The sequence below is a fragment of the Triticum aestivum genome, chromosome 1B (assembly GCF_018294505.1).
Source record: "Triticum aestivum cultivar Chinese Spring chromosome 1B, IWGSC CS RefSeq v2.1, whole genome shotgun sequence".
NCBI classification, from domain to species: Eukaryota; Viridiplantae; Streptophyta; class Magnoliopsida; order Poales; family Poaceae; genus Triticum; species Triticum aestivum.
In genome coordinates, this window is record NC_057795.1 from 56,026,512 (window position 1) to 56,170,690 (window position 144,179).

General features: G+C 45.1%; 1 protein-coding gene and 1 pseudogene across 1 annotated transcript; both read left to right on the forward strand.

Annotated features, from left to right (window-relative positions):
* Positions 1-39,317: 39,317 nt before the first annotated feature.
* LOC123106492 (alcohol dehydrogenase-like 4) lies at positions 39,318-43,292 on the forward strand. The gene is made up of 9 exons (XM_044528645.1): positions 39,318-39,469; positions 39,606-39,742; positions 39,867-39,916; positions 40,762-41,102; positions 41,722-41,804; positions 41,958-42,033; positions 42,323-42,480; positions 42,597-42,758; positions 42,869-43,292. The coding sequence occupies exons 1-9, from the start codon at positions 39,409-39,411 to the stop codon at positions 42,983-42,985; spliced, it is 1,185 nt and encodes a 394-aa protein (XP_044384580.1). The 5' UTR covers positions 39,318-39,408; the 3' UTR covers positions 42,986-43,292.
* Positions 43,293-46,053: 2,761 nt separating this feature from the next.
* LOC123077007 (alcohol dehydrogenase-like 3) lies at positions 46,054-82,700 on the forward strand (annotated as a pseudogene).
* The last annotated feature ends 61,479 nt before the right edge of the window (positions 82,701-144,179 follow it).

Here is a 144,179-nt window from a genome sequence, read left to right on the forward strand (position 1 = left end):
TGTGGCTCTCATTTTGAAGAACTAATAACTTTGCCTAAGCTTAGTTCTGGCAAAGTTAGTCATGAATTAAGGGGTTGTTTGGTTCCTAGCCACACCTTGCCACACTTTGCCACACCTAACCTTAGGCAAGTTGGACCAAGTTAGGTAGGTGTTTGGTTCTAGCCACACCTAAGGCAAGGATTTTTTTATGAGCAGTGAGCCCCACATGTCATAGACATAAAAAGTGTGGCAAGTTTCCCTTAGGCAAGCCAAAGTGTGGCTAACAATTTCAGCAACTCAACTAAGGCAAGTCTGGCAAAAATCATGTGGCAATATATAGAAAAGATAGTCACAATCCAAACAACCGCTAAGTTCAACCATGGTGTCTTCTAGATTATACATGTGGCAGAATCTGGTGGATGATATCCAACGGCCAGTAGTGCTCGGATTTGCCATCTTTGTACCGTCGGATTGGCTTCATCCAACGACCAACTTTCAAAGTTTTTTCACACACTATATAGGGGGTATAGACATAGATGTGCCGGTCCGTTGCAATGGATCCAAAGTATATCTATTTAGTGGAGTGCACTCTAAACACATTATCTATTTATTTTTCTCTAACCTTTTGTAGCCATGCAACCAAGCCACATAAGCTTCATGGGTGCCCCCCACATCATATTATTCATACTACGTTGATTGAAAAAAAAGATAAATCACCCAAAACAAGATCTTCCCGTTTTTTGTTGCTACGATGTTGTGTCGTGCATGTACCTACTAGTTGTATAGTGGTAGTACTAGTAATATAGTTAGGAGTACAAACTTGGTACTAGTAGGAGTAGTACTAGTATGGAATGCTCCTACTCTATCAACGAGCCCCATCTGACACCAAATTTCTTGGCTTCCGTGCTACAGCTAGATCTTCCCCTCGTTTTTGTTTTCCAACCCGGCGGCGGGCAGGGTGTCGGTTTGCTCAACGGCGGTCCCACATGAAAGTGAAAATGCTAGGGAACACGCCTTCCCTAAGCTATGTGTCATGCCGGACGGGCCGTGGAGTACCCCCGATTCCCGGGCGTGTGGGGGTGCGACACGAACGCGGCAGGCCTTTTCCTTTTACTAGCAATGTGCCCGTGCGTTGCGATGGATCCAAAGTAGTTTTTTTTAGAACACGGATCCAAAGTAGTAGAATAGTAGTATTTGTTCACAAACTTGAAAGAAATCACTATTGTTTTGATATACTCCTAATATATTACTCCCTCCGTACCTAAATATTTGTCTTTTTTGAGATTTCAAATGGACTATCACATATGGATTATATAGACATATTCTAGTGTTTCTAGCAAGATGCCCGCGCGTTGCACGAAGTTGATGGAAAAGGTAAGCACAACTTATAAATTGATGGATGGAGTACTAGTTACAGTGATGCATATATTTAAGTAAAGGGATCGCACATGTCAGTATTGACTGGAACGAGAATGCAACAGCACAATAAGAATTAAGGCCACGATGATGCGATCGCAGTGGTGGTTACAGAAGGCAAGAAGAAAGATGGATCCATGAACGTAGCACCTACTCCTCCTCAACTTAGTGCACCGGGCCACCGACCGGCGGCTAAGGAGCGGCGACTTTTGTGACGAGGTCGAGGTGCTTCTCAACAAAGGCATCCAAGGCTTCCAGCCGGTTGAGGAAGGCCAACGTTGTAGCGTCCTCACTGGCCTTGTAGATACCTATGTACACGATTTGCTCGTAGACGTGGATGTGTAGGTCGACGAATTCTCGTGGCGTCGGCGGGTAGTCGCAGGGCCACCAGTGCTCGAAAGAGGTTCCGACCATGGAGGCCGATTATGGTGTCAGGCAATGAGGAGCCCGGGCGCGCGGGCTAGAGGAGTACGGCGATGTCGTCTGTGAGCTTCTTGAGCACGGTGAACTTGTTGCTGGTGGCAACGATCATCTGGTCCAACTGAGACTCGTAGTTGGCGTCGACGGCGACCATCCACCAGCCGGTCTCCAACACCGTCTGGAGACGATCCTCTGTGCCATGCCGCAGGCTGGTGTTGTGGACCATCTGACGCAGCCGCTGGCCGCTCACGCACATCGCTGCCATGGGTCTGCAGTGATCTATTTTGCACTTAGTGTAGGTGCCTAGGCAAATGCTTAGGTACGTACGATGTGGTAGATGCATTGGAATGGAGGGGCGCCTTTATATGAGGGCAATGAGGGCAAACTATGTTGCATTCACATCGTGCAGCCTCTTTTCCCGGACCTCCTCCCATTACTTCCCGCATGCATTAATTGAAGGAGGATGCTGTTGGAAATATGCCCTAGAGGCAATAATAAAAGGGTTATTATTATATTTCCTTGTTCATGATAATTGTCTTTTATTCATGCTATAAATGTATTATCCGAAAATTGTAATACACGTGTGAATACATAGACCATAACATGTCCCTAGTGAGCCTCTAGTTGACTAGCTCGTTGGTCAACAGATAGTCATGGTTTCCTCGCTATGGACATTAGATGTCATTGACAACGGGATCACATCCTTAGGAGAATGGTGTGATGGACAAGACCCAATCCTAAGGATAGCACAAGATCGTGTAGTTCGTTTTGCTAGAGCTTTTTCAATGTCAAGTATCTCTTCCTTAGACCATGAGATCGTGTAACTCCCGGATACCGTAAGAGTGCTTTGGGTGTACCAAACGTCACAACGTAATTGGGTGACTATAAAGGTGCACTACAGGTATCTCCGAAAGTGTCTGTTGGGTTGACACGGATCGAGACTGGGATTTGTCACTCCGTATGACGGAGAGGTATCTCTGGGCCCACTCGGTAATGCATCATCATAATGAGCTCAAAGTGACCAAGTGTTTGGTCACGGGATCATGCATTACGGTACGAGTAAAGTGACATGCCGGTAACGAGACTGAACGAGGTATTGGGATACCGACGATCGAGTCTCGGGCATGTAACGTACCGATTGACAAAGGGAATTGTATACGGGGTTGCTCGAATCCTCGACATCATGGTTCATCGGATGAGATCATCGAGGAGCATGTGGGAGCCAACATGGGTATCCAGATCCCGCTATTGGTTATTGCCCGAGAGCCGTCTCGGTCATGTCTACGTGTCTCCCGAACCCGTAGGGTCTACAAACTTAAGGTTCGGTGACGCTAGGGTTGTAAGAATATGAGTATGCAGCATACCGAATGTTGTTCGGAGTCCCGGATGAGATCCCGGACGTCACGAGGAGTTCTGGAATGGTCTGGAGGTAAAGAATTATATATAGGAAGTGGTATTTCGGCCATCGGGAAAGTTTCGGGGTCACCCGGTATTGTACCGGGACCACCGAAAGGGTCCCGGGGGTCCACCGGGTGGGGCCACCCATCCCGGAGGGCCCCAAGGGCTGAAGTGGGGAGGGGAACCAGCCCATAGTGGGATGGTGCGCCCCCCTTGGCCCACCCCCTGCGCCTAGGGTTGAAACCCTAGGGTGGGGGGGCGCCCCACTTGCCTTGGGGGCACTCCACCCCCTTGGCCGCCGCCCCCTTGGGAGATTGGATCTCCCAGGGCCGGCGCCCCCCCCCCTGGGGGCCTATATAAAGGGAGGGGGAGGGGGGCAGCCGCACCCTGAAGTCCTGGCACCCCCTCCTCCTGCTACACCTATTCCTCCTCCGTCACGTGCTTGGCGAACCCCTGCCGGAGTGCTGCTGTTCCACCACCACCACGCCGTTGTGCTCCTACTGGAGCCATCATCATCAACCTCTCCTTTTCCCTTGCTGGATCAAGAAGGAGGAGACGTCATCCGCTTCGTACGTGTGTTGAACACGGAGGTGCCATCCGTTCGGCGCTAGGATCTCCGGTGATAGGATCACAACGAGAACGACTACTTCAACCCCGTTCTTTTGAACGCTTCCGCTCGCGATCTACAAAGTGGTATGTAGATGCATCTCCCTTGACTCGTTGCTTAGATGAACTCATAGATGGATCTTGGTGAAGCCGTAGGAAAAATTTTAATTTTCTGCAACGTTCCCCAACAGTGGTATCAGAGCTAGGTCTATGCGTAGTTCGCTATTGCACGAGTAGAACACAATTTTGTTGTGGGCGTAGATCTTGTCAACTTGCTTGCCACTACTAGTCTTATCTTGCTTCAGCGGTATTGTGGGATGAAGCGGCCCGGACCAACCTTACACATACGCTTACGTGAGACCGGTTCCACCGACTGACATGCACTAGTTGCATAAGGTGGCTGGCGGGTGTCTGTCTCTCCCACTTTAGTTGAAGCGGATTCGGTGAAAAGGGTCCTTATGAAGGGTAACTATAAGTTGACAAGATCACGTTGTGGTTATTCGTAGGTAAGAAAACGTTCTTGCTAGAACCCAATTGCAGCCACGTAAAAGATGCAACAACAATTAGAGGACGTCTAACTTGTTTTTGCAGCAATTGTCATGTGATGTGATATGGCCAGAAGTTGTGATGAATGATGAATGATATATTGTGATGTATGAGATCAAGTTCTTATAATAGGAATCACGACTTGCATGTCGATGAGTATGACAACCAGCAGGAGCCATAGGAGTTGTCTTTATTTTTTGTATGACCTGCGTGTCATTGAAGAACGCCATGTAAATTACTTTACTTTATTGCTAAATGCGTTAGCCATAGAAGTAGAAGTAGTCATTGGTGTGACAACTTCATGAAGACACGATGACGGAGATCATGATGATGGAGATCATGGTGTCATGCCGGTGACGAAGATGATCATGGAGCCCCGAAGATGGAGATCGAAGGAGCTATATGATATTGGCCATATCATGTCACTATTATATAATTGCATGTGATGTTTATTATGTTTATGCATCTTGTTTACTTAGAACAACGGTAGTAAATAAGATGATCCCTTATAATAATTTCAAGAAAGTGTTCCCCCTAACTGTGCACCGTTGCTAAAGTTCGTCGTTTCGAAGCACCACGTGATGATCGGGTGTGATAGATCCTTACGTTCACATACAACGGGTGTAAGACAGATTTACACATGCAGAACACTTAGGGTTAACTTGACGAGCCTAGCATGTACAGACATGGCCTCGGAACACAAGAGACCGAAATGTCAAACATGAGTCGTATGGAAGATACGATCAACATGGAGATGTTCACCAACGATGACTAGTCCGTCTCACGTGATGATCGGACACGGCCTAGTCGACTCGGATCGTGTAACACTTATATGACTAGAGGGATGTCTAATTTGAGTGGGAGTTCATTAAATAATTTGATTAGATGAACTTAATTATCATGAACTTAGTCTAAAACTTTTGCAAAATATGTCTTGTAGATCAAATGGCCAACGCTCATGTCAACATGAACTTCAACGCGTTCCTAGAGAAAACAAAGCTGAAAGATGATGGCAGCAACTATACGGACTGGGTCCGGAACCTGAGGATCATCCTCATAGCTGCCAGGAAATAATATGTCCTAGAAGGACCGCTAGGTGACGCTCCCATCCCAGAGAACCAAGACATTATGAATGCTTGGCAGTCTCGTGCTGATGATTACTCCCTCGTTCAGTGCGGCATGCTTTACAGCTTAGAACCGGGGCTCCAAAAGCGTTTTGAGCAACACGGAGCATATGAGATGTTCGAGGAGCTGAAACTAGTTTTCCAAGCTCATGCCCGGGTCGAGAGATATGAAGTCTCCGACAAGTTCTATAGTTGTAAGATGGATGAAAATAGTTCTGTCAGTGAGCATATACTCAAAATGTCTGGGTTGCACAACCGCCTGTCCCAGCTGGACATTAACCTCCCGGATGAGGCGGTCATTGACAGAATCCTTCAGTCGCTCCCACCAAGCTACAAGAGCTTTGTGATGAACTACAATATGCAGGGGATGGTGAAGACCATTCCTGAAGTATTTTCAATGCTGAAGTCAGCAGAGGTTGAAATCAAGAAAGAACATCAAGTGTTGATGGTCAATAAGACCACTAAGTTCAAGAAGGGCAAGGGTAAGAAGAACTTCAAGAAGGACGGCAAAGATGTTGCCGCGCCCGGTAAGCCAGTTGCCGGGAAGAAGTCAAAGAATGGACCCAAGCCTGAAACTGAGTGCTTTTATTGCAAGGGGAAGGGTCACTGGAAGCGGAACTGCCCCAAATACTTAGCAGACAAGAAGGCCGGCAACACTAAAGGTATATTTGATATACATGTAATTGATGTGTACCTTACCAGTACTCGTAGTAACTCCTGGGTATTTGATACTGGTGCCGTTGCTCACATTCGTAACTCACAGCAGGAGCTGCGGAATAAGCGGAGACTGGCGAAGGACGAGGTGACGATGCGCGTCGGGAATGGTTCCAAGGTCGATGTGATCGCCGTCGGCACGCTACCTCTACATTTACCTACGGGATTAGTTTTAAACCTCAATAATTGTTATTTAGTGCCAAGTTTGAGCATGAACATTGTATCTGGATCTCGTTTGATACGAGATGGCTACTCATTTAAATCCGAGAATAATGGTTGTTCTATTTATATGAGAGATATGTTTTATGGTCATGCCCCGCTGGTCAATGGTTTATTCTTAATGTATCTCGTACGTAATGTTACACATATTCATAGCATGAATACCAAAATATGTAAAGTTGATAACGATAGTCCCACATACTTGTGGCACTACCGCCTTGGTCACATTGGTGTCAAGCGCATGAAGAAGCTCCATGTTGATGGACTTTTAGAGTCTCTCGATTACGAATCATTTGACACATGTGAACCATGCCTCATGGGCAAAATGACCAAGACTCCGTTCTCCGGAACAATGGAGCAAGCAACCAACTTGTTGCAAATCATACATACCGATGTGTGCGGTCCAATGAGTGTTGAGGCTCGCGGAGGATATCGTTATGTTCTCACTCTCACTGATGACTTGAGTAGATATGGGTATGTCTACTTGATGAAACACAAGTCTGAGACCTTTGAAAAGTTCAAGGAATTTCAGAATGAAGTAGAGAATCAACGTGACCGAAAGATAAAATTCTTACGATCGGATCGTGGAGGAGAATATTTAAGTCACGAATTTGGTACACACTTAAGAAAATGTGGAATCGTTTCACAACTCACGCCGCCTGGAACACCTCAGCGTAACGGTGTGTCCGAACGTCGTAATCGCACTCTATTGGATATGGTGCGATCTATGATGTCTCTTACCGATTTACTGCTATCATTTTGGGGATACGCTCTAGAGACAGCTACATTCACTTTAAATAGGGCACCGTCTAAATCCGTTGAGACGACACCGTATGAATTATGGTTTGGGAAGAAACCTAAGCTGTCGTTTCTAAAAGTTTGGGGATGCGATGCTTATGTCAAGAAACTTCAACCTGAAAAGCTCGAACCCAAGTCGGAAAAATGCGTCTTCATAGGATACCCTAAAGAAACCATTGGGTATACCTTCTACTTAAGATCCGAGGGCAAGATCTTTGTTGCCAAGAACGGATCCTTTCTGGAAAAATAGTTTCTCTCGAAAGAACTAAGTGGGAGGAAAGTAGAACTTGATGAAGTACTACCTCTTGAACAGGATAGTAGTGCAGCTCAGGAAAATGTTGATGTGATGCCTACACCAACTGAAGAGGAAAATAATGATGATGATCAAGGTACTTCGGATCAAGTTGCTACTGAACTTCGTAGGTCCACAAGGACACGTTCCGCACCAGAGTGGTACGGCAACCCTATCCAGGAAATCATGTTGTTGGACAATGGTGAACCTTCGAACTATGAAGAAGCAATGGCGGGCCCAGATTCCAACAAATGGCTAGAAGCCATGAAATCCGAGATAGAATCCATGTATGAAAACAAAGTATGGACTTTGACTGACTTGCCCGATGATCGGCGAGCGATAGAAAACAAATGGATCTTTAAGAAGAAGACGGACGCGGATGGTAATGTCACCATCTATAAAGCTCGACTTGTCACTAAGGGTTATCGGCAAGTTCAAGGGATTGACTATGATGAGACTTTCTCTCCCGTAGCGAAGCTTAAGTCCGTCCGAATCATGTTAGCAATTGCTGCATACTATGATTATGAGATATGGTAGATGGACGTCAAAACGGCATTCCTTAATGGGCATCTTAAGGAAGAACTGTATATGATGCAGCCGGAGGGTTTTGTCGATCCTAAGAATGCTAACAAAGTATGCAAGCTCCAGCGATCCATTTATGGGTTGGTGCAAGCATCTCGGAGTTGGAACATTCGCTTTGATGAGATGATCAAAGCGTTTGGGTTTATGCAGACTTATAGAGAAGCCTGCGTTTACAAGAAAGTGAGTGGGAGCTCTGTAGCATTTCTCATATTATATGCAGATGACATACTTTTGATGGGAAATGATATAGAACTTTTGGACAGCATTAGGGCCTACTTGAATGAGTGTTTTTCAATGAAGGACCTTGGAGAAGCTGCTTATATATTAGGCATCAAGATCTATAGAGATAGATCGAGACGCCTCATAGGTCTTTCACAAAGCACATACCTTGATAAGATTTTGAAGAAGTTCAAAATGGATCAGTCCAAGAAGGGGTTCTTGCCTGTATTGCAAGGTGTGAGATTGAGCTCGGCTCAATGCCCGACCATGGCAAAAGATAAAGAAGAGATGAGTGTCATCCCCTATGCTTCAGCCATAGGATCTATTATGTATGCCATGCTGTGTACCAGACCTGATGTAAACCTTGCCGTAAGTTTGGTAGGAAGGTACCAAAGTAATCCCGGCAAGGAACACTGGACAGCGGTCAAGAATATCCTAAAGTACCTGAAAAGGACGAAGGACATGTTTCTCGTTTATGGAGGTGACGAAGAGCTCGTCGTAAAGGGTTACGTCGACGCTAGCTTCGACACAGATCTGGATGACTCTAAGTCACAAACCGGATATGTGTATATGTTGAATGGTGGAGCAGTAAGCTGGTGCAGCTGCAAGCAGAGCCTCGTGGCGGGATCTACATGTGAAGCAGAGTACATGGCAGCCTCGGAGGCAGCGCATGAAGCAATTTGGGTGAAGGAATTCATCACCGACCTAGGAGTCATACCCAATGCGTCGGGGCCGATCAAACTCTTCTGTGACAACACTGGAGCTATTGCCCTTGCCAAGGAGCCCAGGTTTCACAAGAAGACCAGGCAGATCAAGCGTCGTTTCAACTCCATCCGTGAAAATGTTCAAGATGGAGACATAGATATTTGCAAAGCACATACGGATCTGAATGTCGCAGATCCATTGACTAAACCTCTCTCGTGAGCAAAACATGATAAACACCAGAACTCTATGGGTGTTCGATTCATCACAATGTAAATAGATTATTGACTCTAGTGCAAGTGGGAGACTGTTGGAAATATGCCCTAGAGGCAATAATAAAAGGGTTATTATTATATTTCCTTGTTCATGATAATTGTCTTTTATTCATGCTATAACTGTATTATCCGGAAATCGTAATACATGTGTGAATACATAGACCATAACATGTCCCTAGTGAGCCTCTAGTTGACTAGCTCGTTGGTCAACAGATAGTCATGGTTTCCTGACTATGGACATTAGATGTCATTGACAACGGGATCACATCATTAGGAGAATGATGTGATGGACAAGACCCAATCCTAAGCATAGCACAAGATCATGTAGTTCATTTTGCTAGAGCTTTTTCAATGTCAAGTATCTCTTCCTTAGACCATGAGATCGCGTAACTCCTGGATACCGTAAGAGTGCTTTGGGTGTACGAAATGTCACAACATAACTGGGTGACTATAAAGGTGCACTACAGGTATCTCTGAAAATGTCTGTTGGGTTGACACGGATCGAGACTGGGATTTGTCACTCCGTATGACGGAGAGGTATCTCTGGGCCCACTCGGTAATGCATCATCATAATGAGCTCAAAGTGACCAAGTGTTTGGTCACGGGATCATGCATTACGGTACGAGTAAAGTGACTTGCCGGTAACGAGACTGAACGAGGTATTGGGATACCGACGATCGAGTCTCGGGCATGTAACGTACCGATTGACAAAGGGAATTGTATACGGGGTTGTTCGAATCCTCGACATCATGGTTCATCCGATGAGATCATTGAGGAGCATGTGGGAGCCAACATGGGTATCCAGATCCCGCTGTTGGTTATTGCCCGAGAGCCGTCTCGGTCATGTCTACGTGTCTCCCGAACCCGTAGGGTCTACACACTTAAGGTTCGGTGACGCTAGAGTTGTATGAATAAGATATGCAGCATACCGAATGTTGTTCGGAGTCCCGGATGAGATCCCGGACGTCACGAGGAGTTCCCGAATGGTCCGGAGGTAAAGAATTATATATAGGAAGTGGTATTTCGGCCATCGGGAAAGTTTCGGGGTCACCCGGTATTGTACCGGGACCACCGAAAGGGTCCCGGGGGTCCACCGGGTGGGGCCACCCATCCCGGAGGGCCCCAAGGGCTGAAGTGGGGAGGGGAACCAGCCCATAGTGGGCTGGTGCGCCCCCCTTGGCCCACCCCCTGCGCCTAGGGTTGAAACCCTAGGGTGGGGGGCGCCCCACTTGCCTTGGGGGGCACTCCACCCCCTTGGCCGCCGCCCCCTTGGGAGATTGGATCTCCCAGGGCCGGCGCCCCCCTGGGGGCCTATATAAATGGAGGGGGAGGGGGGCAGCCGCACCCTGAAGTCCTGGCGCCCCCTCCCCCTGCTACACCTCTTCCTCCTCCGTCACGTGCTTGGCGAAGCCCTGCCGGAGTGCTGCTGTTCCACCACCACCACGCCGTTGTGCTGCTGCTGGAGCCATCATCATCAACCTCTCCTTTTCCCTTGCTGGATCAAGAAGGAGGAGACGTCATCCGCTCCATATGTGTGTTTAACGTGGAGGTGCCGTCCTTTCGGCGCTAGGATCTCCGGTGATAGGATCATGACGAGAACGACTACTTCAACCCCGTTCTTTTGAATGCTTCCGCTCACAATCTACAAAGTGGTATGTAGATGCATCTCCCTTGACTCGTTGCTTAGATGAACTCATAGATGGATCTTGGTGAAGCCGTAGGAAAAATTTTAATTTTCTGCAACATTCCCCAACAGATGCATTGGCTGTTCAACATATTGGGAACCACTACTCCCTCCCTCGTCTGCATTAAAGCCATATCGGGAACTGCGCTGCCCGCTGTCAAATCAAATTCTCCCTCCATCTAGGTGAGTATTAAGTCATCTTATGAAAACCAAATAATAAACACATAGGCGTGGTGCATTAACTCTCACGTTGTTCTCTTATTTTTTAACATAAATAGAGGAATCAATCAATAAGAGATGTGGGGCTTGTATGCTTTTAATGACTTGAGACTATCAAACATGACATGCAGTGGTCAGTTTGTTGCACAAGAACAAATACAACCCTTGTCAGCATACACACACACATATTATAGCATCACATCCAATGGCTATAAAAGATGAATGAGACCAAATTATATCTCATCTAGATGAGTTCTAGCAAAACTGTATTAATAATACTTAGTACTCCTGCACCATGTATCATATATTAGTATCATGTAGTACTTTATTTATTGCCATGTATGACACATAGTACTCAACTCTCTCTCTTTCTTCATTTAATTCTATGACACCTCATCAAAATTGCTAAGGCTAGTACCATTACAACCAGCCTCAGCAAATAGTCCCTAAACATGAAGTTCTCTCGTTTTCCTCTCCACCTTGGTCACTTAGACGGAGGGAGTATACTGCGCGGGCTTTTCCTACGTGGTAGGAGGCGGGGCAGTTCCGCCTAGTCGGTTCGACAGAGACGCGAGAAGATGAGGGAGTAGGCTGCTGCAAACGTAGGGCTGTGTGATTTGACATCAAGTTACTGCTGGACAGGTGGTACCCCGTGATTTGACTTGCCATTATCATCTTAATTGCGGCGCTACGACCGGTGTGAGTCTCCCGATTCCTGACCACCTCCATACAGGTGCCTCTCCCAATGCTCCACCATGTAGTAGAGGCTGGCTCTTGCATGAGAGCCCACTTCTCCACTTTTTCCTTGCCTCTCTTTCCTCCACATATGCAAAAATGTCATGTAAAGCGCACTATTGTACTTAGGTTGGTCGTAATGGAGAGTATCATATACTAGTATCATGCATATGATGCTTTTGTATGATACTGCATCCGTAATGCATAGTATCATGTGTTGGTATCATAGGATAGTTTCTTTATTGTCATGCATGACACATAGTAGCACATCATTTAATATGATACTACAGTAAGTATCATATTATGATACTCAACTCTCTCTTTTCTTCATTTAATTCGACGTCACCTCATCAAGATTGCATAGTTGGCATGCATGATACTACTCCCATTACAAGCAGCCTTACTTGCTCCTACAGGTGCTAAGCTTGCCACATAGGCATAAAGTCTGATGTGGCAGGTTAATCAAGAAGAGAGAGACTAGTTTGGTGACCCAAGGAAGAAATGGTGCTAAGCGCGTGTACCTAGGTGAAAAGACAATTTTGAGTCTATAGCTAATTAAATGAAGCAAACTTAGCAACACCATTTCATTGGAAGAGGTCACTCCTTGGAAAATGCAATAAATACTAGTACTCCCTGTGTCCTAGTTTCAAAAACGTTCTTATATTATGGGACGGAGGGAGTACGAAGAAAGAGATAGAGAGGAGTAAAAAAATACACTTATAGCCAACCTTATAGCTAACCTTGTTGTAGTATGAGTGACCAAGTGATGACTATGTATGACATGCCAACATCAGATAGCCTAACACACCATGTTAAATCTCCAAGGGCGCGACCGCGCGAGCGATGCGACGGTCATGGTAGGCGTGACCATGATACGGGCTGCTGGCAGCCCTTGGATCTGAGATCAAACGGTCGCATGCTAAGTTGCTGAAAATTTGCAGAATAACCCTCCAGGATAGGATATTCACCCATAGGTCTAGAATCACGCCATGCAACTATTCGATCTCAGATCCAAGGGCTCTCGAAAGCCCGTATCATGGGAGAATGGAAAGCCACTACCCTGCCGTTCGCACGTTGGCAGTTCGCTCCTACTCGTCCCCGCACGTCCTTCAATACTATGGCGGTTTCCTCCTAGTCGTCCCGTCCATTCACATTACGGCAGTTCCACTAATCCTAACCCTCCTCCCAAATCCATGGCGTCCCAAATCTCCACGATCGGCGGTGAGTACAAGGTTAGAACCATCACTGGTGATGAGTTCGACGTCATCTACACCCGTTCTTCCGCGACGGTGAAAGGATGCCTTTCTCGCTTCAGACGCATGTTCGAAGACTCAGATGATGAGCGGGTCGCTGGGCTAGATGTTGAGTACACCATAGTCCTGGGACGAGAGAAGGATCTAAAGGACGACGAGAGGAAGAAGCCCGCCATGATCCAGGTTTGCGTGCATGATTTATGCTTGGTCTACCACATATGCCATGCCGATGTTGAATGCCTGGATTTTAAGGACTTCCTCGAGAGCAACCTAGTCAAATTCGTTACTGTAGACTTTGGTAACGACAAAGAAGTCCTGGGTCGGATAGGCCTCGTTGTAGGCAACACCTTCGACCTCCAGAAGAATCGGTTGGTGTCCTCTCGTCAGCCTTCAATGCTGACCCTAGCAGGAGCCATGGTTCATCCTTCGTACGGTAAACTGGAGAAACCTCCATACACGTTTCATCGTTATGCATAGCAGCGGAATGTACTAGATATAGACCACATCCACTATGCTGCAATGGATGGCTACCTTTGTTTCAATATCTACAAGGGTTGGATGAAGAGCAAGAGCCAAGTGTGCGGTTCAAGCAAAGAAGTATCGGCCAAGAGGAAGAGGGACAAGGACGAAGTCGAGGACGTGGACGAGGACTCCGAGTAAGGTGGCAGTGTCGTTGCTCATGGTGGTTCTAATGCAGTGTCTCCGGAATAGTTGCAAAGTTTAATTTCAGGTGTGCTTAATTTAATTTGAGGGGTGTGTTGTGCTAAGCCCCCAGCAGAACTATGTTATGTTTCTTCTTGTTACTTTAATTCTTCAGTACGTACATACTAGTATTTCTTACATTTCATCTTTTAGTTGGTATAGTACTACCACTCGTTTCTTCACATTATATACATACAATATATATGTCCAACATCATATAGCCAGCAGTTTAGTTGTCAAAGAATTTCAGGGTGCTTAGTTTTGTCAAAGAATTCCAGGATGCTTAGTTTTATTTGAGGGGTGGTTTGTGCTGGACACCATTATTCTGACTAGCCTTTTTAATAGTACTATATGCATAATTTGGTGACGAGCGCTCTCTATATGTACCACCTTTTTTTTATTTCAAGTTTTGCTCCATGGCGAATCCATCGATACTACTGCTGTACAAAAGTATACGTTTTTTAAAAGGCTAGAGGGCGGGGCAGTCTAGCTCGGTTGGTTTCACGAGAGGCGAGGGCCTTTGTGATTTGACGGCTCATTACTGTTGTCAAATTGAATAGTACTGCACCGCCCGTTGCACGCTCGGCGCCTCCATTAAACCCCTCCATTAAACCCGCATGCAAACCGAGAATCCTACTCTGGCCACACGTCCGTTCATGAGCGGTCCGGAATTAAATGCAACACCGGCCGAGCTCCTCCCATTTGCCCTCAGTTTAAACGAGGCCAGACGCCAGCCAAGCTCCTACCGCCCGCCCTCTATTTACACCAGGCCAGACAGACATCGGGCAAGAATGGCACCCCTTCGCCGCTCCCCCATCTCCTCCTTCACCATTTTCTCCACTCTTCCAATGGCTTCCGATGAGCCGTTCTCCGGCATATTACCCGGCTGGGTGGCCCGACGAGCCCTCCGGATATGGGAGAGGCCGCTCGGTGCTTCACCAACCTCGCTTGGCTTGACAGAGCCAGTTGCCACCCCAAGCAGGCGCGTGGTTCAGCAACTCGCTGCTCCAGTTCAGCTTGATGAGGAGTGGCGAGTTGCTCCACGCCGGCACAGCGGCGAGCACGCCGGTACGGGCCCCGTCGCTGCCACGTCGTACCACGCCACCAGTGTCTGCGGTGGCTGCGCCTTCCATGTCTGTGGGCGCGCCTCCCGTGCCTGCGGCAGCGCCATGCAGGCAGAGACAGAAGCCGGGTGCGTGGAGAGCGACCAGTCGGTGGCCAACTTCTCTGTGTCCGCCGCCATCATCGAGGAGAACTAGAACACGGGAGGCCGCCGCCACTTGGGACCCATGAAGGCCACCGCTGAGGCGACGACCGTGGATTCAGGTGGTTTCTTTGCTGCTTCATCTCTTCCGAGGACCTTCCTCGACCCCGCAAGTGTCTGACAGACATGAGGAAGACAAAGGGATCCGCGGGCGGCCATTTAGAACTAAAATAAGTCTAGATACATCCATTACAAGTATTTCCGGACGGAGGGAGTATTAATTGTGCAAGAGAGCCAGATTGGCACCTCTTAGTTCATGTAAATGTAATGAAATCCATCATGTTTATATGAAGATCCGGCTTTTTATACGAAATCCTTCATGCTTATATGAAATCAGTCCGTGTTTGCACGAATTTCATCTGGTTGGTTAGAGTTGTAAAAATGTATGCCGCTGGCGTTTGATGTCGTCCTCCGCGGAAGGAAGCGGGAGGAAATTTGCCGGCTTCCGTTGGAGATGCTCTTTATGCTGGAAATAATAGAGTGACATCCAGTCCATTTGAGTTAATTGCCTGTATGATTGTCCCTCTATAGAAACTTAATTGCATGTACAGTGTACACGTGACTTGCAGGGTGGCTACAGCTTCGTACAGAAAGTTAAAAAGAAACAAGTCCATCCTTAATCTTGTATTCTAAGTACTCTGTGGGTTTCACTGTCAGTACAGTAGCGAAAGAAGTATATATTAAATAAGTAGAGTAATATATAATATAAAAATCTAAAGTTAAAAGACAGAATTCGAACTCATGTCATCGCGTTGCGAGCATCCGGCGCTAACCAGCCCAGCACATTTTTGTTGTAGACTATGCTGGAGATATATCTCCATGTCTACTCTTATATATACTCCATTCGTTCCTAAATATTTGTCTTTTTCAGATTTCAAATGGACTACCACATAAGGATGTGTATGTAGACATATTTTAGAGTGTAGATTCACTCATTTTGCTCCGTATGTCTTTTCAGGAAGGGGTCAGATTTGTCCTTGATTTATTTATGAGGTATCCATATGGCACCGCACCGCCAAGAAAAGAGGGTAACATCAAAATTATGGACTACTTTTTTTAGTATGTTGGTAAGGTCCGGTCATAGTCACTTGTTGAAATCTCTAAAAGACAAATACTCCCTCCGTCCGGAAATACTTGTCATCAAAATGGATTAAAGGAAATGTATCTAGACGTATTTTAGTTTTAGATACATCTCTTTTTATCCATTTTGATGACAAGTATTTTCGGACGGAGGGGGTAGAAAACAGAGTTGGTGATGATGGTGTGCATGACATCCTGCAATATAGGCCGTCGGGTTTATATCTAACGGATAGGAAAGGAATTATGGCAATTTTGCAAAAATATACCCACATGTCTCTCCATGTTTGAAAATAAGGCCTTCCCTCATTCAGCCTTTTCTCTCACAAGATAAACTACTCATACAAATGCATCTTGATGTTCCGTGCAACGCATGGGCAGCTAGCTAATTTCTTTTAAAATAGTTGCTGCGGTAATTGGGTTGAAGGGATATATTTTATGTCTGCCTGAATGATTTCAGATTCACTAGTAGTAACAAAGAAAAGGTTGCCTTGTTAATTAACAGAAAACAGGGTGAAAACTATCACATGAGGCCGGTAAAAACAAGGCACACTGGGTTCAGCGTCATCGTCACTACAGTTGTGCGCGCGGGAGAAGTCTACATATCAAGGGGGCTACCGAGCGAGGCACCGAGACACAATTTTTGAGAGAGAAACCAATTGACAGATTATGATCAGATTGAGTTGTCACCCTTCTGCTGTCATTGTTGTGTGGAGAGAAAGACATATCGAGAGTGTGCATGGTAGGCACAGAGGCACAACTAGCGAGTGTGTGTGTGTGTGTGTGTGTGTGTGTGTGTGTGTGTGTGTGTTTGAAAGAGGAGTAGATAGATTATTATCAAGATCGATGTTCCACCCTACTCCTTCGGTGCCGGGCAGTGTGTGTGTGTGTGTATGTTTGAGAGAGAAGCCAGTCGATAGATTAGTATCAAGATAGAGGTGTCACCCTACTCCTTCGGTGTTGGGAAGTGTGGGTGTGTGGGTGTGTGGGGGGGGGGGGCAGTGACACTCACATATCTCTACTCTTATAAAAAAACAGAGTTGGTGATGATGGTGTTGCTGCCATCCTGCAATATAGGCCATCCGATTTATATCCGACGGATAGGAAGGAAACTATGGAAATTTTGCAAAAAGATACCCACACCCCTCTCCGCATTTGCAAATAAGGCATTCCATCGTTCATCCTTTTGTCCCACAAGATAAAATTCTCATACAAATGCATCTTGATGTTCCGTGCAACGCATGGGCATCTTGCTAGTAGGGAGAAGGAGTTTGTGTGACACATATCTAGCTATATTAAGGGATAGGTAGATAGCATATGTGTGAGAGACATTATTATACTTTGAGACATTAGTGGTTGTGGGTGGGCGGAATTAAAGGGGTGGGCGTGTTAGACATAGAGAGCGTGTGTGTTTCTGTGTGAGAGACTTGTAGGACGGGGTAGAAAGACGAATTTAACCCTGACGGAGGGAGAGAAATACACGAAGTGCGCGTGCGTGATTCCGATGCCCACATGGAAATGAGATATGTATGCGTGTGAGAGAGATTGCACAATTCATTCACGTATCACTATCTAGCGATCGTGGACGTGCATCGCTTGAACATAAGTCAATATCTACTTCGTATCGTGGCCAAAGGTACAATATCGATTCAACGCTATAAAGATTGGACACTCACATATCACATTTTTTCTATTTAAATAAACCTTTTCAGTTGTGCATGCCAAAGTTACAGTGATGTTTCTTCAAACAACCAATGTAGCTATCATGTACATGCACCATTGTTACTCTTGCATTCAAATTCATTAGTCTTGGATGATTTAAGTTTCTATTTTGAAGTAATTTATGTAATATTCATATATGAATTCAACGGGTACGCAATTTATGAAATGGAGGCTATGTAATAATATGAGGTAACACTTTTAAGTAGCTGACTACAATATCCATTTCTTTTTGTGCGCCTCTACACTAACACGTCAATGCATTATGTTTAAAGTAAATAACCAATGGCACTAAATTATCTATTTACACGAGAAATACATAGGCTGAGCGTTTGATCCCTTTTTTGTGAACGCGCCACTACACCCGTACGATTGGCCGCGCCCGTGTGAACGTCCAAGTTATCGGCGCATCATCCCGAGTTATTGTCTTTTTTTCTGGTGTGGACTTCACACCAGTTATTAACTGCTCACGCGTGCCCCGTGTACACAATCTAGCATGACCTTCCCGCTAGCACGGTCCAAAATTAGTTGAAACCGGATACGAACGATCCCGCGGGCGGCAAAATCTCCCGCCTCCTTCTAAAATTTCCGCCACCTTAGTCTTTAGCATGCGAAATCCCCCTTTTGTCCTTGGTGCACGGAGACCAACAGTTACAATACCGCCCTCATCTACATGATAGGTCGGGGCTTCTTTGGTAACTTCAAGTTCCCCCCACTACACGGCACCCCCATTTCCTTTCCCCCTCCCGCAAAAATGACTAACTCCACAGCACCAGAGCATCTTACATCACGCCATCCGTACTTCATCGCCCTTTCTCCCCTCCCCTCTCGAAACCCTAGACTGCTCATCCACCGGTGTACCATAGCCCATTCACTACCAGCGGCGTCCACCTCGCCGGATCTGCTTCTGCGGTTGCATCTACCCCTCCCACCTCCCCTAGAAACAAGTAGACTGCTCATCCAGCAATGTAACACAACCATTCAGTGCAGGCCTTGTCCACTGCACCGGATCTGCTTCGCCGGTACTCTCGTCAACCACCGCGCATCTACAGCGGCTCATTCGTACTCCCCACCGGAGACGCTTCGTCCACACCCCCCGGAGCCGCCCCACCGACGGCCTTTGATACCCTTCGCCGACACCTTCCTCAACCCTACCGGAGCCGCTTCGCCGACACCTTCCTCAACCCTACCGGAGCCGCTTCGTCGACATCATTGTCAACCCTACTGGAGTAGCTTCGGCTACACCATTCTCAACCCTACCGGGGCCGCTTTGCCAACTCACAAGTCCACGGCCTTAGATCCGCTTCCTCGCACCCTCATCCAACCTACCGGAGCAGCTTCTGATGCCCCTTCCATGGCCGCAAATCCGCGTCGTCGACACCATCCTTAACCCAACCATCGGAGTAGCTTCTGACGCCCCGTCCACGACCGCAGAACCGCGTTGTCGACACCATCCTTAACCCAACCACCGGAGCAGCTTCACCTATGCCCTCGTCCACGGCCACAGATCCGCTAAGCCCACACCGTAGTCCACCCTACCGGAGCCGCTCCACAAACACCCTACTCGACGGTTCTAGATCTCCTTACCGAACCCCGTCAGCCAGCACAGCGTCATCACCCTTGATGTTTCTAACCTGATTCCCACCGTCTGGAGAGATGCCAAGCACCCGCCACAGCCTAGGTACTTGTCACCTTTAAACCCGTCCAGCATCACCTGCCCGATGTACTTTAGATATACTAACCGGTCGCTGTTACCTATTATGCAGCTGGCAAAAACTACAAGGACGATGTTTCTTCTAGATCTAACAGCTTGGCAAACCAAGATCCTTGATTGAGGCATTGATATGATCTTGTAAGCGCGTCTCTCTCTCTTGTATTGTTCTGTGCCTGCCAACGTGCTTTGCTAGGATTTTCGACCAGTAATCCCTTTGTGTAGACAATGATTTCTACTACTGGCTGCTAAATTAGATATGTAGATGTCATACATGATACTAGCTCGTACCTCCGTTCCTAAATATAAGTCTTTCTAGAGATTCCACTATAGGCTACATACGGAGCAAAATGAGTGAATCTACACTCGAAAATGCATCTATATACATCTGTATGTGGTCCATACTGGAATCTCTAGAAAGACATATACTTAGGAACAGGGGCAGTACATTACATAAAATCATAGGTGGCATGTAGGAATTCCAGTGCACTACATTAGGCTCCCTTAGAGTGCCTGCTAGTCCAGCATACAGAGTCATGGCTAGTTTATGGTACGCACACAATCGTTAATTGGTGGTTTAAATATGCGCAAGGGATATGCAATGTAGTATCATGTAGAGATGTCTGAAATTAGCCGTGTCAACTTGCAGATAGGGTTACACAATGAAAAAGTACAACATGTATGTGCCAATTTCATGGAACATCTCAAAAAAAGGAGACGCAGCGGTGAGCCTATACAGTGTGGTATGGTACGTCACTCCTCCATTGCAGTTATTTGTATGCCAGTTCAATTAGCCAAGTTTCTTAGGGATAGTTATTACGAGTTATCCTAAGAAAATAAGCACCTGTGAATATAAGCTCCATGTAATAAGCCAACCAGTTCTTTTCATTGCGTTTTCAGCTTATCTTTGGTATGATCAGTGGAAAGTCTAGATTGCATTATATTTTTTCATTTTGATGCCCATATGGAAATTGATTTGACTTGCAAACATCACAAATTAAACTCAGTGCAGTAATTAATATGATGGGAAAACAGACCATCACTATTTGCTCAAAATGCAAATACAAAGATACCATCTACTTGGCACAATCTACTTTGGTCAATGTTTTCCATAGAGATCCCATTGCCTAATTTAAACGAAGAACGCATGACCCACATTTAAATGAAGAACAATTATTTATTGAAATTCCATGGTCCAAGTGGCTGGTTATTATCATATAGCAGCACCACCTGAAAGCATCATATAGCAGCAGCAGCAGCAGCTCATAGCAACTCATCATACAGCAGCAGCAGTCTGCAATTCATCATATACCAGCAGCAGCTCATAGCAATTCATCATATAACAATAGCAGGAACAACTCATAACAATTCATCATATAGCAGCAGCAGGAGCAGCTCATAGCAATTCATCATATAGCAGCAGCAGGATCAGTTTATAGCAACTCATCATATAGCAGCAGCAGCAGCTCATAGCAATTCACCATATAGCAGCAGTAGCAACTCATAGCAACTCATCATACAGCAGCAGCAGCTCATAGCAATTCATCATATAGCAGCAGCAGGAGAAGCTCATAGCAATGCATCATATAGCAGCAGCAGAAGCAGCTCATAGCAATTCGTCGTATAGTGCATCAGAATGAAAATTTGGCAAAATATCAGAGGAGATCCTCAACTTGTTGGATGAGCTCATCCTTCAACAGCACCTCAAGGCCATGGCCTGGGAGGAGGGGAGGGGGAATAAGGTGCCTTCTGTTGTAGTGTGGCATCAGCCGTAGTTGTGCAGCGCCCGCCAGAGTAGTGCGTTGGACGAACCATAGTGGAGCAGCTGCTGTAGACCATGAGAATGAGGGGCGGCGCCAGAGGGAGGAGCAGCTAGGGAGATTTGCCCCTACCCGTCGGCCATGTAGCCTAGCTGGACATAGCATCGTCGAGGACTAGGCCAGATGGGACCAGTGGCGACGGCTCGCTGGAGGACCCTAGTGCTACAGGCAAGTGATCGAGGTAGAGGGAAAGGGGAGAGGAGATGCAAGCGGGCAGGCAATGAATGCTTGCGTGTTTGTTTTTACTTGAGGGTCAGGTGTGACACGGGTGTCAGCAGTTGCATTTTGAGTGTAATATAGGCAGACAAAATAGTCATTTCACTATTCCCCTTCCCTTCAATTATTAGTGAGGTTCTACCCGAAACACCCCCCTCCAAAGCGAAATTAGTTAAGCCCAAGCCCATAACTCAAAAATGACTTCTTTACATCTTTTATGGCTTATTTTGACAATATGCCCTGAAAAAGCGAAATCGAACTAGCCCTTAACCTGCAATTCAATTGTGCGTGCAATGATGAATCACTCTTGCATGCTATCTGTACATTTAGGCATCATCATACATGGCATAACCTAATACATGTGCATTCCATTGTAGAATCTGGAATATGCAATGTTTATGTTAGTTCATACGTTGCACATGATGTTTAAATGCCCCTTAAATCTGGTCAGTCAAGTGATGGTCTTTAAGCCTCCTTCTTTGCTTCTTTTCTTGATATGTAAGATTTGCTCACACATCTGTTCAATTGCTTGTTTGCATCAGCCAGCCATACTAGGACTGTTTGCTTTGATTACTTGTTGTTCTTGACCTAACACTCTAACAGATCTTGTCAACGATTTAAACACTAAGGGCTGTTGTAGTGGGGCCTTGTCTAACTCATAGGTGACATAAAGATTTGGCTGTACACTACAGTAGGCTCTCCAAGAGTACCTGGAGATCCAGTTTGAAGGTATGCCTAGTTTTTACATAGTGTAGACATAGTAAATGCTCATTTCATTGTGTGCAAGTGCAAGAGATGCGGCATGTTTCATTATGTGGTGTTGTTTTGTTATAATCTCATCCTTTTGTGTTCACATACTGGAAAGTATGCATATTTATCTTCCAAGGAGACGAGTAACTAGTTTGTGTCACCTTGCAGAGGGGGTGCAATGAAGATAAGATTGAGGATTTCCAAGTACAAGATGTTAGGAAGGAGCCTTGCAAGAGAAGTAGGAGTTGCGCTGAGCCTCTTCAACCTGCTAAGGTAAGTCACTGTATGCCACTCAACGTTCAATTCCTTGTTTGTTTCAGCCATAGTTAATTTGCTCTTTTCAATTGCTTTATTTGTCCTCAGTTAATGAGATGCCCAAATAATCATGCCTAATGTTCGGTACTTGTATAACTATTAGTTGACATAATTAAAGGCCTTACCATTTAATTACTCTGCCGAAGTGTGCCTGAAGCTTTGAAGTCTATTAACCAACTATTATTGCACGAGGCTCACAATCTAGTTTATACTACGCTAATGATTGCATAGTTTTGCCTATTGTAGTATGTTTGTATGAAACCCTCTGATGTTCATTATGCTCCCTAAGACTTTAATTGAGATACAGAATGGCCAACTGATTGCTTATACGCAACGTGTTGTCTAAATTTGTAACTTGTCTGTGTTTTTGATTGGGCCCCCACATCATGCTCCTCTCGTGAACTAAGAGGGATTTATGTATGCAGGCTACACAGACTATCTTTCTTATAATTTTTAAACTATCACCTGCTTATGCTTCATGACGTGTAACATTATTGTTAGTCCTGTTTTTCCATGTAGTACAAAATAGTGTCTTACTCGCTTCACTATTGTAACTATATTTTTGCCCTAGTCATGTGTACTTACAGAAACATTTCAGGATGAAGTGACATCAACACAAAGATCTGCGAGCAGTGCGGCATGGCCGTTACCGAATGATTATGTATTGGAATTGGAATGTGCTGATGTTCTCGAGCATCAACTAGAGGTGGCAAGACAACGTGTACATGATTGTCAACATTTAATCAACAAGTTGAGACTGGACATGCAGGTATTAGATGCAGGAGTCAAAAAAATGAAACAAGCCACTGAGGTAACCATGAAGGAATTGGAGATTTTGCAGACTGAAATTTGTGCTACCTGAATCCGGCCAATCGATTATAGTTCAAATGGAGTTAAGTTGATGCGCGTCCATGATGTATGAGCTGTATTTGCCCAGTGTATGTAATTTGCTGTTTGTGTGTGCTTTATTAACACCTGTGCCAAACCATAATGCCCAGTGGGTATAATTGGCTGTAATTTCTTTATTGTATAGTGTAGGATTATTCTACCTTTCCATGCCTTGATCTCTTTGTTGTATAGTGTATGCTTTTTAGAGGTGATAGTATTGAGTAGGATAATACTTTGAATATGCTATATCGTTCAAACGGGGGCCAACTTGCCCGACCATGGCCCTTCACGGGCCGTACGATCCCATGGGTCATGTACGGGCCGTCGGATCCATGGGCCTTCAATCAGTCGTCGGACTCATGTGCCTCCAATGGGCCGTCGGACCCATGGGCCTTCATTGGGCCGTCGGCTCCATGGGCCTTCAATGGGCCATCGGATCCATGGGCCTTCTACGTCCCGTAGGATCCATGGGCCTTCGACGTCTCATAGGATCCATGGGCCTTGTAAGGGCCGACTCATTTATGGGTATTGTACGGGCCTTTAATGGGTCGTAGGTTGGCCTTTAATGGAAATCGTACGTTTTATGGGCTGACCATAACGGGCCGTTAATAGGCCGTATTTGGTGATGCTATGAAAATGGCCCAACAGATTAACGGTCCACAAACGGGCCGACTGTAACGACGGGATGAATTTGGCCCACAAGCAGAAAATGACAGTAACGGGCCATAAGTAACCGAATGCTGCAAATGAGCCCAAGAATAAATGGGCCCTCAGAAGGCCGAAAGATAACTTGGGCTGGAAACGGCCCAATGGAATAATGGGCCGTTAATGGGTATAAAGTGATACACTGTTCATTACGGGCCAGCTTCACCACGGGCCGTTTATGGGTGTAAAGTGATACACTGTTCATTACGGGCCAGTTTCAACACGGGCCGTTAATGGGGCAATAGTTACAAAGGGCCTCATATGGGCCGAAAGACGTGATGGGCTATACATGGGCCAGAAGTGAAAACGGGCTAGAATCATATTGGATGGCCCAGATGACGCTACTGGGCCTAATTCGGATAGGGCGTAACGGGCATTGGGTTAGCGGGCTGTAAATGGGTTATACGCGAACGGGCCGTTAATAGGCTTTCCATGGGCCGGTCCGCTGTTGGGCCTTTTCACAGGAATGGGACACTGTTGGGCCGTGCCACGTGTCGACGTATCATAGGAGCCTTCTGTCCAATGAGTGGATGACATCTGTCCCAACGATGAGCCGACACGTGTTTCCTCCAGCCAATGATGATTTTACATGTGGAAAATCCACATTGGTCGGGGTTGTTAACGGGTTATTGGATCCAAAACCCGACCCGATAGCTTAACGGCGTTCCGTTAGGGTGGATGCCACGTGTCGGTCACCCTTGACGAAAGCACTTCTGTGATGTGCGATTTATCGTGATGGAAGTGGACACTTCCGTGATGATAATTTTGGTAATATCATGGAACACTTCAACGACAGCACAGGTATGACTATCTTTGATTCTGTCATAAATTTGTCATGGATGTACATGCATGGCAAAAAACGCGACCTACTGTGACAAACACGTATCATCACGGAAGTGTATTTTTTTTGTAGTGTCGTCCAGCTCGCTCTGTTCTTCCCCCTTTCCCCTCTCCTCCTCTATGTTCTTCCTCTCTTCTCCCCTCGAGCTCATCACACATTTTTGCCCAAATTTTGTCAAGATTTGAAGGCCCCCATCCATTCAAGTGATCACAAAGGTTAGCAACTTTGTCCTTTCATCTCTCATTGCTAGATTAGCTCTTGCAATGCTTTATATAGTGATTAATTTGTGGGTTTTAGTAATTTGGGAGGAATTATATGTGGTAGTTTATTTGATTTATATGCAATTTGAGCTTAAAATAACTCTTAGTTTGCATATGTAGGTGTGGTTTAGTTAGTGCCTTCCTGTCTCTATCGTAGCCACCGTCGATCGTCCGCACCGACCCGTCACCGGCACCACCTTGTGGTGAGCCTCTTGTTCTTATCTTTTTTATATAAAAAAATCATGTTTGTGTGGTTTAGATATATAGTTACTTGTATAATTATCTTACCCGTACGTTGTTTGTTATACATAGTGCCATGGTTTTGATATCCGTCCCCGTCGGCCCTCGTCCCTGTTATGATTTGGATGTGGCATATTCTCTTTTAGAACTATTTGTTGCATTTCATGTTTATGACAAATTGTGCCCAAGTTGACATAGATATTTTTATCTACGAGGTATGTGAACCGGAAATTCCAACTGACCCTATTGTCGAGAGGTTAAATTTAGTTGAAAGAGAAAACGAGTATTTGAAAGAAAAATTGAAAATAATTGAGGGGGAGAAGATGGAATTGGAGTTGCATGTTGCCGATGTCGTCGATGATCACAAGATCAAGATGGAGAAAATGCGGTTGAAGATTAGAAAGATCAGAAAATATGTCATTGATAGTGTGGCTTGGTATCATTATGTTGTTGGGTAAATTGTTACCTTGGTTGCGATCTTGATCGCATTTGTTGTTGCATTTAAATGCTTTAGCTAGAGAGTTATTTGTATGTTGCATTTAAGTGTTGTATGAACTTTATGTATGAACTTGTATTAATTTGGTCTATTCAGTGGTGTGTAATGAAGATGCGCCGGCAATGGATGTACGATGACCGATGCTCTCCCCAGTTCATTGATGGAGTGCATACTTTTCTGATTGTGGCTCAGTCAAACAAGCGGGCGGATGGTTTTATGCCTTGTCCATGTGCTGGCTGTAAGAATGATCACAATTACTCTAACTCAAGAACCATTCACATCCACATGTTTGAGTCTGGTTTCATACCTCACTATAATGTTTGGACCAAGCATGGAGAAAGAGGGGTTATTATGGAAGACAATGAAGAAGAAGAGGATGACAATAGCGATCCTGGCCATGGGTTCCCTCAATACGATGATACAACAATGGGGGAAGAAGCCAATCCAGCCATGCGGGAAGAAGTTGAAGAAGAGGCATCAGATGAGCCCGCTGATGATCTAGGTCGGGCCATTGCCGATGCAAAGATAAACTGCACAAGTGACAAGGAGAAGAAGAAGTTGCAGCGCATGTTAGAGGATGACAAGAAATTGTTGTACCCAAATTGCGAAGGTGACAAGAAAAAGTTCTGCACCACACTAGAATTGCTGCAATGGAAGGCAGAGAATGGTGTATCTGACAAGGGATTTGGAAAGTTGCTAGTAATGATAAAGAATATGCTTCGAAAGGACAACGAATTGCCCGAGAGTACGTATGAAGCAAAGAAGGTTGTCTGCCCTCTAGGGTTACAGGTGCAGAAGATACATGCATGCCCTAATGACCGCATCCTCTACCGCGGTGAGTACGAGGGTTTAAATGCATGCCCAGTATGCGGTGCATTGTGGTATAAGATTAGCCACGATGACCCTGGTGATGTCGAGAGCGAGCGCCCCAGGAAGAAGATTCCTGCCAAGGTGATGTGGTATGCTCCTATAATACCACGGTAGAAACATTTGTTCCAAAACAAAGAGCATGCCAAGGCGATGCTATGGCACGAAGAAGACCGTAAGAAAGACAGAAAGTTGAGAGTACCCGCTGACGGGTCGCAGTGGAGAAAAATCGAGAGAAAGTACAGGAAGGAGTTTGCAGGTGACCCAAGGAACGTATGGTTTGGTCTAAGCGCAGATGGCATTAATCCTTTTGGGGAGCAGAGCAGCAACCATAGCACGTGGCCTGTGACTCTATGTTTGTATAACCTTCCTCCTTGGTTGTGCATGAAGCGGAAGTTCATTATGATGCGAGTGCTCATCCAAGGCCCTAGTTGAAGAACTATTACAGCTGTGGAATGGAAAAGGTGTACGTGCATGGGATGAGCACAAACAGGAAGAATTTGACCTAAAGGCATTGTTGTTCGTGACCATCAATGATTGGCCTGCTCTCGGTAACCTTTCAGGATAGACAAACAAGGGATACTGCGGATGCACGCATTGTTTGGATGATACCGACAGTATATATTTGGATAGTTGTAGGAAGAATGTGTACCTGGGACATCGTCAATTTCTTCCGTACTGGTGCTGATGTACATGATATGGTCAAGGATTTGAAGGTAATCTTTGGAAAAGGTCTTGGCGGACAACCTGTTCCGAAGGACGCCTACGAACGCGCACCCATGTGGAAGAAGAAATCTATTTTGAGACCTGCCCTATTGGAAAGACCTAAAAGTCCGCTCCGCAATCGAAGTGATGCACGTGACGAAGGATCTTTGCGTGACCCTGCTTGGCTTCTTGGGCGTGTATGGGAAGACAAAAGATACACCGGAGGCACGGGAGGTCCAGCAACGTATGCACAGAAAAGACAGCATACATCAGGGTCATGCCAGCTATGCTCTTACCAAAGAAGAGAACGAAATCTTCTTTGAATGCCTGCTCAGTATAAAGGTACCATCTGGCTTCTCGTCGAATATAAAGGGAATAATAAATATGGCAGAGAAAAAGTTCCATAACCTAAAGTCTCATGACTGCCACGTGATTATGACGCAACTGCTTCCGGTTGCATTGAGGGGGCTTCTACCAGAAAATGTTCGATTAGCCATTGTGAAGCTATGTGCATTCCTCAATGCAATCTCTCAGAAGGTAATCGATCCACAAATCATACCAAGGTTACAGAATGATTTGGTGCAATGTCATGTCAATTTCGAGTTGGTGTTCCCACCATCCTTCTTCAACATCATGACGCACATCCTAGTTCACCTTTGCGAAGAGATTAACATTTTGGGTCCTGTATTTCTACAAAATATGTTCCCCTTTGATAGGTTCATGGGAGTCTTGAATAAATATGTTCATAACTGTGCTAGGCCAGAAGGAAGCATCTCCAAGGGCCATGAAAATGAGGAGGTCATTGAGTTGTGTATTGACTTTATTTCTGACCTTAAGCCGATTGGTGTTTCTGAATCGCGACATAAGGGCGGACTGGATGGAAAAGGCACGCTAGGAGGGGATCAAATAATATGTATGGACGGGCCTTCTCTCACTAAAGCACACTACACAGTTCTATAGAATTCCGCCTTGGTGGCTCCGTATATGGAGGAACACAAGAATTTTCTACACTCCAAACACCCGGAGCAGTCTGACGACTGGATTACACGTGAACAAATGAGGACTTTCACCGATTGGTTGCAGACACATGCCATGCATGATGGTGATATTGAAGATGACCTGTACTTGCTGTCCCAGTTACCATCTTTGAATATAATGACTTTCAAAGGGTACGAGATAAATGGGAATACATTTTACACGATTACCCAAGATAAGAAGAGCACCAACCAAAACAGTGGTGTTCGCTTTGGTGCAACAACCAAGACGGGAAAGGAAACATATTATGGTTACATAGAGGACATATGGGAACTTAACTATGGAGGTGGTTTGAAATTCCCTTTATTTCGGTGCAAATGGGTCAATATGACACGAGGCGGGGTAATGGAAGACCCGCATCACGGAATGACAATAGTGGATCTCAACAATCTTGCGTATGCACACGAACCATTCGTCCTAGCCAATGATGTGGCGCAGGTTTTCTATGTGAAAGACATGTCTACCAGGCCGAGAAAAAGAAAAGATAAGGAAGCGAATGCATCATACGATGAGCCAAAGCACTGCATAGTTCTTTCAGGGAAAATAAACATCGTGGGAGTGGATGACAAGACAGACATGTCAGAAGATTATGAAAAGTTTGATGAAATTGCTCCATTCAGAGTGAATATTGATCCGAGCATCCAGTTAAATGATGAAGATTGTCTATGATTACGGCGCAAAGGGACACACGCGAAGAAAAAGTTTCACACCCAAAGATCCCACTCTGGCATGTGATAGGCTTCACCGTCATCACTTTCTTCTGTAGTGACTTTCCGGACTTACATATCTGGAAAGTGCCGCATCGAACAAACCGGAGGGAATCTTTGTAATACTTAGGGTACTTGTGTGTTTTGTTATTTGAAACACGAAGAAATTTTATGTGCAAAAACTGGATGCACTTCGTCTCCAAATTCGTTCGTCAAATAATTCAAATTTAAACTATTCAAATTTCAAAACTACTGGCACTAATAGAAAGTTTGTAATTTTTCGTAACTATAGAAAAAATATTCAGAAATAAATAAATGAAAATAAATAAAGTAGAAAAGAAAAAAACCTAAATTTTTGTTGAGACAAAAACTAAATAAAAAAATTAGACTATTCAAATTTGAAAACTACACGCACTAACACAAAGCTTGTAATTTTTTGTACCTAACGAAAAAATATTCAGAAATAACTAAATGAAAATAAATAAAGTAGAAAAGAAAAAAACTAAATTTTTGTTGAGATAAAAACTAAATAAAAAATTTAAACTATTCAAATTTGAAAAGTGCTCGCACTAATAGAAAGTTTGTAATTTTTTGTACCTAAAGAAAAAATATTCAGAAATAAATAAAGTAGAAAAGAAAAAAACTAAATTTTTGTTGAGACAAAAACTAAATAAAAAAATCCCACCAACTGGGCCACAGCGGCCTGCATACGACTAGTAACCCAACCTGTAGTTGGGCTAGGATGCAGGCCCACAGGGCCTAGTAGGCCCACAGGGCAGAGAGGCGGAGTTAGGCCCAGAAGCCTGCTATAGAGAGGAGTTCGATAGAGCAGCCGCGCCGGGGCTTTTAAATAGGTGCGGGCGCCCCTCAGCTAGCAAGGTGGGACTAAACTTGCCCGCACCACACCTGTGCCAGCGCACCTTCTTTAGTACCGGCTCGTGGCTACAACCGGTACTAAAAGGGGGGCCTTTAGTACCGGTTGTAGCCACCACCCGGTACAAAAGGGGGTGCGCTTCCCGCCACTTTGCCTGGCCAAACCAGGCCTTTAGTACAGGTTAGTGGCTACAACCGGTACTAAAGGTGCCACCTATATAAAAAACACTTCAAAAAATTTCAGTTTCTCATCTCCCACTTCTCTGTGCCGCCGCCCCCGTCGTCGCCGTCCACATCGCACCGTCGCCCCATCCCGCACCATCGCCGTCCCCGTCGCCGTCCCCTCGCCTCGCTATCGTCGTCGCCTTGGATCGACCCCGCCTCGCCATCGCCGTCGCCTTGACCTCGCCGTCGCCTCGCCTCGACCTCGCCTGCGCGCGCTGTGAGCCCCTCCCCCGGCCTCTCCTCCCTCCAATCCACCGCACCGCCGCCGGCACCGGCCGCGCGCGCACACACACACACACACTCACACTACACGTGTGCACACACACACACACAATTTTTCTATTTTTAGTTTTTAGTTTTTTCTGTTTTTTCTGTTTTTCATACAAAGTTTGATATGAATTAATTAATTAGATTAGATTAATGTCAAATAGTATATAGAAATATTAGAAATGTTATAGAAATGTCAGAAATTTTAGAAATGTTAGTTTTAGCTAGATGAATTAGATTAATTCCAAATTGTTATAGGAATGTTATTTTTAGTTTCTTAAAATTTTAGTTATACAAATTTAGAATTTGCATATAAGAAATCACAATCCAATCATTTAAAAAATGTTACTTTTGCGGTGTATAGTATTTGTTATCGATGATGCCCAGCCCACATCCTCGTCGTCGACCCGTTCGCGACGACGTCCTGCTTCAGAGGACCCATCTCCGGGACTGGGCTCCGCCGGGCTGTCACTAGGAGGTGCTACCTTCAGGGGCTCGCCACTTGGTGAGGAACCCGGGTCCCGTCATCGACCCTGAGCTCCTTTGGTGGCGTTCCCGTGGGCCACTTTCGATGCGGAGGGAGCCGGCCCCACCGGAGGTGCTGCATCGCCATGTCAGGGAGGAGGACGAGCATGTCCATCGCTACATGGTTGCTATGGACGTCAGGTTCTCCAATACCTAGCAGGGTCTTTGGGGAGATGGCCGGAGTTATGATCCTGTGATGGTTCCTTCTCTTTGGGTGTCCACTGCCCGCGCCTCAGGAACCGCGAGTGGCCTAGATTATTCTTTAGTATTCGATCTTTATTAGCTAGCTAGCTAGTGATGTATTCGATATATAATATTCGAGACGATGTATTCGAGATTATATATTATTCGAGACGATGCATATTATGTACTATGATTCAGGATTTCCTCTTATTGATTGCATGCATGCATATTGTAATTTGAATACTAAGTTGTTTTATATTTCTTCTGGATTTGTTAAATAAAAGCTATGATGGACAATACCGGAAGAGAGGGAGAAGAGGTCCTGTTCGAGATCATACGCTCCCCTCGTGCGCCAGATGATCGAAATGAAGAAGACGACGGCTCCCAATATCTGAACAATACCGGGGAGGGTGATGATATGATATTCGATCGCGACGACAGAATTGATGAAGTCATGGACGACGACTTTCATTATGATGGCGAAGAAATTAATGATTATGATGGCGAAGAAAATGTTGATCTTGATAAAACAGAGACCGGCGAGGTATATTTATATAAGCAGGCATCTGGTGATCATCACATGTTTTAAATGATTTGAAGATATATTAACGAATCGATCTTTCTTCTTTCAGCCCTCCGGATCGAGCAAATCTTCTATAGGCAGAGTGCGAGGCCCGGGAAAAAAGTTGAAGGAGGGCGTAAAGTACAACATCGATGCCATGAAAACTAATGGTAACCAATAGCGCCTAAGAACATTGCGAACAAGTTCGTTCGTCGGTGCAGAGTTCTTGTGAAGGACAAACTCCCGATCTCCCTTCAAGAATGGAAAGAGCCATCAAAGCCCCGTCCAGATCTTACTTTTGTCAACGACAGAGCAAAAAAAGCGCTTTGGGAAGATCTCATGGAACATTTCACCCTACCAGATCATTTCACAGCTGCAAATGTGGAGAAAGTCAAGGACGCTGCTCTTAGGAAGATGGCAATTGCATTCAACAACCACAAGAAAGCTGTATGGAATAACTACCTCAAAGCAGGAAAGAAGACTCTAGAATTCAAGGGAACACTGGAGAATCAAAGAGAACACTGGGACGATTCCGTAAAATTCAAGGAATCAGAATTATCTAAGGAACGGTCTAGAAAAAACAAGGCCAATGCCGCAAAAAAACAGCAATTCCATAGGCTAGGGCCAGGTGGCGACGTGGTGGTAATGCCTAAGTGGGATAAGTCTGAACAAGAGATGCTGGCTGCATAGGTCACTCCAGTTACATTGAGCTGGCCCCCCAGGTGCAGAACTTGGTTCTATGCGCATGGGGGGCGTTGGACCCGAAGACAGGCGAGGTTTCAAAGAAGGTATGTCTTAAAGGAGCCGATGATAAGTTAGTTGAAGCAATAGAAAAAGCTCGAAAGGGGGTGTTCACGCCCAACAGAGAGAACGACGAGCTTACGCATGCCCTGGGAAATCCTGAACACCCGAGAAGAACACGAGGCAAGGGCGTTGTTTCGTGGTATGAGGGCTTTTCTGAGTGTAACACCGACTACAGAAGCCGTGCGAGAAGGAAGATGAGGAGGAGAAGAACAAGAAGCTGGAGGACAAGCAGAGGAAGAAGGAAGTAGAACGCCTTCAAGGCCTAGAATCAGCGCACGCGGACTTGGCACTCAAATTGCAGAGGCAGTAGCAGCAGATCGACTCACTTAGCTATGAAAGGGGGTCTCAGCAGCGGTCACAGCTAGCGGATGATCCAGCATTGGATAGCACCGTCCCATCCATGCCGAGAAGCAGCGTGGGTTCTGCCCCGGGCGACGCACTGCTGGATAGATACCCTATGGATGACATCATGGAGAACACTAACTGTGAGCTACACTTCAAAATAAAGAACATATCCGTGAAGTCGGTGGACGCCGTTGCTTATACAAATCCCCCCGGAGCAACCTACCATTGCAGAATGATTCCAGCCAGCTATGCTCATGTCGTGGTTGATGAGGTGGCAGACCAATATTCGGGGCTACAGCTTGACATTCCTGGCGGTGATGAGGAGCACACACTGGGAGAGGTCATACATCGTATCATCCTATGGAGAAAGGATTGCATCATCTTTCGAAGGCCACCGACACCGCGTCAGCTAGAGCTTGAAATTCCAGGAGGTGACAAGGAGTAGACGACTCACGCTCCTCCAACGCGTGAGGCCACTCCTCCTGCTTCAACTCAGCCAACGCGTGAGACCACTCCTCCTGTTTCAACTCAGCCAATGCATGAGGCCACTCCTCCTCCTCCAAGTCCACCAACGCGTGCCACTCCTCCTCCAAGTCCGACACCGCGTCAGCCATCTCTGTTGCCTCAGCAATCGCGAAAGAGAGCCGCCACAGCTATGGTGCGTAGTGCTACAAGTCGAGGTAGTACAGGAGGTACAGGTGGAGGCAAGCGATTTCAATATAGTCCAAAAAGCCTTGCGCCTCTTCCGCAGAGGCTTTACAACATGACCAAGGAGCAAAATGAAGCCATAGTGAAGGCCCAAGTGGACACCCATTTCGGACCAAAACCGCCACCGCCGCCAAGGGAGAAAGTGTCCGAGGATAAGATTGACCACTTTATACGTATGGCACGAGCACCAGCTCCCAAGCCTGTTGACTCGGACTATGAGCGCCAAATCAGGAAGGCACATCGAGCACGACAAAAGAGGTTGAGCTCGAGCTCGAGCCAAGCAGCTGGCCAAAAATGCAGGAAAACCGTTCCCCAGCTAGGAGAATAGGCGGCACAATCGATCCCCCCGCTTGTTGTACCAACACATGAGAGTACCGGCGTCGGTCAGCTGGTAATAACCGACGAGCATAGACGGAACGCTGAAATGCTCGGTATCACTATTGGACAACTCCTCAAGATTGAGCCCATGCCTAAGCTTAAAGAGCAGGACATAAAATGGAAATATGTCCGCGGCAAACCTTTGGTCAAGCCTGAGGAGGTCAAGAACCTCCCAACGAGAATGTATGAATTGCATGATTGGTACATGAAAATTACGAAGAGTAACAATCGAGAGGGCCTCATAGTGAAAGTCAAGGAAGAGTATTACTTCAATAAGCTAGCTCTGTCCATTGAGTATTCAAAACTATTTCAGTTATTCAATCAAGATGGACTCGACAAATCCCTCGTCAGTTGTTATTGTCTGTAAGTGATTTCTTTCTGTAATTCAAGTCTCAAGCTAGTTGTAGTGCTCATTGATTGATCATTACCTGTAATTATCCTCACTATATTCTTTTCTATGGTATTATGCAGGATGAAGATGTATGAAATGAAAAAAGCTGGACACTATGGCATTGGGTTCATTGACCCAAATACCGTTAATGAAAAAACATGGACATATAAATGGTATCAAGCAGATGTAGAGAAAAACATGCTAGAGTTCTTGAAGCGCCTCAATACCAATGAAGATATACTACTTCCTTACAACTACACGTAAGTCACACTGTCTTATACTACAAATTCTATTTTTACTTACTAGCTAGCTAGATGTTAATAATTAAGTGTATAGGGTTTAGGGTAGTTAATGAGTGTTATGCACATGCCCGCTTAATTAAGACATGCAAACGTGTGTGCATGCAGTTACCATTGGATTTGTTAATCGTAAAGTTGATGAAGGAACAGTTGAAGTACTGGACTCACTACTTAAAAATAAGAAAGACTACAAAATCGTGAAGGGGAAGTCGACAGGTAATTTCAATCATTATTAACTATATGTCGACCTCTTTAGTTCGTCATTTCCTGATTTCAACTATTTAATAACTTGTTTATTCATTTTCTTTGGCAGTGGGCAGGGCTTGGGCAAAGTTCAGGAATGAGGTTCCAGGTCCATGGAAAGAAAAGCTGTATTGGTTTCGACCCAAGGTATAATTAATTAAGTAGTACTAGCTAGCTACCATGCATCTCTTTGATTCTAGTTTCAATATCATTAATTATCATGTTTGATTAATTTTATCTCATTAAATTCTATTTTCGTAAAGGCCCTGAAGCAGGCGCCGGGGACTGATGTGTGTGCATACTATGTTTTCAAGAACATTCGCATTATGACGTCCAAAAAGACCAAAACTGATAGACAACTATGGGTACGTTTGACAGAACAATATTCACAATTTTTATGTCACTATTGATATGTAGTCACATAACTAATACACATGCATATTGATCTCCTTAACAGTTCGAATTGGTGAGGGAGAAGCTCCTACCAGTGGAGCGCATATGAGCACTTCAAGAGGAAATAGCGGGATTTTTGTTCGATGAGGTCATAGATCCCAAAGGGGGATTCTACTACGAGCTACCGCCCCAATGAACCACTCCCAATTGTCATCGTGCTCCGAAGGCACCAAGAAAATGCCACTGGCTCTGAAGGCAACATGTTGGAAAAATTGTATATATATACATGTGTATGTGTGAATAATGGTGTGGTTATGAGACATTCGATGATATATATATGATCGGTTCTACGAGAAATTCTATTTATATATATGCATAATGTGTAAAATATGTAGTATCGTAAAATACCAGCAAATGAAAAAGAAATAAATGGAAAACACAAAATTAAAGGAAAAATAAATAATAAAACCAATACGCCCCCCCCCCCCCAAACTTTTTAGTACCGGTTGGTAACACCAACTAGTACTAAAGGTCTCCGCACACCCGGCCTTGGCTCGTGCCACATGGTGGCCCTTTAGCGGTGGTTCGTGCAGAACCGGTACTAAAGGGTGAGCCTTTAGTCCCCACCCTTTAGTGCCGGTTACAGAACCATCACTAAAGGCCCTTACGAACTGGGGCTATAACCCGGTTCTGCACTAGTGCTTGGTCTGGTTCTAGCAAGAGATCTGTTTCGTGGATTGGATCAGTTGTTGGCTTAGTTGTTAGGGCCATGGCGCTCGAAGAGTTTGCTAATCGATCCGGCATCCAGTCAGAGAGCGAGAGTTCGCCACGAAAATCGGCGGTATACTCCAAGCCTCCAAACATGATGACTCGATCCAAGGTGAAGTTCTTGACACGCTTAAGGTGACCGATCGAAACGGCATGCACAATGATGCTACCAAAAATGAAGAGTTATCCGGGGACAAAGATATCACCACAGCCGATGTCGTAGTTGATCTGCAAGAGATCCATCAATCGATCGAACAGTAGAGCTCTCAATGAAAGCACCAATGTCGATACTAAAACCGGCAGATCTCAGGTAGGGGGCCCCAAGCTGTGGATCTCGGATCGATGGATAACAGGAGACAAAGGATACAATGTTTGCACATGTTCGGGCTCTCTCGAAGAGGTAATACCCTACGTCTTGGTTTGATTGTATTGACGATGATGTATCGAGTACAGGCTTGATCTACCTCGACATTGTATGTTGTGTTCAACCGTAAAGTGAGTAATGATGAAATATGTCTCTACGGACTAAACCCCTTGGCTTATATAGGCACTTGGGGTATCTAGGTTACATATAGGGGTGGACTAACGAGAAGCTCGGCTCGTTAAGCTCGTGCTCGTTAAGGCTCGGCTCGGTAAGCTCGTTAAGATTAACGAGCAGAAAACCCTGCTCGGCTCAGCTCGTTTGAAGCTCGTTAAGCTCGCGAGCGCCCGTTAACAGATTATAATGTGTTATGATATACAGGAGAATGCGTAGGTGTGGTTTTCAAGATGAAATATGGTGACTACAAAAAGAAATGCACTAGTTTGTTGCCTCATATGTCGAGTAGATTGAATTGATGGGCTGAGGTGCTTCAAAAAGTTTGTCACGTAAGATGAAAATATGTCTTATGTTGTTACTAACGAGCATAACGAGCTACTCGTGAAACTCGTTAGCTCATTCGTTAAGCTCGTTAAGCTTAACAAGCTGAAATTAATGATTGGCTCTGTTCATTAAGAAGCGAGCTCCGAGCTTAACGAGCCGAACTATCGAGTGCTCATTAAGCTCGCGAGCTACGAGCTTTTGGTCCAGCTCTAGTTACATATGGTCGGTTCCCCTTGGGGGTAAACATGCCGATAACCGAAACCATCCTTGGGAAGCTCGTCAAGTCTTCGACAAAGTCCATCTTCGCCATGCCAAGGTTCGAGGCTTCCGGAGTTCCTTCCCAAGAGATCGACGTGTCGTAAGCTCAGCCCATGGACTGTGGGCCAACTAGGTTGGTACCCCCTAGTCCAAGACACTGTCACATAAGTCCATCTTCACTGTGCCTCTCGCAAAAGAAAAAAAAGATAACTCATTTTCCCTTTTCCGAGAGGCATGACTATGCCTCTCGTGGAAGCAAATCCGTGCCTCCATGAGAAGTAAATCCCTGCCACTCATGGAAGGAAAAATGCATGTCTATCTCTTTTGCAAGAGGCACGACTGTGCCTATCGCGGAAGCAAATCCATGCCTACCCGAGAAGTAAATTCATGTTTCTTGCAGAAGGAAAAAAGAAAGAAGAAAACACGTTTTCTTTTTCTTTTGCTAGAGGCATGACTGTGCCTCTCGTGGAAGTAAATCCGTTACTACACGAGTGAATTCATGCTTCTCACGGAAGGTAAAAAAACACGTTGTTTTCACTTTTTCGAGAGGCATGACAGTGCCTCTCGTGTAAGCAAATCCGTGCCTTCACAAGAAGTAAAATTGTGCCTTTCGCGGAAGGAAAAAAAAACCGCATTTTTTCCTTTTGCGAGAGGCACGATTGTGTCTCTTATGTAAGTAAATCCGTGCCTACACGAGAAGTAAACTTGTGCCTCTCGCGGAATGAAAAAAGAACATGTTTTTCGTGCATTTTTTTGTCCAAAACAAAAGGAAAACCAAAAAAAATCGTTTAAAAAAGCGGCCTTGTGGGGCTTCCGAAGGGGTACTCGCTAATTAGTTGCTCTCTAATCGCACCCCTTATGCGCTAGTTTTTTTTCTTTTTGAGAAAACCTTATGCGTCATGGAAAACCCCCGATGGAAGTTGGTGGTGTTTGCGTCGAGGCTTCTGTGGCAAGGATGATGGGCATGTGCGATGTCGGAGACGCGGCAATGGTTGTGGTAGTCGGCTCTTCTCCGGCGTGTTTGTGGGATTACCTCGGGTTGTTTTGTTGCCGTGAAGTCGGAGCTGCAGCGGCGGGGCCCCTGTGGCGACGATGACAGGCAGCAGGTGGTCTGTTCGGTGGTCTTCCGCGGCGCCAGCCTTGCATAGTTCTCCTTCGAAGCTATCTTTCAGAGTCGGAGTTGTGATGTCCTTGTGCGGGTGGCTGAGTTTGGCGCGGGGTTTCTTGTGTTCCACACAGCCTCTACAGTGTGGGTTGGGCGACATTTGTCTTCGGAGAAGTCGGAGTCGCTTTCTCGGAGATTAGGGAGGGCGATGACGCCTGTTGGGGAGAAGTGATGACGATGACACCGGTGGGTGATGTTGACAAAACCCTCTATATGAGGTGTATGTGGTATTATGTGTGTGCCGCTCAGCGGTTTGTTACGGTTTTCGTCCGGTTTTCCGTTTATTAACCGGACAACTCTCTTCTGCTTTATTAATGAGATGAGGCAAAGCTTTTGTCTCCGTTTTAAAAAAAAAACCTCTGCCCAGAGCCCGAGAGTCAAGCGAGGTAACAGCAGAGCCTAAAAAAACATAGGAGAATGGTTCTCGCCCGTGAATACTACTCAACTCGGGTGGTATTTTGGGAAGATGTTCCAGAGGGGCCCACCTGTCTGGTTGGAGCATGGGAGGGATGGCACATGGCAGACAGGCCATCAACACCGACTCGTTCTATATAAGCACACTGCCAGCTGCATCAAATACGCTGCCTTTGCTAACTGGGAAGAAGAACTTCCACTTCCCTTTGATAGAAAACAAAGAAAGAAAACAGAGAAGCTCACACCATGGCAACCAATGGGTACTCCAATGGCGGCAGCACCAAAGGAAAGCCCATCAAATGCAAAGGTTCTTCCCCGATCTTGATGATTCCTCCTCCTCCTCCTCCTGCCCTTGTTCAGGCCATTTTCCACTTCTTGCCTATGCACCTTCATCCTCATGGACGACTGACTAACCACGGGTTGGTGTCGTGGGAATTGAACAGCGGCGGTGGCGTGGGGTCCCGGCGAGCCGCTGGTGATGGAGGAGGTGGGGGTGGCGCCGCCGGCGCGCATGGAGGTGCGCGTCAGAATCCTCTTCACCTCCATCTGCCACACCGACCTCAGCTTCTTGAGAGGAGAGGTACGTAGCCATGGTGGAGCTAGATACGCTGCATGATTTCTTCTTTGCTTTATCGATCCTTTGATTTGATGATCGATCTGTGGGCATCTGACCACATCTCCTGCGTGCCGTGACGACGACGCAGAACGAGCGTCAACGCAGGTTCCCTCGCATCCTTGGCCACGAGGCAGCCGGGTAAGCAATAATTGTTTCCCACCTTCCAGTTTCCGCTTTGATTTTGTGTTCTTCTTCTTCCCGTACGTGCTAGTACTTCTTGACACAAGTTATTCTCGATCGATCGATGGGCTATATGCATGTGTTGACGACATGCATAGTTCGTACTCCGTAGTACAGTTGAAATGAGAGATATCAAAGGATTTTGTGATTAGCTTTCTCATTTATTTATTTCTGTGTATTAATTCGAGATAGCTTAATTAGGACACGTGGCAATTGGCTTTCTTCTGGAGCGAGAAAATTTGTGCCTATCTCGGGCTGGGGCGGAGAAGTCAAGGTTCAAGCGACCTTTTCTAGCCACGCGCTATCGCTTCTTAATCACTCTATTCGCTTAAGCAGAAGACACAGTTCTGGTACAGTACTCAGAAGTCAGAACTCACTGTCACTGGATGTACACCAGTTATTTTGACAGATTGTTTGTACATAGCAGTAAAAATCGGAAAGGTGTTTTCCCTTTTTGCCTGAGAATGAAAAAAAAAAACTAGGCATATATAGGTGCATGTCTTACGTACAACCGGTCAAACAAGAAACATCTTTGTGGATGGATGGAAGGTGGGATATATCTATCCATGCAGGTCAGACAGATGAGAGGCGATAGCATTTTGTATGTATCTTTAAATATGGTTATTATATGGTTGTTGTCACATGGACACCCTGCGGCGATCGATGACAAATGGAGGCATTGGGCCTTCCAACGCAAGCCCCAAACCAGGGCTCCATCATCCCAGCCTAGCTCATAGTCCCAGCCTAGCTTATATGTTTTTCAAAGTTCAGCTGATCTGACGTTGGCAGTCACCCCTACACAGAGTGGTGGAGAGCGTCGGCGAAGGCGTGGAAGACCTTGCGCCGGGAGACCACGTCGTCCCCATCTTCAATGGGGAGTGCGGGACGTGCGCCTACTGCCACTCCAGCGCGACCAACCTGTGCGGGACCTACCGCGTCGACGCTTTCAAGAGCACCATGGTTTCCGACAACGGGACGAGGTTCTCCGTGGTGAACACCTCCGGTGACACGGTGCCGGTCTATCACTTCCTCAACACCTCCACCTTCGCCGAGTACACCGTGCTGGACGCCGCCTGCGCCGTCAAGATCAACCCCGCCGCCCCGTTGGAGAAGATGTGCCTCCTCAGCTGTGGCATCTCCACAGGTATTTTTTTTTTTCTTTCAAGTTATTAATTTCGTCCAGTTGATGCTCTTGTTCTCCCAGTATCAGCATATGATCTTTGGGGGGGTGGTCCTCTAAGTTTGATTAATCAATAATTACTCCATCAATCAATCGATCTGAATTATATACTAACATGGATGATTATATGAGAACAAAACCGGCGTGCAAGTGGACATGGCCTGAGCTTATCAACTGGCTGGGTGTCCCCATGGTTTGTTAATTTGGAAAACAGCATGGCGATTTGGCAGACTGAAGCACCAGGCAAGATGGTTAGAATGTTGACTTCGGTCGCTGTCATTCCCACCGCGGATAGCAGAAGATTTTTCAGATTTTTTTTTTGTTATTATCGCTGTCATGCACATCAGTTTCGAAGGTGCCTGCTATGCCCGGTAACCTTTTGAGGACTTCTCTAGAATGAAAGAAACATCTGAGTACAAAATGTTTCAGTATCATCACTTGTGGAAAAAGAGATTGTAGACACATGAAATTCTCAGAAACTGCGTACAAAAATTTCTTCGCATATTGTTGTTGTTGTTGTTGTTGTCTTCTTCTACGGATTTAATATTGGCAATTAGTATAACAATTTTATTTTCGATTTCAGGAGTGGGAGCTGCATGGAACACTGCAAACGTGTCCAAGGGCTCGACCGTAGCAATATTCGGACTTGGTGCTGTTGGTCTTGCGGTAAGTCAATTAATTAACGACCTACGATCATCCCACGATCATTTTCTCCATTCTCAAAGCACGTGTGAATAATGAAAGTAGCAATGAACCGGTGATGAACTTTTTTCGAAACAAAATGCCAGAAAAATATTCAATAATCCATTTTTACTTTAGGTTGGCGAAGGCGCAAGAATAAGAGGGGCATCTCGGATCATCGGCGTGGACATCAACCCCGAAAAGTTCGCCAAAGGTGCGCGTTCAGCCACGACGTGTTCTTGCTCAACGTCATTTTCCATCATGCAACTAAAAATGTCCCTTCCCAATAAACGCCTTGTCTACAAGGCAATATAGAGGCCTGTCGTCTGTCGTACTTTATGCGTGTCCAGTGAGTCACGGACAACGGCAAAATAGCAACGTGAATCTGCAACGGGAAATATATACTTGGACTGAGATCAAACCATGGGCGTCGCTTTCGTCTCCGTGGCCGTGGGCACTACTGATTAATCTCTGATCGATGTGTTACGTGTACTACGTTGCAGGCAAAGAGATGGGCATCACGGACTTCATCAACCCGAAGGCGTGCGGCAAGCCTGTCCACGAGGTGATCAAGGAGCTGACAGATGGGGGCGTCGACTACAGTTTCGAGTGCAGTGGCAACGTTGATGTGCTTCGAGAGGCCTTCGTTTCCACACACGACGTACGCATTTTCCCCTTCCTTTGCTATCAACTCTTATCATCAACTTTTCTGATGTCATGGGCTGGCAAGTTTTCAAGTAATTGGGCTCACCAATCTCGGAAATTGTGTGAATCTAGGGTTGGGGATTGACCGTGGTGCTGGGGATCCACCCGACGCCTAGGATGATGCCATTGCATCCCATGGAGCTTTTCGACGGCCGTCGGATCACCGGTTGCACCTTCGGCGATTTCAAGGGCAAGTCCCAGCTTCCCCTCCTCGTCGACCAATGCATGAAGGGGGTAATCACTTTGCTATCATTATTTGTTTGCAGTAAAATTATATGTCAATAAACCAAAATTTAAAATGAATATGTTTCTTACTAAATGGCAATGATTATGTTTTTTTACAGGAGGTTAAGATAAATTTCGATGGCTTCATAACCCATGAGATGCCATTCTCGGAGATTAATGAGGCTTTCCGGCTGCTGGAGGAAGGCAAGTCCCTCAGGTGTGTGCTACGTTTGTGATGAGGCGCACAAGGAATTGCAAGTGTTCTGTTGGCGAGATATATACCGTTGTTGTTGCTACCATTTACTGTACATCTTGTACAATTAAACTGGTGGTTATATGTCACTCAAAGTGAAAAAAAAGACCCAAAGTGAAGACGACTCATAAATATGTGTTGGGTTCACCTGGGTCTCCCTCAACCGAGAACTCTTTAGTCTCGGTCGATCCACCTCCCACTTTTGTGCTCTCCATTTTTTGGCTTTTGTTTGTATTGTGTGACTTTGCGTCGGTTTGTTTAATCTTGAGAATTCATCTTTGTAAATGTCAGTAGCCATTCTGCTATGTAGGCTTGTGGGTAGTGATCGGAATAGGAGAGCTCCTACTCTACGCATTTAGCCGTGAATTGTCGAAATAACACGCAACAGAGGCTAACTAGATAGTACTCCAGGGCAATTCACCTCGCTCCCGAGAAAACCGGCTTCCGCTTCACCATGTGTGGTGTGGATGTTAGCCCCCCAAGGAAAAAAACTTTTGAAAAACCGGCAACTCCTCGCTTCGGACAAAAAACTAGCCACGTGTTTTTAGAGAAATTAAAAATGGGTATACACACACGTGAATGCATTCGTATTTTCTGAAAATAGTTGTCCCGTGTTTAAAAAAATGTCCATGTGGTTTAAAAGTTCATGCATTAGAGAAAAAACAAATGGTCCTGTGTTTTGTAGTGGCTACCTCTCTAGAGTCCATACTCTCCATAGGTTGTAAAATCATTTCGAGGAGACCTTACAAGTAAGCCTCGACAAAGAAACCTTGCTTTGATACTAATTGGAAAATTAGTAAGTTATACTAGAGTGTTCTGCAAGATGAAACTGATAAAATGAGACCAGGAGAAACTGAAAATCTAAAGATAAAATGAACATTCAAGAGAACTGATTTAAAGAACCCATTTCCCGCCTTATATACTGACAACTAAAAAAGATGAAGATACAAGCAAATAGAGTAATTAGCTTTCTTCTGAAGTGAGACAATTTGTGCTTGTCTAAGGAGTAGAAGTCGAGATTTTAATTGACTTTTGGTAGCCACACATAATTTTTTTGGAAACGGAGGCAAAAGATTTGCCTCATCTATTAAATAAGAAGAGGATAGAGTTTGTTACAAGGGAACACTTTTACATGGCATGGAAGATTACTCACACAAAATAATGTTCCCTAATATTTTTGCTCCGGCAGTGATCCAAAGGTTTGCCTCGCAGATGATGTTGTTTAGCAAGATTGGTGGTGGAGCACTCTTGTTCCGGAAAACACGGGCATTTCGCTCGTTCCAAATGGTCCATGACACGAGCATGGTTACAGAGGCCATGGCCTTCCTGTTGGGGACTCCAGCGCCGTTCCTATTTGTCCATCATTCCTTGACCAAACTCTCAAGATGCCACATAGACGTGTCCATATGATGAAGCCCAAATTTTGCAATGACGAAGTTCCGTAGCCACACATAATCACTTCTTAATAATTACTCTATTTGCTTAAGCAAAAGGTAGTTGGGTTGATGGAAATCGGAAGTGTTTTCCCTCTTTGGCTGACAATAGAAGAAAAAGAGTTATGCATATATACTTGTTTTATTTATACAACTGGCCAGACAAGAACCATCTTTAGCGGAAGGTAGGATATATCCATTCATGCCGGTCAGCCAGATCAGGGGCGATAGCATTATGCACATGTACCTAAATATAGTTATATGATTGTTGTCACATGGACACCCTGTGGCCCTCGATGACAAATGGAGCATTGGGTCTTCCAACGCAAACCCCAAAGCATGGCTCCATCATCCCAACCTAGCTCATACGCCCATCCTTTGGCATGTACTCCCAAAGTATGTAGCTTGTCTTTCTTGCCGGCTGATGCCATGTGCAGATTTTGACTTCAATAAGGCAAACCATTTTGACGGGCTATGTGTCCAAGTCCATTGCAATAACTGATCCCAACTACTTTAGTTTTCAAGAGCAACACAATTTGGAGTCTTCATTGTGGAAACAACTTTTTTTTTCTGGAAATGAATTTTTTTTCTCAAATTCGGAAATGGGTAGAGAAGTATGTCACTGCAGACAATACCATGTCTGAATTTGACCCTGTTTTAGTTCCAAAAACATGAATGAAATAAATAAAGTTGTATTAAATCATTGGTGTAAGGTATTATTTTTCCCCGCAAAAAAATTACCTTACACCGATGATTCAATACAACTTTATTTATTCCATTCATGTTTCTGGAAATAAAACAGGGTCAAATTCAAGCATGGTTATAACATACTCCCTCTGTCCATAATATAATAATGTTTTTAACCCTAGTGTGGTGTCAAAAATATTCTTATATTATGAAACAGAGGGAGTATCTACTAAGCTTGTTTCTGACGGTGTGGCAGTCACTCGTGTACAATGTCGTGGAGAATGTCACTCTGTACAGCTTGTTTTATTATATTGCGTTTATATTTTTTTTTCAAAGTTCAGCTGGCCTGACGGTGGAAAAGATGTTATTACAGCTTGCTTTATTCTGTTGCATTTATATACCTTTCAAGTTGAGCTGACCCGACAGTGGCAGTCACTCGTTGTTATGTACTCCCTCCGTAACCGTAACTCTAAAGGAGAGACCCATTTTGTTCGTTTGGGTCATCTGGACAAAAAAGATGGATCAACGGGACGACCCAAACGGACGAGGCGTCCGCCCGCTGTCCGTTCGTTGTTTGTCTGGAACCAAACTGGGCCCAAATTTGAGCCACAAATCGGTCGGCGCGGACAAACGCGGACGCTCTCGTCGCGAGGTCACTCGTGACCTCGCGTGTCCGACTTGGTCCAACGCATCAGAGACCGCACTGGCGATTCAGCCTCCCACCGCCGTCGCCCGCTTGTCCCCAGCTCCTGCGCCGCCGCCTGCTCGTCCCGAGCTCCTGCGCCGCCGCACCAACTACGTCTGCCGTTGCCCGGATCCGGCGCCGGCCGGCCAGATCCATCCGGTCCCGCGCGGATCCGCCGCCCCTCACCGGTCATCGCGCCTCGGCCGGCCCCCGTTGTCCCTATCATCCTCTCGCCGCGCCGCCGCCATGGACGCCTTCAGGGCATCGAGCATGGGGTTCCTCTCCAACCCGGGGTTCCGATTCGATTCCTGGATCCGATTCGACGGGTTCCTCTCCAACTTGGGATTCGCCAGGGTGAGGGCGCTGTCCTCGACGCCGGGAAAAGGCAGCCGCGGCCGGCAAGCTTCGCTGATTTCGATGGGTTCCTCTCCAACCTGGGGTTCTCCGGGGTGGGGGCGCCGCCGGCGAGCTTCGCTGATGACTCCAAGGCCTTGGCTGCTGCGGTCAACTCTGTCCACGGTGGTCAACTCAGTTCACTCGGCTGCTGCATTTGTCCGCTCAAGGGCTGTGTGTTGGGTGCATCCACAGTCCGTTTCTGTCCGCCCCATGTCCGCCTAGGTGGACACATGACCCAAACGGACGACAAACGGACAAAATCCGTGTCCGTTTGTGTCTTTGCGTTGGAGTTGCTTTAATAATCTAGTGTCTAGATGTTTTTCAAAAGTCAAACTTTGTAAGTTTGACCAAGTTTATAGAGAAAAATAACTACGTTTAAAATACCAAGCATATCATGAAGCACATCATGGGATGTCAAATTTTCTTTATAAACTTGGCCACGGTTTGATCAGTTTGACTTTATTTTTAATCTATATGCCCTTCATTGTGAAACGGATGCAGAGTGGTGGAGAGCGTCAGTGACGGCGGGGAGGACCTGGCGCCGGGAGATCGTGCCATTTCCATCTTCAACGGGGAGTGCGCCTACCGCCACTCCAGCACGACCAACATGTGAAAAACATGTGCTGGATCTAGCATGTCGACGCTTTCAAGAGCGCCATGGTTTCCAACAACGGGACGAAGTTCTTTGTGTTAAACTACCACCTCGGGTGACACCGTGTCGGCATATCGCTTTCTCAACACGCATGCCTTCGTAGAGTACAGCGTGCTCGACGCCACCTGTGCCGTCAAGATTAACCCCACGGCTCCGCTGGAGAAGATATGCCTCCTCAGCTGCCGCATCTCGACAGGTATTTTTTTTTAAATTATTAATATTGTCCAGTTGATGCTTAACCTCACAATATCAAGATATATTCTTGGGTGGTCCTCTCAGTTTGATTGATGAATAATTAATCAATCTATCGATCGATCCATCTAAATTAGTGAACGCATGAGGACAAACCGACGTGCAAGTGGCTATGGTATGAGCTACTCCCTTCGTTCCTAGATATTTTGTGTTGAAACAAGGCAAAAGGCTTGCCATTTCATTGATTAGAAAGAAGGTTTAGACATAAGCAGTAAAACGGCACAAACAAATGGGAGACTACTCTCGCGACATAAAATTACTCAGGTGGCTCGCTCCAGCCAACGACCAAAAGCGGGCCTCCTCTTTGATCTTCACGACAATGACAGTGGTCGAGGTGGCCGTGTTGCGGAAGACTTGCATTTCGCTCCTTCAAATATCCCACGAGTCAAGCATCATAACGGAGGCAATCGCCTTCTTGATGTGGCCTCTAGAGTTGATCGTCTTGAGCCATCAATCCTGGACGGAGATCTCATGACGCCAAGCCGTCGTAGATTGGTCATGAGTGCCAAGCCAAGCGATGATCTCGTTCAAACTCGAGCATTAAATCTGCACTGGAAGAGAATGTGAGCAGCTGACTCCTGAACCTGCTTGCAAAGGGGCTAGAAGCCGCAGTTCGGCCATCCCCGCCGTTGCAACCGATCGGCCGTCCACACACGATTTTGGATGATCAACCAAGAAAAAAAATTGCATTTCGGTGGAGCCCAAGTCTTCCATATCGTGGTAGAGGTCGAGCTGAGAACTTATCCCACAAACTGCACCATGTAGGAAGTGGCCGCTGAATATTCATTGGTAGAGGTGAATTTCCAATGTATAGTATCCTCCCTATCCAGGCTGAGAGTAACATCTTGAAGCATTCCCCAAAGATTGGCGAACTCCTGGGTATGGGCCAAAGAGAGGCCCTGAGTAGCGTCGATCTGACTGACCCAGAAGATGTTATCAAGCGCTTTACTGACCAAACATGCCTTCCTCTTAGATATCTCAAAGACCTTGGGCGCGACATCTTTTGGTCTGAGGCCATTAAGCCATGACGATTCCCGGAATTTTGCCTTTTTACCATCACCAATGGTCACAGTTGTGAACGTCGCAAAGAGATCTTTGTCAGCGTTGCTACAGGGTGCCTACATTCTAGCCCAAGCTTGGGGGGGGGGGGTGTCAGCCTACTCGTACCAAAGCCAGCGGAGTCGAAGGGCGGCGGCGAAATTTTGGAGGTTTAGCACACCCAGGCTGCCGAAAATCTTGGGTTTGCAGACAAGGTTCTAGTTAACCTTACATTTGCCTCCAGACACCTTGTTGCAGCCTGCCCAAAGATAGGCACGTCTCAGGCTATCGATTTTCTTCCGCACCTTAACCGGGATCTCAAGGGGTGTTAGATGATAGATTGCTATGGCCGTGAGAACTGCTTTGACCAAAATGATGCGTCCAGGAGCAGCAACATGCATGGCCGACCAAGGTGGGAGCTTGCCCGCAATCTTGTCCTGGAGGTATTGGAAATGGATGCGTTTTAGCCTCATGACGGACAAAGGAAGACCAAAGTACTGCATAGGGAAAGAGGTCCACACAGCAGGGAAAGACTGGAGGACGCCATCAAGGTCGAGGTTGGCACACCGAATGGGCGCAACCGAACTTTTGTTGTAGTTGGTGACAAGTCCGGTGACCTCACCAAAGCAGCTCAGCATAGAGGTTAGAAACTGGATGTCCTCTTTGATAGGCGCAATGAAGATGGCTACATCATCGGCATACAGGGATACCCGAATCGGATTTCCACGTAGCGGGTGTAGGTTGCCTTGCTCAGTGGCCTTTGCAAGAATTCGGTGGAGAGGGTCGATGGCGATTGAAAGGATCGATATGGTTGACTAGAGGGGGGTGAATAGGCAACTAACAATTTTTAGATTTTTCTTTAACAAATTAAAACTTGCAATGAAATAGGTTGTCTAGATGTGCAACTACGTGGACAACCTATATGATGCAAAGACAATAAGCACACAAGCAAGCAATGGATATAACTCGAGTAAGCTTGCAAAAGTAAAGGGACAAGATAACCAAGAGTGGAGCCGGTGGAGACGAGGATGTGTTACCGAAGTTCCTTCCTTTTAAAGGGAAGTATGTCTCTGTTAGAGCGGTGTGGAGGCACAATGCTCCCCAAGAAGCCACTAGGGCCACCGTAATCTCCTCACGCCCTCACACAATGCGAGATGCCGTGATTCCACTATTGGAGCCCTTGAAGGCGGCAACCGGACCTTTACAAACAAGATTGGGGCAATCTCCACAACACTTGGAGGCTCCCAACAACACCACGAAGCTTCACCACAATGGAGTATGGCTTCGAGGTGACCTCAACCATCTAGGGTGCTCAACACCCAAGAGTAACAAGATCCGCTAGGGATAAGTGGGGGGGATCAAATTTCTCTTGGTGGAAGTGTAGATCTGGGCCTTCTCAACCAATCCCGAGCAAATCAACAAGTTTGATTGGCTAGGGAGAGAGATTGGGCGAAAATGGAGCTTGGAGCAACAATGGAGCTTTGGGGGAAAGAGGTAGGTCAACTTTGGGGAAGAAGACCCCTTTATATAGTGGGAAGATCAATCCAACCGTTATCCCACTTACCAGCCCCGCACAGAGCGGTACTACCGCTGGGGAAGGGCGGTACTACCGCTCCGGGCGGTACTACCGCTCAACCCAGCGGTATTGCCGCGCTGCCTGGGGCCCTGACCATAGGGCGGTACTACCGCCAGGGAAGAGCGGTACTACCGCTCCAGGCGGTACTACCGCTTAGACCCAGCGGTACTACCGCGCTGCCCAGGGCCCTGTCACCAGGGCGGTACTACCGCTAGGGAAGGGCGGTACTACCGCCCCTACTACCTCCCTTAGTGCCGCAAAACCCGACACGAAAAATTCGTTCGAGAATCGAGGCGGAAGTAGCCCAGATGCGCAGCGGTACTACGGCCGAAACACCCAAGCGGTACTACCGCTCTGAGAGCGGTACTACCGCTGTGGAGTTTCGGCGGTACTACCGCTGTGGACGCGGTACTACCGCTAGGGCAAAGCAGAGCATAGTAAGGGGAAAACAACAGCTCCAGAGATGCGGAAGGAAAGACGACGGGTGTGATAATGATGTGTACGTGTGATTCCACCCAAGTCTTACCAAAACGGATCCCCTCTTGATAGTACGGTGACTCCTACGAAACTAGTCTACCAACAACGAAATGAAGGAGCTACACCATCTTGAATTACAACACCGAGGGGAGGAAATCGTCTCGTGCCAATGGATGAATCTCTGAAAGAACTAACGCACACGATTAGTCCGCACAAGCATTGTCATCAATCACCAAAACATATTGGGAATAAAAATGCCCTTACAATCTCCCCCTTTTTGGTGGATTGATGACAATACGGGATTTGCACAAAATGAAAGATATAGGATAAGCGCAAAAGTACAACCGTCCTAAAATTTAGAAGGGCTCCCCCTGGATGTGTGCTACCTAGAAAAGTGCTTTGGACTGCACGGCATAGATGCCAGGTACAATGCTCCCCCTACATTTTAGAGACCAACTACCTAAGCATGATATGAGAGCAACATATATATAACAAGATAAGCATGGAACTCATAAGCTAGATAGACATAGATAAAGATACGAAGAGATAAGGTAGCATATGTCTCACACCATATGACTCGAGCTTAGGTCTTACGAACAGAACCAGAACTTAGGTCTCACAGACACAAACCAAATAAAACAACAAGCGAAAGCACAAACACAAACGACGGAAGACACAAAACGCAAATCCCTAAACTCTCTCCCCCTTTGGCATCGAGACACCAAAAAGGAGAGGGAGTGATGCTACGGCTCCAGGTGAAGGTAAACGATGGACACCCATCAGATCTCAGAGGGATCATCTGCGGTGCCATCGTCAGCCGGGAAGTGCTCATCATCAGAATCAGTCCAGGGGCAGTGCTGCTGAATCCACTCCTCCTCCTCGGTAAGCTGATCCTCAGAACCACTAATCACAATAGCACCTATCTGACGCATGAGCTCCTTGTGGCGACCTCGGGCCTTCTTCTCAGCCACATGAGTCATGTACTGACGACTCCATGCAGAACAACTTCTTCACCTTGATCTTGAGCTTCTTGGCCCAAGAGGGCTCTGCCTCAGAAGGCACGTAGTCATCATCTTCATCCTCAGCCTCAGCTCCAAACTCCTCCTCAGTCTCCATGGCAGCAGCAGATGAAGGAACTCCAGTCCTAGGGGCCTGAGTGCCCCAGTTATCCTTCTTCCTCAGACGCTTGACATCGTGAGAAACCAAGTCTCCAATCTCCAGCACCACCTTGGGATAGACACGATCCCAGGCCTTCTCAATGAGCAGCATAATGAATGGACCATAAATTGGGCACTTGCGCTCGGAGATAGCAGAAACCAGCTCAGACCACATAACATGAGAGATATCCAAGGACTCTTCAGTGCTCTGCCCCTTCTCCCGCTGACAGAAGAGAAGCATGTCCACGAGATAAGAGTGAACCTGGTCCAGATTCCTGATGCGAGGGAAAAGAGTTTCTTTGAAGATACGGTGAAGAATGTCCAGATAGGCAGGCAGCTCATAGGTCTCCTTCTTCGTCTCATGGCTGATCCTCAGAGTGCAGTAGGGCCACAGAGCTTGCTTGTGAGTGGCATTTGCTCGACGGTGGGGGCGAAAGCCGACAGTAGACTCAAGTCCAAGATCTTCCACCCCAATCAACTGCATGAAAGCTTTCCACTTGACTGACAGCAACTTGCCATTTGTCATCCAAGTCAGAGTCCTGTCCTCATCGGTCCCAAGGTGAACCGTGGCATAGAATTGGGCCACAATATCAGCATCATAGTCCTTGTTGAATTGCATGATCCCGATAATGTTCAGCTGAGTGCACATCTGAAGAGCTTCACCAAAGTAGTCAGGATCATTCTCCATATGCTCGGTGTCGATGGAGTGCATGTTGTCATAGAGATTCTTCTTGGCTTTGAGGACATCAAAATAGATGGCAAACTGGAACCTGTTCCAGAACGGACGGTTGACCAAAGTGGGATCTCGGTCGACCTCATACGGGTTGCGGCGGCGCCTTGCCCAGAACTCCTTGGGCGGCATTTCTGGCACGGTTTTGCTTGGCTTTGGCTTGACCCCAGGCTTCTTCTGCAGTTGGGGAGGAGGTGGAGCACTAGAAGATCCTCCGGTAGGCTCAGTGGGCTCAGTGGTGCGGTAGCGCTTGGACGAAGCACGACCGGGGTTGACACGACGAGCCTGATGCTCAGGAACCTCATCACCTGGAACCACACACACAAACACGCAAACAACCAGAAAGAACGAGCGTAAGCCACAAACACGAACAAAGAGATCACTGAGAGGTTGGAGGATGATGGAACTGGGTAGAGGGCGGTAGTACCGTGACCCTTGAGCGGTAGTACCGCTCCAAGCAGTACTACCGCTCTGGATAGAGCGGTAGTACCACTCTGGGAGAGCGGTAGTACCGCTCGAGGCGGGGAAACAGCAGTTTCCAACTACCGTGGTCAGATCCGGTACTATCGTCCTACCAAATTCAAAAATACTCCAACCAAACACTAATCCAAACAGTATAAAAGCATTCTCCATCCTACTCAAGCCTAGATCTGGACAAAAATCTAGAGATGCAGCTGCTATTTCCCAAAGAACGCTAGATTGGAAATCTAGACAAAAGGAAACAGGGAACGGGGGCAATACCGGCATCCATGGCAAGAGGACAAGGTGGGGATCGATTCCACCGAAGGAAACGGAGAGGAGCGCCCCGGAGAGGGAGATCCGCCGGAGCCCTCCCGCGGCGCTGGTTGCTGAAGATAGAGACAAACAGGGTGAAGGGTGAGCGAATGGGTATGGGGGAGAAGAAACTCCCCCTGCCCCCGATATAACCCCCAGCCCGCGCCTCACAGCGGTAGTACCGCTCTGGAGGGCGGTAGTACCGCTGGGAGCGGTAGTACCGCTCTGGAGGGCGGTAGTACCGCTTCAGCAACTACGCTGCTTCTAGACCAACGACTAACGCTCAAAAAGAAATGGAAAGCAAAGCCAAAAGAACGAGAGGACTGACGCGACAACACACACACACACACAGAGACAACAGACCAGAAACAACTCAAACACAAACAACCACACGAAACAGAGCAAGCTCTGGCCTCTCTCAGGAGAGGGCAGTGGCCGGAGCCACCTATGTTTGAGTCAAATGGTATGGCACCGCGAAGAATTATCCTTGGGCCCATGACCAAAACTCGTCTTTGAAGCACAAGTACCATCAAAAATGGCTATTGTGAAAGAGTTGATCGTTTTATGCATAATGGGGGGAGGGAAAGTTCATTGAGAGAACAACACTCCCCCTATGTCCATGCCTACATCTAAGCAGGATACCAAGTTGAGTGGGGTGGGGTGTGCCAGGGTTCAAGTCACATTGCTCGAATCAATGATATTTAGCTCATGCCTTAACTCGCGAAATCTTGCTTCATCCAAGGGCTTCGTGAAAATATCTGTAAGGTTATCATGAGTGTTGACATACTTGAGCTCGATCTCTCCTCGCCTAATGTGATCCCGGATGAAGTGATACCGAATCTCAATGTGTTTCGTCTTGAAGTGTTGCACCGGGTTGAGAGAAATCTTGATGGCACTTTCGTTGTCACACCACAGAGGCACTTTGTCACAAATGACACCATATTCCTTTAAAGTTTGCCTCATCCACAAGAGTTGAGCACAACAACTACCGGCCGCCACATATTCTGCTTCGGTGGACGAGAGAGACACACAACTTTGCTTTTTGGAAGACCAACTCACCAAAGAGCACCCAAGAAACTGGCACCCTTCGGAAGTGGACTTCCTATCCACTTTGTCTCCCGCCCAATCGAAATCCGTAAACCCTTCAAGCTTGAAGTTTGCCCCTCTTGGGTACCATAAGCCAAAGTTTGGGGTATGAGCCAAATATCGAAACATTCGCTTGACTGCCACATAGTGACTTTCCTTCGGTGCAGCTTGAAACCGTGCACACATCCCCACACTCAACATGATATCTGGTCTAGATGCACAAAGGTAAAGCAAGGAGCCAATCATGGAGCGATATACCTTTTGATCCACTGCTTTACCATTGGGATCAATGTCATGTTGGCACTTGGTGGGCATTGGAGTAGAAGCCGGCTTGACATCACTTAACTTGAATCTCTTGAGCATGTCTTGAGTGTATTTGGCTTGGTTGATGAAGGTTCCTTCTCTTCTTTGTTTGATCTCAAAGCCAAGGAATAACTTTAACTCTCCCATCGAAGACATCTTGAACTTGGAGGTCATGAGAGCGGCAAATTCCTCATTGAAAGCTTTGTTAGGGGAACCAAAGATAATGTCATCAACATATAGTTGGCATACAAACAACTCCCCTTTGACCTTCTTATTAAAAAGAGTGGGATCGATTTGTCCTACTTCAAATCCACGATCTTGTAACAACACGGTAAGGTGGTCATACCACGCACGTGGGGCTTGTTTAAGGCCATAGAGTGCCTTATCGAGTTGATACACATGATCCGGGAAGTAGGGGTCCTCGAACCTGGGGGGTTGCTTGACATAAACCAACTCATTAATGGGACCATTAAGAAAAGCACTTTTCACATCCATTTGTTGCAACTTAAAGTTGTGATGGGAAGCATAAGCAATCAACAAACGAATGGATTCAAGACGAGCAACAGGAGCAAAGGTTTCACCGTAGTCGATACCCTCGACTTGGGAGTAGCCTTGTGCTACCAATCTTGCCTTGTTGCGAATGATGTTCCCATGAGCATCTTGCTTGTTCTTGAAGATCCACTTTGTTCCAATGATGTTATGGTTCCCCGAAGGTCTTGGCACCAATTTCCACACCTTGTTGTATTCGAAGTTGTTGAGTTCTTCATGCATGGCATTGAGCCAATCTGAGTCTTCGAGCGCCTCATAGACCTTATGGGGTTCAACACAAGAGACAAACGCATGATGTTCACAATAATTTGCTAACTGTCTACGAGTTCTTACCCCCTTTATTAGGCTTCCAACCACATTCTCCATGAGATGACCTTTGGTGGTGAGTTTGGAAGCAATCTTCGCGGCACGTCGCTCCAATTCCTCCTCGGATGTCGAAGGAGGAGGGTTCACTTGATCATATTGAGCGTCGTCATGAGCTTGTTCTTGACCTTGAGCTTGCTCATGATCTTGAACTTGCTCGAGGGGAAGAACTTGACCTTGGGCATCATGAGGAGGTCCATCACCATCTTGTGATTGATCTTGCCCTTGGTCTTGTTCCTTAGGTTGAGGGCCTTCACTTTGTTCTTCGGAAGCGTGTGGGTCTTGGGGAGGTGATGGCTCCACTTGAGTGGAGCATTGTCCTTCTCCTTCGGCCACAAGGGGTTCCTCAATGGGTAGGACATGACCAATACCCATTCTTCTTACGGCTTGGGGAGGAATTTCATCACCTACATCACAAGTACCACTTTGCTCCACTTGGGAGCCGTTATTTTCTTCAAACTCTATGTTACACGTCTCCTCAATGAGTCCGTTGGACTTGTTGAGAACACGGTAAGCATGAGAGTTTGTTGCATAACCAACAAATATGCCCTCATGAGCTCTAGCTTCAAACTTAGACAAACGAACACCTTTCTTGAGAATGAAACACTTACACCCGAACACCCAGAAGTACTTGAGATTAGGCTTGTTCCCGGTGAGTATCTCATACGGAGTCTTGTTCAAGCCTTTGCGGAGATAGAGCCAATTGGATGCATGACAAGCTGTGTTGATGGCTTCGGCCCAAAAGTTGTATGGAGACTTGAACTCCGCCATCATAGTTCTTGCCGCATCCATCAACGTCCGGTTCTTCCTTTCTGCAACACCATTTTGTTGAGGGGTATATGGTGCAGAATATTGATGCTTGATCCCTTCATCACTAAGAAACTCATCCAAGGTGTAGTTCTTGAACTCGGTGCCGTTGTCACTTCTTATTGTCAAGATCTTTGCATCGTGTTGACATTGAGCTTCATTTGCAAAGTCGATGACGATTTGTTGAGTCTCACTCTTCCTCTTGAAGAAGTATACCCAAGTGTATCTTGAATAATCATCCACTATCACCAAGGAATACTTTCTACCCCCAAGACTATCAAAGGATGGGGGCCCAAAGAGGTCCATGTGTAGGAGCTCCAAGGGTCTCTTCGAGTAGATGATAGTCGTGGGAGGGTGAGCCGTCTCATGAAGCTTTCCTTCAATACAAGCACTGCAAACACGATCTTTGGCAAAATTAACATTCGTTAGTCCATGAACATGGTACCCCTTGAGAAGACTTTGCAAAGATCTCATATTGACGTGGGCTAAACGGTGATGCCAAAGCCATCCCACATCAACTTTAGCCATTAGGCATGTTGCGGTCTTAGTGGGTTGCTCCGAGAAGTTAACCACATATAGACCGTTCTCGACATGCCCAACAAAGGCTACTTTAAGAGTCTTGCTCCACAAGAGGGCCATGGTATCAATATCAAAGAAGGTGGCAAAACCCATGAGTGCGAGTTGACGAACGGAAAGTAAATTGAACGCGAGGGACTCAACAAGCATGACTTTCTCGATCGTTAGATCATGAGAAATGACAACCTTGCCAAGACCCAATACCTTAGACTGTGAGGCATCACCCCATTCGACATTGGTGGGCATAGATGGGATATTGTGCACGTCCACCACCAAGTCCTTGCTCCCGGTCATATGATTTGTTGCTCCACTATCGAGCAACCATGATCCCCCACCGGAAGCAAACACCTACAAGAGATCAATGCTGGGTTTTAGGTACCCATTGAGTAATGGGTCCTTTGATGTTAGTAACAAGGGTCTTAGGAACCCAAATAGACCATTTAATGTACTCATAAGGAGAACCAACAAATTTAGCATAAACATGTCCATCACTAGCACGGCACAACACATAAGAGGGGTTAAAGTTGCCGACTTTGTTGGGAGAGATGGCGTTGCGCTCTTTGGCTTCACCACTCTTCCCATAGTTCTTCTTCTCCTTAGGAGCACCTTCTCCCTCCTTCACAAAGGTTTGCGTGAGCGGAGGAGGTCGATTTGTCTTGCTCTTCTTCTCCTTGTTCTTCTTCTTGTTCTTGGACTTGGGTGCGAACCCAACTCCCTCCTTGCCCACACCTTCCTTTTGATTGCTCAAAAGGTCATTTAGGTTCTTCTCGCCTTGTATGCATGACACAAGAGCTTTCTCGAGTTGTTCCTTCAACTTGGCATTTTCCTCCACAAGATGCACATGCTCACAACATGGGTTAGTAGCATTTGCATTATCAATTAAGACCATGTGAGGAAATGTGGCCTTTTCCTTGGTTAGCTTAACTTGGAGTTGAGCATGAGAATCTTTGAGGTTGGCATGAGCACCTTTCAAGACCTCATGGGCCTTGTCAAGTACGTCAAACTCCTCCGTGAGTCTAACATGATCAACCCCAAGTTTAGCCTTCTCGGAAGCTAGAACACGAGACACAACAAGAGCATGATCAAGATCTTTCTTTAGTTTAGCATGACCATCGTTGTGTGACTCCTCAAGAGCCAAACGATGCCCACGCTCTTCCTCAAGAGCATTAGAGAGATCCGATATCTCATCGGCATAGTCACGACTATGACTTTCCATCTTAGTGATGGTTTCTTCATGAGCCTCGATCATGTCATTGGCTTCACCAAGTTGTTCCAAGAGAGCAACGAAGTGCTTCTTGGATTTGCCTTTGAGCTTACTCATGAAGGACTCAAATTCATTGATCTCCTCATTAGACCCCTTACCATTATCAAAGTCATCCGTTGAAGGAGGGTTAGGAATAATGGTGGTTTTGATGTTGGGGGTTACCTTGTTGGTGGCCTTAGCCATGAGGCACTTGGTGGTGATGTTCTCGTTAGGTGCATCGAAAAGAGACACCCGAGGAGTTGAGACAATGGCAACAGATGCCATGGCCATTGTTTCACCATCTTCATCATCATCGTCATCCTCACGGTATTCTTCTTGAACCACCAACCCGCGAGGAGGAGTCTTCTTGGTGAAGTTGTTCTTGTTTGGGAAGGACTTGGCTTTGTCTTTTCGAATGAACTTGCCACCATTGTCTTCCCGCTTCTCGTAAGGAAAATCCGCAACAAAATGGCTGACATTGTCACAGTTGAAACAAGTTCTAACTCGTTGCTTCCCCTTGAGGCCACTTGAGTTGTTCTTGTTGAAGTTGGGTCTTGTAGTCTTCTTACTCCAAAACTGTCTTGAGGCAAGAGCCATGTGCTCATGATAATCATACTTCGTGTCCTCGGGGTTGTTCTCCTCATCTTCCTCTTCTTATTCTTCTTCCACATTAACCTTGGCCTTCAAGGCAAGATTTGGCTTCTTTGCCCGTTGGGAACGGAGCACCGCATTGTCGGCGGTCTTATCCAAGATGTTCATTGAAACAAACTCATCCAACACTTCACCAGAGGTCATGGAGTGGAAGTCCGGTCTTTGGCGGATGACGGAGGACATGGCCTTGTTGTAGGGCATCATGGCCTTGAGGAACTTGCGCTTGATCCAGTTGTCATCCGTGTCCTTGCTCCCATGATCTGGAGTGCGACCGCAAGTTTGGTCACTCTTCGAAAGAGCTCACGAGGTTCTTCATCCTCTTTCATTGCAAAGTCATCAGCTTCATCTTGCACCACTTCATAGTTGGACCGTTGAATGCTAGCACTTCCTCGATACATACGCTCGACACACTTCCATGCTTCTTTAGCCATGACATGAGGTCGAAGATGAGGGAGATCTTCAGGAAGGATAGCATCTTGGATGATGAAGAGAGCACTCTCATTGAATTGATTGTCCACTTCTTCTCGAGGGGTGAAGTTGCTTGGATCATGAGGATAGAAACCTTCTTCAATAATTCTCCAAAGGTTAGTATTCACATGTTTTAAATGACGCTTGAAGCGGTAAACCCAAGAATCATAATCTTCATTTTTCACATATTTAGGAGGAGGACCGGCATGATTCAAATGAGTAGAGGGGATCGGTCCTCTATACACCGGGGGTTCCACATGGGCATAGATGCCGGTGCCATTTCTACCACTAGTAGACGGACTCTTTTCACTATTAGCTTCCCCCTTGTCGGGGTTAGCATCCGTCACCTTGTTAATGGGATCACCCACTTTCATTGGCGAGGTAGATAGTTTGAGTCCCTCTAGGAATTTAGAAAACATGCTTTTAACCTCGGTCGTCATGGAAGTTTTCAATGTGTCTAAAGCCACATTGAATTCCTCACGAGAGACCGAGGTTCCCCCTTCGGCCGAAGATGAGATGGGATTCACACCGGAGTGTTCTTCCGCACCGTCGTTGACGTCAACCATACTCTTCGGACAGCAAAGTCCTTAATAAAGAGACGAGGCTCTGATACCAATTGAAAGGATTGATATGGTTGACTAGAGGGGGGGTGAATAGGCAACTAACAATTTTTAGACTTTTCTTTAACAAATTAAAACTTGCAATGTAATAGGTTGTCTAGATGTGCAACTACATGGACAACCTATATGATGCAAAGACAATAAGCACACAAGAAAGCAATGGATATAACTCGAGTAAGCTTGCAAAAGTAAAGGGACAAGATAACCAAGAGTGGAGCCGGTGGAGACGAGGATGTGTTACCGAAGTTCCTTCCTTTTAAAGGGAAGTACGTCTCCGTTAGAGCGGTGTGGAGGCACAATGCTCCCCAAGAAGCCACTAGGGCCACCGTAATCTCCTCACGCCCTCACACAATGCAAGATGCCGTGATTCCACTATTGGAGCCCTTGAAGGTGGCAACCGGACCTTTACAAACAAGATTGGGGCAATCTCCACAACACTTGGAGGCTCCCAACAACACCACGAAGCTTCACCACAATGGAGTATGGCTTCGAGGTGACCTCAACCATCTAGGGTGCTCAACACCCAAGAGTAACAAGATCCGCTACGGATAAGTGGTGGGAATCAAATTTCTCTTGGTGGAAGTGTAGATCTGGGCCTTCTCAACCAATCCCGAGCAAATCAACAAGTTTGATTGGCTAGGGAGAGAGATCGGGCGAAAATGGAGCTTGGAGCAACAATGGAGCTTTGGGGGAAAGAGGTAGGTCAACTTTGGGGAAGAAGACCCCTTTATATAGTGGGAAGATCAATCCAACCGTTATCCCACTTACTAGCGCCGCACAGAGCGGTACTACCGCTAGGGAAGGGCGGTACTACCGCTCGACCCAGCGGTACTGCCGCGCTGCCTGGGGCCCTGACCACAGGGCGGTACTACCGCCAGGGAAGAGCGGTACTACCGCTCCAGGCGGTACTACCGCTTAGACCTAGCGGTACTGCCGCGCTGCCCAGGGCCCTGTCACCAGGGCGGTACTACCGCTAGGGAAGGGCGGTACTACCGCTTAGAGAGGTACTACCGCCCCTACTACCTCCCTTAGTGTCGCAAAACCCGACACGAAAAATTCGTTCGAGAATCGAGGCTGAAGTAGCCCAGACGCACAACGGTACTACGGCCGAAACACCAAAGCGGTACTACCGCTCTGAGAGCGGTACTACCGCTTGGAGCGGTACTACCACTCTGAGAGCGGTACTACCGCTGTGGAGTTTTGGCGGTACTACCGTTGTGGACGTGGTACTACCGCTAGGGCAAAGCAGAGCATAGTAAGGGGAAAACAGCAGCTCGAGAGATGCGGAAGGAAAGACGACGGGTGTGATAATGATGTGTACGTGTGATTCCACCCAAGTCTTACCAAAACGGATCCCCTCTTGATAGTACGGTGACTCCTAGGAAACTAGTCCACCAACAACGAAACGAAGGAGCTACACCGTCTTGAATTACAACACCGAGGGGAGGAAATCGTCTCGTGCCAATGGATGAATCTCTGAAAGAACTAACGCACATGATTAGTCCGCACAAGCATTGTCATCAATCACCAAAACATATTGGGAATAAAAATGCCCTTACAGCGATCGAGGACAACGAGCAAGGGGGATAAAGGGTCTCCCTGCCGAAGCCCACGACCATGCTTGATAGGGTCACCCGCAATACCATTAAGGAGCACCCTGGAAGAGGCTGTGGAAAGGAGCATCGAAATCCAGTCACAGAAACTGTCGTGGTTCTAAGTCTGATAGTAGAATAGGGGGTAGGTATGGAGAGGCAAGATCCTAGCTATGGAGCAGTTGTACACACAAGTGTTTTACGAGTTCAGGCCCTTCTCGGAGGAAGTAACAGCCCTACGTCTCGGAGCCCGGAGGCGGTCGACTGGATTATGTGTGTGAAAGTTACAGGGGTGCGAACCCTTCTACCAGTGGAGGGAGTGGCTTATATAGAGGACGCCAAGACCCCAGCCAGCCCACGTAGCAGAGGGTTTAAAGTACATTAAGGTCTGGCGTTACTGGTAATGCCCTACATAAAGTGTCATCATGACCATTAAGACTACTTAATTACAGACCGTTTGGATACAGAGTAGATCTTGAACTCCTGATGGTCGAGTGAGTCTTCATTGGTCGAGTGTCTTCAGGTTCGTCGAGTGTCTTCTAGTCTGTCGAGTGGAGTTCCTCTTGGTTGACTGGAAGACGGCTTATTCTAACAGATGTCCTTGGGGAGGGTACCTTGGACAGGTTCATGACCCTATCCTAGGTACATGACTTCATCAGTAGCCCCCGAATGGATCAAGGTTTGAGTGAGGAAGGAGTTGGCAATCTTTCCGACCTGCTTTCTGGTGCTGTAAAGGTGTTTTGCCTTGGATCAATGACTTTCAAGTGAGGGTGTCAACTTTCATTCAGTCGCCTTGATCCATTCTTTATATTTGTCGAGTGAACTTTATGAACTTGGAGATTTCTGAGCGACGGATCGCAGGAGATCTTCCGTCTGACAAGTTGCCCTGTGGTTAGCGGATTTAGTGGGATCCGAAATTTTGGGAAGCGCACGAAGCGGAGAAGACCGCGGTACTCGGATGGGATAAGGCAGGGACGCCTCGATTCCTGTGCCGCCTTTTTTGCCACGTATCGCCTGCGCGACTGTTTTGGGATTTGACAGGATCGCCTGGGCCTACCTGTCGGTCACTCGGAAGTGACTCAATATAAGGAAACCGACGGAGGTTTTTTGAACAGTGCCTCCTCATTTTCTCCTCCCTCGCCTCCAGATTCATCCGCTGCGCCCACCAACTGCCCGACGCCGCTGCTCCGTTCCAGCCTCGTCGGCGACAATGGTGAAAGAGAAGACGGCGGCTTTGGAGCGGGCGAAGAAGGCGATGGCGACGGCGAAGGTGAAGGGGAGAGCGACCAGTCGAGTGGGATCCTCGTCGCGGTCCCGTTTGCCTCAAGGTTGGATCCAGGGTGATTGGATCCGCTCGACCATCACCCAAAAGGATCTCGACGACCTGGCCGACGAAGGCTTGAATGCGCACGGGGCGGCGAGGCTCCCGGGGATGGAGTGGCAGCCACAGCCTTAGGAGGGTGAGTGTGTCCTCTTGGCGACTCATGTAGATCGAGGGTTCTCTCTGCCACCGCACCTTTTCTTTCAAGGGTTTCTGAATTTCTTTGGAGCTCAGCTTCACCACTTTACCCCCAATTCCATTGCCTATCTCGCTGCCTTTGTATCTTTGTGTGAAAACTTCTTGGGTTGTCGGCCGCACTGGGGCCTCTTCAAACACATATTCACTTGTCGTTCTCAGACAGTGAAAAAGGCCAGCCCCAATGACGAGAGAACTCAAGTAATCCAGATGTGTGGGGGTCTCGGGGTCCAGATGAGGAGTAAGAGCGCTTTCCCAGCTATGACCCTTCCCTAGTCAGTCAGAGGGTGGCAGTCGACCTGGTTCTACTGCCAAGACCAGTCGACTGGGATCGCTCCCTTTTCTATGAGTCGAGTGAACAAGCCATCCTCTCTGAAAGTAGTTCCGGAGGAGAAGGCTCAGGTTAAAATGTTGATGGAGCGAGTAGTCCAATTGATTCGCGACGGTGTGACTGGCATGGACCTTCTGGAGGTTTTCCTTTGGCGGCGCATCCAACCGCTCCAGTACCGGGGCCACCCGATGTGGTTGTACTCTAGTACTAAAGACACCAGTCAGGTCCACCCAGAGGAGGTCAATGATGCCACACTAGAGAGGTGGATGACTGCCATTACGGGGAACAAGTACAACCCTCGTGGAGCCAGGAGGATCCCGCCACTCGACCACTCTTATGAGGCGAACAAGGTACGACCACTTTTCTCCGATTGCTCCGTCCGTTCTGTTTCGTCATAGATCAGTCGATTGACTTTTGTCTTGCTTGTTGTCTTTCAGGAAACCACCGAGTTGTACTCGATGCCCAACGGGGCACATGCACAGGCCGAAGAGGAGGAAGGAAGCGAAGGCGAAGGCCAAGAGGAGTGGGAGTCAGACGCCGATGAGGGTGATGAAGATGCAGGCTCTGAGGAGGAGGAAGAGGAGGAGGAAGTTGCGCCTCCTCGTTCCGAAAGGAGGTCCAAGCTCGCCCACGACCCTGCGGCCGAACGTGGCAAGGGAGTCGTGCCTGCTGGGCAGTCGACGAAACGTCCTCGGGCAACTTCACCGGCGCTGACTGAAAAGGGGTCGAATCAACCCCGAGCGGCCCCGACAAAACCGGCGAAGGCCTTACCGAAGATGAGGATGGAGATTCCGACTGTTTCTGGGTAATGGCATAACTCATGTCTTTCATTCTTGGTCGACTCAACTGCTGACCGACTGATATTTGAAATCGCAGCGCTGCTACTTCTGAGACTTCAACTAGGCATGAGGATCAAGAAATGGAAGATGTTGCTACTTCTCATCCTGGTATGATCTGCGTGGTTTTGCTTTTGGTCGATAGAATCTTTATTTTTGACTTTGAACTTCTCCTGCAGCTCCACCTAGAGTTGTCATCAATCTCCCTGATGATGACGATGAACTGAGGCAGAGGAGGAGCAGGAAGGCGACTGTTGGCAAGGCTGCTCAGGTTGTGTCAGCACCTGGACCACAGATTCCAGAGGGGAGCAACGTTGCTCGGGCTATCGTGTCCTTTGTGGAGCCGTTGACGGTTGTCCGCCCTTCGTCGTCGAGTGCTAACCCGCCTTTTCTCTTCTCCACCTACCACGTCCCGAAGGACCAAGCAAGCGCTGCCAAGGGAGCCATACGCCAGGCCGGGATTATGATGGAGCAGGTGAAGGCGATCCGAACCGCCAGCCAAGCAGCTTATGACGCGAGTCAGCTCTCCAGAGTAATGTCCAGGTTAGTTAAACATCGACTGGAAATCTTGATGTTTGTCATGCACCCACTGGGTGTGTCAATTCTACGGTGGACTGCTGGCAGTCGACTGTAGTCATTGTGTCTTGAGATTTCTCACTTTACTTGTTTCACTCGAGCATGGTCGAGTGGAACAATAAAACTGGTGGGGGAACGCTGAGTGCACCCACTGGGTGTAGTCCCCGAGATCGTGGTCGATTGCTTGCAGTCGGCTTTGGTCTGAATTTTTTTTTACTGCTGACAGTTAACCGCTTCCGGTCGACTGATCGACTCTGAGTCTAGCTGATAGAACTAGTGGGGGAACGCTGAGTGCACCCACTGGGTGTAGTCCCCGAGACTACAGTTGAATGTTTAGATTCAGCTGTAGTCTTAGAAATACTACGATTTTTCTTTTAGTCGCTCGGAAGTGATCTGTCGTTGATGTTTGTCGACTGAACTTTCGCAGAAATCTTGTGACCTTGTTTCTCGTTATACCGAATTGGAGAACAAGCATATCCAACTTGAACTTGACCAGAAACTTGTCCAAGAGAACTTTACGAAGTCGAAGGAGGAGGCAAAAGGTATGTTTGGTGAGAATCTTGACGACTGCCTTTGCTTCTTGCCTGTCTCCGAGTCTGATCTTAATGTGATTTTCGGAGAAAAACTGAGGGATGCTCTGAAGAAGAAGGATCTTGACCTCGCCGAGGCGCAGAAAGCGGCTTCGGACAAGACAAAACTTGCAGATGAAAAGTTGGCTTCTGTTAACAAACTTGAAGAGGAAAACACTAATCTAAAAGCTGCTCTCGACGTGGCCAACCAAGAAGTCACTCGACTGAAGAACACCAATATGGTCCTGAGCGACAAAGCTGGCGAACTGGCGGGAAAGAAGAATGACTTGGAGGTTTATCTGGGAGGACTCGCCAAGAAGCTATTCCTCATGCTCAAAGGTAACTCCTTATCTCCGATTGGTAATTACTGACTTGCTGTAAGGGCATTAGCTTATCCTTGAATCGTGTCCACAGAATTCTGCCAAAACTTTGAAGAGGAGACTAGTCGAGTGGAGACTAGCTTGGATCCCATCAATTCTTCGGTGAAGGATGAAACCGCTATGAACGTGCTCTGCCTCGAGTCTCGCATTGTTGCAGTGGTTGATTACCTTGCAAGACTGAAGGCCGCAATGTTGCGCATCGACACATCGCTCTGGCCAGAAGAAACGCTTCAGAACGACCTTGAGTCGCTGATGACTCGACTGAACGAAGTTCCGAGTCGAGTGCAAGAATGGAAGAAGTCTTCTGCCAGGTGCGATGCTGACGTCGCTTTGTCTTTGGTCCGCGTCCACTGCAAGGAAGCGAGAGAAGACAAGTTGGTGTCTCTCAAGGTGGCCAACACTAGGAAGCATGACCTCCGTTCCTTCATGGAGACCTTCATCGTGGCTGCCACTCGGATCGCAGATGGGATCGACCTGGACGAGTTTGTTGCGCCTTCCAGCCCTCCGCAGGAGGGGTAAAAAACTTCTATGCTCAATGATTTGAATTTGCCTCGGAATGCCGAGTGATTTTTGTAACCGACAAACTTTAACAGGCTTGATGCCTGAGTACTTCTGGGTCCGTAGGACGTTATCCGAACTTGATTTGTCGTCGAAATACGTTTGCTTCTTTCGGACAACCATCTTCTTTGGATTGGAGTATATACTAGCATCTGTAATGCTCTTTTGCAGGTAGGAGTGAAGCACAAATTGCAGTCGACTTGTGCTCGTCATGTTTGGGCGAGTGCTGGGTTGCAGCTAAGCCCCCGAGTGGGAGGTTTGCTCTCCACTTGGTAGAATTTTAGAAACTTAGGCAAGCACTGGGCTGCAGCTAAGCCCCCGAGTGGGATGTTTGCTCTCCACTCGGTAGGTTTTCTAGAAACTTAGGCGAGCACTGGGCTGCAGCTAAGCCCCCGAGTGGGAGGTTTGCTCTCCACTCGGTAGGTTTTTTAGAAACTTAGGCGAGCACTGGGCTGCAGCTAAGCCCCCGAGTGGGAGGTTTGCTCTCCACTCGGTAGGTTTTTTAGAAACTTAGGCGAGCACTGGGCTGTAGCTAAGCCCCCGAGTGGGAGGTTTGCTCTCCGCTTGGTAGGTTTTTTAGAAACTTAGGCGAGCACTGGGCTGCAGCTAAGCCCCCGAGTGGGAGGTTTGCTCTCCACTCGGTAGGTTTTTCATGGCACGGCTTTGGAGGAGAAGGTAGCAGTCGACCCGCGCTTCCTCCTCCTTGCGGAATGCACGTTGTGTTTGTGACGTAGCTCGGAGGGAGGAAGCAGGGGTCGACCTGCGCCTCGTCCTCCTTGCGAAGCGTACGATGTCTTTTATTCTTAGGCGAACATTAGGTTGCAGCTAAGCCTCCGAGTGGAAGGCTGGCTTACCACTCGGTAGGATTTTCAAAAACTTAGGCGAGCACTGGGCTGCAGCTAAGCCTCCGAGTGGAAGGCTGGCTTACCACTCGGTAGGATTTTCAAAAACTTAGGCGAGCACTGGGCCGCAGCTAAGCCCCCGAGTGGAAGGCTGGCTTACCACTCGGTAGGATTTTGTTTACTTAGGCGAGTACTTGGACTGCAGCTAAGCCTCCGAGTGGAAGGCTGGCTTACCACTCGGTAGGATTTTGTTTAACTTAGGCGAAACGGATTCGCAGCTAAGCCTCCGAGTGGAAGGCTGGCTTACCACTCGGTAGGATTTTTTACAAGCTTAGGCGAAACGGGTTCGCAGCTAAGCCACCCACTGGGGGACAGATTTATGAGAACAAAAGCAATAACAATTACTGAGAAAATTATGAAACTCTTGTCTTTGATGAATACACTACAGGAGTGCTTTTATTACAACTCATCCGAGTGAAAAACTTAAGTATAAAAAGGGCGGAGCAGGTCCGCGTTCCATGCTCTGGGCTCGTCAATCTGGTGCTCGACATTGTAAAGGCGGTATGCCCCATTATGGAGAACCTTGGTAACGATGAAGGGACCTTCCCAAGTAGGAGCAAGCTTGTGTGGTCTCTGCTGATCCACTCGGAGAACTAAATCTCCCTCCTGGAAAGCTCGGCTCTTCACATTTCTGGCATGGAAGCGACGCAAGTCCTGCTGGTAAATGGTCGATCGGATCAAGGCCATCTCTCTTTCTTATTCTAGAAGGTCGACCGCATCCTGTCGAGCTTGCTCTGCTTTAGCTTCGGTGTAGAGTTCGACTCGGGGTGTGTTGTGAAGCAGGTCACTCGGCAAGACTGCTTCAGCTCCGTAGACCAAGAAGAACGGAGTCCTCCCAGTCGACCGGTTTGGCATGGTCCTTAATCCCGAAAGAACCGACGGAAGTTTGTCGACCCATGCGCCAGCTGCGTGCTTGAGGTCGCGCATCAGTCTGGGTTTCAACCCTTTGAGAATTAAGCCATTTGCTCGTTCTGCTTGTCCGTTCGACTGAGGGTGGGCGACTGAAGCATAATCGACTCGTGTACCCTGAGATGCGCAGAAGGCTCTGAATTCTTTGGAGTCGAAGTTTGACCCATTGTCTGTGATGATACTGTGGGGAACTCCATATCTGAATACCAACTCCCTGATGAAACTGGCGGCGGTGCCGGCATCCAGATTCTTGATGGGTTTAGCCTCAATCCACTTAGTGAACTTGTCGACTGCTACCAATACATGGGTGTAGCCGTTTCTGCCTGTTCTCAGTGGTCCAACCATATCCATCCCCCATACAGCGAAAGGCCAGACGAGTGGAATGGTCTGGTTTGTGCGACATATTGGAGTAGAATTGACATCCTTCACACTTGTCGACTATCTCTTTTGCCATCTCATTTGCTCTGGGCCAGTAAAGACCCGCTCGGTATGCTTTAGCCACGATGGTCCGACAGGACGCATGATGGCCACAGGTCCCCGAGTGGATGTCGTTGAGAATCATTCGACCTTCTTCCGATGTTATGCATTTCTGGCTAACTCCAGTCGCACTTTCTCTGTACAACTGTCCCCTCATGACGGTGAAGGCTTTGGATCGGTGGACGATCTCTCGAGCCTCTTCTTCATTCTCGGGGAGCTCTTTTCTCAGAATATAGGCGATATAGGGCACTGTCCAGTCGGGAGTGATGACCAGAACTTCCATGATTAAGTCGACCACAGCTGGGACCTCGACTTCAGTCGGATCTGTGGCGCTTTTTGGCTGCGAGGCTTCCTCAGTGAAAGGATCTTCTTGAACTGACGGCGTGTGAACATGCTCCAAAAACACGCCACTCGGAATGGCTTCCCTCCTGGAACCTATCTTCTCCAAGTCATCGGCTGCTTGATTTTTCAGTCGGGCATCATGATGGAGCTCTAATCCCTCAAATTTCTTCTCCAGCTTTCTGACTGCATTGCAGTATCCAGTCATGGCTGGGCTTCTGACGTCCCACTCCTTCATCACTTGGTTGACCACTAAGTCCGAGTCGCCGTAGAACATAAGGCGACGGACGCCGAGTGAAATGGCCATACGCAACCCGTACAAGAGTGCTTCGTATTCTGCTTCATTGTTGGAGGAATCAAAGTGAATCTGGAGTACATATCTGAGCTTATCTCCTCGGGGGGAAACCAAGACCACTCCAGCACCGGAACCATTCAGCATTTTGGAGCCATCGAAGAACATAGTCCAGTGCTCCGAGTGAACTTGGGTCGGTAACTGCTGTTTAGTCCACTCGGAGAGGAAATCTGCTATTGCTTGGGACTTGATAGCTTTCTTTGCCTCAAATCTGATATCTAGGGGAAGAAGTTCAATCACCCATTTTGCCACTCGACCGGTTGCGTCTCTGTTGTGCAGAATCTCTGATAAGGGGGCGTCGGTGACGACTGTGATAATATGGTCAGAGAAGTAATGAGCAACTTTCTTCGTGGTCATATAAATCCCATATACAAGCTTCTGATAATGAGGGTATCGTTGCTTGGATGGGGTCAGGACTTCGGAAATGTAATATACTGGGCGCTGAACTTTGAAGGCTTTCCCTTCTTCTTCCCGCTCGACCTTAAGTACAGTACTGACGACTTGTCCTGTGGCTGCAATGTAAAGCAGCAAAGGCTCTTTGCTGATTGGAGCAGCAAGCACCGGCTGGGTGGAAAGCAGGGTTTTTAATTCTGCAAACGCTGCATCAGCTTGAGGAGTCCACTCGAACTTGTCTGACTTCTTCATCAGTCGATAAAGAGGCAATGCCTTCTCACCAAGAGGAGAGATGAATTGACTTAAAGCGGCCAAGCAACCAGTCCCCTGGGTACGCACGGGTCATTTCATTCGGAGTATTGTGCCTACTTTCTCTGGGTTTGCACCGATTCCTCGTTCGGAAACGAGAAAACCGAGTAATTTTCCACCAGGAACTCCGAATGTGCACTTGGATGGGTTAAGCTTGATATCGTACCTCCTAAGGTTGGCAAATGTTTCAGCGAGGTCAGTCAGCAGGTCGGAACCTTTCCGTCACTTGACCACAATGTCATCCATGTAAGCTTCCACATTCCGACTGATTTGAGTGAGCAAACACTTCTGAATCATCCTCATGAACGTGGCTATGACATTCTTGAGGCCGAATGGCATGGTGACATAACAGAAGCACCCGAATGGGGTGATGAAAGCCGTTTTGATCTCATCGGGTCCAAACAGACGGATCTGATGGTACCCGGAATAAGCGTCCAAGAAAGAAAGTCGCTCACATCCCACAGTCGAGTCAACTATTTGGTCGATGCGGGGAAGAGGAAAATGATCTTTCGGGCAGGCCCGATTGATATGCTTAAAATCGATGCACATGCGAAGCGAATTGTCTTTTTTGGGGACCATGAGGACATTGGCGAACCACTCAGAGTGGTAAATCTCTCGGATAAACTCTGCTGCTAGGAGCCGAGCCACTTCCTCGCCAATGGCCTTCCTTTTCTGGACGGCGGACCGTCGTAGATGTTCCTTCACAGGTTTTGCCTTTGAATCTACTCGTAGACGATGCTCAGCCAGTCCCCTGGGTACACCCGGCATGTCAGAAGGTTTCCATGCAAAGATGTCCCAGTTCTCACGGTGGAACTGGATGAGCGCTTCTTCCTATTTGGGGTCGAGTGTTGTGGAGATATGAGTCGGAGCAGCGTTAGGGTCGGTCGGGTGGATGTGAACGGGTTTTGTCTCACCGGACGACTGAAACGCTGATTCCGTAGCGGGCTTTTTGGCTTGCAACAAATCACTCGGGTCTGCATTCCTTTGGTGTTCTTGCCACTCTTCTGCCACCATCTGAGCATCGGCGATCTTTGAGCCTTTCTAGAAGCACTCTTCTGCCTTCTTGTGGTTACCAGTGACTGTGATCACTCCTTTAGGGCTAGGCATCTTTAGTTTGAGGTACACGTAACATGGTCGAGCCATAAAACGTGCATAAGCTGGCCTGCCCAAAATTGCATGATAGGCACTCTGGAAATCCACAACCTCAAATGCCAGCTTCTCTTTGCGGAAATTCTTTGAATCACCAAAAACTACATCAAGAGCAATCTGGCCGAGTGATGCGGCCTTCTTGCCAGGGATGACTCCATAAAAACTCATGTTGCTTGTGCTCAGTCTGGACATCGGAATGCCCATCCCTTTCAGCGTCTCAGCATATAGTATATTCAAACTGCTGCCACCATCCATTAACACTTTGGTCAGTCGAGTGCCTTCAACGACGGGGTCGACCACCAGCGCTTGCCTCCTAGGGGTGGCTATGTGCGTGGGGTGGTCAGATTGGTCGAATGTAATGGCAGTCTAAGACCACTTCAGGTAATTGGGTGTTGATGGAGCAGCCATATTCACCTCTCGGTTTATAACTTTCAGTCGGTTTTTGCTCTCAACATCGGCAAAAATCATCAAGGTGGAATTGACCTGCGGATATTCCTCGTCACTATCCTCCTTGTCCTCAACCTTGTCCGACTCTTTTTCTTTGTCCTTGGGCTGCTTCCCTTGGAACTGCTGTATCAGGAGTCGACACTGTCGAGTGGTGTGCTTCGGGTAGATGAAATTACCCTCTTCGTCTTTCTTGGTGTGGATGTGACATGGTAAATCCAACACGTCATTTCCTTCTTTATCTTTTACTTTCTTGGGGTGCCAAGGCCCCTTGGGTTTCCCTTTGAACTTTCCTTGGTTCAGAGCCAAGGCTTCTCCAGGTGCGGCTGGTTCAGCTTTACGCTTTTGCTTCCGACTGGAATTTCCGCCTCCGGTGTCCTGGGCGACTGACTTGTGCTTGCTGCTCCGGAGTCGATCCTCTTCCTCACCATTGGCATATTTGGTGGCTATCTCCATCATTCGACTCAGAGACATGTCTACGATTCAGCCGAATTTCAGGCTTAGCTCTTTGTACTTTACACCCTCCTTGAAGGCGCAAACTGCCTGGTGATCAGATACATTTTCTACTGTGTGATGGAGTGTGATCCATCTCTGGATGTAATCCCTCAGAGTCTCATTCGACTTCTGTACACAAGATTGCAGCTCTATCAGTCCCGCCGGCCGCTTGCACGTTCCTTCGAACGTCCTGACAAACACTCGGGAGAGGTCCTCCCATGTGTAGATGCTGCTGGGTGTCAACTGATTCAGCCATGCCCTGGCTGACCCTTCCAACATGAGAGGCAGATGCTTCATGGCCACCTCGTCATTTCCACCACCGATCTGAACAGCCACTCGGTAGTCCTCAAGCCAAGTATCGGGCTTGGACTCACCGTTGAACTTGCTGACTCCAGTCGCCAACCTGAAGTTGGGAGGAATCACCGCGGCTCTGATGGCTCTGCTGAAACACTCTGGTCCGGAGACGTGCACTCGGCTACTGGTGGGTACATCTCTGTCATTACCCTCTCTGTGGGCTCTGTTCCGGTCGACCAGACCTTGAACGATGATGGATCTCGCATCAAAGCCTGGTTCTCTGGGTTGACTGGAATTCTTCGCCCGCCATTATACTGGCGTCTGTCATCCTGCTATCGAGGCATATATGATCCACCCCTCCGGGGAGGAGTGGGCACTCGACGTCGATCGTTGCGATCGACTCGGTGATCATCCTGCTCATAGTTCCTGTACTGATCGTGTCGGTCGCCATGCCCTTCACACCTCGGGGGCGATCTGGGACTATGAGCTGACTGGACAGTATTCGCCGCCATGGACCTGCTATGAATCCTGTTCCGCGACTGCGACACAGCCGAATTCTGATCTCCAGCTGCCCAGAGCAAATCCCTGATCTGCATCAAGCCTCTGCCAGCCTCTAACTGGGAAGGCTGAATCGATTCTGCTATACGTTTTGCAGCTGCCAAATTCTTGATTGGAGTGCGGTATACCTGAGTCAGAGGTTTAAAGAGTTGGCGTCGACTGGAGTCTGGAATCCGTTGCCGCGCGCGCTCGTCGAGTGCCCGCTGAAGGTTCTCCAGCTGAGTGCGCTTAGCCAGGTTGGCCAAGCGCGCGTCCTCTAAGGCGCGAGCCTCGGGGGTTTCTCCAACGACCGGAGTATGAAGTGCATCCATGTTCTGGCGGCGAAGCTCTTCCCTCTGCTGCGAGTCGAGGGGCTCGGGGCGGTACTCCTCATGGTCGTGCGACGGGTCGCCTCCGCCGTTACCTCCCTCGGCGCCAGGAAAGCCGGGGGGAATGTGCGGTCCATTGACCATCAAGACTTCCGCCGCTGGATCGCTGCTGTCGCATTCGGATGCAGTCTCTGCGGAGCCAGTCGACAGGTCGAACAGGCCGTAGAGAGATTCGTCGGGCTCGATTGTCGTGACTTGGGAAGTGGTCGACTAGCGAGCCACTACGTGCCTCACCCACTACGTGCTTACACTGGCGGGAAGCTGGGAGGGAGGATGACACGAAAACCGGCCGATACTGAGTCGATGGTTGCCGCAGAAGGACACCACGGACGCATGCTCGAAAGTGCGTAGCTTCGTGGACCGGGAGCGCATCCATGTCGAGCGGAGCCTCCTGCAGCGAGGCAGAGTCGTCGGCTACGAATGTGAGCGCGCCGAGACGGATCTCGCGGCCCTCAACCAAAACTCCACCTGAAACCATGATGATGGGAATTGAAAAGATTGCAACTTCTCCAACAAGTCGCTAAGACACCTGCCCCAAGGTGGGCGCCAACTGTCGTGGTTCTAAGTCTGACAGTAGAATAGGGGGTAGGTATGGAGAGGCAAGATCCTAGCTATGGAGCAGTTGTACACACAAGTGTTTTACAAGTTCACGCCCTTTCTCAGAGGAAGTAACAGCCCTACGTCTCGGAGCCCAGAGGCGGTCAACTGGATTATGTGTGTGTAAGTTACAGGGGTGCGAACCCTTCTACCAGTGGAGGGGGGTGGCTTATATAGAGGACGCCCAGACCCCAAGCAGTCCACGTAGCAGAGGGTTTAAAGTACATTAAGGTCTGGCGTTCCTGGTAACGGCCTACATAAAGTGTCATCATGACCATTAAGACTACTTAATTACAGACTGTTTGGATACAGAGTAGATCTTGAACTCCTGATGGTCGAGTGAGTGTTCATTGGTCGAGTGTCTTCAGGTTCGTCGAGTGTCTTCTAGTCTGTCGAGTGGAGTTCCTCTTGGTCGACTGGAAGACGGCTTCTTCTAACAGATGTCCCTGGGGAGGGTACCTTGGACAGGTTCATGACCCTACCCTAGGTGCATGACTTCATCAGAAACAACTTGGGAAATGATGGTGATGCAATAAGTCCATAGGGTAGTCCCATCGAACCAAGTCAAAGGCTTTTTTGATGTCAAGTTTGAATAACAGGGTTGGAGATTTGGTATGGTGGAATCGAAGGGCCAAGCTGCGGACATACATGAAGTTATCATGAATAATTCTTTTCTTAATAAAAGCACTTTGCGTGTTGGAAACCATCTCGGGCATGTGAGGGGACAGTCGAGTGGCCATCATTTTCGCGATAATCTTAGCAACCGCATGAATCAAACTTATTGGTCGGAAGTCAGAGATGTCCTCCGCTCCATCCTTTTTAGGGATGAGAGCAATGTTGGCTGAGTTGAGCCAGTGAAGATTGTTGACATGGAGATTGGAGAAACTGTTTACAACAAGCATGATCTCGGGTTTAATGATGTCCCAACATTCCTTGAAGAAGACTCATGTGAAACCGTCAGGGCCCAGAGCTTTGTCCCCTGGAAGATCGTTGATCGCAGGCCGGACCTCCTCCTCAGTGAAAAGGGCACCCAGGTCAGAGAGGTCACAACTCGACGATGGGATGCAGCCCCAATTGAATTCCTTGGAGCGTGGGAGGCCCTTCCCAATGGCTTTTGAAAAGTGGCTCTGGATAATGTCCTTCTTGTGATCATGACTAGTGACCCAACCGTTGTTGTGCTTAAGGCGATGAAAGAAGTTTTTCCTTCGGTGATGGTTGATACAGATGTGAAAGAAACGTGTATTCGCATCCCCCTCTTTGAGCAGCTTAACACTCAAACATTGTCTTTTCCTGGCTCGCTCAAGAACTACCAAGGCCACCACCTTCTTTTTGAGGTCCTTCCTCAAATTCCATTCAGCCAAGCTGAGTGTCCTGGTCTCTTGAGCCATGTCGAGGCGAAGGATGATCTCGAGGGCCATGTGGAGCTACACTTTGTGATTTGAGAAGATGGATTTGCTCCAACGACTAAGGCAGTGGCTTGTTATTTTCAACTTGTGAAAGGGCACTTGATAGGGCTCGGAGTGGCTTGTTCCCTTGCTCCAAGCATCTTGGACAATTCTCTTGAAGTTGGGCAACTTCGTCCAGAAATTTTGAAATCGGAAAGTTTTGGGTCGTCTTGGTCTCTTGTCGCTAGCCAAAAGCAGTGGACAGTGATCCGAGAGCGAGGATGAGAGAGCATGGAGAATGTGAAAGCCAAACTCAACGTCCCAGTCGTCATTGCAGAAGAAAGAATCTAACTTGCTCATGGTCGGGTTAGCTTGCTCATTGCTCCAAGTGAACTTTCTGTTCTGGAGGTGGATCTCTTTTAGCTCACAGGAGTTGAGGGCATATCGGAAGTGCACAAGACGAGAGCAATCCACGCTTGCACAGTTTTTGTCTCGTGCGCGGTAGATTTGATAAATCGCCTGTAACCAGCCATCGCGTACCCTGTTGCAGTTTAAGGCTAAAAAGCTCTTGGAAAAAAGCATCTTTAAGGTTGCTTCTAGTAGGACCATAAACCGAAGTGAGTTTGAAGGAAACAAGGGTGCTGACAATAGTGATGTTAGCAGAGATGCTGAAGGTGCCCAAGGAAATATTATCCACCTTATTGAAGTCTTCATTCCAGAGAAGGAGGATGCCTCCTCTAGTTCCATCCGCTGGCCGCTTAGCATAGCTTTTCAGTCGTTGGCCACCCAAAAAAGCAGCCAAGAAAGGATCAACCGCTGCCAATTTTGTTTCCTGGAGGCAAACAAGGTTGCAAGAAGTACGACGAATGTCTCATGAACGGTAGTACGCTGATTCAGACACTTAAGACCAAAAACATTCCAATTTAGCATGGAAAGGCTTTCATTCATTGGAAGACCAGGATACATCAGAGGTAACATAGGGCGGAAACAAGAGCCTTCCCAGGGCTACAGAAGGGAGTAGCTGAAGAACGAAGCTACAAACAGGCCTATCTAGAGCATCGACAAGTGGCGAACTAATCATAGAAACTGGGGTACATCAGAAGCTAAACATAGCGGCAACATCAGGCTGTCGTCGTGTCCTCTCTGCCTTGCCCTTGAAGTTCCAGCCCAGCTCCTCCTCCGTCATCCAGCAAAGCATCTTCCACCGCAGTGGCGAGGTCACAATCAAGCCTGAAGGGCGCTCAAAGCGCACCAACAGCCAAGTCAGGAAGCTGACCATGAAAGAGGGCCACATATTTGGCAATGGCAGCCTCTGTTACCATCTCCCCCTCATCGACCATACCCATGCACTGGCAGAGGATCCTTTCCACCATCAAAGCAATCGGCATGTCTCTGTTCTTCACTTGTAGCCTTGGGTTGCTTCGGATCGGGTTCAGTCCTGTGGCACTAGCCAGGGTCTTCCTTAGGATAGTCGGCAGCCTTGGCGGGGTGGAGTTGGGCGTCGGGAGGATGCCACTTGGACAAGGCACAAACAAGGGAGTGCCTATAGAGCCACTTTGGGTCGGAGCCACAACCAGGGGGCTCACCACTACTCGGTCTTCATCATCTACAGCAGCAACAGGTACATGGACAGGTGTGGCTGGACTTGGGGGCACCGAACCCGATCGTTGCCTCAAACGAGCAGGGGAGGACTAGTCTGGTGGCGCTTCAGGTATCACAGGCGAGCCCAAGCACAGGGTTGTGCATCACAGCCAGACAGTGAGCTTCGAGGAAGGTCGCAGCTCGATCACATCACGGGAGTGTTGGAAATATGCCCTAGAGGCAATAATAAAATGGTTATTATTATATTTCTTTGTTCATGATAATTGTCTGTTATTCATGCTATAATTGTGTTATCCGGAAATCGTAATACACGTGTGAATACATAGACCACAACATGTCCCTAGTAAGCCTCTAGTTGACTAGCTTATTGATCAACAGATAGTCATGGTTTCCTGACTATGGGCATTGGATGTCATTGATAACAGGATCACATCATTAGGAGAATGATGTGATGGACAAGACCCAATCCTAAGCATAGCTCAAAGATCGTGTAGTTCGTTTAGCTAGAGCTTTTCCAAATGTCAAGTATCATTTCCTTAGGCCATGAGATTGTGCAACTCCCGGATACCGTAGGAGTACTTTGGGTGTGCCAAACGTCACAACGTAACTGGGTGACTATAAAGGTGCATTACGGGTATCTCCGAAAGTGTCTGTTGGGTTGGCACGAATCGAGACTGGGATTTTTCACTCCGTATGACGGAGAGGTATCTCTGGGCCCACTCGGTAATGCATCATCATAATGAGCTCAATGTGACCAAGTGTCTGGTCACGGGATCATGCATTACGGTACGAGTAAAGTGACTTGCTGGTAACGAGATTAAACGAGGTATTGGGATACCGACGATCGAATCTCAGGCAAGTAACGTACCGATTGACAAAGGGAATTGTATACGGGATTGATTGAATCCTCGACATCGTGGTTCATCCGATGAGATCATCGAGGAGCATGTGGGAGCCAACATGGGTATCCAGATCCCGCGGTTGGTTATTGACCGGAGAGGCGTCTCGGTCATGTCTGCATGTCTCCCGAACCCGTAGGGTCTACACACTTAAGGTTCGGTGACACTAGGGTTGTAGAGATATTAGTATGCAGTAACCCGAAAGTTGTTTGGAGTCCTGGATGAGATCCCGGACGTCACGAGGAGTTCCAGAATGGTCCGGAGGTAAAGAATTATATATAGGAAGTCAAGTATCGGCTATCGGGAAAGTTTCGGGGGTCACCGGTATTGTACCGGGACCACCGGAAGGGTCCCGGGGGTCCACCGGGTGGGGACACCTATCCCGGAGGGACCCATGGGCTGAAGTGGGAGGGGAACCAGCCCCTGGTGGGCTGGTGCGCCCCCCCCTTGGGCCCCCCTGCGCCTAGGGTTGGAAACCCTAGGGGTGGGGGGCGCACCCACTTGGCTTGGGGGGCAAGCCACCCCCCTTGGCCGCCACCCCCCCTTGGAGATTGCATCTCGTAGGGCCGGCGCCCCCCCTAGGGGGCCTATATAAAGAGGGGGGAGGGAGGGCAGCCGCACCCATGCTCTTGGCGCCTCCCTCTTCCCCTGCTACACCTCTCCCTCTCGTAGAAGCTTGGCGAAGCCCCGCCGAGATCGCTTCTGCATCCACCACCACATCGTCGTGCTGCTAGATCTTCTTCAACCTCTCCTTCCCCCTTGCTGGATCAAGAAGGAGACATCTTCCTCAACCGTACGTGTGTTGAATGCGGAGGTGCTGTCCGTTCAGCACTAGGATCATCGGTGATTTGGATCACGACGAGTACGACTCCCTCAACCCCGTTCTCTTGAACGCTTCCGCTCGCGATCTACAAGGGTATGTAGATTCCCTCCTCTCTCTCGTTGCTAGATGAACTCATAGATTGATCTTGGTGAAAGCATAGAATTTTTTTTATTTTCTGCAACGTTCCCCAACAGGGAGGTCGTGCGTGGGGCGGTGGTGGTGATCTGCCCCTGGTGTCTTCAGTGCGGCAGACGCAGACGGCTTTGCAAGAGCGGGAACGCCGCTCTAGACATGTCACGCGGTGACGAGCCCTTCTACCAGAAGCTAGGATCATTGCTCCGTCAAGGAGGCGTTGAACCTTGGCGCAGTCGATCTTCCGGGCATCCGGCAGGTCCCGCCGACGACCATCACTATAGAGGTCGCAGGAGTCGTGGTCGTCTCGGTGCTGATCATCACGTGAGCCGCTTGACCGCTCATCATCACGGCGAAGAGCCCTGGAGCGGCTCCGAAAGAGGCCATGCCAAGAGGAAGCATTGCGGTCTTCACGCCTGCCACGCCCATCGTGGTCGCCATCTCTGTCGCGGCCGTCGTCGTGTTGATCGCGATCATCATGGTCCCGGCGTCGCTCACCCGCCACCTGGCGGTCACGAGCACGGGCCTCGCCGTCCACGACACCGTAGCGCCAGCTGAAGTGGGGGTGCGAGCGAGGGCGTCAAGGGATGCGGCCATCCGAGTCTTGGAGGTAATCTTCCATCAGGTCCAGGTGGACCAGGACACGCCGACGCAGCCCTTGGCGACTGACAGCGGGGACCGGGGTGCTGCCCGCCGGCGGCTGGTTGCAGGTGAAGGTTTGTTCTGCACCTTGGGAATTTTGCTGGGGTCCACCGACCAAGCCCACAGATTGAGCGTGGCCGCGTCTTCGCACTGCACGGAGGCGATGTCGAAGTAGTGCAGAAAGGTGTTCGACCCGAGCACCTGCGCCGCGACAACATCATTCCATGCATTGAACGGGACATTTTCGAGGCAGAGCTGGATGTGGTAGTCTGCTTGAACGACGTCGGTGTGCGCATTGAGCCTCCACTTGGCGATGTGGATGTCGAGGTTGCCAAAATCGGAGCTGAAGTTAGTGAACCAGCCTGGGGCAGCCGTCGCCAAGTTGCGGTGGTGCTGGTAGTCGAACTTGACGAGGAAGTCTTCTAGGTAGAAAGGCACCACTTTCAACAGAGAATGGTAGACGCCCGCGGCCAAGGCCACGACGTCTCTCATGACGGAGGCGGTGATAGCAGGGCGGTTGCCACCAAGCCACACCACTGCCGCGAGGTTGGCGAGGCTGGCCACCTAGGCATCCATCGCCGGCGTGGAGACGACGACCACATCGCCTTCAGCCGAGCGCAGCGAGGGGTCACCCACGTGCGGCATACCCGACCCCGACAGCGAAGGGGCGACGAGGTGCAGGCCTGAAGCGGTAGGGTCTTGGGACAGAGGCGGATCAGGAGGGTTGACCATTGAAGGTGGAGTGGTCCTTGTACAGGGCTGTGGGGTTGGAGGGGAACTGGAGCACTGGCTCGCCCGGTGCCAGCTTCTTTGGCAAATCAGGCATTTATAAGGATCCCGACAACCGATCTTGTTGTGGCCCTTCTCCAGGCATCTGTGGCAAACTCTGTGGCGATGCTTAACAAAGGATCTGCCGGTAGATGGGGAAAATGAAGACAGAGATCGATGGCTTGAATATTGGTTGTTGGGGGAGAGAGCACGCCTCCAGTATGGTGCTTTAACGAGTTGTTGGGGGACGACGCCTTCTTGAGGCATGGCTTTGGGATGCCATGAATGCGCTGCAGAGGAGGTGGACAGAGCATGCCTTCACCCAGAGCAAAAGCGGACCTTGGGGGGCTTGACCTGACGCCGAGGCAGCAGTAATAGCGGGCGGATCTTCCGGGAGGGAGCCTGGATCGGCCCTAAAACAGTCATGAGGGACTGGCTAGCAAAACTTGGGGTGGGGAAGCCCGGGGGGAAGCGGGGCGAGGCGGATGAGTGGCTCGGCCGGGTAGGGAGCTGGGTAGCGGCAACGGTGGCGGTGTCGGTGTCGGTGGCTGTGGGCGCCGGAGCAGCGCACCGTAGGAGCGTGGGCATGGGGAGCGTCATTTCGCCCACCGAACTTTCTCCCGAACTTTCTCTCCGTTCATAGATATAAGATGTTTTAGATATTTTAATATGGACTACATACGAAATAAAATGAGTGAATAAACACACTAAAATGTGTCTAAATAGATCTGAAGCAGAAAAGTTAGAACATCTTATAGTAGTGAACGGAGAGTAGCTTTTCTTTGAAAGCATATGGGTTTGAGCTAGCTTATTAACTAGGTGTGCCATTGGTTTGTTAATTTGGATGGCAGTGCCATTGGTTTGTTAATTTGGATGGCAGCATGGCGATTTGCCAGACTGAAAATGAAGATGATGACTTCGCTCGCTGTCACTCACTCTGCACACCAATAGCAAAAAAAAAAAGTTCATAGAAAATCTTATTAGCTGCGACATAAAGTTATTGTCGTACATTAATTTCAAAAGTGGGTGTTATGCTTCATAACCCTGTGAGGACTTCTCTAGAATGAAAGACACATTTGAGTGCAAAAAGTTCTAGTATCGACGCTATTGGAGAAGATGTCCTGGACACAAGATTTTTTTTTATGGGTGAATCTAGACACAGGAATTTCATAAGAACAGTGTAAATCATCAACAAGGATGTACACAGAATTACTGCCTAAGATATTTTGCTCCATAATGCATTTACGTTAACTTTTTTTACGGGTTCAACCATGGTCATTAGCATAACAAATTTGTGATGTCATGTAATTTTGTTTTCAATTTTTAGGAGTGGGAGCCGCATGGAACACTGCAAATTAACGTTTCCCAAGGATCCACCGTCTGAACATTTGGACTTGGTGGGGTTGGTCCCATGGTAAGTCAATTAAAGAGCTATTGTTATTTTCTTCAAAGTAAAACACAATTAGTAATAAAAGTTACAATGAGCTAGTGATGAGCTTTTTTACAAAAATTGACTGAATTTTTCAGTAATTTTTTCGTTACCTTAGGCCGCTGAAGGTGCAAGAATAAGAGGGGTGGTTCGGATCGTCGGCGTCGATATCAACCCTGAAAAGTTCGCCAAAGGTGCAAGTTCAACCACGTTGTTCTTGTTCAATGTTATTTTCCATCTTGCAACTGTGAACGTCCCTTTCTAATAAACACCTTGTCTGCAATGCAATTTGGAGGCTATCTTTCATTTTCTGTCCATTTTGAGGAAAAAAAGTTGTACTTTATGCGTGTCCAGTGAGTCACGGACAAAGGCAAAGTAGCAAAGTGAATCTGTAAATGAAAATACTTCTACTAAGATTCAGCCATGAACGTTACTTTCTTCTCCGTGGGCAATATTAATCTCTGATGTGTTATGTGTACGTTGCAGGCAAAGAGATGGGCATCACTGATTTCATCAACTCGAAGGCGTGCAGCAAGCCCGTCCACGAGGTCATCAGGGAGCCTTCTAGTGCAGCGGCAACAACGTTGATGTGCTTCGAGAGGCCTTCGTTTCCACACACGACGTATGCATATCACACTTCCGTCGCAATCAACTTTTGTCATTAAATTGTCTGATGAAGAGCAACTGTCAAAATAATATTTTCTGAAGAGCAATTTTATTTATTAATATTTTTAGGAGAATTTTGATTTAGGTATCCAATTCAGGGACACAAGTAGGCTCCTTTTTTCTGAGAGCATGGTTAATAGTATAGCCAGCTGCTGGCTATAAGCCAGTGCCATGTCATCTACAACCCAGCTTATAGCTAACATGTATAATAGTAGATCAAAAAAGTGTACTACTTTTTTATTATGTGGCCCACCTTTCATTCTCACAAAGTGCCTAGGAGCACGTGCTAGCCCGCTTACCTTCTCTCTCCTCTTCTCTTTCTTCCAACTAAGCAGAAATATACTAGTTTATTCCTTATAGCCCGCTGACTAAGCTCTATTGTACTTGCTCTGAGGAGAAACACAAAATCAGTCTCAAAAATCGTATGAATCCGAGGATTGACTCTGGAATTGGGGATCCATCCGATGCCTAGGATGATGCCGCTCCATCCCATGGAGCTGGTCAACGGCCGTCGGATCACAGGGCTGCACCTTTGGCGACTTAAAGGGCAATCCCAGCTAAGCATCTCGCCGACCAGTGCATGCAAGGGGTTATCATAATTTTTAATAGTTTGCCGACACTAAAATACATGCCAATAAAATAGTAATCTCTCTGTAACTTAATATAAGACGTTTTTGCAGTTTACATTAAGTTATAGAAGTTGTAGTAAAATGTAAAACTTATGATGAATAAAGATAGTTTACTTTAAATAAATGGCAATGACCATTTTTGGCAGGAGGTAATTTTGATGGTTTCAAAACCCACGAGATGTCATTCTCGAAGATCAATGAGGCTTTTCAGCCGCTGGAGGAAGGCAAGTCCCTAAGGTGTGTGCTACATCAATGAAACTCTTAAGTCTCAATCGATCCATCTCCTGGTTTTGTGCTATTTGTTTATTGGCTTTTGTTTGGGTTGTATCACTTTGGGTAATCATGAAAAATCATCTTTCTATTATTTTGTGTTTAGATCATCTTTGTAAATGTGAGTACATGTTCTGCTATGTATATTTTTTGAACCCAAAAGTAAATTCTGCTATGTATATGGCTCAAGGTTTGTGATCGGGATAGGAAATGTCATAATCCACGCTTTTAGGAACGGAATGTCAAAATAGCGTGTAGCGGGCCGACCGGACAGGCCTCCAAGTGCAGCAATAATGCTAGAGTCACGAACAATCACGGGCGTTTCACGGGGCTTGCTTCTAACAAATCTCTCTGCCCCCCCCCCCCCCCCCCCTGATTTTCAGGGGGTGCGGGGCCTTCCCCTCCTAATTTGCAATTCTACTGGTCCACCTCATCTAGTCCGTGAACCCCGTATTAAATCCCCCCGTTGATGTAGCATTACTCCCAAGTGCAGTCCATCTCGTTCCCGTGAAAGCTGGCTCCCATCACAGTATTAGCTCCCAGAGGAAAATGCCTTTGAAAAGCCTGATTATCCCTAGCTTTTGATGAAAAAAACTAGCCGCATGTCTTTTCTAGACTGATCAAACAGAATTATATATACACAAAAATAAAATATATTAGTATGTTGCAAAAGTGGTTATCCTTGTTTAAAAATTGTTCATGTGTCTAAAGTAAAAGCTCATGCATCACAGTATTCATGTGTTCTAAAGAAAATGTTCATGCATGAAGGAAAAATTGTTCGTTTTACAAAGAAATATTCACGCACAACTAAATTTAATGTGATACAATTTCAAAAACTGTTCGCACATTTCCCTAAGAAACAAAACCACATAACAAAAAAGTAATACAAAAAATAAGACACAAGATTTTCTAGAAACTAGAAAAAACAGATGGAAAAGACAAAACCATGAAATAAAATGAGTAAAATATAAAACTAATGGAAAATACGCTGAAAACCGGCTGAAGAAAAAAAGAAACCAGAATGCACAAAAAAAAGAAACCATATGAAAACCAGTGAAAAGGCAAAGAAAAACAAGATTGAAAAATGAATAAAAAAACCTGGTTTGGCCCCTGTGCATCTTGGCGTGTGTATTCTAGCAACAATGTACCTCAACGGGCTAGAATAGGAACGAGGGCTCCGGGAGCTTGTATATCTCGCTTGAGGCGGGAGCTACATCTCGCTTAGCGCGAGTGCTCCTTCTATCTCGCCTGAAGCTTTGTCCCTGTACTGTAGTTACTGCGCTGGCCCATTTATGTCTGTTTGTTTATTGGTTTGCTGGGTTTTCTTTTGCTAGGTTTTGTTCGTATTTTTCTCTGTGTGGGTTTCTTCTCCATTTTTCATGGTTGGGGGTCCAGTTTCCTTTGCCTTCGGTTTTCTTATATATTGTTTTGATTTATTTATTTTTTCATTTTTTATCCTTTTTCTGTTCTTTACGGCTTTCTTTTGTTTCTTTCTTGTTTTTTCCTTTTTGCACAGTTTTGTCTCCAGTTTCCTTGTTTCCTTATCTCCTTAGGTTTTATTTTGTTTCTATCTTTGGTTTTTATTTTATTTTCTTCTCTATTTTCTTTATTTTTTGGGGGTTTTTGTTCCTTTCTTAGTGTTCAATAATTTTCTTCGGTTTTGATTTTCTTACCTTCTCCTCGTTTTCTCATGGGGTTTCACGGGTTTCTTTGGGTTAAACATTTTTCTTCGTTTCTGAGGAGTTTCTTTTGTTTCTTTCTTCCATTTCTTCGGTTTACTGCTTTTCTTCATTTTTTTCCTTTTTCCTTCAACACATGTCTATATTTTTCATACTTGCTTGTACATTTTACATATACATCAGAATAAAAAAATTATACATGGTTAATATTTTTTTAAAAATTTGTTTGATGACAAAAAAAATCCATACAAAGTATACATTTTAAGTATATACCACGAACAATTTTGATTATATGTTCAACATTTTAAAAATATATGATTAACAATTTGATTATAAACTATCAAAAAGTTTAGTTGCTTTATGTTCAAATGTTTTACTAAATGTTCTAAATTTTTGTATATATAAGGATAATTTTCGAATAGATCATTAAAAAATTTACAAATATTTTTGTTTCATGATTACTTTTTTGTACTATTGTACATTTCTGCATGGATTTGGAATAATTTTGTATAAATGGTTACATATTTTAAATATATGATTAACATTGTTTATTCAATGTTTTAAATATTTATGGTTTTATGCTTAGTTTTTTAATACATGGTCTACTTTTTTGTTATACACCACAAATAATTTGTACATGTTTAATATATTTATTAATAGATGTTGAAAAAATTCAAATGCTTGGTTAAAAATTTTAAATACATGATGAACTCTTTCATACACTTTGAATTCTTTTTTTGTACATTTTCATATACATGGCGAACATTTTTTATATACATATTTGACATTTTTGAAATGTTTTACATAGATTTTTATAATATATATTCAGAATATTTGAAAGTATAACCAGAAGTAAAAAAGAATCCAATAAATGAAAACAAAAACAAAAAAAATGTGCATGTGATCTAACGAGCTGGACCGGACTAGTCTCGCGCTCTCTCAGGCAAGACAGCCCAACATCTCGCATCAAGCGTACCCCTCGCTTGACAAACGCCGAAATCACTAATTAAGGAATACTCATTGTAGAGATCATTCCAACTTTCCCAGGTTACAAGTGGCGCGCTGCATGTGCGCCACTTGTTGCAACCTGGGAGTTTTCCCTTTTTTCGTAGATCCGTTTATTCAAAACATTTTTTCACTTAAACCGTGCGTCCAAATCTCGAAATGCTTTCATCGCTGGATTCCTCGCGTCGAGATCTTCAAAACTAGATCCCATGTTGATAGGTTTTGACGAACTTTTTTTTCACGAAAAAACTGAATGAAAAAAACTAACGAAAAAACCGAACCGGGAACACGGGTTTTTTTCCTTTCCAAAAGAGGCACGCCCGTGCCTCTGACGAAATCACAACCGTGCCTCTCGCGGAAGCAAAACCGTGCCTCTCGCGAAAGAAAAAAACAGAAAACGTGTTTTTTCCCTTTTCGAAAGGGGCAAGCCCATGCCTCTCGTGGAAGCACAACCGTGCCTCTCGCGGAAGCAAAACCATGCCTCTCATGAAAGAAAAAAAAATAGAAAACACGTTTTTCCCTTTCCGAAAGAGGCATGCCCGTGCCTCTCGCGGAAGCACAAACGTGCCTCTCGCGGAAGCAAAACCGTGCCTCTCGCGAAAGAAAAAAAAACATAAAATGCGTTTTTTCCCTTTCCGAAAGAGGTACGCCCGTGCCTCTCGCGATAGCAAAACCGTACCTCTCGCGGAAGCAAAACCGTGCCTCTCGCAAAAGAAAAAAAAACAGAAAACATGTTTTTTTTTCGTTTCCAAGAGGCACGGTCGTGCCTCTCGCAAAAGCACAAATGTGCCTCTCGCGAAAACAAAACCGCGACTTTCGTGAAAAAATGCATTTTTTTGCGCAAAAAAAATATTTTTTTCCAAAAAAAAATTGGTTGAAAAGCTAGGGAAGACCGGTGGAAAACCAAACGTAAAAAGAAACTCAAAAAAAAAACAGTTTAAAAAGCCAAAGACGCGTGCAATAAAATAAAAAAATATCCGGAGGAAGCGCCCAGAGCGCGACACGTGACGAATGGCTGAGAGCGCGCCAAATGGCGCTGATCGTTGCGAGGCTCCCAAAGGAGCGCTCGTTAATTAGTTGCTCCCGACAAATGCGGGATAGAAGGTAGCCTCACCTCTAGCAGTCCTATCATGGGCTGGCCCAATATTGTTCGGTTCGATATTTTCCTTTTATCATTTTTGTTTATATTTTGAATATTATAAATAAGTTATATATTTCCAAAATTATTTTACTTAGAAGTTCATCACACATTTAGAGAATGTTAGTTCAGTGTAAACAATTTGATCATGTAGTTTTCTAGAAAAATTCATACTAAAAAAATTGCCACATTTAAAAAATATTCGTGTGTTTCAAAATTGTTTGTGACATTTATAAGAATATAAATATGCAATGTACCATCTCGAAGCAGGCGAGACATTGCATTCGTGTATTCTACTAGGCTGTAGAATAGTAAAATTGCGTTCACTAGTGGTGGGTTGGCTGGCAGTTTGCCCAATTGTGATCCGCCACATCTTCTTTTCAAATAGCTCATATTTACCGCCTATATAGTCGGTAAAATGCGTAGCTGGTGGGCCTACTAGCGATCACGCGGGGCTCTTCACTCCCGAGAATACTAGCCACACCCCTTCCAATTTTAGGCATAGAAATCAATTGATGTCACTCCAAAGGGGAAAGTATTTAAAACATCTCTAGCTCCTTGCTTCGGCAAATTTGCTTACCAGTTTGTTTTATGGAAAAAAACTGTGAATAATAATGTTCATGAAATTTGAAAAACTATTCATGAATGAAAAAAACTATGCACTTCCAAAATGATCCTAAATTTTAGGAATTGTTTCTAAAAAATGTGCTTTTTAGTAAAAACAAATATAGATTAAGAACAATAAACAAAATAAAATACTAATAAACCCAGATATGAAATAAAAAAAAGCCGGAAGCAAAGCAAACAAACCGATAGAAAAAAAACCCTGAAAACAATCAATAGAACGTGTGTGCCAAATGTCTCCGTAGTTGGGCTGGCACATGACCGCCCTATGTGTAGAGAATATCTTCACTACAAACGAAGAATAGGGAATGTTGTGATGGACGGAAAAAGTTTGTTTCATGGGAAAACAAATTTTGTTATCATTTTTATTTAAAAAAATGTTCATGTGGGAAAATGGGGAGTGTTGTTTGTAAAGAGACAAATTTAAGTTCATTTGTTTTATTTAATAGATTTTAGAAGATAAATATATTAAAGTAATCTAATGAAGGAAATATGCCCTAGAGGCAATAATAAAGTTATTATTTATTTCCTTATTTCATGATAAATGTTTATTTATTCATGCTAGAATTGTATTAACCGGAAACTTAGTACATGTGTAATACATAGACAAAACATATACTCCCTAGTATGCCTCTACTTGACTAGCTCGTTAATCAAAGATGGTTATGTTTCCTAATCATAGACATGTGTTGTCATTTGATGAATGAGATCACATCATTAGAAGAATGATGTGATGGACATATGACCCATTCATTAGCTTAGCATTATGATCGTGTCAGTTTCATTGCTACTGCTTTCTTCATGACTTATACAAGTTCCTCAGACTATGAGATTATGCAACTCCCGAATACCGGAGGAACACTTTGTGTGCTACCAAACGTCACAACGTAAATGGGTGATTATAAAGGTGCTCTATAGGTATGTTCGAAGGTGTTTGTTGTATTGGCGTAGATCGAAATTAAGATTTGTCACTCTGTGTTTCGGAGAGGTATCTCTGGGCCCTCTTGGTAATACTCATCACTATAAGCCTTGCAAGCATTGTGACCAATGAGTTAGTTGCGGGATGAAGTATTGCGGAACGAGTAAAGAGACTAGCCAGTAATGAGATTGAACTAGGTATTGAGATACCGATGATCGAATCTCAGGTAAGTAACATACCGATGACAAAGGGAACAACGTATGTTGTTATGCGGTTTGACCGATAAAGATCTTCATAGATTATGTAGGAACCAATATAATAATCCAGGTTCCGCTATTGGTTATTGACTCGAGACGTGTCTCGGTCATGTCTACATAGTTCTAGAACCCATAGGGTCCGCACGCTTAACGTTCAATGACGATTGGTATTATGAGTTTGTGTGATATGATGTACCGAAGATTGTTCGGAGTCCCGGATGTGATCACGGACATGACGAGGAGTCTCGAAATGTTCGAGACATAAAGATTGATATATTGGACGACTATACTCGGACACCGGAAGTGTTCCGAATAAGTTTCAGATAAAATCGGTGTATCGGGGGTTACCGGAACCCCCCTGGGAAGCTATTGGGCCTCATGGGCCTTAGTGGAGAAGAGAGAGGGTGGCTAGGAGGTGGCGCGCGGCCCCCCTTGCCCTAGTCCAAATTGGACAAGCGGAGGGGGCGGCGCCCCCCTCTCCTTCCTTCTCTCCACCTCCTCCTCCCCTGTTCTCCTTGTTGGAATAGGAAGGGGGGGGGAACCTACTTGGAGTAGGATTGCCCCCCCCCCCTTGGCGTGCCTCCTCCCCTGGCCGGCCTCCTCCTTGCTCCCTCCTTTATATACGGGGCAGGGGGGCACCCTAGAACACTCAAGTTGATTGTTTAGCCGTGTGCGGTGGCCCACTCCATAGATTTTCACCTCGGTCATATCGTCGTAGTGCTTAGGCGAAGCCTTGCGCCGGTAACTTCATCGTCACCATCACCACGCCGTCGTGCTGATTAAACTCTCAATCGACCTCAGCTGGATCTAGAGTTCGTGGGACGTCACCGAGCTGAACGTGTGCAGATCGCGGAGGTGCCATACCTTCGGTGCTAGGATGGGTCGGATCATGAAGACGTACGACTACATCAACCGCGTTGTCATAACGCTTCCGCTTTTGGTCTACGAGGGTACGTAGACGACACTCTCCCCTCTCGTTGCTATAATTTTTGATTGTTCCATGCTATTATATTATCCATCTAGGATGTTTTATATGCATTTATATTTGGTTTTATATGATTTTTGGGACTAACCTATTAACCTAGAGCCCAGTGTCAGTTTCTGTTTTTCTTTGTTTTTTGAGTTTTACAGAAAAGGAATGCCAAATGGAGTCTAATTAACGTGCAAATTTTTGATGATTTTTTATGGACCAAAAGAAGCCCCCAGAGTAAAAGAGTTGGGCTAGAAGAGTCCCGGGCTACCCACGAGGGTGGGGGGCACGCCCACCCCCCTGGTCGCGCCCCCTATCTCGTGGACGGCTCAAAGACCCCCCTGACGTGAGACCGATGCCAAAAATTCCTATAAATACAGAAACCTCCAGAAAATAACCTAGATTGGGAGTTCCGCTGCCGCAAGCCTCTATAGTCACCAAAAACCAATCGGGACCGTGTCACGACACCTTGCCAGACGGGGATCCATCACCGGTGGCCATCTTCATCGTCCCGGCGCTCTCCATGACGAGGAGGGAGTAGTTCACCCTCGGGGCTGAGATTATGTACCAGTAGCTATGTGTTTGATCTTTCTCTCTCTCTCTCTCTCTCTCTCTCTCTCTCTCTCTCTCTCGTGTTCTTGATTCGGCACGATCTTGATGTATCGCGAGCTTTGCTATTATAGTTGGATCTTATAATGTTTCTCCCCCTCTAATCTCTTGTAATGGATTGAGTTTTCCCTTTGAAGTTATCTTATCGGATTGAGTCTTTAAGGATTTGAGAACACTTGATGTATGTCTTGCATGTGCTTATCTGTGGTGACAATGGGATATTCACGTGATCTACTTGATGTACGTTTTGGTGATCAACTTGCGGGTTCCGTAACATTGTGAACTTATGCGTAGGGGTTGGCACATGTTTTCGTCTTGACTCTCCAGGAGAAACTTTGGGGCACTCTTTGAAATTCTTTGTGTTGGTTGAATAGATGAATCTGAGATTGTGTGATGCATATCGTATAATCATATCCACGAATACTTGATGTGACATTGGAGTATCTAGGTGACATTAAGGTTTTGGTTGATTTGTGTCTTAAGGTGTTATTCTAGTACGAACTCTAGGATAGATCGAACGGAAAGAATAGCTTCGTGTTATTTTACTGCAGACTCTTGAATAGATCGATCAGAAAGAGTAACTTTGAGGTGGTTTTGTACCCTACAATAATCTCTTCGTTAGTTCTCCGCTATTAGTGACTTTGGAGTGACTCTTTGTTGCATGTTGAGGGATAGTAATATGATCCAAGTATGTTATTATTATTGAGAGAACCTGCACTAGTGAAAGTATGAACCCTGGGCCTTGTTTCCTACCATTGCAATACCGTTTACGCTCACTTTTATCATTAGTTACCTTGCTGTTTTTATATTTTCAGATTACAAATACCTATATCTACCATCCATATTGCACTTGTATTGTCAGGACCCCGACTCAATGCCACATCGATCTAGCATGTAACACCTCATATCACTTTGCGGCCTCACGCACGGTATTCCCACGGGTGTCGCCTTACCTTTGCCCGGGACCGTTTGCGCCTTTTGGCACACGTATATGACAGTGTCGCTAGCATCCATATGATAAGGAGCCCGGGCTGACATGGCTAGTCGTAAACCCAAAGTGGCACAGACTTACAGGGACAGGCATCCATGACCCAGCATCGAACGTGTCGGTCATCAGCGAGTGAATCCAGGCTGTAGCACTGGGCTAGCAGGACTCCGGTGAACCGGGCTGTAGCGGGCTAACAGGACTCCGGTATTCATCGCGTGACATTTCCCCGAAGGGACAGACACAGGAACGAAGAAGGACACATGCCGGCCAGCCTAAGTGTTCCGGAGCAGTAGCAAGCTACCATGGCTCGGTGGAAACACTAGGAGACATTTCCCGGTAAGAGAGGCTACTAAAGATAAACAACTAGATGGTCAGATCCCACACATACCAAGCATTTCAATAACATACACACAATATGCTCGATATGTGCAAATACAACATGGCATCACAACATGACTCTACGACTCAAGTAATTTATTCAATAGGCTCCGAGGAGCGAGATATTACAAACATGGGTCTCATGACCCAACAATCAGAGCATACAAATCAAAGCACAAGCGGAAGCTATCATGTCTGAGTACAGACATCTATAAATGAAAAAGGCTGAGAAGCCTGACTATCTACCAGATCCTGCCGAGGCACAAGATCGTAGCTGAGGTAACAAGCTAAACGTCGAAGTCCACGCGGAACTACTAGTGAGACTGAAGTCTCTCTGCAAAAACATAAAATAGGCAAACGTGAGTACAAATGTACCCAGCAAGACTTACATCAGAACTATCTACATATGCATCATTATCAACAAAGGGATGGTGGGGTTTAACTGCAGCAAGCCAGCTTTGACTCGGTGGCTATCCTGAACTACGACTGCAAGTAACTCTTTTGAGGTGGCGCACACGAGTCCACATATTCACCAATCAATACACCACTATGGAACCGCTCCCGTCTCCCTACGAGAACGCCATCCATAGCACTCACGCTTATCTTGCGTATTTTAGAGTATCCACTTTCACTTGTCTATGAACTGATATAAGCAACCCAGAAGTCCTTTTCCGCGGACACGGCTATTCGAATAGATCATATTAACCCTGCAGGGGTGTACTTCTTCACACACGCTCTCACCACTTACCGCCGTTTACACGACATGTACTCGGCAACCTTCAAGCGGAAGCCCAACGTGGGTGTCGGCCACGGCCTACCTAAACACTCAAGTCTCTAGTCCAGGTTTATCGCCTATTCGGGTTCCATCCATGAGGAGATCCGGCCGGAGTTTCGCTCACAGCCCCAAACGATGTGAACAGGGTTCCGTGACACCAAACGGGCGCCCGGTTTACCCGGCCACGTGCCTACCGCATCACAGCCCACCCCTACGGTCAGCGCTGCGCACGGCCTCCAGCATACTACAAACACCAGAAACTACTTGCAACTCCTAGACAGAGGACAAGGGTGATCAAGAAGCCGAGAGGGTCCATTGGTTTCGGGCCCAATGCGTGGTAGTAGCTGAATCATGGATCACAAACACAGAACTCAGTTCCTGAGGACGGCTGCAATGAGACAACCCACCATGTACTCCTACATGGCCTCTCACCGCTACCTTTACCAAAACGTGTTCACACACTTAGCTCACACACAGTAGGACATGTTCACACGCCTCTGATTCATCCCCGATGAATCAGACCTGACTCAACTCTAAGCAGTAGCAGGCATGACAAACAAGCAAGAATGAGTAGGCACAACAGGGCTCAAACAACTCCTACTCATGCTAGTGGGTTTCATCTATTTACTGTGGCAATGACAGGTCATGCAAAGGATAAAGGGGTTCAGCTACCGCAGCAAGTAACAGATGAATCGTTGTTGTCCTAATGCATTAAAAGAGAGCAGGAGCGAGAAAGTAGGATTGTATCGGAATGAACAAGGGGGTTTGCTTGCCTGGCACTTCTGAAGATAACATTGAGTCTTCATCAGTGTCAACGATCACATCATCGGTATCACGTCTATCGAGAGGGGACAAATACCGGCAACACAGAAGGGAACACAATCACTGCAATGCACAATATGATGCATGATCATGACATGGCAAAATGAATGTGTTTTGGGCTAATGCATCTAAAACCAGATTAAATGAAGTTGGTTTGAATCCAAGATTCAAATTCAAACTCCATATGTGGTTATTTAAATGTCATTCACTTCATTTGCCCTAAACAGTAGTGATAAGTTGTTCTAACATGCATGTAAATGGTACATATGGATTCCTTGAATTTTTTGTGATAATTTTTCATATATAAATTATTTAATTTGGAGTTACGGTTAATTTTCTATGATTTATTAAAGTTTATATAATTTTCTGGATTTTATGATTTATTTTAAATCCAGAAAATCATTTAATGCGTCAGCATGACATCACCTTGACGTCATCAGGTCAACGGGGCAGATTCAGGTCAAACCTGACCAGTGGGGTCCACTGGTCAGTGACACAACTAATTAACCAAGTTAATTAGTCTTAAGTTAATTCTAACTAAACTGTTTGTGGGGCCGGGGCCCACTGGTCAGCGACTAATCAGCTAACTAACCTAGGTTAATTAGTGTTAAACTAATACTAACTAAAATGTCAGGGGGGGTGGCCCACACGTCAGTGACACACGGGGAAGGTCAAACCTGGGTCAACTCGCCGGAGTTGACCCGCGACTCGTCGCCGGCGGAGCCAGAGACGGCGGAGGGGTGCGGGTTTCCTCCTCCGGCGACCAAATGGTCGGCGGAGAGCGTCTACGTGACGCGGGCGCTCGTCCGCGTCGAGTAGTGGCAGTGGCTGGGCCTAAGATGGCCGGAGTCGTCACCGGCGTCGAGCGTGGCGGTCGCCGGAGCTCGGGCGAGCTCGGGGTTGACGCTACGGTGGCCGGGGAGGCTCGTGCGGGGCACCTACGTGTTCCAGGCAGCGCGGGGAGGAAGCTGAGCACGACAGCCGGGCCACTAGGTGGCCGGAGGCACGTCGGCGGCGATCACAGACGGCGGCGGGTTTCGGTCATCAAGGGGGCGACGGCTACGGCAACCAAACGAAGAGGGAAAGAGGGGGAAACGGTGGCGGAGCTCACAGGGGTTGCAACGGTGGCCTCGGGGAGCTCGGGGAGGCGTCGGAGGCGGCGAATCGACAGCGGTGAGCTTCGGTGGCCGGCGACGGAACGGCGATGGTGGCGGTGTTGCAGGGCTTCCGGAGGGCCGTGGGTCGGTGGAGAGGGAAGAGGGGGTCGAGGCGGAGCCTCTGGGCTAGTCGGGGAAGCGAGGGAGGCCCGGTGGCCGTGGTTATGGCGAGCGGCGTCGGCGGCTGCGCTCTACTTCGGGAGAGGGGGCAAGGGAGGGGAAGCAGGGAGAGAGGGAAGAGGTGCACGGGAGAGTGAGGGGGGTCGGGGGGATCGGGACGGCCTGCGGAAGTCATCCACGCGGCCAGGAGCTCGTCGGCAAGCAGGAGGTGGCCGCGCGGCCGTGCGCGTGCGAGCACACAGCAGCTTCGGGGCGAGGGGAGGAAGACGACGGAAGGCTGCAGTGGTGGGCTGGGCCGGCTGGGGGAGCTGGGCCAGGTAAGTGGTGCCAGGTAGGTGGCCCAGGTGGCCTTCTCTCCCTTTCTCTGTTTTATTTTTTTCTGTTTTGTTTGTTTTATTAATTTATTTTGCCACTGTTTTGAATTTTAAAAATAATTCAAACAATGCCAAAAACTCCTCTGAATATTTTATATTGCTAGATGGACTTTTCCAAAAGCTTATAAAATATTTCAGGGGTATTTAAATTATATTCTAATTATATGAATATAATTCAAATTCAAATAGCTAATGAGTTAAATCCAAAGTCCCAAAAATAATTCCTTAAAAATGTTCAATATTTTGGTTGGGACCAGAACCCTTACCAAAAATTATCAAACATTTAAGAAGAGCATTTTGGAGCAATGGATGAGATTTCTAGGGTTTTTGCCCCTCTTTTATTTAAGTTTTTGAGGCTTCCAAAATTCCCTCAGTTCAAATTTTCAGAATTTAAACATGATGCACACATGAGCTAGCCTAGAGCACTACCAGCAGCTAGGGATGTGACAACTCACCCCCACTAAACAAGAATCTCATCTTGAGATTCAAGCGGAGGGTAAGGTGAAGGGGTAACGCAAACTAGTATAATCTTCACGATCCAGGGTGCACTTCAATTGAACGTTGATTCATTCACCATCATTGTCTTGAAGTCTTGCCTTGAGAACTCCAACTATCATGACAACGAGAGGAAAGGAAAGACCCTAAAAGAATTGTTCTTCTCGAAGGTCGAACAACTCAGGATTAACCCACGGAATGAGACATAACAACATCTCTCGAGCTGAGAGATGAAGTACACATCCATAGGAATTGGAGTGAAACAGATGACAAAGGTTCACTAGGTAGACAACAATTCCAGACTTAAGAATGTGGCGATCGGTTGTCAACGTAGCGAGGAGTTGAATTGCCATGATACCACGACGAAACATCCTGGAGAAGGGTGATTCGTAGGTTATTATCTTAAGTGGCAAAAAGAATTACCTTTGATATAGAGATCATTGAGACTCTCTATATCAGCCTAAGGCAAATCACATCAATCGATTGGCGGGGGTCGGTAGAATGGCATACTCAGACTTGGATGATGTGGATTACCTTGTTGAAGACAACGTAATGGATGATTTTGCTTATCACCGGAAATGGAAGAGACCCATGGTAGAATGACACATTGGCGGTGCAAGCTAGGAACAAAATGCAAATGCTGGGAATGATTCTGGTAACTGGGGAAGAACCCAACAATAGAGAGTGAATTCACTGTTTGAATAGGTTATAGCATTGCCGAGGAAACTGAGAGCAAACCCAGTTAGTGCCGATGATAACACGTAGCGCTTGTGCGTGCTCTCAAGAACTTGAGCATTTCCATATTCATCAAGGTTTTACCAACATCCGTGTCAAGGGTCCGGTAACACAACTTACTACCATGATGGCTAATGATGGATGATGCAGACGCAAAGGAAGATAACACCTTCTCAGACTTCACCCTTGGCGGGGCCAAGGAAATAAAATCTGGATGATCGACCGAGAGACATTTAGCACTCCGCTTCTAATGTTCTCCTTGATGTACTAGCGTATCCCATTCCTTGAAATGGTCTGGTATCTAGAACATCAGGTAAAGGTCGTACTTCGGAAACACTAAAATCATAAGGCATAGCTAGGGGGTAAATCCTACGAAGTCCTTATGGGGAGGTGGCCAACTTCCTCAAACAAGATACTACAATAATAGGTCTTCCGGCTGGGTGTGTTGGCCACGACATCCACTTTACCGGTTATCGAGGGACCAATATTATAGTTCTTGGGAAATGTTCCAAACCATCATATCTGCCTGAGATTCAGATCTGGTTGGTGTCAGGATATTCCAGACTCATCGAGTCTAGGAAGAAAAATGAAAACTTGCAACACAAATCGACGAGGTGACGTTGCGAGATTCTCGGGGAATGAACTACGATAGTAAGCTCCAAAACATGAGCTGCTTCTGCTACAACATGTGAACACAATGTCCAAGACAAGCATGACCACAAGGTAGTCTTATAATAAAACACTACCGAGTTCAGGAGGGGGAACCATCATTAATGACATCGAAGTCTCCACGCGTGGAAGTCCAAAGAGTTCACCTTGGACAGACTCCTTTATCTTTGAACAACTCAATCAGTGGCTTGGTGTGCTAGGATATACATATAGAATGGAGGTTGCAAATCTCCAGACCACAGAATACTTCGCACGTATGCATGACTGACTTGGGATGATTCCAGAGGAAGCGAAACTAACTTTCTCAAATTCACGGCGGCAACTTTCACCAAATGCACGTGTATAAAAGGAAGTCACTCCTTTCATCAACAAATACTTCATGAGCTAGCATGAAGAAAAGGCTTTCAAAAGTTTCCAACACTAGCTTAATGTCCAACAAAATCATGGAGGAGATAAGGATGTTGTCAATGGGCTCAACAACAATTCATCTGGGTTTCCTTTTAAAAGGAATTCCATAGTTAAGTGAACAAGTGATAGCATTGGTCAGGCCAAAGATGTAATGGTGTATGCTCGAGGGATCAACCACGAATAAGACAACATTACGAGCATCATTGGTACTGATTTGATTTGACGATAGCCCACACTCAAATCAAAGGATTGATAAGACAATAGGTCCAGCAACTGATCACAGGGACCAATCGATGAAGATATCATCTTTCTTCAACACACACTACACAAGATTATCCCTTTGGAACGAACTAAGTCAGGCAAGCTTTTATCCTCCAACTCTCCAAGTTGTTGTCTAGCTTAACCAACTAGCTCAGGGTATCCAACACGGATTCTTGGAGAAGGGGTGGTTTATAGGAATAAACCAACTTGATCACGAACTCAACATAGCGGTCAGGTGACAACCTGGTAATACTTCTGAGAAGATAATTGAAACATCACGAACCACCGGTATGTTACTAAGCTCGAGAACAATCTCGCTTTTGAGGCAAGACGATATGATCAATAGGGCAAGGATTTGAAATAATCCTAACTCATCAATCGAAATGTGCACCGAGAACAAGGACTAGGTAGCATGATCAACCTTAGAATGATGATTCAAAACCAACACGCTAAGAATGAAATTATTGTCCATTAACTACTAAGCAACAAGGTTGCTAGGAGTATTGATTTCACACATCACAATTCATTTGTCGGTATTCCGGTTGCATCAACACGAGGGCCGAGGAATGACTAATGATGGTGAGAAGTATCACTACGTCAAAATTCATGAGAGTTGGTGCAGTTCTCATGACAATTCTGACATAAAGGGGGTAATACTCCAAAGTAGAACAGAACCAAAAGCTGGATTGGCATTTGATCTGCGGAATACAACTATTTTGACCCAATCCTAGATATGGAAGAGGTACTGGAGTTTGTTTCTCCTAGTCATTCTGCGATAGAATGGCTTGACGGACCACAAGAGTAATAGGCATCGATAAACGAACACACGCATACTCTTGACTATCAATTGATAGACGAAGGTCAGAATGCAACTAAAGAGAACAACTCAAAGGAACATATAATTTTTTTGAGTTGTGGATGCATAGATTAGTATGTCGAACCAAGTTCAACATATTTCTTCCGGATAACCCATGCAGAAAGGTAGAACTGGCAGAGCCACAATATATAATGGAGAACTCATCAAAAATAATCCTGTTGTGATATTTCAGTTCAACGAGGAACTTCTGCCATAAGTAGTTCATGGTATTTGGAAGAAGAAGATACCACGGACTTCAAGGACTATCGCAAAGGTTACTAATATCCTAAAGGCACTAGCAATTACTATCAACATGAAGTAGGTAGAGTGAATCTCGGGTTCAAGAACCCAGGAACAGAATACCTATTACTAAGTAGCATCACGGGATGCTTTCGAGAATGATGGCCAGAATCATCACACTGGGAACACAAATCATGGCTAAATTACTAGATGATCCCCTAAGACACCTAGGGTCATAATACTAGCTCCAACATATATGTCAAGGCAATAAAGTACCTCAACTCACTGATTTGTGTGATTAATCTGACCAAAGGCACATCGAAAACAGGAGGAAGGGATTTGCAAATGCATCCGACTATTTAGAAACCTGGGATGACTCGGACAGCATAACGGCTGTAAATGCTCAGAAAGATTTGAGACATTCACAAAAATGGTGGCATAACCACTCAGAAGCACAATATCAAGGTTTCGAGATCAACAATTAACGTACGGAAGTAGTAGAAACTGAACTCAAGCTTAAATCCAACAATCTATAAGTCTACGGATTAGTAACACGTGATCCTGATAGAAAGAAGAGATAGGCTAGTTCTTAATCCCCGTAGAAGAGAAGATGATGACTCAGATCAGAAGGCATAAAGTATAAGGAGTAAAAAGAGCCTTACGTTCCATCCCACAATCAATTCCCTTATATAACTAAAGAATTTCTAGACTCAACTTCGACCAGTTTGGCTTGGTAATCCTACAGGCAGTCAAGCTCTGATACCAACGCTGTCAGGACCCCGACTCAATGCCGCATCGATCTAGCATGTAACACCTCATATCACTTTGCGGCCTCACGCACGGTATTCCCACGGGTGTCGCCTTACCTTTGCCCGGGACCGTTTGCGCCTTTTGGCACACGTATATGACAGTGTCGCTAGCATCCATATGATAAGGAGCCCGGGCTGACATGGCTAGTCGTAAACCCAAAGTGGCACAGACTTACAGGGACAGGCATCCATGACCCAGCATCGAACGTGTCGGTCATCAGCGAGTGAATCCAGGCTGTAGCACTGGGCTAGCAGGACTCCGGTGAACCGGGCTGTAGCGGGCTAACAGGACTCCGGTATTCATCGCGTGACATTTCCCCGAAGGGACAGACACAGGAACGAAGAAGGACACATGCCGGCCAGCCTAAGTGTTCCGGAGCAGTAGCAAGCTACCATGGCTCGGTGGAAACACTAGGAGACATTTCCCGGTAAGAGAGGCTACTAAAGATAAACAACTAGATAGTCAGATCCCACACATACCAAGCATTTCAATAACATACACACAATATGCTCGATATGTGCAAATACAACATGGCATCACAACATGACTCTACGACTCAAGTATTTATTCATTAGGCTCCGAGGAGCGAGATATTACAAACATGGGTCTCATGACCCAACAATCAGAGCATACAAATCAAAGCACAAGCGGAAGCTATCATGTCTGAGTACAGACATCTATAAATGAAAAAGGCTGAGAAGCCTGACTATCTACCAGATCCTGCCGAGGCACAAGATCGTAGCTGAGGTAACAAGCTAAACGTCGAAGTCCACGCGGAACTACTAGTGAGACTGAAGTCTCTCTGCAAAAACATAAAATAGGCAAACGTGAGTACAAATGTACCCAGCAAGACTTACATCAGAACTAACTACATATGCATCATTATCAACAAAGGGGATGGTGGGGTTTAACTGCAGCAAGCCAGCTTTGACTCGGTGGCTATCCTGAACTACGACTGCAAGTAACTCTTTTGAGGTGGCGCACACGAGTCCACATATTCACCATATCAATACACCACTATGGAACCGCTCCCGTCTCCCTACGAGAACGCCATCCATAGCACTCACGCTTATCTTGCGTATTTTAGAGTATCCACTTTCACTTGTCTATGAACTGATATAAGCAACCCAGAAGTCCTTTTCCGCGGACACGGCTATTCGAATAGATGATGTTAACCCTGCAGGGGTGTACTTCTTCACACACGCTCTCACCACTTACCGCCGTTTACACGACATGTACTCGGCAACCTTCAAGCGGAAGCCCAACGTGGGTGTCGGCCACGGCCTACCTAAACACTCAAGTCTCTAGTCCAGGTTTATCGCCTATTCGGGTTCCATCCATGAGGAGATCCGGCCGGAGTTTCGCTCACAGCCCCAAACGATGTGAACAGGGTTCCGTGACACCAAACGGGCGCCCGGTTTACCCGGCCACGTGCCTACCGCATCACAGCCCACCCCTACGGTCAGCGCTGCGCACGGCCTCCAGCATACTACAAACACCAGAAACTACTTGCAACTCCTGGACAGAGGACAAGGGTGATCAAGAAGCCGAGAGGGTCCATTGGTTTCGGGCCCAATGCGTGGTAGTAGCTGAATCATGGATCACAAACACAGAACTCAGTTCCTGAGGACGGCTGCAATGAGACAACCCACCATGTACTCCTACATGGCCTCTCACCGCTACCTTTACCAAATCGTGTTCACACACTTAGCTCACACACAGTAGGACATGTTCACACGCCTCTGATTCATCCCCGATGAATCAGACCTGACTCAACTCTAAGCAGTAGCAGGCATGACAAACAAGCATGAATGAGTAGGCACAACAGGGCTCAAACAACTCCTACTCATGCTAGTGGGTTTCATCTATTTACTGTGGCAATGACAGGTCATGCAAAGGATAAAGGGGTTCAGCTACCGCAGCAAGTAACAGATGAATCGTTGTTGTCCTAATGCAGTAAAAGAGAGCAGGAGCGAGAGAGTAGGATTGTATCGGAATGAACAAGGGGGTTTTGCTTGCCTGGCACTTCTGAAGATAACATTGAGTCTTCATCAGTGTCAACGATCACATCATCGGTATCACGTCTATCGAGAGGGGACAAATACCGGCAACACAGAAGGGAACACAATCAATGCAATGCACAATATGATGCATGATCATGACATGGCAAAATGAATGTGTTTTGGGCTAATGCAACTAGCAACAGATTAAATGAAGTTGGTTTGAATACAAGATTCAAATTCAAACTCCATATGTGATTATTTAAATGTCATTCACTTCATTTGCCCTAAACAGTAGTGATAAGTTGTTCTAACATGCATGTAAATGGTACAGATGGATTCCTTGAATTTTTCTGATAATTTTTCATATATAAATTATTTAATTTGGAGTTACGGTTAATTTTCTATGATTTATTGAAGTTTATATAATTTTCTGGATTTTCTGATTTATTTTAAATCCAGAAAATCATTTAATGCGTCAGCATGACATCACCTTGATGTCATCAGGTCAACGGGGCAGATTCAGGTCAAACCTGACCAGTGGGGTCCACTGGTCAGTGACACAACTAATTAACCAAGTTAATTAGTCTTAAGTTAATTCTAACTAAACTGTTTGTGGGGCCGGGGCCCACTGGTCAGCGACTAATCAGCTAACTAACCTAGGTTAATTAGTGTTAAACTAATACTAACTAAAATGTCAGGGGGGGTGGCCCACACGTCAGTGACACACGGGGAAGGTCAAACCTGGGTCAACTCGCCGGAGTTGACCCGCGACTCGTCGCCGGCGGAGCCAGAGACGGCGGAGGGGTGCGGGTTTCCTCCTCCGGCGACCAAATGGCCGGCGGAGAGCGTCTACGTGACGCGGGCGCTCGTCCGCGTCGAGTAGTGGCAGCGGCTGGGCCTAAGATGGCCGGAGTCGTCACCGGCGTCGAGCGTGGCGGTCGCCGGAGCTCGGGCGAGCTCGGGGTTGACGCTACGGTGGCCGGGGAGGCTCGTGCGGGGCACCTACGTGTTCCAGGCAGCGCGGGGAGGAAGCTGGGCACGACAGCCGGGCCACTAGGTGGCCGGAGGCACGTCGGCGGCGATCACAGACGGCGGCGGGGTTCGGTCATCAAGGGGGCGACGGCTACGGCAACCAAACGAAGAGGGAAAGAGGGGGAAACGGTGGCGGAGCTCACAGGGGTTGCGACGGTGGCCTCGGGGAGCTCGGGGAGGCGTCGGAGGCGGCGAATCGACAGCGGTGAGCTTCGGTGGCCGGCGACGAAACGGCGATGGTGGCGGCGTTGCAGGGCTTCCGGAGGGCCGTGGGTCGGTGGAGAGGGAAGAGGGGGTCGAGGCGGAGCCTCTGGGCTAGTCGGGGAAGCGAGGGAGGCCCGGTGGCCGTGGTTATGGCGAGCGGCGTCGGCGGCTGCGCTCTGCTTCGGGAGAGGGGGCGAGGGAGGCGAAGCAGGGAGAGAGGGAAGAGGTGCACGGGAGAGTGAGGGGGGTCAGGGGGATCGGGACGGCCTGCGGAAGTCGTCCACGCGGCCAGGAGCTCGTCGGCAAGCAGGAGGTGGCCGCGCGGCCGTGCGCGTGCGAGCACGCAGCAGCTTCGGGGCGAGGGGAGGAAGACGACGGAAGGGCTGCAGTGGTGGGCTGGGCCGGCTGGGGGAGCTGGGCCAGGTAAGTGGCGCCAGGTAGGTGGCCCAGGTGGCCTTCTCTCCCTTTCTCTGTTTTATTTTTTCTGTTCTGTTTGTTTTATTTAATTTATTTTGCCACTGTTTTGAATTTTAAAATAATTCAAACAATGCCAAAAACTCCTCTGAATATTTTATATTGCTAGATGGACTTTTCCAAAAGCTTATAAAATATTTCAGGGGTATTTGAAATTATATTCTAATTATATGAATATAATTCAAATTCAAATAGCTAATGAGTTAAATCCAAAGTCCCAAAAATAATTCCTTAAAAATGTTCAATATTTTGGTTGGGACCAGAACCCTTACCAAAAATTATCAAACATTTAAGAAGAGCATTTTGGAGCAATGGATGAGATTTCTAGGGTTTTTGCCCCTCTTTTATTTTAGTTTTTGAGGCTTCCAAAATTCCCTCAGTTCAAATTTTCAGAATTTAAACATGATGCACACATGAGCTAGCCTAGAGCACTACCAGCAGCTAGGGATGTGACATGTATCACCATCTCTTCGCCGAACTAGTGCACCTATACAATTTACCATTGTATTGGGTGTGTTGGGGACACAAGAGACTCTTTGTTATTTGGTTGCAGGGTTGCTTGAGAGAGACCATCTTCAACCTACGCCTCCCACGGATTGATAAACCTTAGGTCATCCACTTGAGGGAAATTTACTGCTGTCCTACAAACCTCTGCACTTGGAGGCCTAACAACGTCTACAAGAAGAAGGTTGTGTAGTAGACATCAAGCTATTTTCTGGTGCCGTTGCCGGGGAGGTGAGTTCTTGAAGGTATATCTTTAGATCTTGCAATCGAATCTTTTTGTTTCTTGTTTTATCACTAGTTTAGTCTATAAAAGAAAATTACAAAAAAATGGAATTGAGGGTGCCTCATATGCTTCATCTTTTTAATGTCTTCCGTGAAAATAAGGATTCCAAAAATTGTGCTCAAGTACTAGAAGAAGAATTACATAGAATGTTTGGCATAAAATATGTGAATGATGAGCATGATTGCAATGTTGTTAGTATGAATTCTTTGAATACCCATGATGCTAATGATATGCAAAGCCACAAGCTTGGGGATGCTATGTTTGATGAATATGATATTTTTTGTCCCCCATGTTTTGATGAGCAAATTTATTATGATGAAAGCATGCCTCCTATTTATGATGATTATTGTGATGATATGTATGCCATAAAGAATAAACATAACCATGAAACTTGTCATCATGATTTTAATTTTCAATTGGATTATGCTTCACATGATAGTTATTTTGTTGAGTTTGCTCCCAGTACTATTCATGAGAAGAAGTTTGCTTATGTGGAGAGTAGTAAAATTTATATGCTTGTGCATCATGAAAATAATGCTTTATGTGATAGTTATATTGTTGAATTCATTCATGATACTACTGAAAATTATTATGAGGGAGGAACATATGCTTGTAGGAATTGCAATAATATCAAGTTTCCTCTCTATGTGTTGAAAATCTTGAAGCTATGCTTGTTTTACCTTCCTATGCTAGTTGATTCTTGTTCACATAAGTTGTTTGCTCACAAAATCCCAATGCATAGGAAGTGGGTTAGGCTTAAATGTGCTAGTCATATGCTTTATGATGCTCCCGTTATGTTTCAATTGTTATCTTTTATGTGGGCATCATTGTTATCATCATGCCTAGCTAGAAAGGCATTAAAGAAAAACACTTAATGGGAGACAACCCAATATTTAACCTTACTATTTTTGTGTGTCCACAAGATTATGCTACTCTAGTAATCATATTTTATAGCTTTTGTTTCAATAAAGTGCCAAGTAAGACCTTTAGGATAGCTTATGGTGATAGTTGTGTTGATCCTGCTGAAAATCAGAAACTTTTGCACCCAGTAAATTAGTTTTGATAATTCACAAAAACGTGATTTTGATCTGATTTTTTCTCTGTATTGGTACACAAATTTCTCAGGTTTTCCTAATTTGGTAGGATTTTTGGAGTTACAGAAGTATTAGAGAGTTACAGATTACTACAGACTGTTCTGTTTCTGACAGATTCTGTTTTCTATGTATTATTTGCTTATTTTCATGAATCTATGAGTAATATCGGAGGGTATGAACCATAGAGAAGTTGGAATATAGTAGATATTACACCAATATGAATTTAGAATGAGTTCATAACAGTACCGAAGTGGTGATTTATTTTCTTATACTAACGGAGCTTACGAGTTTTCTGTTAAGTTTTGTGTTGTGAAGTTTTCAAGTTTTGGGTAAAGATTCGATGGACTATGGAATAAGGAGTGGCAAGAGCCTAAGCTTGGGACGCCCAAGGCACCCCAAGGTAATATTCAAGGACAGCCAAGAGCCTAGCTTGGGGATGCCCCGGATGGCATCCCCTCTTTCGTCTTCATTCATCGGTAACTTTACTTAGAGCTATATTTTTATTCACCACATGATATGTGTTTTGCTTGGAGCGTCATTTTTTTTATTTTTTTGCTTGCTATTTGAATAATATCCCAAGATCTGAAATTCTTAAATGTTAGAGAGTCTTCGCATAGTTTCATAATTATTCGATTACTCATTGATCTTCACTTATATCTTTTGGAGTAGTTTGTCATTTGCTCTAGTGCTTCACTTATATCTTTTTAGAGCACGGTGGTGGTTTTATTTTGAAGAAATTGATGAACTCTCATGCTTCACTTATATTATTTTGAGAGTCTTCAACAACTTGGTAATTTTTTTTGGTAGTAAATTTAGTCCTAATATGATAGGCATCCAAGAGGGATATAATAAAAACTTTCATATAAAGTGCATTGAATACTAAGAGAAGTTTGATTCCTTATGATTGTTTTGAGATATGAAGATGGTGATATTAGAGTCATGCTAGTGAGTAGTTGTGAATTTGAGAGATACTTGTGTTAAAGTTTGTAATTCCCGTAGCATGCACGTATGGTGAACCGTTATGTGATAAAGTTGGAGCATGATTTATTTTTTGATTGTCTTCCTTTGTGTGGAGGTCGGGATCGCGCGATGGTTAACTCCTACCAACCATTCCTCTAGGATCATGCGTGTAGTACTTTGTTTTGATGACTTGTAGATTTTTGCAATAAGTATGTGAGTTCTTTATGACTAATGTTGAGTCCATGGATTATACACACTCTCATCCTTCCACCATTGCTAGCCTCTCTTGTGCGGTGCAATTTTTGCAGGTACCATACACCCACCATATACCTTCCTCAAAACAGCCACCATACCTACCTATTATGGCATTTCCATAGTCATTCCGAGATATATTGCCATGCAACTTTCCACCGTTACGTTTATTTTGATACGCTCCACCATTGTCATATTGCTTTGCATGATTATGTAGTTGACATCGTATTTGTGGCAAAGGCACCATTCATAATTCTTTCATACATGTCACTCTTGATTCATTATCCCGGTACACCGCCGGAGGCATCCACATAGAGTCATATTTTGTTCTAAGATTCTTGAGTTGTAAGTAGATAAAAGTGTGATGATCTTCATTATTAGAGCATTGTCCACTACTAGGAAAAGGCTAATAAGTGGCGCACCTGTTTTGGCAATTAATGGCGCACTACAGGTGCGCCACTATCATCACACCACTAGTAATTTTTAATAATGGCGCACCTATAGTGTGCCATTACTATCACAGGTAGTAATAGCGCACCTATAGGATGCCATTACTATGCCTAGAGGTGCGCCATTACTATCTGACTTAGTAATGGCGCACCACATAGAAGTGCACCATTACTAACAAATTTTTTCCAATTCTTTTTCAGAATTTTCTTTGAAATTTTTTTTCAATTTTTTTTGTTTTTTCTTAATCTCGGGTCACTATGGCTTAATCTCGAGTCAATATGCTTAATCTCAAGTCAAATCGCACTCCGTGGTCAAACTTCCCAAAAGGTCACCCATCCTCACACTACTCCAGCACAAGCACGCTTAACTTCAGAGTTCTATCCAACCCCAGCACTAGCTCACTTAACAGGCACTTGTTGATATATCTAGCATATCAATCCTATTAAACCTTGTTGATGTCTAGGACTTTGTTCATGTTCATGAGTGTGATGAAATTTTGAAAAAATATTTCAAACTTCCCTTCATATTACGTATCACATTTTGAACATTTTTCCAAAAAAAATTCGAAACTAATTTTTTTTCTATTACTAGTGGCGCACGTAGCAAATGGTGCGCCACTACTAAGTTTGAAATTTTTTCCATTTCCCCCTGTAGATCTTAAAAGCCCCGTATCTTTTTTCTGTTAGGTTTTTGGGGATTCTAAAAATCTTCAACGGGGTTCGAGTAGATGATTTTTCATATAAAAAACTTTTTAATCCGAGTTCGTATGCAAAAGTTATGCCCATTTTACAAATTTCAGAGAGATTTTGCAAATAAAGTCAAAATTCATATTTGTAAATTTTCCCAACAAGTAGACCACATACCACATAGGAAACTTATTTTCTTTTATTTTTTTTGATATTTCCATCATTTTCTTTTATTTTTTTTAAAACCGAAAAGGCGGTCCAGGGGGGTGCATTCGGTGGAATTTTTTATCAAAGTTAGTAATGGCGCACCATGGGTGTGGTGCGCCATTACTAGTTTAACTAGTAATGGTGCACCACACCCACGATGCGCCATTACTAGTTTTGAAAATAAAAAATAAAAAAAATTGTTAGTAGTGGCGCACCGAGGGTGTGCTGTGCCATTACTAGTTAAAACAAGTAATGGCGCACTATCCCCTGGTGCGCCATTACTAGTTTTGAAAAAAAAATTGTTAGTAGTGGCGCACTATCCCCTGGTGCGCCATTACTAGTTTTGAAAAAAAATTGTTAGTAGTGGCGCACCGTGGATGTGGTGCGCCATTAGTATTTGGAGTTTAATGGCGTACCTATATATGGTGCGCCACTGCTATATAGCAGTGGCGCACCACATACATGATGCGCCATTAATGTCCATATTAGCTATAGCTGTTTTCCTAGTAGTAGTCCCATGTGAGGAAAGGATGATGGAAGCAATGGTTCCCTCACAAGTTGGGATGAGTCTCCGGACTTGATGAAAAATAAAAGAGGCCAAAGAAGCCCAACTACAAAAAAGAGGCCAAAGAAGCCCACTAAAAAAAGAAAAAAAATGAGAGAAAATGAGAGAAGGGACAATGTTACTATCCTTTTACCACACTTGTGCTTCAAAGTAGCACCATGATCTTCATGATAGAGAGTCTCCTATGTTGTCACCTTCATATGCTAGTGGGGATTTTTCATTATAGAACTTGGCTTGTATATTTCAATGATGGGCTTCCTCAAATTGCCCTAGGTCTTCGTGAGCGAGGAAGTTGGATGCACACCCACTTAGTTTCTTTTGATGAGCTTTCATACACCTATAGCTCTAGTGCATCCGTTGCATGACAATCCCTACTCACTCACATTGATATCTATTAATGAGCATCTCCATAGTCCATTGATACACCTAGTTGATGTGAGACTATCTTCTCCTTTTTTGTCTTCTCCACAACCACCATCCTGTTCCACCTATAGTGCTATGTCCATGGCTCATGCTAATGTATTGCGTGAAGATTGAAAAAGTTTAAAAATATTAAAGTATGAAACAATTGCTTGGGTAAAACCGGGGTTGTGCATGATTTAAATATTTTGTGTGATGAAGATAGAGCATAGCCAGACTATATGATTTTATATGGATAGCATTCTTTGGCCATGTTATTTTGAGAAGACATAATTGCCTTGTTAGTATGCTTGAAGTATTATCTTTCTAATATCAATATTAAACTTTTGTTTTGAATCTTATGGATCTGAATATTCTTGCCACAATAAAGAGAGATTATATTGATAAATATGTTAGGTAGCATTCCACATCAAAAATTCTGTTTTTATCATTTACCTACTCGAGGAAGAGCAGGAATTAAGCTTGGGGATGCTTGATAAGTCTCCAACATATCTATAATTTTTTATTGTTCCATGCTATTATATTATCCATCTAGGATGTTTAATATGTGGTAATTGCCTTTGGCTCCTAGGTGCATATGCACCCATTGTCGAAATACACCTTTCGGAAAGTTACAAAATTCGAAACAAAAATCCCGCATGTATATCCGGACATTTTATGTGCGCGCACAAGGTTTCGGTGAAAAACGACATTTTTTGTGGCTTGTGTAAAAAAGACAATTTCTGATGCTTCATTCTAACTATTCATGAGGCATTTCTTTATCTTTTTTACACAAGCCACAAAACATGTCGTTTTTCACCGAAACCTTGTGCACGCACATAAAATGACCGGATATACACGCGGGATTTTTGTTCCGAATTTTCCAACTTTTCAAAATATGTATTTCGATAATGGGTGCGTATGCACCTAGGAGCCAAAACATCGTTCTCATATGTGCATTTATGTGTTGTTTATATGATTTTTGGGACTAACCTATTAACCTAGAGCCCAGTGCCAGTTTCTGTTTTTTATCTTGTTTTTGAATTTTACAGAAAAGGAATACCAAACGGAGTCCAATTGACGTGCCAATTTTTGATGATTTTTTATGGATCAAAAGAAGCCCACAGAGTAAAAGAGTTGGGCCAGAAGAGTCCCGGGCTGCCCACGAGGGTGGGGGGCGCGCCCACCCCCTGGGCGCGCCCCCCTATCTCGTGGACGGCTCGGAGACCCCCCCCCTGACGTGAGACCTACGCCAAAAATTCCTATAAATACAAAAACATCCAGAAAATAACCTAAATCAGGAGTTCCGCCGCCGCAAGCCTCTGTAGCCACCAAAAACCAACCGGAACCCTGTTCCGGCACCCTGCCGCACTACAACAGGACCCCACCTATAGCAACGCATTTTTCCGTATCTAAAAGTCCATATATGCGTTGCCAGGGACTTTACCAATGGTTTGGGATGCGTTGCCTTATCCAGTGTTGCTAGCGCATAATGCAACGCTTATACTTCGTTGGTAAAAGGAACCGTTGCAGGAGTGCAACACATAAAATAGACTTTTACAACAGTCATATACGTTGGTGGTTAATGTACAGGAATCAAAATCTCATTGCTTCGCAACAAAGAATTTGCAACGCTTCAGGTGTTTTATGTATAAAATGTGAATAATATTTTATATATTGCCAACAATTAAATTAATGCTTCACATAATGGTACTAAGTATGTATATCAAGTCAGAAGACAAAATATATGCACGAGAGGAAGAAATCATATATGAGAAAAATTGTGGGATTACAATAGTTGATATTACAGGAGGAATAACATCCAAATGTGATGCATAATCTAAACATTCTCTTGACAACGAAAGTTAAACTGACAGCATCCATCAACAACCCTACAACTAAACTAAAACCTAACCAAGGAACATCATCCAACAGGAACAGCATCCCTATAACTTAACTAAAACTGAAAACAACCATCATAACTAAAACTGAAAACAGACATCATCTTCATCATCGTGAACCGGAACATCATCATCATCATCATTGTAGTATACTTGCGACGCACCCATATAATCATCCATGTATATCTACAAAGAAAATAACCAAATGAACCGTTAATACACAATGCATTGACATGATGCAAATAGTGACGTGTTGCCCTACAAATAAGAAACATTACTTCTTACAAAGGGTCATTACTTCCGATACATTGGTTGCCCGGCTAGATTGCGACTAATACAAAGAAAAGTTCTGACCTGAAAGTATTCCCTTAGAACTCAATATACTACTTCAGGTCACATAACAAACATAAACAGACTCAGAGAAAAATAAACGGATGTGGTTGTGGCCTAAAAGCAAGCGACAAATAACATAGTACCTACTTAGTTGACGGGTTAAAAGCACAATAGACATTGCTCATATGGAACAGTGCAAGCGACATAATGAGAAATTCAGCAATTTACGGACTGTGACAGCAAGAGTTCATGTGGGTAATTCAGCAATTTATGAATACAAGTAGTGAGAGCTCAGTTGTCAGTTTAGCAATTTACGAATCAAAAGGGCAAGAGCATCTAAGAAGAATATTACTTGCATTTCCGTCTTCACAAATAGTTAAGATATGGAGATCATAGACAGTTACCAGAACCATGACTACGAACACTGCCATATCTTGGACAAATATACTCGCACCTCCAGCCGTCCATGGTGTTGGCCTCCATCTCGATATTGCCAGAACAGATGAGTGCGGTGCCTCACATTAAATTACATACAACAATAGGTAAATCATTGGCAAGATAGGAGTACATAAATAATTAAATAAGAGCAGAAAAGGAGACTGGCGCATTGAAAACCACCGAATGGCATTGAGTATTTATTTCTTTGGAAACCTGCGCACAAACAAACAGTGAGCCTCTACTTAATGAATGACTAACATGATGATTAACAGTGAGCCGCTGCTGGTGTATATGTGTGTGTGCTTGCTGCAAGCTTTAGTATATGCATAGTTTGCACATGAACATGCATAAAGCTCAGGTGTAGGTTGCATCTAAGTGGGGGATTGGGATTCAGTTTTATTTTCACTATGATGTACAGCGGTAGTAGATAAGTACCTTTTTTTAGTTTTGTAGATAAGTACTTGATATAGACGAATCCTCTGCATTGACCTGACCCAAGTCCATATATAATAACTGCATGTTATGACAGGACAATCACATAACCAAATGACAAAGAAAATGTGTACAGTAACATAGAATATTCGGTGTATATGTGGTGTGTTTTATAGGAACAGGCTAGCAAGACATAGGAATTTAACTGGGGAGTTGCATACTAGCTTTTCAAACCGAAGGAAGAGAAGGACGTCAGTGTATGGAAATACAATTGGAAAGTAACAGTCAGTGGCGGTGCTACAAAGGAAAACCTGGACAGGCAAAATTTAAAGAAACACAAATATTTCAACTCAAGCGATGGATGAAGAGCTGCTGCTGATAAATCTTTCTCAACATTATATCTCTTTTTTCTCTTGAAAACCAAATGAATTCCGCGTTGATTAGCCCTGCTGTCCATGACAAATATCTAGTACCAAATGAAGATATTTATTATCAATTGATTGAATTTCAGAGTGTTATAACCTACATTTTATATGAAAATTAGTACTGTCCGAGAGACAGTTTTGGGGCTGCACATGTGCTTGTGCACCAGCGCTCGTCGTCTAGGTTGCTACTCGCCCGGCTGGCCACCACTGCATGGGTCGCCCTTGGGCCTCCGCACCATACGGCGCTGCTACTTGCTGCGGCGGTGCGACCGGCGACTCGACGGCGGCTCCGCGCCACGTCTCTCTGGCCCTCCATGCGACTGTACGCATTGCTCGTGCCCATACTACTCTGCTGGATAGGAAGAGGAATCGAGCAATAGAGCCCAGAGGTCAAGAAAGAACCGTGAAGAGGCGACACTACAGGCAAGCAAGGCTCACAGCTGTGAGCTGGGCTACTCCTATATCTGTACTACTACATGTATTTTTACCCCACGGGCTGGGCAGGCCATGGCATGCTTTTGCCCTCACGAAGCACCACCGGTGGTAACAATGTATCACATACTACAAAAAACAGTGTATCACATTTGACATGTTCATGAAATTTAATGTTTGTTATCCCATAGCAACGCACGGGTATTTAGCTAGTAGTCCAAATTGTTTAGAATAATAAGAGCATACAACAATCAGTACATTAATAGGCGTGGAGAAAAGTATTTATCAGTGTTCTGAATCATATCAATAATGTCAAAGAAACATCATATAGAAGAAACAATGTGGATTGTTAATTCACCTGCTCACTAAAACAAAGGAGTACGTGCTTCCCCCAACAGGTCCACGTTCTCTAGTATTTGAGATGGACGTGAAAGCCACCATTAGCAAGCTACACCGCCACCTAAATAGCCTGACCATCAGACTCCAGAAGACTGAAATTTCAACAAAAACTTCGATTAGTAACTGATCAAAACTGTCGTACAGAGACCTATTAAGACTGCATCCCTCCTTAAATATTATAACTCTTGCAATAGACTATTTAAGATGGGGTCCGCATATATGAAGTAGTTCTTATCTACATTAATAAAATTTGAAAGGATTACCGACTTATGTATCAAGGATTGATGACTAATAAGAATTTTTAAAAAATTTGATGCTCCATTAATATCTAAGAATTACTAATTTAATAGAATAGCAATCAGTGCATGAATGTAAATAAAAAGAGACCGGAACTCAGTCTGCAGGCTTGTCAAGTGTTCATCGCACAAGGGCCAAACTTTTTTGACAGCGATTTGCTCCAATATAATCGGGGGTGCAAACCTAGACGTCTACAGGAGAAGAGAAGAGAAGAACAGAGGTTAGAGAAAGGGGAAGAGAGAGAGGACAAAGCCAGGGGAGGGGATTCACTCACCGGACGAGAAGGACGTCATGGCCACCGGCGGCGGAGCCGACTCCCGAAACCCTAGCCATCGAGGGAAGGTCGTGGCTGGGCTTTCGTAGCCGCGAGCGCCGGATCTAGCCATATGGAAGGGCGCCGTGGTGTGAGGGGACCTCGGGTTGTGCTTCGTGATGGCGGGATTCGCCGGACGTCGCCTGAATCAGCCCGCCGCAGGTGGCGCAATGAGGAGCTGCATCCAGAGAGAGAGGTGGGATGTCAGAGGGATGGGTGGGTGGGGGATGAGGCGGATCCCGTAGCCTCCATAGACGCGATGTGGGAGGAGCGGAGGGGAGGGCCAGCGGCGAGGTGGGGAGGAAGGTGGCGAGGCGATTGGTGGCGGCGATTTGGGAGAGACGAGGGGCATCGGGGGCTCTGTTTCTGGCGCATCCCTCTCTCCTTTTTTGTTTTCTTTTTTTTCTTTTTTTTCATATGTCCCACGGTAGGATCAAGAGCTAGAATTCTGCAACGCCTATCTGCAACCTATAATATGCATATCTATTATGAATTTTACAACGTTTAGCCAAAATGTTGTAGAAGTTGTGTTGCTTTATAAGGGGTATCCTTGTAGTGCCGGAGGGGGGATCCATCACCGGTGGCCATCTTCATCATCCCGGCGCTCTCCATGACGAGGAGGGAGTAGTTCACCCTCGGGGCTGAGGGTATGTACCAGTAGCTATGTGTTTGATCTCTCTCTCTCTCTCTCTCTCTCTCTCTCTCTCGTGTTCTTGATTCGGCACGATCTTGATGTATCATGAGCTTTGCTATTACAGTTGGATCTTATGATGTTTCTCCCCCTCTACTCTCTTGTAATGGATTGAGTTTTCCCTTTGAAGTTATCTTATCGAATTGAGTCTTTAAGGATTTGAGAACACTTGATGTATGTCTTGCATGTGCTTATCTGTGGTGATAATGAGATATTCATGTGATCTACTTGATGTAAGTTTTGGTGATCAACTTGCGGGTTCCGTAACATTGTGAACTTATGCATAGGGGTTGGCACATGTTTTCGTCTTGACTCTCTGGTAGAAACTTTGGGGCACTTTTTGAAGTTCTTTGTGTTGGTTGAATAGATGAATCTGAGATTGTGTGATGCATATCGTATAATCATACCCACGGATACTTGAGGTGACATTGGAGTATCTAGGTGATATTAGGGTTTTGGTTGATTTGTGTCTTAAGGTGTTATTCTAGTACGAACTCTAGGATAGATCAAACGGAAAGAATAGCTTCGTGTTATTTTACTACGGACTCTTGAATAGATTTATCAGAAATGATAACTTTGAGGTGGTTTCGTACCCTACAATAATCTCTTCGTTTGTTCTCCACTATTAGTGACTTTGGAGTGACTCTTTGTTGCATGTTGGGGGATAGTTATATGAGCCAAGTATGTTATTATTGTTGAGAGAACTTGCACTAGTGAAAGTATGAACCCCAGGCCTTGTTTCATACCATTGCAATACCGTTTAGGCTCCCTTTTATCATTAGTTGCCTTACTGTTTTATATTTTCAGATTATAAATACCTATATCTACCATCCATATTGCACTTGTATCACCATCTCTTCGCCGAACTAGTGCACCTATACAATTTACCATTGTATTGGGTGTGTTGGGGACACAAGGGACTCTTTGTTATTTGGTTGCAAGGTTATTTGAGAGAGACCATCTTCAACCTACGCCTCCCATGGATTGATAAACCTTAGGTCATCCACTTGAGGGAAATTTGCTGTTGTCCTACAAACCTCTGCACTTGGAGGCCAAACAACGTCTACAAGAAGAAGGTTGTGTAGTAGACATCAATTACTGCATTCCCCAACAGTGGCATCCGAGCCAGGTCTATGAGTAGATGTTATATGCACAAGTAGAACACAAAGAGTTGTGGGCGATAACAGTCATACTACTTACCAGCATGTCATACTTTGATTTGGCGGTATTGTTGGATGAAGCGGCTCAGACCGACATTACGCATATGCTTACGCGAGACTGGTTCTACCGACGTGGTTCGCACATAGGTGGCTGGTGAGTGTCTGTTTCTCCAACTTTAGTTGACTCGAGTGTGGCTACGCCCGATCCTTATTGAAGGTTAAAACAACACACTTGACAAAAAATTGTTGTGGTTTTGATGCGTAGGTAAGAACGGTTCTTGCTAGAAGCCCGTAGCAGCCACGTAAAACTTGCAACAATAAAGTAGAGGACGTCTAACTTGTTTTTGCAGGGCTTGATGTGATGTGATATGGTCAAGGCATGATGTGATATAAACTGTTGTATGAGATGATCATGTTTTGTTACAAAGTTATCGACAACTGGCAGGAGCCATATGATTGTCGCTTTATTGTGCAATGCAATCGCCATGTAATTGTTTTACTTTATCACTAAGCGGTAGCGATAGTCGTAGTAACAATAGTTGGCAAGACAACAACGATGCTACGATGGAGATCAAGGTGTCGCGCAGGTGATGATGGAGATCATGATGATGCTTCGGTGATGGAGATCATGAGCACAAGATGATGATGGCCATATCATGTCACATATTTTGATTGCATGTGATGTTTATCCATTATGCATCTTATTTTGGTTAGAACGTCAGTAGCATTATAAGACGATCCCTTACTAAATTTCAAGGTACAAGTGTTCTCCCTAAGTATGCACCGTTGCTACAATTCGTTGTGCCGAGACACCACGTGATGATCGGGTGTGATAAGCTCTATGTTCACATACAACGGGTGCAAGGCGGTTTTGCACACGCAGAATACTCGGGTTAAACTTGACGAGACTAGCATATGCAGATATGACCTCGGAACACTGAGACCGAAAGGTCGAGCGTGAATCATATAGTAGATATGATCAACATAGTGATCTTCACCATTCAAAACTACTCCATCTCACGTGATGATCGAACATGGTTTAGTTGATTTCGATCACGTGATCACTTAGATGATTATAGGGATGTCTATCTAAGTGGGAGTTCTTAAGTAATATGATTAACTGAACTTTAATTTATCATGAACTTAGTACTTGATAGTATTTTGCATGTCTATATTGTTGTTGATCAATGGCCCGTGCTACCATTCCTTTGAATTTTAGTGCGTTCCTAGAGAAAGCTAAGTTGAAAGATGATGGCAGCAACTACACGGACTGGGTCCGTAACTTGAGGATTATCCTCGTTGCTGCACAGAAGAATTACGTCCTGAAAGCACTGTTGGGTGATAGGCCTGCTGCAGATGCTACTGACGACGTTAAGAACGTCTGGCAGAGCAAAGCTGATGACTACTCAATAGTTCAGTGTGCCATGCTTTACAGCTTAGAATCGGGACTTCAAAGACATTTTGAATGTCATGGAGCATATGAGATGTTCCAAGAATTGAAGTTAATATTTCAAGCAAATGCCCGAGTTGAGAGATATGAAGTCTCCAACAAGTTCTATAGCTGCAAAATGGAGGAGAATAGTTCTGTCAGTGAACACATACTCAGAATGTCTGGGTACCATAACCATTTGACTCAACTGGGAGTTGATCTTCCAGTTGATTGTGTCATTGACAGAGTTCTTCAATCACTGCCACCAAGCTATAAAGGCTTCGTGATTAACTATAATATGCAACGGATGAACAAGACTATTCCCGAGCTCTTCGCGATGCTAAAGGCCGCTGATGTAGAAATTAAAATGGAGCATCAAGTGTTGATGGTAAATAAGACCACTAGTTTCAAGAAAAAAAGGCAAAGGGAAGAAAGGGAACTTCAAGAAGAACGACAAAAAGGTTGCTGCTCAAGAGAAGAAACCCAAGTCTGGACCTAAGCCTGAAACTGAGTGCTTCCACTTCAAAGGGACTGGTCACTGGAAGCGGAACTGCCCCAAGTATTTGGCGGATAAGAAGGATGGCAAAGTGAAAGGTATATTTGATATACATGTTATTGATGTGTACTTAACTAATGCTTGCAGTAGCGCCTGGGTATTTGATACTGGTTCTGTTGCTCATATTTGCAACTCGAAACAGGGGCTACAGATTAAGCGAAGATTGGCTAAGAACGAGGTGACGATGCGCGTGGGAAATGGTTCCAAAATCGATGTGATTGCGGTCGACACGCTACCTCTACATCTACCATCAGCATTAGTTTTAGACCTGAATAATTGTTATTTGGTGCCAACATTGAGTATGAACATTATATCTAGATCTTGTTTAATGTGAGACGGTTATTCATTTAAATCAGAGAATAAAGGTTGTTCTATTTATATGAGTAATATCTTGTATGGTCATGCACCCTTGCTGAGTGGTCTATTTTTTATTGAATCTCGATAGTAGTGATACACATATTCATAGTGTTGAAGCCAAAATATTTAAGTTTAATAATAATAGTGCAACTTATTTGTGGCACTGCCGTTTGGGTCATATCGGTATAAAGCGCGTGAAGAAACTCCATGCTGATGGACTTTTGGAATCACTTGGTGCTTGCGAACCGTGCCTTATGGGCAAGATGACTAAAACTCCGTTTCCGGAACAATGGAACGAGCTACTGACTTGTTGGAAATAATACATACCGATGTATGCGGTCCAATGAGTATTGAGGCTCGTGGTGGGTATCATTACTTTCTTACCTTCACAGATGATTTGAGCAGATATGGTTATATCTACTTAATAAAGCATAAGTCTGAAACATTTGAAAAGTTCAAAGAATTTCAGAATGAAGTGGAAAATCATCGTAACAAGAAAATGGAGTTTCTATGATCTGATCGTGGAGGAGAATATTTGAGTTACGAGTTTGGTCTTCATTTGAAACAATATGGGATAGTTTCACAACTAACGCCACCTAGAACACCACAACGAAATGGTGTGTCCGAACAACGTAACCATACTTTATTAGATATGGTGCGATCTATGATGTCTCTTACTGATTTATTGCTATCATTTTGGGGTTATGCTTTAGAGACGGCTGCATTCACTTTAAATAGGGCACCATCAAAATCTGTTGAGACGACGCCTTATGAACTGTGGTTTGGCAAGAAACCAAAGTTGTCGTTTCTTAAAGTTTGGGGCTGCAATGCTTATGTGAAAAAACTTCAACCTGATAAGCTTGAACCCAAATCGGAGAAGTGCGTCTTCATAGGATACCCAAAGGAAACTGTTGGGTACACCTTCTATCACAGATCCGAAGGCAAAATCTTTGTTGCTAAGAATGGATCCTTTCTAGAGAAGGAGTTTCTCTCGACAGAAGTGAGTGGGAGGAAAGTAGAACTTGATGAGGTAACTTTACCTTCTCCCTTATTGGAAAGTAGTTCATCACAGAAATCAGTTCCAGTGATTCCTACACCAATTAGTGAGGACGTTAATGATGATGATCATGAAACTTCAGATCAAGTTACTACCGAACCTCGTAGGTCTTCCAGATTAAGATCCACACCAGAGTGGTATGGTAATCCTGTTCTGGAAGTCATGTTATTAGAACATGATGAACCTACGAACTATGAGGAAGCGATGATAAGCCCAGATTCCGTGAAATGGCTTGAAGCGATGAAATCTGTGAGGGGATCCATGTATGAGAACAAAGGATGGACTTTGGTGGACTTGCTAGATGATCGACTAGCCATAGAAAATAAATGGATCTTTAAAAAGAAGACCGACGCACACGGTAATGTTACTGTTTACAAAGCTCGACTTGTTGTGAAAGGTTTTCGACAAGCTCAAGGAGTTAACTACGATGAGACTTTCTCACCCGTAGCGATGCTTAGGTCTGTCCGAATCATGTTAGCAATTGCTGCATTTTATGATTATGAAATTTGGCAAATGGATGTCAAAACTGCATTCCCGAATGGATTTCTGGAAGAAGAGTTGTATATGATGCAACCAGAAGGTTTTGTCGATCCAAAAGGATCTAACAAAGTGTGCAAGCTCCAGTGCTCCATTTATGGACTGGTGCAAGCTTCTCGGAGTTGGAATAAACCCTTTGATAGTGTGATCAAAGCATATGGTTTTATACAGACTTTTGGAGAAGCCTGTATTTACAAGAAAGTGAGTGGGAGCTATGTAGCATTTCTAATCTTATATGTAGATGACATATTGTTGATTGGAAATGATATAGAATTTCTGGATAGCATAAAGGGATACCTAAATAAGAGTATTTCTATGAAAGACCTCGGAGAAGCTGCTTACATATTGGGCATCATGATCTATAGAGATAGATCAAGACGCTTAATTGGACTTTCACAAAGCACATACCTTGATAAAGTTTTGAAGAAGTTCAAAATGGATCAGTCAAAGAAAGGGTTCTTGCTTGTGTTACAAGGTGTGAAGTTGAGTCAAACTCAATGCCTGACCACTGCAGAAGATAGAGAGAAAATGAAAGTCATTCCCTATGCTTGAGCCATAGGTTATATCATGTATGCAATGCTGGGTACCAGACCTGATGTATGTCTTGCTATAAGCATAGCAGGGAGGTACCAAAGTAATCCCGGAGTGGAGCACTGAACAACGGTCAAGAACATCGTGAAATACCTAAAAAGGACTAAGGATATGTTTCTTGTTTATGGAGGTGAAAAAGAGCTCGTCGTAAATGACTACGTCGATGCAAGCTTTGACACTGATCCGGATGACTCTAAGTCTCAAACTGGATACATATTTTTTATTGAACGGAGGAGCTATCAGTTGGTGCAGTTCCAAGCAGAGTGTCGTTGCGGGATCTATGTGTGAAGAGGAGTACATTGCTGCTTCGGAAGCAGCAAATGGAGGAGTTTGGATGAAGGAGTTCATGTCTCATCTAGGTGTCATACCTAGTGCATCGGGTCTAATGAAAATCTTTTGTGACAATACTAGTGTAATTGCCTTGGCAAAGGAATCCAGATTTCACAAGAGAACCAAGCACATCAAGAGACTCTTCAATTCCATCCGTCATCAAGTGTCGGAGGGGGACATAGAGATTTGCAATATACACACGGATCTGAATGTTGCAGACCCGTTGACTAAGCCTCTTCCACGAGCAAAACATGATTAGCACCAAAGCTCCATGGGTGTTAGAATCATTACTATGTAATCTAGATTATTGACTCTCGTGCAAGTGGGAGACTGAAGGAAATATGCCCCAGAGGCAATAATAAAGTTATTATTTATTTCCTTATTTCATGATAAATGTTTATTATTCATGCTAGAATTGTATTAATCGGAAACTTAGTACATGTGTGAATACATAGACAAAACATATACTCCCTAGTATGCCTCTACTTGACTAGCTCGTTAATCAAAGATGATTATGTTTCCTAACCATAGACTTGTGTTGTCATTTGATGAATGGGATCACATCATTAGAAGAATGATGTGATGGACATGACCCATCCGTTAGCTTAGCATTATGATCATGTCAGTTTCATTGCTACTGCTTTCTTCATGACTTATACAAGTTCCTCAGACTATGAGATTATGCAACTCCCGAATACCGGAGGAACACTTTATGTGCTACCAAACATCACAACGCAAATGGGTGATTATAAAGGTGCTTTACATGTATCTCCTAAGGTGTTTGTTGGGTTGGCATAGATCGAGATTAGGATTTGTCATTCCGTGTTTCGGAGAGGTATCTCTGGGCCCTCTCGGTAATACTCATCACTATAAGCCTTGCAAGCATTGTGACTAATGAGTTAGTTGCGGGATGAAGTATTGCGGAACAAGTAAAGAGGCTTGCCAATAACGAGATTGAACTAGGTATTGAGATACCGACGATCGAATCTCGGGCAAGTAACATACCGATGACAAAGGGAACAACGTATGTTGTTATGCGTTTTGACAGATAAAGATCTTCGTAGAATATGTAGGAACCAATATGAGCATCCAGGTTCCGCTATTGGTTATTGACCGGAGACGTGTCTCGGTCATGTCTACATAGTTCTCGAACCCGTAGGGTCCGCACGCTTAACGTTCGATGACGATTGGTATTATGAGTTTGTGTGATATGATGTACCGAAGATTGTTCGGAGTCCCGGATGTGATCACAGAAATGACGAGGAGTCTCGAAATGGTCGATACATAAATATTGATATACTGGACGACTATATTCGAACATTGGAAGTGTTCCGGATAAGTTTCGGATAAAATTGGAGTACCGGGGGTTACCCGAACCCCCCCCCCCCCCCCGGGACACTATTGGGCCTCATGGGCCTTAGTGGAGAAGAGAGAGCGTGGCCAGGAGGTGGCGCGCGGCCCCCTTGCCCTAGTCGGAATTGGACAAGGGGAGGGGGCGGCACCCCCTGATACGTCTCCAACGTATCTACTTTTCCAAACACTTTTGCCCTTATTTTGGACTCTAACTTGCATGATTTGAATGAAACTAACCTAGACTGATGCTATTTTCGGCAGAACTGCCATGGTGTTGTTTTATGTGTAGAAAACAAAAGTTCTCGAAATGTCCTGAAAATCCACGGAGGAAAGTTTCAGAAAATATAAAAAATATTGGCGAAAGAATCAAGACCAGGGGGCCCACACCCTGTCCACGAGGGTGGGGGCGCGCCCAGGGCTGAGGCTCCGCCGACCTCAACTCCAACTCTATATATTCCGTCTCGCGGAGAAAAAAATCAGAGAGGAAGTTTCATCGCGTTTTACGATACAGAGCCACCACCAAGCCCTAATCTCTCTCGGGAGGGCTGATCTGGAGTCCGTTCGGGGCTCCGAACAGGGGGATTCGTCGCCATCGTCATCATCAACCATCCTCCATGACCAATTTCATGATGATCACCGCCGTGCGTGAGTAATTCCATCGTAGGCTTGCTGGACGGTGATGGGTTGGATGAGATTTACCATGTAATCAAGTTAGTTTTGTTAGGGTTTGATCCCTAGTATCCACTATGTTCTGAGATTGATGTTGCTATTACTTTGCTATGCTTAATGCTTGTCACTAGGGCCCGAGTGCCATGATTTCAGATCTGAACCTATTATGTTTTCATGAATATATGTGTGTTCTTGATTCTATCGTGCAATTCTATAGTCACCTATTATGTGTTATGATCCGACAACCCCGAAGTGACAATAATCGGGATACTTCTCGGTGATGATCGTAGTTTGAGGAGTTCATGTATTCATTATGTGTTAATGCTTTGGTCTGGTTCTCTATTAAAAGGAGGCCTTAATATCCCTTAGTTTCCGCTAGGACCCCGCTGCCACGGGAGGGTAGGACAAAAGATGTCATGCAAGTTCTTTTCCATAAGCACGTATGACTATATTCGGAATACATGCCTACATTACATCGATCAATTGGAGTTAGTTCTGTGTCACCCTATGTTATAGCTATTACATGAGGAATCGCATCCAACATAATTATCCATCACTGATCCAATGCCTACGAGCTTTTCACATATTATGCTTCGCTTATTTACTTTTCTGTTGCTACTGTTACAATTACTACAAAACTATTATCTTTACTTTTGCCACTGTTACCTTTATTATCATACTACTTTGCTACTAAATACTTTGCTGCAGATACTAAGTTATCCAGGTGTGGTTGAATTGACAACTCAACTGCTAATACTCAATAATATTCTTTGGCTCCCCTTGTGTTGAATCAATAAATTTGGGTTGAATACTTTACCCTTGAAAGCTGTTGTGATCCCCTACACTTGTAGGTTATCAAGACTAATTTCTAGCACCGTTGCCGGGGAGCATAGCTCTATTCTTTGAGTCACTTGGGATTTATATCTGTTGATCAGTATGAAGAACTTGAAAGACGCAAGAACCAAGATTTTGCCCTCAACTATGAGGGAAGTTAAGGAACTGTCGTCGAGCTCTGCACTAGATTCTCCTTCTGTTATTAGTAAGCTTGCGACACCTAAACCTGCTACTGCTATGAATTCTGATATGTCACATGTTATTGACGATGCCACTTCTGCTATGCATGATACTTATGATGAAACTACTTTTGTGCGTGATACTACTGTGCCATTAGGTGAATTTCTCGACGAACAACTTGCTAGGGCTAGAGAGAATGAAATTATTGAAGATGCTATTATTGATGATAGTGATGATGAAAGTTCTCCCCCTGATTATGAATTACCTGTTGTTCCTGAGGGTTATGTTATGGAAGAGGAAGCTGCTAGAGCTATCTTTGCTTGTAAAGATAGATATGATCTTAAAAAGTTATTAGCTAAATGGAAGCAGCAATCTCTTAATGCTAGAATGAAACCTGACCCTGCTTTCGCTACTTCACCTATCTGTGTTACTGATAAGGATTATGAATTCTCTGTTGATCCTGAAATAATTACTTTGGTTGAATCTGATCCTTTTTATGGCCTTGAATCTGAAACTGTTGTGGCACATCTTACCAAGTTGAATGATATATCCACCCTGTTTACTAATGATGAGAAGTCTCGCTATTATTATATCCTTAAGATATTTCCGTTCTCATTAAAGGGTGATGCTAAGACTTGGTTTAATTCTCTTGATCCTGGTTGTGTGCGTAGTCCCCAGGATATGATTTATTACTTCTCTGCTAAATATTTCCCTGCTCATAAGAAACAAGCTGCCTTGCGGGAAATATATAATTTTGTCCAAATCAAAGAAGAGAGTCTCCCACAAGCTTGGGGGAGGCTTCTACAGTTACTTAATGCTTTTCTTGATCATCCTCTCAAGAAAAATAAAATACTTGATATCTTTTATAATGCACTAACCGATGCTTCCATGGACAACTTGGATAGTTGTGTTGGTTGTGTTTTCAGGGAAAGAACAGTCGACGAAGCTGAATTACTATTGAATAATATGTTGACTAATGAAAATAATTGGACTCTTCCTGAGCCAATTCCTGAGGCAATTCCTGAACCAATTGAGCCAACTTCTGAGCCTAATCCTAAACCCACTCCTAAGAAGAAAGGTGTTCTATTTCTCAGTCCTGAAGATATGCAAGAGGCAAATAAATCAATGAAAGAAAAACATATAAAAGCTAAAGATGTTGAGAATTTACCACCTATTGAAGAAATACATGGTCTTAATATACCGCCTGTTGAAGAACCACATTGTCTTGATAACCCGACACAGGTAGTAAAGGTAATTCTCTCTATAGATATGATAAAGTTGAAATTCCCTCTACTAAATTTCATAGCCCATGCTTAGATGAATTTGATGACTTTATGGCTAGAAAAGAAAGTTTCAATGCTTATGTTGGTAGAGAATTAAAGAATAATGCTTTCGAGATAGGACACTTGAGTGATTATATGGCTAGAGTTAAAGGTGAACTTAAACTCATTAGCAAATATGCTTCTATGGTTGCTACTCAAGCTGAGCAAGTTCTTAAAGCTCAAAATGATTTGCTCGATGAATTAAATAATAAACCCGACTTTGCTGTTAGAGTGGCTACTATAACTGGTAGAATGACTCAGGAACCTTTGTATCCTGAAGGCCACCCTAAGAGAATCGAGCAAGATTCTCAGAGAAATAATTTAGAGGCACCTAGTTCTTCTAAAAAGAAGAAAAAGAAAAACGATAGGACCTTGCATGCTTCTAGTGAACCTGTTGTAGACACACCTGAGAATCCCAATGATATCTCTATTTCTGATGCTGAAACACAATCAGGTGATGCACATGAACCTAGTGATTATGTTAATGATAATGTTCGTGTTGATGCTCAACCTAGCAAAAATAATGAAGTAGAAATTGAACCTGTTGTTGATCTTGATAACCCACAATCAAAGAATCAACGTTATGATAAGAAAGATTTTGTTGCTAGGAAGCACGGTAGAGAAAGAGAACCATGGGTTCAGAAACCCATGCCCTTTCCTCCTAAACCATCCAAGACAAAGGATGATGAGGATTTTGAGCGCTTTGCTGAAATGATTACACCTATCTTCTTACGTATGCGCTTAACTGATATGCTTAAAGTAAATCCTTATGCTAAGTATATGAAGGACATCATTACAAACAAAAGAAAGATACTGGAAGCTGAAATTTCCACCATGCTTGCTAATTACACTTTTAAGTGTGGAATACCAAAGAAACTTGGAGATCCAGGGGTACCAACCATACCATGCTCCATTAAAAGAAATTATGTTAAAACTGCTTTATGTGATCTTGGAGCCGGTGTTAGTGTTATGCCTCTCTCTTTATATCGTAGACTTGACTTGAATAAGTTGACACCTACTGAAATATCTTTGCAAATGGCTGATAAATCAACTGATATACCTGTCGGTATTTGTAAGGATGTGCCTGTTGTGGTTGCAAATGTCACTATCTTAACGGACTTTGTTATTCTTGATATTCCCGAGGACGATAGTATGTCGATTATCCTTGGTAGACCCTTTTTGAATACTACAGGGGTTGTTATTGATTGCAACAAAGGCAATGTCGCTTTTCATGTTAATGGTAATGAGCATATGGTACACTTTCCGAGGAAACAATCTCAAGTTCATAGCATCAACTCTATTGGAAAGGTTCCAACTATCATTATTGGAGGTTCTGAATTTCCTCTCTCTACTATCAAGAAAAAGTATGATATTCTTATTGTTGGGGATGTTCATATCCCTGTTGAGGTAACTTAGTGTTATTCAAAATTTCCCCGGTTCTGTGTTATTCGGAATGAGTTTGTTAACAAGACTTGATCAACCTTGTTAGTGGATTCATTTTGATGATCATGAGATGGATGAAACTAGAAGGCACAACCTTCTGTACCCTCTTTTTACTTTTTGTTATTTAGAATAAATAAAGCAAAAATAGTATTATCTGTCTGTTTTTTGAATTATCCGTGCAATAAAAAATATCCCGAAAATAAAAGTGCTCCAAATGCCCTGCAAATTTAGTATGATTTTTTAGGGAATATTTGAGGATTTTAGGCACTGAAAACACTGCAGGAGGGGCAAGCACCAGGCCACGAGAGTGGAAGGCGCTCCCACACCCCCTGGGCGCGCCCCCCTATCTCGTGGGCCCCTGGTGGCCCCCCTCCACTTATGCCAGCACCCACACACTTCATCTTCTTCCCAAAAAAATCCCCATCCAGCTCAAGCACGAGTTCTAGCTCATATTGCTGCGATTTTCGATCTCCTTGCTCAAAGTTCCATTCAGAAAACTGCTTTGGGAGATTGTTGCTTGGTATGTGACTCCTCCATTGGCCCAATTAGTTTTTGTTCTAGTGCTTTATTCATTGCAAATTTTTACTGCATAGGTGACCATGTTCTTGAGCTTGCATGTTAAATTTATGAGGTCCCAAGTAATTCTAATGCATGATATAGGCTCTAGGCACTTGTAGGAGTAGTTGCTATCAATCTTGTTTAGTTTTATTCACTTTTATTTTGAAGTTACTAAAATTTCAAAAAAAGTTAGAAAATGTTAAGGAGATTTTTGAGGGGCTCTGCTAGCCAAGGCTCACAGGAAAAACAAGCTAAAGAGAAGGAAAAGACCAAGTATAATCTTCCTCGCATAGCGGAAGTACGACCATGTGAATGGCCATGTGACAATTTCTTGAGAGAAGCTGGAATTTATGAAGACTTTTATTCTTTGATCGAGAATGCAGGCCTCACCGATTTCCTCCACGACCGGATAGCAGTATCTCTTACTCACCAATACTTTCATGCAAAACTTTTATTATTATACTAAGAAGTCACCGCCTTCAGTATCATTTCATTTATATGATGAATTAAGGGAAATGTCTTTACGTAAGTTTTGCGCGGTATGTAGGATACCCTTTGAGGGAAAATTAGAGGAACCACATCATAAATATGTGGATGGCTTTGATAACACTATCACTGTAGGGGATCCAAAGAAGGGTTTCGATGCGAGAATCTCTAGCATACACTTTCCTGTTTTACGCTACTTTGCCATATTTGCTAGTAGATGCTTGATTGGTCGTGGAAATAGTGGAAACTTCAATGTTCCTGATATTATCATTCTTCACCATGCCTTGTTTGGGGATAATAGTTTTAGTATGGGTGCCGTTATCGCTAAACGGCTAAGCTTGAATCGTACAAAAGACCCCATCTTTGGAGGTATCTATGCTGCATGTCTTGCTAGACATTTTGAGATACCTATTAGGCACCATGAGAAAGAGGAGACAAAATTGCCTCCTTACATTTTAGATTACAAGAGCATGGTAGCACATGAGTTCATTGTTGACAACAAAGATAAGATGCTCCTGTATAACCTGAGATTTAATAAGAAACACAATGAGACTATTATTTTGCCTGCACCTCTGTTGTTTGATTTGATTGCAGATAATTTTGTTGTCACGCCGGAAGCAGTGTACGCTCATCGAGGCCAAGCATCCACTCCAGAACCTGAGCCTGAGCCGGAACCTGCACTGGACCCTTATCGAGCATCATCTTACCAATGGGATCCGGAGGAGACGGCCGGCCAGTGGTATCCTAATTACACCCCTTAGTACACCGGGGAGAGTAGCCGCGGTCCTTGGCATTAGACCAACTTAGGCCAAAAGCCTAAGCTTGGGGGAGTACATATTTCTCATCGATTTTACATTCATGTTCGCACATTATTCTAGTCGTCAGTGCTCATACTCTTTCATTGTATTATCCATGCTAGTTTAATTATCTTTTTCTAGTTTTCTTCTTGCGTGTTTGATAAAACTTAAGAAAAATCAAAAAAATTAGTTAGTTTAATTTCCATGCTTATAGTAGAAATTAAAATGAAAACCCAAAAAGATTTCTCGTTCTTATTTTACTTGTTGGGAGCTTTCTCGTGTAAATAGTTTTATTTTATTTTCTTTCCTTTGGGGGTCGAGAGTAGAAGACCATATTGAAAATGTTTAGTGGCTCTCATATGCATGATTGTTTATTTAACTTAGAGCCCATATTACTTTGTCTTCTTTCTTGAGTTGAATGCTTGCAGATTCCAGCTTAGTCCAATGCACGTGCACTATTATTATTATACACATCGTTCGGTCGTGCAAGTGAATGGCAATAATGACGATATATGATGGACTGGTTGAGATGAGAAAAGCTGGTATGAACTCAACCTCTCTTGTTTTTGTAAATATGATAAGTTCATCATTCCTGATTCAGCTTATTATGAAGTAAACATATTTGCAATGACAATTAGAGATTATAGTTGCTTGTGCCATGCTTGATTAGCTATGAGTTATAATAGTTTACCTTGCGTGCCAACATGCTATTAGAATGATTATGATGTGGTATGATGGGATGGTATCCTCCTTTGAATAAATTGAGTGACACAACTTGGCACATGTTCACACATGTAGTTGAAACAAATCAACATAGCCTTCACGATATTTATGTTCATGGTAGATTATATCCTACTCATGCTTATACTCGGTGTGAATTAATTTTAATGCATGTTTATGACTGTTGTCACTCTCTCAGTTGGTCGCCTCCCAGTCTTTTGCTAGCCTTCACCTGTACTAAGCGGGAATAATGCTTGTGCATCCAAACTCCTTAAACCCCAAAGTTATTCCAATGAGTCCACCATACCTTCCTATATGCGGTATTTACCTGCTGTTCCAAGTAAATTTGTATGTGCCAAAATCCAAACCTTCAAATGAAATTCTGTTTTGTATGCTCGAGCAACTCATGTTTCAACTAGGGCTGCCTATATCTTCCATGCTAGGTGGGTTATTCTCAAGAGGAGTGGACTCCGCTCCTCATTCACGAGAAAGGGCCGGTAACCGGGATGCCCAGTCCCATGATCTAAAAAGATCAAAGAAAATCATTATAATTAAACAAAACTCCCCCAGGGCTGTTGTTAGTTGGAAGCACTCGTTGTTTCGAGCAAGCCATGGATTGATGCTTGTTGGTGGTGGGGGAGTATAAACTTTTACCATTCTGTTTGGGAACTGCCTATAATGCATGTAGTATGGAAGATACAGCCATCTCATAGTTGTTGCGTTGACAGTGAAAGTATGCCGCTCAAAATGTTATTCAATCTCTATTTTAAAATCGAGCTCTGGCACCTCTACAAATCCCTGCTTCCCTCTGCGAAGGGCCTATCTATTTACTTTGATGTTGAGTCATCACCTTCTTATTAAAAAGCACCCGCTGGAGAGAACACTGTCATTTGCATTCATTATTATTGGTTTATATTGGGTATGACTTGACTGGATCTCTTTTACCATGAATTACCATGTTTAGTCAGTTCTTGATCTTTAAAGGTGCTCTGCATTTATGTTTTGCGGTCTCAGAAAGGGCTAGCGAGATACTATTTTGTTATATCATGTTATGATTGTTTTGAGAAAGTGTTGTCATCCGAGTTTTATTATTATGGCTCGCTAGCTGACTATGCCATTGATATGAATGATTGTGAGACCTAGGTGTTATTGTGAGTATGGTTAGTTCATAATATTTGTTGAAACCTGAATGCTGGCTTTGCATGTCTACAACAATAAGAGAAAATAGAGTTTGTAAAATTTTTTCTTTATCACTTTCAGTTTATCAACTGAATTGGTTGAGGACAAGCAAATGTTTAAGCTTGGGGGAGTTGATACGTCTCCAACGTATCTACTTTTCCAAACACTTTTGCCCTTGTTTTGGACTCTAACTTGCACGATTTGAATGAAACTAACCCGTACTGACGTTGTTTTCAGCAGAACCGCCATGATGTTTTTTATGTGTAGAAAACAAAAGTTCTCGGAATGTCCTGAAAATCCACGGAGGCAAGTTTCGGAAAATATAAAAAATACTGGCGAAAGAATCAAGACCAGGGGGCCCACACCCTGTCCACGAGGGTGGGGGGCGCGCCCACCCCCCTGGGCGCGCCCCCTGTCTCGTGGGCCCCCTGACCCCCCTCTCCTTCCTTCTCTCCACCTCCTCCTTCCCCCTTCTCCTTGTTGGAATAGGAAAGGGGGGGCAAACCTACTTGGAGTAGGATTGCCGCCCCTTGGGGCGCCTCCTCCCCTGGCCGGCCTCCTCCTCCCTCCCTTCTTTATATACGGGGGCAGGGGGGCACCCTAGAACACACAAGTTGATTGTTTAGCCGTGTGCAGTGCCCCCCTCCACAGATTTCCACCTCGGTCATATCGTCGTAGTGCTTAGGCGAAGCCCTGCGCCGGTAACTTCATCTTCACCGTCACCACGCCATCGTGCTGACGAAACTCTCCCTCGGCCTCAGCTAGATCTAGAGTTCATGGGACGTCACCGAGTTGAACGTGTGCATATCGCGGAGGTGCCGTACCTTCGGTGCTAGGATCGGACGGATCGTGAAGACGTACGATTATATCAACCGCGTTGTCATAACGCTTCCGCTTTCGGTCTACGAGGGTACGTAGACGACACTCTCCCCTCTCGTTGCTATGCATCACCTAGAGATAGAGCTTGCGTGATCGTAGGATTTTTTTTGAAATTATTGCGTTCCCCAACATCTAAAACATAACAAAATGCAAAAAAGTGTTCTTGTACCTCAATGAAAATGTTCATTGTGTAAAAAGATGTTAGCCTCATTGGTGATTGTGGACAGAAAACAATACTCGTTAATTTTACCTTTGGTTTTTGGACGATAAGGATGACCATTGGTGTTTCCATAGAGTTCTTCAGTTTCTTCAAACATCGTGAGCGCTGTCAATGATGTGATCATTTATAATACATTGTCACTTGTACCTCTTAGGATTGCTTGGTAGCTTGAGCAGGCATTGAGATGCAAGTCTTGTTCTTATATTGGAGTTGGATCAAGAGGACCTAGGGGAGGAGCATATCAATCTTCAAGGAAACTCTTAATGTTTGAACTTACACAAAGGAACATGCCAACCATCTTTTCTTCCAGTCAACATAGATCTTGACCATCAAAGTAAGTGTCATTATAGTGATAACCCGCTCTAGAGTCCACTGTATCCATTTGTAGTAAAATCATTGTAAGTATACCTTATAAGGAAGTCTTGACAAGGTTATATTGCTTTGTTATCAATTGAAGGATTGGTAAGTAGGTCTAGAGCCTTAACTAAGAAGTAACTGATAGAATTGATACTAAGAGAAACTAATAAATCAAATGACAAAATGAATATGCAAGCTAGAGAAATTGATTTAAGGAACCCATTTTATGCCTTATATACTGATAACTAAAAAATATGATAGCATTGATGTTGCTACTCTGTGATAACCCCAAGTCGGGAGCGACTACAATAGAAGAACGACCACGGATGCAACAATAGAAAAAATGTGTCTTGGCCATCTGATCCTGGATGAAGGGCCCAAATTCTTGTGGGTGGATCTGAACACACATGTACTACATTATTTGCACAAAACTCCCTTGGTTCTACTAGTTTTGCTTCAAGAATCATCTCCTCCTTCCCAGGAATGCAACAGGCCCAAAATCCTCCAACGCGGCGTAGCTGGGCGATAGCGAGCTTGCCGACGGTGGCGGCGGGCCAGATCCGGTGCCTAGCTGGGCGATTGCGCCCAGTGGAGGTCCAGATCCAGCACCCCACCGTCTTGTCGCCGGCGTCCTCGCTGCCCCGGCAGATCTCCTCGCGGACAAATTCTCTACTCCATCATCCTGCCCTGGCGGACCGTCTCAAAGGTACTCTTCTCCGACGTCCAGTGGAAAACCTCGCGCATTCTTCACACGTCGCTTGCACCCCCGCGTCTAGCTCCGCCATCTGGGAACGCTGGAGAAGAAATCTCCCGTCTTCAGGTATGCTTGCCTGTGAGGTTGCTACCAATTTTCTTAGTTAATTCTGTAGCATTTATTTAGGAAAACAATTTTTGTTCAACTTTTACTGCATATTGTCCATGTCATCTACATAATATTTTGGGCATAGATATCTGAAAAGTACTCCTGATTTAAAATTATGCTTTGGAGCATATGGTGTATCATGTAGGATAAGATTCGAAACTTCTGAATCTTTGGAAATTATGTGAATGGCAAACATATGCACATCAAGTGTATATTATATATTTTAATCATGACTACCAGTAGCTTGGGAACTTACAATGATTTTTAGGCAAAGGCGAGCAGTATAGTAGCTAATACACTAGCAACACAGTAGTATGTTATACATACAGAGAGCTAAAGAAAATTACTAAGGACAGAACATCCGATGAAAAATATGAACTGTAGTGCAGAATCTTTGCTTTATTCGGTGTTGATTAGCCATAACAAAAAAAACATAATGTTTGCTTAATTGAAAATTTTGACTGGACAGCTAGTTCATGCTCATCTGGGATATGCTTGCTTTCAACTTGATAGGAACAACAGGGATATCTCTCTGTATTAATCACCGGACAAGCTTGCTATGCTTATACTATATTTTCGAGCAGTTTTATATATTGAGATTTCATCCTCTTCTTGGATATTCTACATATGAACAAACTAATCTCATCTACCTATTAAATTACCTGCATGTAAAGTGCTTGTAGGCACAAAAACATTTTTTACCTTTTGTATGTACAGTAGAAAAGAAGACTCTCTTTCTGTGTATCTTTTTAATTTGCAGCCTTAACATTGCAATCTTGGAATTGGTGCTAATTTCTCGATTTTCTGCTCTCCATATGATGGATAGGTCAAAGCTCGTCGACTAGTACTAAGTTTGTTTTCCACTATTTTGCTGCCGCATCTTGAACTGAAATGGAGGGAAGTAGTGAGATATCGCCGTTAGGCGAGCCCACAGTTCCAGTAACTGCAAAATTTGTACCAACACTATCAGGTGACAAGACATAGTCCAAAAAGGCAAGTATATTTTTTCATTGCCCAATTTTTCATTATCCCTTCTTTGATGTTTTTTCCGTTAATCCCTTCTTTGATGATTTTTGGTATTGTTTATACTCATTACAATAAAATCATAATTTTTCTTTGTGTCTTTGCTGCTAATTGCAAAGTACTTGAGCAATAAGAGGCGCTTAGCTGTTAGGAGTAGAAACCAACAGCTTCAGTGAACATGCAAACATCGTGGCCTGCACTTGTAGTGCCTTTGTCAGCAAAGATGTGTGCATTAAGGCAATGCTAGGTCACAATCTACAATTAGCTGGAAATATCCATTGGAGGGACTAAATGGTTGATTGTTTTGACCTACTTGCTGTAAAAATTGATACAAGTGATCCGTCATTGTCAAGCTTTGAATATATTTTGCCGTATGATATTATTTTCGTTTTCTCTTCACTGGTTTGACATGTGCCTTTGTGCTACAACATCAAGTTTTTACTTTTGTCATCTACTCCCTCCGTTCGAAAAAGCTTGTCCCTCAAATGGATGTATCTAACACAGAGTTAGTGCTAGATACATTCATTTGAGGGACAAGTTTGGGACAAGCTTTTTCAAAAGGAGGGAGTACGAGTTAGCAAAACAACTTGAATTGCACTCTTAATTGTTCAATACATACATGATCAGTATTAGAGAACATAATTTTTCCTATTTCTTTCCTTGTAATGTAAACTATATTTTTTTCCTTGTATTTGTAGATGCATGCTGCCCTGACAAGCGGAAACATCAGGACTACAGATGGATAGAAGAAACTTTTATCAAAGTCCCCCCTTTCTGACAATTGAGAGAATTTCTCTGCAACTTGACTTTAACTCTGTTGTTGATCAGGCATCTGTACGTGTCTGTGCTCAACTAAATCGTGTTTGCTTGGTGTGATCTCTCCCAAAACAAGAAGCTTGATGAATGATGAACAAGGAGTAGTAGAGCAGGAGGGAAATGCTAGAGCATTTCTGTTATGTACCGTCAAGATACTAGAGCTTATAATTTTAAATAACATTGCTTGTCGAATGGTGATCAGATTTGTGATAGATATTGAAATACTTTGCAGTGACAGTCATACTCAACTTCTTTTTGCATAATTAGCGACGTAGTACAAGCCACTAATGTACTGAAATATGCATGGTTTTCATGAAGTACATACGTGCAAAGATTTTAAGTGGTATAAACTAATAGGATATGGGGCTTCATCACTGTGCAGACTCCAACAAGCGGCCGTTGGACAAAATGAATGGAGAATGAAATAAAATACTTGAGGTGGTTACCGCAAAAGTTTCATTTTATAACTAATTGCTAGTAGGGGTTTTTTCGTAAAATACACAATAAGTGGCTGAGATCCTTCCACCAGAATCTGTGCCATCCACCTATGATCCAATGGCCCAGATATGTTTTTCTATTTTTGCACCTGTGGCCCTTCTTCTATTGTAGTCGCTCCCCCCCAAGTCCCGGGAATTATTGCGACACTTTCCAAGGTGGTTATGGAAGTATTGATTAATTGTGGAACCCGGTAGGAGCTAAAGGTAGGCCTCATATTCTCTCAACCCGTGTATGTCAGTTACATGACCTTCTATGCACTTCTAATGTTCACATTATTGGAGCTGATTCATTGTTGTAGGTGGTTCTGTGGTGGAGAGAGAGAGAGAGAGATATTTCTTGTGTTATGTGCAATTTATTGTGTTATGTGGTAAAGTGCTATGAGCAATGAAGTGGTGTTCGCACACGAACACGTCACCGTGTATCTCCAACACCGAGGGTGATGCACCGCATCTCACGTCGAAGGAGACCCGCCGGAAGCGCGGTACGCAAGACAATCCGGCGGGCGCTTTTGAGGACCCGAAACCCCACACGCCCGGGAGGGACCCCGTCAGGGCGCGCGGCGGCTATGGGCTGCCCTAGGTCGGCCTGACCGCCCCTAGGGCCTCGAGGTTCGCCGCCCTGCAAAAGAAGAACGAACGAAGAACGAGGAAGAAGAAGAACTAGGGTTAAGGAGAAAAGATAAAAGATAAAAAGTGGTAGATTGATTGATCGATTGTGTGTTGCTCAATCGGCCGTCACCCCTTAGGTATATAAGAGGCGGATGGACTTCCCGTGCAAGGAAAAGGCTTGGATTCACGTCCAAAACCCTAGTCAAATTCGGATTGGTTTTGTCCGAACTTTTCAAAACTGTACGGTTTAAACTGACTGCATCTTGCGGGTCTTTTTTGTGGTGGTAAACGATCTCGGATGGAAACGAGCCCAAAAGCAATCTTGACCGTTTCGACGAGACGAACAACTTTTATGTTGAACGTTTTTTGATCAAAAGTCATCTTGAGGGTCATATCGGTCGCACAAAACAGGCTATCCTCGCGCTACCCATCAGACAGGGTGTCTCGTGGGGCGCGCCAGTTTTTTGCCTCCTGACAGGGCTGTATTCCGATGGCTCTAACTTTTGCATACGAACTCGGATTAGAATGATTTTTATATCAAAATCGACCGTTTCGACGAGACGAAGACAATCCATGTAGATAATGTTTCTATTTAAGGTCGTCTTGGGGGGCTTAATCAGCCAAACTGTACTCTGAATATAAGATCTTAGTACTTTGAGCATAGTTTCGGCCTTCGAGATGAAATCGGACTGCGATGACCCAAACTTCAAAGATGTTCATATCGACAATACGGAACTCTTTCATGAAGATCACTTCTCCATTTGACGTCATCTAAAATAAGTTATTGACCGTGCCAAAATCTGATGTCAACACATGCCTCCCTGTTTTTCGGCAAAGTTTGTGTGCCGAAAAATAACTTCCGCATGGCTTGTTCTAAAGACGATGTCAACACTCCATCAGCCATTTTGCATATTCTTAAGACGATAAGTATATATCGGCCATTTAGATTAGCAACAAAAGTGAAGCTAATCGAACATATAATGATTTGGTAATACCCTTTCATGATGTAAGAAATTATATTTTATCCATGGATTAAAATAAGCCCATTGAGGGTAACCAACCATACCTGATGAAGAATTCCATGGCATAGGCATCAACGGCATTGTTGAAGAAAATGGATAATGTGTGGACCGAAGATGTTGAAACCTTCGGCTTGGTCCTTCGTAGCTTTCACTCTTTTCCTTCTTCACCTTTGTCGCACTCCTTGTAAAGGAAGCTCGCACATAATTCTTATTTTGAATATTTACTTTGGGAAACCCACGCCATATTTCTCTTTTCAAGTTCTTGTGCACTAAGCTTCCGCAACTCCTTCTTTTGCCAATACGATAAGTCGAGTGGGCATCCCAGCTGCGATTTTATTTGAAGTAATGGCAATTCTTGTTTTACCTTGTGCACTCTCAACTTCTTCCCTTCAGATTTGGCACTTGATTGACTTGCCTCGTTGCCTTTTGTAGCCAATGTCAACACTTTAATTGGCTCTTTTTCATTTGAGATCATATCTGAAGTGGCACTCTTACGACCATCTCTTTTGACGCGGTAGATTTGCTCGACCACCTCCTTATTCTTCCTTGTGCACCAGACCGATTCTTTATGATTGAAACGGTCTTTGACGCGTGATTGTTCAAATGTTGATCTCCTTGGAGCTGCATAGTATTGGTGAGATGGTCTAGAATAAGATGGAGAATGTGCCCTTGTATCATACCTGTCCCATGATGAATATGTATCTATATGAGCATAGGGAGGCATCCACGGCATTGGCATTGGCGGCCCAAAATAAGGATATGAATATGTTGCATTAAAATTATCACTTTGCCAATACCAATCCTCATATTTGCGCCTTGGGGGTGATCTTGGTTTCTTTGCATGATTTGGCCGATAAGCATTCTTCTCTTCACTCTTCTTTTGATATTTATCCAATAGTTCAGCGAAGGTGATTTTTGATCTCTTACACTTGCGCTTATTTCGGCCTTTGTTTCCTTTGGTTGTGCTTGCACCAATCATTGGATTTGCTTGCTGCCCCCCAGTCCTTGGCGTCTCCATTGTAGCTTCGATGGAATTCTCGCCCTCAAAATTATGTTCATTATGCTCTTCAACAACTTCTTTACTTGAAAGCTTGACCCCATCACCTGCAGTTTTTACCTCCTCTTTAAATGGATCGGCTTGAAGCAGCCGATGCAAAAACTTTCTGCCATCGAGACCAATCGGAATAGACTGGTCATCTCTTGGTGTCTCAACAAATTTCAATCGTCCTTTTTCAATGGCCGATTTAACTATTTGACGAAACATATTGCAATCCTCAAAATTATGTTTGAACGAATGATGCAACCTACAATACATTCGTCCTTGAACTGATGGCTTGACATGGTGATCAAGAATTCTTATGTAATTATTTTTCAGCAATAAATCAAATATTTGGTCACACATGCTTGAATTGAAGGTAAACTTCTTGCTTTCTAGCCGATCTTGCTGTGTGAACGGCTTTGAAGATAAGCAAACGAATGGTTCAGATTTAGAATCTTCCCATTCGGCTATACATTGTGTTTTCCACTCTATCTCCGGTGTCTTTGGATAAGATATTATATTAGCATCGGATTTCTCAAAAGAAATTAACCTTGGCTTTAAACTTCCGATACGAAAATATTTAGAACACACATGTCTCAATTGAGACAAAGTGCAAGCCAAGTAAGAAATAAGCAAAGCTACCCAACTAGATATGAACTTTAGATAAAGCAACGGGGAAAGCTTTGGCCACAACAATAAGTCATTATCGGTCTTTATAAATGGTGCAATGGGTTGACCGATATAGTCTATAACAATTTTGTTGCTAACAAGTAAATTACCCTTCTTCATTGGTCTTTCAAAATTACTTATTAGAATTTTTCTTATAGAAGCATCGACAATAAAGTTGCGACCAAATCGGAAGATAGGCAAGTCACTTGCTAGACATACCTCTTCAATTACGTTGGGAGAGCATGATGGTTGTATCACTTGAATAATACTTTGTTCCACTTTTGAATGACTCTCCAATGCCTTGGCATCCTCTTTTTCTTTGATAGATTCGGTACACATACTATTTGATTCGGCTTTTTTAATAACCGAATTAACTTTGTTATCCGAATCACCACTCTTTCTTTCTTTGATTTGCAAGGTTGCTTGTTCTTGTCTAAATTCAGCAAACATTGTAGCTAGTCTATCTTTAAGCTTTTTTCGACCAATTTCAGCCCAATCTTCATCGGATTGCCCCCCAATACTTTGAGACGCTTTCGGCAATGGTGTGTTGCCGAATTTCTGTAATTGTGCAGGGGCAACATGATATGCTACGTTACTAGGTAAAGACACATGCGCTCTGGTAGAATTCTCACTTATTCGGCCATGAGCATGAAGGTGCGGAGCCGAATCACGAATATCTACAATTGCGTATGGTGCCGAAAAATTCGTAGCATGAGGTGTAGCATACGATGTTTGAGGGTAATTGGCCGAATAACTAGTAGTGGCATGGCCAATTCCCCTATCCACCGGCACGTTTGGATTAACATACTGCAAGTTATTTGCCGATGAATAAAAAGTCGAAACACTTTGTTGCATACTATTGGAAGTTCCTACATGGGGTGTCTCAACATGATTAACCGAACTCCTCATGTTGTTCATCGGCATATAGATTTGTGGGGTTGCCGATGCATGGGAGTTGGGATACATATGTTGCATGTTGCTAAAATTATATGAAGTTGAAGCATGAAGATTATTCTGAATCGGCTGTTGCACATAATTAGATGCATGATTGATAAAACTAGGGCTAGCCGATACAATATGCTCAATAGACGATCTAGCAACAACATATGCATTATTTGCATCTATATAAGTGAATTGGGTATTCATATTACCTTTGTAGATTGCAAACCCTAGATGACGATCTTTTCGTAGCAAGAACGGGCTGGAGACCGTTCAAAGCTTCGTCCCCAGCGGAGTCGCCAAAAAGTGTGTTCGCACACGAACACGTCACCGTGTACCTCCAACGCCGAGGGTGATGCACCGCAGCTCACGTCGAAGGAGACCCGCCGGAAGCGCGGTACGCAAGACAATCCGGCGGTCGCTTTTGAGGACCCGAAACCCCACACGCCCGGGAGGGACCCCGTCAGGGGGCGCGACGGCTATGGGCTGCCCTAGGTCGACCTGATCGCCCCTAGGGCCTCGAGGTTCGCCGCCCTGCAAAAGAAGAACGAACGAAGAACGAGGAAGAAGAAGAACTAGGGTTAAGGAGAAAAGATAAAAGATAAAAGTGGTAGATGATTGATCGATTGTGTGTTGTTCAATCGGCCGTCACCCCTTACGTATATAAGAGGTGGTTGAACTTTCCGTGCAAGGAAAAGACTTGGATTCACGTCGAAAACCCTAGTCAAATTCGGATTGGTTTTGTCCGAACTTTCCAAAACTGTTCGGTTTAAACTGGCTGCATCTTGCGGGTCTTTTTTGTGGTGGTAAACGATCTCGAATGGAAACGAGACCAAAAGCAATCTTGACCGTTTCGACGAGACGAACAACTTTTATGTTGAACGTTTTTTGATCAAAAGTAATCTTGAGGGTCATATCGGTCGCGCAAAACAGGCTATCCTCGCGCTACCCATCAGACAGGGTGTCTGGTGGGGCGCGCCAGTTTTTTGCCTCCTGACGGGGCTGTATTCCGATGGCTCTAACCTTTGCATACGAACTCGGATTAGAACGATTTTTATATCAAAATCGACCGTTTCGACAAGACGAAGACAATTCATGTAGATAATGTTTCCATTTAAGGTCGTCTTGGGGGCTTAATCAGCCAATCTGTACTCTGAATATAAGATCTTAGTACTTTGAGTATAGTTTCGGCCTTCGAGATGAAATCGGACTGCGATGACCCAAACTTCAAAGATGTTCATATCGACAATACGGAACTCTTTCATGAAGATCACTTCTCCATTTGACGCCATCTTAAATAAGTTATTGACCGTGCCAAAATCTAGTGTCAACAAGTGGCATCTTACCAGTGCAGGCACGCGTCCGCCACTGATACTTGGGCAAATCCTTCATGGTCAAAATAGCGCGTTTTGACTGTCCAAGGCGACCCTCCCACAGATTGCCATTCTGAACGTCCATTTTTCTCTTCCTCCCATCCATATGCCTACCTAAACTATCTCTCTCTCTCTCAATCCATCTTGGTGCCTTGAGCTACGAAGGTCCATGTAGGCGAGGGCATGACGGGCGCCGGTCCGTGCGAGCGATGATGCTCCGATGGCAGACACAACGCAAACGGAGTGGCAGATTTAGCGTGTGCGGCAGTGTGCCAACCTACATGTTCGAGGCGTGTGTGCATGCCAGCTTCCCGAGCAGGTACAAGGCCGCACCATGGAGTGCCGCCGCCGCGCCGCCGAGAGGTGCATCCGTTTTTTCTATTTTCTAAAATCATACCATTGGCGGGCGGGGAAAAAGGACCGTAAAAAGTACATTTCCCTACTAGTGACGAACGCAATGTAAAAGCTCGCCACTGATGGACCTTTACCTTGCGAACGATGACCTATTAGCAGTCACTAGTGCGGAACCGGCCTTTAGTGCCGGTTCTCCAACCGGCACTAAAGAGTGGGGACTAAAGGTCCCCCCAACACGTGGCACGAGCCAGGCCCGGGAGCGCGTAGGGCTTTAGTACCGGTTGGTAACACCAACCGGTACTAAATATTTGGGTGTTTTTTTATTTTCCATTCCATTTTTGTTTGCTGGTATTTCACGATACTACAAATTGTACACGTTGTGCATATATATAAATAGATTTTCTCGTACGTATAGAACCGTATATATATATGTCCAACGCCACATTTTTGTTTTCTCGACCGCCACATATATATAAATAGCGCGTTTGCCGCCCTCATGAACTGTATATATATATGTATATATATATATATATATATATATATATATATATATATATATATATATATATATATCATCGAATGTCTCACAACCAACACCATTATTCACACATACACATGTATATACATATACAATTTCTCCTACATATGTTGCCTTGGTGCCTGCGGAGCACGATGACAAGTAGTTCATGAGGGCGGTAGCGGGTAATAGTATTCTTCTTTGGGATTTATGACCTGGTCGAGCAAAATCCGGCTATTTCCTCTTGAAGTGCTAGTATGCGGTCCAATGGTAGGAGCTTATTCCGCACCTCTCTGAACTGTTAAGAAGGAGATCAATATGCATGTGTGTTAGTTGTGTGACTAGATATCGATAATGGTGTGAATAGTGTTTTGACAAACGTACCCAGTCCTGTCTATTAGATCTGCTCCTTTCGGACGTCATCATGCGAATGTTCTCGTAAACATAGAATGCACACAGATTATTCCCCGGCGCCTGCTTCAGGGCCTTTACGAGAATGGAATTGAATCAGATAATGATTAGTCAAGCATGATAATTAATTAATGATATTGGAACAAGAATTAAAGAGATGGTAGCTAGCTGGTACTACTTAATTACTTACCTTTGGTCGATGCCAAAACAACTTTTGTTTTCATTCGTCTGGAGTCACCTTGATGAACTTTGCCCATGCCCTGCCCGCCGGCAAAGAAAATTAATAAAGGGGTTATTAAATAGTTCATATCAGGAAATGACGAACTAATAATAGGCCGAGATATATATAGTTAATAATGATTGAAATTACCTGTTGACTATCCCCTTCATGATGGTGAAGTCACTTTCTTCTTTAGTTAGTGAATCCAGTAATTCAACTTTTCCTTCCTCAACTTTAATGTTTATCAAGACCCAGTGCCAACTGCATGCGCCCACGTTTGCATGTCTTAAATAAGCGGACATGTGCATAAAATTAATCAACTATCGTAAACCGTATACACTTAATTATTAACATCTAGCTAGCTAGTAAGAAAAAACAGAATTTGTAGTACAAGACAGTGTGACTCACGGGAAGTTGTAAGGAAGTAGTATATCTTCATTGCTATTGAGGCGCTTCAAGAACTCTACCATGCTTTCCTCTACACCTACTTGATAAAATGGAAACTTCCATATGTCCTCATTAATGGTATTTGGGTCAATAAACCCAATGCCATAGCGTCCAGATTTTTTCATTTCATACATCTTCATCCTGCATATAATACCACAGAAAAGAATATAGTGAGGATAATTACATGTAATGATTGATCAAAATTATCACTACATAATTAGCTTGAGACTTAAATTACAGAAAGAAATCACTTACAGACAATAGCAACTGACGATAGACTTGTCGAGTGCGTCTTGATTGTATAACTGAAAAAGTTCTGTATACTCAATGGACAGAGCTTTCTCATGGTAATAATTCTCCTTCTTGACATTTACCATGAGGGACACTCGATTGGAAATCTTGATCATGTTCATGTATCATTGATGCAATTCATACATTCTCGTTGGGAGGTCCTTGACCTTGTCTGGATGGACCAAAGGTTGGCCCCAGGCATATTTCCATTTTATTTCCGATTCTTTAAGCGGAGACATGGGCTCGATTTCGAGGAGTTGTCCAACAGAGATCTTGAGCATTTCAGCCTGCATGATATGCTCCTCCATTATTACCACATCGCCCTGCTGGGGAACGCTAACGGTTTGCCCACAATAATATTTGGCGCGCGTACTCCTCTCATGTGTTGTTGGCACAACAAGCGGGGGATCGCTTGCGCCGCCTGTTCTCCCAGCTGGGGAACGGTTTTCCCGCATTTTTTGCCAGCTGCTTGTTGGCTCGAGCTCGAGCTCGCTTCCTTCTGTAGTCGTGCTCGATGTAGCTTCCTGATTTGATGCTCATAGTCTGAGTCAACAGGCTTGGGAGTTGGTGCTCTAGCCATATGAATGAAGTGGTCAATCGTTTTCTGAGGCACTTTCTCCTTTGGCGGCGGTGCCGGTTTCGCTCCAAAATGGGTGTCCACTTGGGCCTGCACTATGGCTGTGTTTTGCTCCTCGGTCATGTCGTAAGGCCTCTGAGGAAGAGGAGCGAGGCTTGGACCATATTTATTGAAGGAAATATGCCCTAGAGGCAATAATAAAGTTATTATTTATTTCTTCATATCATGATAAATGTTTATTATTCATGCTAGAATTGTATTAACCGGAAACATGATACATGTGTGAGTACATAGACAAACATATAGTCACTAGTATGCCTCTACTTGACTAGCTCATTAATCAAAGATGGTTATGTTTCCTAACCATAGACATGTGTTGTCATTTGATTAATGGGATCACATCATTAGGAGAATGATGTGATTGACATGACCCATTCCGTTAGCCTAGCACTTGATCGTTTAGTATATTGCTATTCCTTTCTTGATGACTTATACATGTTCCTGTAACTATGAGATTATGCAACTCCCGTTTACCGGATGAACACTTTGGGTGCTACCAAACGTCACAACATAACTGGGTGATTATAAAGGAGTACTACAGGTGTCTCCGAAGGTACATGTTGGGTTGGCGTATTTCGAGATTAGGTTTTGTCACTCCGATTGTCGGAGAGGTATCTCTAGGCCCTCTCGGTAATGGACATCACTATAAGCCTTGCAAGAAATGTAGCTAATGAGTTAGTTACGGAATGATGTAATACGTAACGAGTAAAGAGACTTGCCGGTAACGAGATTGAACTAGGTATTGGATACCGACGATCAAATCTCGGGCAAGTAACATACCGATGACAAAGGGAACAACGTATGTTGTTATGCGGTTTGACCGATAAAGATCTTCGTAGAATATGTGGGAGCCAATATGGGCATCCAGGTCCCGCTATTGGTTATTGACCGGAAACAAGTTCTAGGTCATGTCTACATAGTTCTCGAACCCGTAGGGTCCGCACGCTTAACGTTTCATTGACGATATAGTGTTATATGAGTTATGTATGTTGGTAACCGAATGTTGTTCGGAGTCAGGGATGAGATCATGGACATGACGAGGAACTCCGAAATGGTCCGAAGATAAAGTTTGACATATGGGATAATAGTGTTTGATCTCCGGAAGAGTTCCGGAATTCACCAGAAGGGGTTCCAGATGTTTCCCGAAATGTTTGGGTACGAGAACACGTTATTTGGGCCAAAGGGGAAAGCCCACAAGGTTTTTGGAAAGCGCAAAAGGAAGTTTTGCGGAGTCCAGGGGCCAGACGCCAGGGTCCCTGGCGTCTGGGTCCAGACGCGAGGAACCCTGGCGTCTGGCCCTGGAGTCCGAGAAGGACTCTTGCCTTTCGGGTGAAACCGACTTTGTGGAGGCTTTTACTCCAAGTTTCGACCCCAAGGCTCAACATATAAATAGAGGGGCAGGGCTAGCACCAAACAAACATCAAGAAACACCAAGCCGTGTGCCGGCAACCCCGTCCCCTCTAGTTTATCCTCCGTCATAGTTTCCGTAGTGCTTAGGAGAAGCCCTGCGGAGATTGTTCTTCACCAACATCGTCACCACGCCGTCGTTCTGCCGGAACTCATCTACTACTTCGCCCGTCTTGCTGGATCGAGAAGGCGAGGACGTCATCGAGCTGAGCGTGTGCAGAACTCGGAGGTGCCATGTGTTCTGTACTTGGATCG

Bases quoted from the DNA above. Each gene is read 5' to 3' on its own strand.
- LOC123106492 (XM_044528645.1), top strand. From the start codon at position 39,409: ATGGCAACCAATGGGTACTCCAATGGCGGCAGCACCAAAGGAAAGCCC. The intron at 39,470-39,605 runs GTTCTTCCCCGA...GGAATTGAACAG, and splicing joins AAAGCCCATCAAATGCAAAG to CGGCGGTGGCGTGGGGTCCC. The intron at 42,759-42,868 runs GTAATCACTTTG...GTTTTTTTACAG, and splicing joins TCGACCAATGCATGAAGGGG to GAGGTTAAGATAAATTTCGA.